Consider the following 101,345-nt stretch of genomic DNA (forward strand, 5'->3'; position numbering starts at 1 on the left):
CAGTCCAAGTATCTCAGGCCACAGAAACAACTGACATCAAGACATCAATACCAGAGTCAGTATTCTAGTCCCTAAAAGCCCAGCAGGTTATATATACACATACTGCAAATGTACACAAGGATAGGCTAACCATGAAAAGAAAGTGGAGGTGAAGACACAGTAAACAAAAGCCTGTTGTTCTGACAGTTAGAAAACTACAAACCCCAGTAAGTCTTCCAGGATTTCTTAACTGTACATGTCAATCACTGAATTCCATTATGTGGAAGAGGAAGGCTGTGTATCCACACAACAGGTACTCTGTAACTGAACTCCTGCAGCAAAGAAGGCACTCACTTTGTAAGCTGTAGTTTATTTCTGCTCTGTTTTATATGATGAGCCTACAAAAGAAAACATTTGAGCACTTATCTATATTATTAACACAGTAGACTTGTAGACTGAAGCTTGACTTGGAAAACAAAATTCAGCCTAACACTGGTGGAACTTAAAAGCCAAGTAGCAAAGCGTTGTGTTATAGGACTTCCCAGACATTCAGTATTTACATATAATGCATTTGCACTTTATACTCAATGATCACCCATCAGCAGTGACATTGTTAGCATGACTGGACAGCACAGTAAGTGAACCCTGAGCTGCACTCCAGCAAACCCCTTCACTGTCAAAGTACAACATAGATTGGTTTAAATATTCACACAGTTGTTTTTCAAAACATTTTATTGCATTATATTTGGTACCTTATGTTTGACAAAGGAAATTACATCTGTAACTGCAGGAATAAGAAGCTGGTCTGTTATTGAAAAAAAATCTTGGGCCCCTTAAAAGTTACAAAGTCTTGGGCTTGCCTGAAACAACTGAGCAAGAAATATATTCTTAGAAATGTAGGGCTTCAAGTATTACAAACCTGTGACACTGTGGAAAAGTTCCAGAGGTATCTAAACTGCAGCACTTTATTTTTTGTTTTTCTGCATAACATTAACAAGGCCTGCTGAGGTTTTAATCTGTTAGTCTCTTGATCAGTCAAAATGGTAGTCAGGAATTTTCCTCTTTGCAACTTCAAGCCATGGTATGTTCTCATTTTGTTTTCACTCTATGTGAAAAATGCATGCGATCTTTCTAATTGGTGCCACATCACAGTGCATAATTTTATTTGGTTCTTGCATTACAGTTTTAAAAAGTTTGGCCAACATACGCCAATAGGTTCATCTCAAGAACAGCAATGTTGATTCTCCCCTCCCCACCCCAAGTTTAATTCCAAGAAAGACCATTTCTAACTGGTTCCTTCAGGTAAAAACTGTGGTGCAAGAACACCAAACTGATCGTGTACAGTGAATTTCAGAGACACAACAAGCTTATTGAACACACTATGTTTCTTAATTCTGGTTGATATCCGTATGTCCAAGCATCCCCAACATAACACGTATGTTGCAGGTTTCTCTGTATATTCTGATTCACATTGCATACTTCCTATGGACACAATCATCCCCCGTATCAAAATCAGTCAGATGCTAAAGCCCCATCAACTCTTTGTGCTCAGTGAAAGAATCCAGTGCTAAAACAGCAGTTTTGCTGTCTGAGATAACAGTAATCTCACAAGACAAATTTAAAGTTAATATTTCTGCCACACACCTGCTCTGAAGGCCACACACCTCCAGGTCTCATATAAATTAGTTTAAAAACATGGGTGGGTAGGTGAGGAGAAGGTTTTTTTATTTTTTTCCTCTTTTTCAATTTTAGCAGCTTTTAATTTTTAAGAAACCAAACAACCTATAACCAGTAATATGTTAGATATTTTATATATATACTTTGTCAGCAGGATAAAAAGAAGTAAAACTATTTGAAGGCAACAGGCTTTTTTCCTTCTGTTCTTTGTCTAAGTTAGAACAATTCAGCAGGTGCGTGACAAAAATATTATACACCAGATATGGTCCAACGTCATTTTTTTCCAATAAAGTTGTTCATATTTCATTGGCCAGTTCTTCAGGTTCTGCAGAACTATCTCCATTAACTGTGATCTTCATATCGTCTTCATATCCAGGGGGCATGAAAGCCAAAGCATAAGGGAAAAGCTTATGACAATTTGCTCTGTAAGTTTCAGATGCTTCTTTACAGTCTCCAAGGCTACCATCACATAAAGCTTCTAATACCTCCATACAAGTCTAATTAAAGAGAAAAATAAAGAAAGTGTTATCGTTTTTTAAATGTTCAGCTGAACACTTGAAAACCAATGCTACAAAGAAAAACTTCTATTGTTTCCAGGTTTCAAACAGCAGTTTTGCTTTCTGAGATAAGAATAATCTCACAAGACAAATTTAAAGTTGTATTTCTGCCACAAATCTGCTCCAAGGGCCACACACCTCCTTTCAATATCAAATGACATTTTAACTAAACATAGCATGAAATACCAGTGTAGTCTGATTTGAAATAATGCAGTTTAAAAAGGGATCTAAAACACAGTTAGAAATCTTGACTGTAAAATGAAATACTAATTTGTTACTTGTTTCTTATTTTCGTAAAAAAAAATGTTATTCCTACTAGTTGGCAACCATTCTTGGGACACACTGACCATTTCAGCAATTCATAATATACCTTTCAATCGAATCAAATTACTCTGATATTACCACATTTTTTCAGATACATGCAGTTTCCTGTCCATTTTTGTTCACGATTTAGAAGAAGAAAAGGAGATTTCCTGTGGGTTTTTTTCAGCTTGCATTCCAAACATGAGAAACCAACCTACTGAGCTCCACTAAAGCCTGGCAGCATTCACCCACCCGTGGCTGTGTGCAGGCATTAGCATAGCAAGGCAGTCTTTTCCTGCTCCTCTGACATTTAGTACAGTTTTTATTTCTTCTGTGTACTGGAATTAACTGCTCTGTCCTCCTGCTGGAGGGTTATGGAGTTCTCCTCAACAATCCCTTTTCCTAACATTTGCTCTTTGCAACACTGGCATCCACAGAAGGTCAAATATATCAGGTTTTATGCCTGCAGTGTGCTCCAAGACAGTTGGTCTTTACTAGAATGAAATGTAGTAAATTTGATCTCTTTCCACACAAAAATGCCTTTCAACAAACACCTAGACTCCTTCAGATTCTCCATTTTTAGGGCACTTTCAATTTCCCATCTAGAAGTTCAGTAGAAGTCCAACTCTTACTTTACGTTGGCACCAAAAATGCTTAAATTCAACATTTTTTCAGTTTTATCACAATGCAGTGTACAGGATGTTTATGCACTGCTGAGTTGGTAAAAGCTTCCTCTAGTCTTACCAAGTTTGCACCTCCAAAACAACCAAGCTTTTTTGGTTACACTTAATCTTTCCCCAGTCCTGTTCCCAGAATCCCACTCACAGGCAAAAACCAGCAAATAGAAGGCAAATAATTTTTGTTTTCTAAATCTCTTGATAATCTATATTAAGTTCTTTGAGACCACTCAAACAGTAAGAAAACCCGAACCCAAAAACCAACACCCAAACAAAGACAACTTTAAGAAAAATGCTAAATGGGTACTTAGAATATAAAAGACATGAGTTTCCATCCCATAACACAACAGCTAGAATAGAGAAAGGATCTGAATTTTTAACATCCTAAACAAGTCTATAAATCAAGACAAATTGTCCTTTACTGTCTCTTTTTCCCTGCTCTGTCTGGCCCAAAAATTCTGCTGTAAACTTAAAATCCATCACAATTAAAGTTCTGTTGAACCCACTATGTTTCATAAGAGATGTTTGGTGGAAAACTCCAATTTTTGTCCACAAAAGAGTAATTTTAAAGCAACATTTACCAATTTTACTTGCAATAGATCTAAAAAATTGAGCACACAGACTACTGTAAATTGCAAGTCAGAAGTGAAAAGTCTTCCCAGATGAAGGTGGGGGAGTGGTGAAAGGGGCATGGAGGCAGTGTCACAGGGAGATTATTTCATGACCACCAATGGAGCAAAGACTCAAAATTTGGTAAGCTTTTCGCTCAACTACATGCTAAGGCAAAACTGTGCTTATGCAGCTTTTATTAAACCTACAGTAGCTCCCACAGCTTGCCGAAAGTTGACTATGGAAAGCCTTCCCAGAGTCTGGGCCACTCCTTTTCTTGTGAACAGTTGCCTGGGTGGCAGCCAAAGCTCAGACAAACTACTACCTTTTCTTTCGCCTTGTGAATTCTCTCAAATTTAGTAAGTTTTCCATTACCTTTGGTAATATGGTTTCTGCTGCTGCTATTTTCATATTATCACAAAACTAAATTAATTTAAATGTGTAAAAACGGTATTAAATATTTCAGTTCAGATGAACCTGACACCCCTTTCTCTCACAACTCGACCTCTTTACCATAAGGTACAGCAATGATTTCAGCTTCCTCTTACCTCCCAATTTTGTTTAAAGCTTCCACAGATACAACAGAAGTTGTTTACAATTTATAAATATGTTACCTGAAGATTTCTGTTAATAAGGGATTCATCCAGGGTCATTGCCAGTTCCACTGCCCTTTTCTGACTGGAAGGATCTAAATAGTACATCATTTTGGCAGCTACAGGAGGAAAAATAAGATTCATCACCCAGTAGATGATGAAAACCATCTTATATACAAACACAAAATAGAGATAATATGAGGAGGAGGGGGGACTGAACTCTCCAGCAGTAATTCAAAATGGAACCAACTTGGAGCATAAAGCTTCACACCTAAGTAGGTAGAAGGGAAGTTCCAAACAAAGAATTAAAAAAAACATTCAAGCCACATTAGAGACAACAGGGCAGAGAGGTCCCAACATTTGCATTTCAGCAGGACAAAGAGAAAATTGAAGAAAACCACTGACAACCTGGCAATCATGTTGTCAGAAAAACACAAATAGAGAAGAAAAGCACTCCTGAGTGAAAGAGTGATTGTTACATCACTGGGGCTGATACTGAGATACAATTGCCAGAGAAGCACAGGAAATGAAGAAGTAGGGCAGAACAAGGAGAAAAGCAAAATACCTGATAACCTATGTGGCAGTGAGTCATAGTTCCTTTTAAGGAAAGCTTCATTGAAGTTCTTTGGATTAGTTGCTCCAAAAAGCCGATTCATTTCTTGGTTTAGCACTGTTCTAACAGCATCAGGCAGATCCTTACTTTCAGATACTGTTGGAAAAAAAGTTGAGGTGAGCACACGTAATCACAATAAAATATGCTTTATGCATTTAATATTTTTCATTTTTACATTATTAATATAATTGGAAAGTATCTCAAAGGAAGATGTATGAAATTTGAAAAGGCAAATAGTGGATGCAGTTAGATGAAGCTCAACTGCGGCAGTTTTCTGATGCTTAGAAAAAGCCAAAGCTTTTTTACATTAATACACTCTTCCCCTTACTAATTAAAACCTATTAGGCTAAAAGGTTAATGTCATACAAGTCTGTTCTTAAATGTCTAGTCTGTAGTCCCCACAAGAAAGGGTGACCTTTGGGGCAGGGGAAGGGAGAGAATTCTTCCAACTTTTACCAATAAGGACAGAATTCTAAGCCCTCTCCTTGCATGCTGACACAGGCTGTCAGCAGAAAAGCCACATTCCTCACTCTGCAGTTTCCATTTCTTCACTGCCTTCTTTTCTTTCAAGCGTCACATACTGGTCAGAGTCTTAAAAATTCTTAGCAATACTGGAATGACTCCTAAATTCAGCTGCAGTCATAATAACCATGCATAATTTTAGCATGAATCAGTTGGTTAAAAAGCTTTCTAATACATGCATTAAATATTTTGAATTAATTGTGCTAAAAATCAGTGACTGTAGGTTTGGCATCACCTGGCAGTGTGCACAGATGGAAGTCCTACCAAACAGATACATACCACTGCTAAAGAGATGAATCATACACTCGTGAAGCCAAGGATGACTAGAATCGATAGCAAAGGCTCTCTTCACAGACTGAAGCATCAGAAGGAACTTCTCTGGAAAAAAAAAAGTGTTGACAAATGTTCAAAAACTTGTGGTAGGAACTCACTGCATTGTGTTACAGGAGTATTTAGTGCTTGGAATTAGAATGATCAGAAGAATTTACAGCTGAGTGTACTGCAAAAGCTATTTTTAATAACATGCATCTATTAAACCAGTGAATTAAGTGGATAATCATCAAATGTTCAAACTTTGGTTTTCACACACTGCTCATGGCTGGAGTGTTGGTCCAGTGAAAAGTTGTGCTGTGACAGGGATGGGCTCCTCATACCTCATCAATAATTGCTGCTTAAGTTCCAATAAACACCTTTATGATTCACAAATTGCTTGCTTTCATTAAGTCTTCTCACCTACCTTTTCGAAAATAAATCTCAAAGGCAAAAAGATGAGTCTCTATTTTGTTCTTCACTAAATTCTTCAGGGGTGTTAAAAATTTAATGGCTTCTTCCAAAGGTGCTTCAACCTACAGATTCAAGGAAGTAACAAACAGCTAAGTCGAAGTTCAAATCTAGTCACTACAACAACAAAAATCAGCTGTTGCTGAGTCACATCAGAGAGTTACTCTCCTAAGGCAGTGCATAAGAACCTCTTCTGTTAACAAATTTTGCAACTTTCACTCAATATATAAACACAGACTAAAAAGTCCAAAATATTTGCTTTTTGATGGCTACAAATCACATTTTGCTGTAGAGACACAAATCTTTTCCTTCTATCATACACCAGTAGTGAACACAACTGGACCTGAACCTGCATGGAAAAGGGCAGTGTGGCTGTCCACACCAACATATGCATGTGGGCCTGAGATGATGGTGTATGATTGATAAATGCCCATGACATTCTGCTCAGACAGGTTCCTGAAAGCTGCGAGGTAATGGTGACAGTCCCAGCCAAAATACCAACACCAAGCTGGAAGTAATTAGATATTGAAAATGGTCTCCTGATCTTAGCTAGTGTAATCCAGTAAATGGACAGCTTTCACACAAATTAATTCTGTGCAGGGGTTCGTTACAGACAGGTATCTTGCACATAGAGGTTTGGGATTACTCAAACAAGAACTGTCCGTTGTCCTTCATATTTTTTTTACGAAATTACTCTCTAAGAAGCAAATACAAATTTTGCTTTTGCCAATAACAATACAGCAATGTTGAAGTGATACACTTCTTTGCAAACTTGAGTTGAAGATCGCAATGGACACCTTCCTGCTAAACGTAACTACAGCACCTGTCATAAAAACACTCGCATCACTTCTATGTGTTGTGGATTTTACATACACACTGTGCACATCAACTATTTGTAACCTATAATAAAACCCCATTCCAAAGGTATGCCTTTAGTGCCAAAGCTACATACCCAAACAAATCCAGGGGCAGCTGTTTCAGGAAAACTATTTGCAAATAGTCAAAAACGGTCTTTCGGCACCAACTGCATTTGGAAGTCTCTATATCATGATTGTGATATTGAATTTGGAATTATATTATATTGACATCTATATATTAAAGACATAACTAGATTTGCCAAAGGAATGCATTATACAGCTGCAACTATTCCTTATAATCTTGGGAACTGGCTAGATTTTTCAGGGCTATCCCCATGACATCCCTCTACTACAGAACTCAATTTCAATACATGCTGTTGCATTTCAATCTTAGTTAGTTCTGCTTCTTGCAACCAGTGAACTAAACAATAGAAATACCAACAATATTCTTAATAACTAGTCAAGTTTAAGTCCCTTGTTTCTTGGCTACAGAATTAAGTTCACTGACTCAACTTTCAAATATCCCCTCAAGAACTCCCTTTTAATATGACTGAAGTATGAATAGTATGAATATAGATCCAGAATACTGGGCCTATAAAGACTTGCAATCTATACTACTATTGCTATAAATGAATTTTTCCAGTCTCTATAATTTTCTTATCTTCCCCTCACTTTTTTTTTTTTTTTTTTGTTTTCCTGCTCCTTACAGGTATAACTTCTGCTAAAAGAAAAGTCTTCTGGGTCACCTGCCCTTCTATATCTCTCTATAGTTCTTAATCCAGATCTCTAAATCCATCTCAGTCTAGTCTACTATTTACTACCACAGCTTCTTTATTCCTTTTCCCCCCCATTCAAAACATATGCAAACAAATCCTATTAAAGCATTCAATGCTTCAGTGTTTCCTCTTTCACAGGCTGACTATGCAAACAAAAGAATACCAGGGGACCTAAGAGTGAATGATAATCACCTTCCACACAGGATAAGAAAGACTTCCACACGACCAACTAGAAATAGGGTATAATCAACAAGTTCATGCAGTAGACATGTGGAGATAATTCCATGCTACACCTGTAACAAATGTTTATGACTTCAATTACTGCCTTTGAGAACTAGGCACAAAAGCTGCGACTTCCACACTACTGACACTGTATCTAACAAACTAGCCCTAGAAAGGAATTGTTTTTAAAATGCTGCCTGTCAAGAGACACCATACCAAAAAAACCCCAGCAAGTTATTTGAATGGCTTTTGAGTTTTATGTGTGCTCACTACAACTTTTCTAGAAATTTCTAAGACTTTATTATTACATTGGTAAGCACCTTTGCCAGTTTTTCAGGGATAAGTTCCTCTTTCGGTCCTCCAATTTCTTCATCATCATCATCTTTCTTCTTTTTCTGGTTCCTCTGTTGCTTCTCCTTCTCAGCATTTTTCTTCTCCTCCTCCAGCTGTGCTTTCTTCTGGGCTCTTCTCTGCTTATTTCGTAGCTTCTTTAGCTCCTTGTCAGACATATTTGCTGTACACACACAAAGGACAAAACCACACAACACTGATGTCTAATATTAACAGCATCAAGCAGCTGTCAGACAACAATACCTTTTTAAAACCGTATCTACTAATGAGCAATGCTGTCATTACCTTTGTAAAAGCTTATTTACTATGGATAGATTATTTTATAGTCTATGCTGCCGCTTTGTAATTCACAAATTCCTTAATGGAATCAGAGGACAGGAATTAGAATAATACTATAATGAGATGAAAAATACTAAAACTTGACAAATTCCTCTTGAAGGATTCTTTCTTGAAGGAACCTCTATTCAGACCATTTGAGGTGCCCCAAGTCATAACCACTTAAGCTGCTCTCAAATCAGAGATGAGGGGGAAAAAATAAATAGATGATTTAAACATTATTTTTACATCAGAAGCAAGAGATGACAAAATTTAAGTTGCTACCTAGTGAAATTTCTGTACACTGATAAAAAGCTTAGAAAGAGCTACCCAAACACATCTGCTTCAGTCTGCTATTCCATGGACCAACCACAATGAGAGTTCATGTTTTCACTGCCATTCCATAACACAAATATTTGTAATGAAGAGTTACAACTCTCACTACAAACCCATCATTGTTTTATAATAACCACAATAAAAGCACACATTAGTTTAGCTTCCAGCAGAACATCTACTTTACCATGTAGTCCAAGCTGCAATTTGCCTACTTTGAGTTGTATAGAACTCTGGCTTTGGCTCCCACAGTTGACAACGATAATGAATGCCAGACCTTCCTAAAATATCCACTAATTAGTGAAACTGCATGATTAATAAATCCTGAGGGTTGAATACCTGTATCAGCCTCATGTTCTTTATTTTCATCTGTTAAGGGATTATCATGAAGTTTCAAATAGATCTCTATGGCAATCCGTGCTGCTTTGAAGTAGAAGGGATGTTGTCGAAGCACATCTTCTAGTTTTAACAAGTCCACGTAAGACCTAAGGGTGATCTTCCTCATACAGTAAGTGTGGAAGTCAAACTGGTCATCTGTGATTTCTACAAAATGCTAACACAATGTAACATAACATTATTTAGCAAGTATTAACAATGAGATACTGACCTGGACTTTCAAAATAATAACTTAGTAAAAGCTTACTGTTTGACAAATACAACCTACCTAATACAAACATTAACAAAACCCTCCAAAACTAAACTCATGGTGAAAAGGACAGAAGGCATCTTAGCCCAGAACCAAAATACACCAATTTCACAGTCTCTTAAAAGTAGCTACCTCTGATAATTTGCAGTTTAGCAGACAAAGGTTTTATATTCATTGTATTTAAACAGCATTTGAGGAGTTTTTCTTCTCTGAACTGCTCTGGGGTTTTTTTTCATTCAAAAGCATCATTTTAACTTCCACTAAATACTATGGCAATAAAGTCCACACTTACACCAGACATGATGTGAGAAAGTACTTTCTTTTGTTCAAGCTCTGCTTTCTGCACCATCTGATGTACCTTTGTTTTTGTTTGAGAAGCAGTGAAAAGTCATTCCCCTCTTGAACTTCTCCAAGTACTTATGATCTCATATAACTTTATCCTAAACTCAGCTTCATTTGTCAAAGATCAGGATAGAAGAGTAAGCACAACAAGCTAATTGCAGTCTCTTCCTCTGGAAGTTACCCCACAACAGTTGTTTTATTAGCACGTTTTTAACAAGGTGTGACACTCAGATGTAAATAGTGTGCCAGATTGACATAATGGTAGAAAAGTACTACTTCTCGAGTTTTAATTCCTCATGTGTCCTTTTGACTGCTGCTCCACACCAGCACAGAAATTTTTGCAGCATTATCTACAATGGTTTCAGGATTCCTGAGCAGCAACAATTATTTTAAGACCTTTTACTACTTATGCACAGGCAGGTAATTTGTCACTGACTACACTGTTGAACATTACGTTTCATGGGCATCTTAATCATTTAGTACTGAGACAGTGCAGTTGTTGTCCTTGCAATATTCAGTCCGTTTCTGTGATCATTTATTGATGAAATAATGAAGATTCTAGAGATGCCTTAGTAATCTCCATGATAAAACTCCTTTTCTTGTAAAAGTTGATTATTTGCTCCTACACTGTTTTCCCAGCCATGAATCACCGATTAAATCCATGAGATCAACCTCCCTAATTTTCTGAGACAGTTTACATCCTTTATGGTGTGAAGTACGAGATAAAATGTGTTCCTGAAAAACAGAACACCTTTTATCAACTAGACTGTCCCCTTGGCATAACTGACCCCTATAAAAGATTTAAGAGGCGCTGCTTTTTCTTACAAAAGCTTTGTTGATGGTTTTTGAATTCAACATATTTGCTTATTTATTTTTGAACTTTACTACACCTTCAATCAATTAATCCAACAAATTAATAAACAGTGACTTAAATCCTTAGAAATATTTTTTTGGGTGGCCTAAGTTATCACTTCATTTGCTGACCTCTTCTGGTACCCAAGACAATTTATAAGACTAACAGTTTCTTACGCAAAAGAATTTACACTAATTTATTTAAAGGATTTGTGCAAACAAAACATGGTCCTAGCAAATCACAAAATTATTTGAGTCGGAAGGGACCTTAAAGGTCATCTATTTCCAACCCTCTGCCACAGGCAGGGGCACCTTTCACTAGACCAGGTTACTTTGATAATTTTCTATCACTTTTTTCTAATCAGAGAATATTCCAGAGCTGAGTCCTCCCTGCAGAAGAGCAGCAGTGCTGAAATCTCCTAATGCCTCTCTGTTTGCAAAGAGGCATAGCTTCCTACTTAGTTCTGCTCTTTCAGCACTTCTTTTACACCCTCAGCGGTCTGGTAGACTTTAATATGCTTTAAAAAACCAAACCCACATCTGCTTGTTTTTAAAGTCGTTCATCTAAATGTTGTTGTTTACCTCACTATGGATATCTGCATTTAATGTGCAAGTACTCCCCCCCTTTTAAATAAAACTTCTACTTTAAGAAGTCTTTATTTTTGCAACAGCTTCTTTTAAGCTGTAGCCTTTATTTTTTTAAGGAGAAGATAGTAAATATTTTTAGTAATTTTTTAAACATTTATTGTCTACCTCTAAAACAGTGCCTTAACAGTAACTGACATCTGTCCTTTACTTTAAGGATGGGCTTGTCAGCTCATCCACTTATTTTTGGACTTAAAGTACACATGCTCTTAGTTTGTACCTAAATATCCATTTCCTATGTACACTGCCAAAACTAAGACTATTTTTGACAGTATTCTGCTCTTGTCTGGATCTTCAAGTAACTTTATAAATTCTCTTCATAATATACAGTTTACAATGGCATTTTTAGGAAGAAATGGAACTATATAAACTTGACAGTAACCAACATGAAATGAAATCTTTCCTGAAGCTACATGAAATGCACCCTTACTGCTCAGAAAAGTAACATATCAGCACAGTAAACTTAAACCAGTGTTTTCCAACCTAAGCAGTTGAGCTGAATACGTACTCTCTCAATTTCATGGCATTTCTTAAGTGCTTCTCCAAATTTGTTCATTGCCTTGTAGGCTTGAGCACATTCTGTCTGAAACCACATGCACTGCATTTCATTCAGGTTCTCTACTGCCGAGGTTCCTTCCTAAAAGCAAAAACAGCATTATACAAAAAAATAAATCTCATTGGATTTGTCAGCTGCTACTTCTTTTATCTTTGCCTAATTAAAAGCATAAATAAAGCAAATGAATGCTAAATCTCAGAACTGGAGTCTAGAAAGCTGGAAATGCCACAGTTAAGATCAACTTGCTTTGTTCATTAATTAAAACAAATACAAAAATCTTTGTTACACCTATTGGAAGAGTCAGAAAGACACAATGAAGAGCCAGGCAGTGGTCATTTCACTGTGACAGTTCATCTTTAGGTTAGGAGAGACCTTCATTCAGCATTTTTAATACGGTGTGCACACAACACATTGCAGCATGGAAAAGATGGCAGAAAAGTTCTAGCCCATGGCAAGACACTGACACCTGCAAGAAATCCTGCAGGATTTTTTTTTCCCCTCAATTAAAACTGCTATTTGTATCTCCCAGAGAACTGCTGATTAAGTATCCTCACAGTAGTAGTAGATGATTATTTCCAACGCAATCGGTCCTAGAGAGGAGTAGCAAGGCAAAAGGAATACTGTTAACTTTGACACCTTCTGGTTCAAAAAGGGGGCTTACAGTTGTCTTTCAAATCTGGTATTTATATATATTTGCACAGATCCATAAGAACATAGCAATGAAAGAGGCAGTATTCAAAACAGCCTGATTTAGGCAACTAAAAACAAAATGTCATTTCCATTTTTATTACGCTTAATCTAGGTCTTCTCTAATTACTGTTTTTTAATTAAGAAGCCTGTATTTGAGCACTAGACAAAAGATCAAATGGAGATAAGATTCTAAAGAGCAACATCATGAAATTATATTTTTCAAGTTCAGTTTTGGGTAACTGGTATGCTTCCTTTTTAGCATCATCTTAGAGCTGCTTAAGGCATTGAGGGAGGTCAAATTAACCTAAATTCATAGTGGGTTTGCATCAAAACCCCCACATAAAGCTACTGAGGATATAAAAAACCAGAACTTCCCCTCCCCTTTCGTCTGCCTGAACATAGCCTTCATTTCACAAGATCCTTCAGATTTCTTTTATAAACACTGTTCCCCCCTCCTCTCTGTTCAACCTACCTTACACTCCAGGTTTCTCCTGCTCTTTAAGAGGGGAGAAAATGGGACAAACAAACAGAAAAGGCTTTGCTTTTGCAGGTAGATCCCAACAGCCTGTTGCCTGTCTCCCACAGACAACACACAAATGACACTGCTAGTATTCCAAAACTATCATTTGACAAATAGTCTGGAGAGACTTCACTGAGCTGTTCTGACTTTCAGTTATGAAAGAATAACATCAAAGAAGTACATTTTAAAAAGTAACTAACCTGTGTGACCATCAAACCTATAAAAATGGGATTACTGCAGCGACAAAAAGTGATGCATGAAATTATGCAATTTCCATAACACAAAATTTTTCTTCCAGATAACTGGTCATGTGCAAGTACATGGAAAAATAAAAGAAAAAAGGTGCATGCAGCTTTCCATCATCACTGATAAACAAGGACATGGGGAGGAAAGTTGGTTCACACAAGTAAGATACCTCACACAGCCTCTCAGCTGTTAGCCACACTAAAATTATGTCCCAAGAGACATCTAAAACTCTCAAACATACTACCATTAGAAAAAAGATACATGGGCAACTTTACCAGATCTTTTAAGTATCCTACAGAATCAAGATTAAACCCAAAGATTATTGTGCAAAAATTTTCTCAGAAGTTCTCTCTAAAACAGGCATGACATATTTTTCCTACCCAGCAAAAATAAACAAATCCAAGCTTTATAGACTTTTAACTTATTACTATGGAATCATGCTTATCCAAGATTAATTCAAACCCTGCTATGGACTACCATAACTGAAGCAAGCAACCATTGTTGGTCTGAAACAGAACGTAAATATGGTAGTAAAAGTGAGTGCAAAGTTAAAAACAAAAAGTCATTCCACAAGGGATTAGGCCCACATTATTCCAAAGACCTCTAGTTAAGCGCAACAAACCCGCGTAAACTTAGAACACATTTCTTCTGCTTCTTTAATGGAGTTTGCTTTCAACATATATTTTGCACATTTGGAGTTGATAAATCTGTCTGCTGTGTCCAAAGCCTGAGCCTCATCCATCCACCTTGCAGCTTCTTTAATATTTCCAGCATGCTAAAGAGATAGAAATTTAAGTCAGATTCAGTAATTATAAAACATGCACATTTTATCTACTCACTGTTTGATATAATTAGGTTTTTTTAGACTTTTTTTAATAAATAGCTTTCTTCAAAAGCAACAGACCTTTAAAGAAAAAAAGCAGTTAAATACCTTTCCTCATTATGGAATTACTGGTCTTTTAGCGCAGAATGTTTTTCCTGAAAATGCTTAAAGAACCACTTTGGATAATCCCATTCTGATACAGTATCATAGTGCACCTGAGAAATTGTTTTAAGCAGCTAAAAAACCAGGGGGTAAGAACAGATGAAAGACTCCACCTAATTTATCAGTGTGATTCTTAAGCTGAGAATTCACATTTTGCTGTACATTTGTCCTTTATTGAGTTAAAAACCATCATAGCAGCTTTTTATATGCAGCGGAAAACCCCACCTCAAGTAGCTAAACAATAATACCCTTATCTAGAAACTCACTGAAGTTCCTAACAAACTAATAACCTTTGGTCACTAAGAATAAACCCAAACTTACCTTATAGATTTTTGCCTTCACAAGGAAGAGTTCTATCAAAGTGGGAGTACTTTCTATAGCAGCATTTATATATTCTAGAGCCAGGGATGGCAGTCCAATTCTATCATAATGTTGAGCCAAATAATACTGGACCCAGAGTAAAGTGGTTGGAGGTTCTTCTTTACCATCATCTGGCAAGAGTAAAATGGAAAGTGGTTTTCTGTTCGGTTTATTACTAAAACAACATGCCAGAAGCAGAATGCAATAAATACAGCCACTGAAGTTAATTCTGCCTCTCTATCAGACCTAGGAGAGCTTCCAAACAACTTTAAGCACATACTGCTCCCTTCTCCTTCTGTGGTTTTAAGGAAAAGGAAGCTGGTAGGTCAAAGGGAGTTTCACTTTGTTCCAAGTATTTGCTACGGGCAGTCTGATATGCAAAACCTCCAAGAACACAAAACCTGGTCCCCACCAAAAGCTCCAAAACTACACCTGTCTGTGAAGACTGTGCTATCAGTAGATACTGTTTTTCGTTTGACATTTCTGAAGTTATAAGATTTGACACAGCTTTCAAACTTCAGTTTCTTGAACAGTGATAAACTCAAGTCCTGAAAATAGCATACTTGAACTCAAAACTGCGAAGAGATGACTAAATTCATGAACCCATGAAAAAAAATTTAGAACAAGTGACTATATTTTGAATACAGACTTTACATTTGACAGTTATGGTTCAGTTCTGTGTTAGGGGAAAAGTAGAAAAAAACCCACATCACCTCTGTTTCTTCACTACCTATTTCCCCACCTCTGAATGGACACACAACACCAGGCACTACTCCATGAAGCACAACAGACTCAACACTCACCATTTGGGTTAAATAACCTGCAGCTTCTTAGAGAGGTTTCATAACCTATCACGAGCTCTTCTATGATTGCCACCTATACATGCAAGACGAGACACAGAAAAAATAATCTGTGGGCCAGATAGTATTTTATTTCAACTTGAGCTACTTGGTGTTAGCCAAACTAGTTATTTTAGTAAGAAGATTCTGCAATATCCTGAATTACATTACATTTGAGAATGTACTCAATCTCACTTCTATTTTTAACAAATTAAGACCAGGCCTCCCTTGGTGAACACTTACACAGCTTAGAATTACTAAATCTTAAGTTTTCTACATTTACCAACTTGGCACATGTATGCCCAATGTATGTACTTCATTTTTTTCCCAGCTATATATATAATATATCAGGCCATCTAAAGCAGTGCTGATGGAGTCAATACTGAAGAAAACCGTTTCCTTCATCTCTTCAATACATCAGTTATGAGGCAGAACATGTAAAAACTGGTTAGAACACTTACCTTCTCCTTATCTTTATATAAGGACCTCAAAGTATTGAAGACTGGTGGGCAACCTTTGCTGAAATTCATCCTTAAAAACTTGTCCAGACATTCCTTAAATTTTTCACCTTGAGAGGAAAAAGACCTGTTGATTTTGTTTTACCAGACATTACTCATCAATTGCAGATTGTTTATACTGTTAAATCAGAATCTAAGAAACACAAGTGTTGATCACTACCTGCTCAGCAAAAATGCACTTACCAGACAAAAAGTTTAATGGTAATCTTCTTGGAACTAGTCCCCTTGGGTATTTAGTCCATGCCTCTTCATAGATCTTTAGTCTCTCCATCATATTAGCTGGAAGAGAATTTCACAGTTTACTTTTCCCTTTCTGGCAAGAAGGAAAAGGGGGCAGGGAAAGTGATTTATACCTGACTAAAAAAAAGAAATCAGAATATATAGCAACTAATGGCTATATCCTTCCTAAAGAACAGAATTTCCTCAATCTTTTTAAAACTAATGTATTGAATGACTCCAAGGTAGTCAGTATCTGATAATGCCTCTTCCAGCAGTAGCATACTAACTGCTTATCTCCCATCTTAAAAAGAGCTCCTGCCTTGTTGCTGTCTAAAACCTTCAAAGCAGACCATTCAGTTGTATTAGCTACAACGTAAGATTAAGATAACAGAGACAGTAAAGGAAAAATTTAAAATTAAAAGTGTCGTCTAAGAAATAATTCCATTCTTTCAATCACCCACAAATACTATTGCGTTTTTTTTATTCTATGATTTTAGTTAAGACAAGGTAACAACAATGCAAGAAATATTTCCAGTCTTTCTTAAGAAACCCCAACATTATGACAGTATGTACACACTATGACTAAAAAGAAATATATAAATGAGGAATTTTTAAATAATAGTTTTAGTATTTAAAGCAATACAAGCTTTACATGCTTTTATATGCAGAAAAAGCTTATTTACTACAAGATATCAAATCATTACCTGGCTTAAGTGCCTTTTCTAAGCCTTTGTAGTAAGCCCAGTTTTCAGGATTTCTTTCTTGAAGTCCTTTGTAGACTTCAACTGCTTCTTCAAGTCTGCCAAGCTGAAGCAGGAGTTCTCCTGTGCGAAAAACAAGAAGTTTTAAATTAAGGTAACAAGATACTAAAGCAGTGTAACATTTATCACTCTACAGTAAAAGACTGGATAATCCTTAACTCCATGCAGATTCTAATTTCTTAGAAAAAATGAGCACAGTAGTATTACAAACTAGTTGACAGATGTGCTTTTACTTTGACAATAGCTGCAATTATAGTAAGATTTTACAACTCAGCCCGTAATTCCTGAAACTTACTTGAAAATTTAATGCAAAATGTATGTAGTTTGTTTTTATTTCTCACTTACTGAAGTGACTGGTTACCTTAAGAGCAGCTCTTATTGCAGAAGGCAGTTAAAAGCAGTACATGGTAGCTAATGCATACAGCATCTTGAAAACCAAACTAAAATTGAAGAACTGTAAGAGAATGGTTCTTCAATCTGGTATTTCATGAAACTAACTTCCGTGTTTTTAATCAAGCCATTGATTTGATAAATAAATTCTCAAGATTCTGTAAACAAGTTTCCTTTTAATGATACTTCAATACAAGTTAAAACTGATAAAGTAAAGATTAGGTCTAACAATTGTATAAACATCTTTGCTAATGCTGGAACTGCAACAGGAGTCAATTTCACAATGGAAAACTGTACTTTACAAAGGTTTGCTACTTACAAATGTTAGGCATGAACCGATAACACAACAGAGGTTAACAGTGCCACTCTAGACTAAGGCAAGATTTTCTTACCCAGTTTCAAGAGGAAAATGCAAATTTACCTTTCTTCTTCCCTATGTCACACAGCTGACATGCAATTTTGTCAACAGATGCTGCTTTCCACAGTTAGAATAACTTGAGGACTACACACAGAATCTAATGCCCAAGAAAACATCAATAGTTCACTCACTGAGAATGACGGAATTGGGAAAATAGACCTTAATTCTTTCTGAGGTGAAAGTTAATTTTTTTTCTATCTAACAGCAGCAAATGCCAATACAATTTTCAGTGTTTGCCAGTTGTACTTCATCCACTGTGGCTTTTGCATGTGTGCTTAAAATTTGTACACACTCATTTATTAGCAGGCTCTCCTGGAGAATACACAGCAACCAGGCCAGACCAAACAACACAATGGGAGCTGTGCCCAAAGAAATTAATCACTTGTGCCCCATTGAAAGCATGCAGACTGCAAAGAGTATTTCTATCCTTTTGTGTGGTAACTTGCTAAGAGGTTTTATGTTTTGGTCTGGCGCTTATTTTTAATGAAGTCCTATTTGAAAAACCTATTTCACTACTAACCTTGGACCTTCAAACACTTAGTATGTCACATAGTACGTCAACATGAAACACAAAATATGTCAAAAGACCTTTCAGATAAAAAAATAAAGTCACAAAAAGCCCACTCCCACCCCAAAAAGTCCGGCTACTATGTTTCAAAAATTATTTGTGATAGCATAGTCTCTATATCCATGACCTTTGATATGCAAACCAAGTCAGATATTCAGCTACCCTGGAGAGTCATCTGCAATCATTTTCCTTGAGGAAGCACCACACCTCCCATAATACAATGACTACTCAATTCCTAGGTTTGTTTTGCATGACAGTGAGATTACTATTAGCAGAAATAGGGAACTAGCTACAACATCTACATGCATAAATTAGAGTAAAAGGATTTATTCTCTTTACTTCAAGCAATCATTTAAAGAGATTCCAGTGTGGGCCAAGAACAAGCAGTACCTTCAATAGATTGGCAGTTTCACAGAAAGACTGTAAAAGCATCGAGCAGAAGAGGAACAAAGCATGCTTTAAGAAAGTGCACCTGTTAATAGAGCTGTGAGAATGAGCTTGTATCACTCTGCAATTGCCTCTATAGAATATAAGCTGCACTACTGTAGTGATCTGTTATAGTATTATACACCAGGTTTATAATAATACAACAGAAGCCTACACTGGGTTGCCTCACTAAACAATTTCTACACACTGCAAGGGTGACTGAATACATTTAAAAGCCTTCTGCTGTGCCAAAGATGATTCTTCCCTTTCAGGACATGGTATCCTTGTCAGGGCCACTATCAAAGCTGTAACACCACAGGTCTGGGTACACTACTCAGAACTTCAGGACATCAATTTAGGATCTCCTGGCTGAAATGCCTATTAGCTTAAAAGTTTCAGAACAGCATGTCTGTACTTCACTGATGTATTACCAATCTGAGAGAAGAACATGGCAGAGACTGAATAAGCTCCAAGACAAGCAGTCCTTTACAACAGCAAAATTAAATAAATTAACCTAAAACCAAATCAAAGTTCCAAAAGATGGGAAAAGCTGACAGTATGGACATCCCATTGTATGCTATGTGTTTAAATGTATCTTCAGAAAGCGATTACCTTTAGTTTCTTCAACAGCCAGTTTATCACAGATCTGTTTTTCGTAAGTACAAAGATGTTCCAAGGCTTCTTTATACAGCCCTGCTTCCCGGAGGACTTGATTTTGATAGAGCAGCAGTTCACTGTACTCGTAGTCCACCTTGTCAGGTGATGTCTACATAGGAAAGCCAAACACAGGACATAGCTCAGTCTTCTAATTCTAAAATTAGAAGGGATCAAATTCATTTGACTGAAGAAACTGCATAAAGTTTTCTCATGATGAGAGGAATGTTTTATTTTTGGCTTAAGCAACATTCCATATAGGAATTTCACGTTCTCCTCTTACCTGCTGCGTCTTCCTAAATTCCTCTAAAATTTTTGCTGCCATTTCATAGTCTTCCAGCAGATGGTAAGCAATGGCATAACCAATCCATGATGCTCGCTGTGCAGGTCGAAGCTGAAGCAACTGGTACCTTGTTTCCTGCAAAAAAGTAGCTGCTAATTTTCCTGACTTTACTCTGATACTCTGTAGAATCCATTAGGCAATATTCTGTCTTCAATATTCTAGTATTTAAGGAAGTCACTGCGAAATAGTTTGCTATATGCATTTTATTAACCAGAGAAAGAATAAACCTTGAACTATAATGGTGTTCACTGAATAAAAAAATAAGCCTCCACAAAATAACACATCAAACCAAATCCTGATGAGTCAGACTAATTTTGTTAATGTATGACACACATGCTTTTCCTGTCTTACCACTTATGAACAGAACGTAATTAAGAATACTTGGTTTGAGTTGCAGGAACGCTTACTGGTCTTTCAAATAAACCTTGAAAGTACATATGTATTTAAATCATTAGAACTGTTCTTAGGCAACACAAGTCACGCAAACACATGCCTATTCTTTGGCAAGAGGATAATTACAGCTGGAAAACGCAACAGATTTGCTTGGTATCATGCAGCTTTAATCTGAGGAAAATGCTATTACTTGTTTTGTTACAGACTCCTGAAAGGCATTTTCAAGTAACTTAAAATAAAGGGAAAAAGATATTTCCTATTGAAACAGTCAGAAGTAGGGATTAACAAAGAACTAAAACTAGTTACAGTTGTTTTAACAGAATGATGAGCACTCAAAATATTTTGAAGTAGGAGAGGTTGGAATTTAAAGCAAAGAAGAAAAACCCAATTAAAACATAACCTTATTCTCAGTTTTGAGAGTAAATTCACATTCTTCAGAAGTCAGCATATGATTAGCCATGAATTACTGACTTCTAAGCATCCTAACATTTAATCCTTAATGCATTCTGTAACCATGTGTTACTTGTATGTGTAGAGATTACAAAATTTGTATTCACATTTATCCAGAGGCAAAGAGAACAGACATTTGCAAACACATTTTAGCACCTACACTGAGTTTTAGCTACCTTGCCTCAGCAAGAGTGGAACCAAATTTCTAGACTACTAATTCGAAAAAAATCAGTGCTTAAGAATTGTCCTGACTCAGGAATAAGTTCTCTGAGGACCTGTGCTAGCTGATGGTTCCACACAGCTTGATACACAGAACTTGCTCTTGGGTATACTAACATTACCCTAATTTGAAAAGGAAATAATACATGAAGAGACCAACTAATGTGTTTTAAACAACATGACTTTAGAGGTGCAAAGGAAACCTAAAAAGATGAAAACTTGACCAAAAAAAATGTAGCTGTCACTCACTAATGCCCAAGTTGGCCAGGAACCAAAATATGATGCTTCATGCAGCACACTGCTGGTTATTACCCCCTGCCAAGAGAAACTGGAGGCCACTGATGTAAAGGTGAAGGGATATAGAGCGCAAAGCTACTAAAAAATTTAAACTCCTTTGCCTGAATAAAAGTCATGTTCTGAACACATTGCTGACACTTTACTGTGCCATAAATCAAGTCTCTCCTGATAGGAGAGAATTTGCTGAAAGTCCTTGCAAGGAGTTTAAAAGATAAAGCGAGACGTCTTCTGTAGTTTCAATGCTTCTAGATAGTTGTTTATTAAGTCTTATCAGAGGAACTGAGCCACTAGCGTGACCCAGGTACAGCATGGAAGGAGGAAAAGTAGGAGTGAGAGCGAGAGAGAGCAATTATCAAGATTTACACAGCCTTTTAAAGATATTTTAACCAATAGTTGCTAAAAATGTACATTATTTTTACTTTCTTACCAATTATTCAGTAACACGACTAGGAACTGCGGAATTTTCTATCCAATCAATCCAAACTACTTTTACTGCAGAATATGGAGACGTAGAAGAAGGAGAAGGAGGTCTAGAGAACAACAACAATCCTCCATTTTGATATTTTTTACCCTTATCTATTTACTATAAAGAGAAGCCTAAAACCTCTAAATTTTCACCCTGTGACAATCTTACATAGTAGTCTATCACCTAATTCACACCACTGTATTTTCTAGTTGTTGTCTGACTGTTGGTAATTTTTTCCAAGGTTTAAAGCTATACCAGTGTTGTCCAGGGGGCTAAAAACCCTTAAAAACAGGCAGAGAAATATTCTCGGCACTCTGGGTTCCTACGCGTTGCCTCTTACCTACGGGAATCCTTTCAAGAAAAGAACAAAACTGGAGAATGCCTACAGATGGATTATACAGCATCAAGAAAAAAAAAATAAGGCAAGCAATTCTGCACTAAGCTGAAAATTTGACATTAAATCTGTATTTTATAGAAATTGCTCAGTAGCATATCTGCTTTCACTTTCATAAAGTATTGAGTGGCATATAGTTTTAACCCTGTGGACCTAACTGTTTTTTTTAAAGTGTCATTAATCAATCTGCCACCTTTGCTGCAGTTCCCTAGAAGATGATTAAATGCAGTATGCATACTTACCCTGTAACCTTCAAGATCCCTCATTTGAATCTGTAGCAGAGAAAGGTCTCTCAAGATTTGAAGATTGTCTTTGTCCCATTTCAGTGCATTTCTATAGCATTTGATAGCTTCATCATACTTCTTGTCTGACCTCTGAAGAAGGCCATAGACATGCCAACCTGGAAAACTCTGTTAAGGCTTCCACTGAATCTGAGCAGGGACAAATGAGCTCCAACACGGCAGTGATAGAATAGCTGCCAACAAGCTCTCAAGCTGTTTTAAAAATGGGCAGGAACACTACAGTTCTTTTCGTCAGAACTTTGCCAGTTATATGTATAGTCTATATAATATGCTTTAAACTTTACTTTTCACATACTGGGGGAGGAAATAAAGCAACAGGGTATCTAAAAACCTTATTAGGCTTACTTGAAAACATTTTTAGGCAACTGAAGTGCTCATAGTCCCTCCATTCTGAGTATACGACAATTTTTCAACAATGTAATGGCAACTACTCATGCTTCCAAAGCAAATGATGTTTAAATGCCCACCATGAGTTTACAGTTGCAGATTAATGATTAAAAAATACTCAATGCATGCCAGAATAATACGTGAGCTAACTGTGACTGCAAGGACTGCAAAACATCTGCCCTTTGGATAGCTTAAGACAAAATATTTATTGGAAATTGAAAACTTTGAACTTCCAGTTTGAAGTTTAAACGGGCTTTTATTGCTACTCTATAAATCAAGCAGTTGCAGAAATCAATCTTTTCTATTCATCAGCAAAAAAGCCCTATTTCAGAAAGGATACAGACATGACTCTTCAAGTCATTCCTTAGGCCTCTGCGCACAAGTTCATAAGCTTCCTCTTTCTTCCCTAGACAGTTCAATGTTAGTCCTTTCATTGCCAAGGTTTCTAAAAAAGAAAAAAAAAAAAAGATTAAATAAGTATCAGTTTTTCATTTTCATGGGTTTTAAGCTCCATATAGCAACCTTAAACATAGAATAAATGCAAATTTAGATTCAATTATCACTCTCAAGATTTCACATTCTTTTCTCACATGGAAAGCTCTACTGTCAGATTATTCACTTAAGTATATCATACACAGCAATAAACCTTTTATATTACTTCCATCAAAATATGAAGTAATGTTTTATCTTAAAGGGCAGTAAAATCTGTCTGCTCTACAAACATTGAGATTTTTCTTTTTAACTACTCAATTATCTATTCACAACTCTGGTATTTCCACACATCCACCCATATCAAATTAGTTGCAAAAAACCCACAAAGCATTTCTGAACAGTGCAAAGAGACTTTCAACTCAGTATTAAGAGCTGACTAAAAATACAGCAAAGGAACAAACACCTTTTTCTTCTTTTAAAATAAGACTGTTCCTTCAGAAAAGTAGCAGGCCACAGAGCTGACAGAGTACTGAACAATATTCAGCCTCTTCCTTTTGTTTTTCACTTTTATGTGAGGGAATCTCAATTTTCCAGGAAAAGTGATTTAACTAATGCATAGGAAATTATTAGGAAATAATAGTGTATTATATTAGGAAATAATATGTATTTACGTATGTATATATGTAAATATATTGTTGTATTAGGAAACTTGCACCATGAATCTTAGACTTGAAGGATAAAGAATGGGAAGCCATGACTACTGGTAAGATCAGTCTTTAAAATGACCAATCTTATCAACAGTAAGTGCCTAATACGGAGGTTTCTGGATGCTCTTACTGCTTTATGGGCAAAAAGTTAGCAGTGAAGTGGTATAAAACATATAATTACTCTACTGTAAAGTACAGGGAAAAAGAGACCACATGCCATTTGAAAACTTACCTCCATGTTCTGCAAATTTGGGATTGGAAAGGATCTGTTTACAGAACTTCAACCCATTTCTATACTGCTTATGTTCATAACACCTCTGTTGAAGAACAAAATAAGTTTATTCAAAAAATTTAGAGTGAAAGTATTTATGCACACTTGAAATTAAGCATCAGTGCAGCTACGGATTTTAGAAAACGTACTAATATTTTAATGAACCCTGTTTATTGAGCTTCCTGTGTTTAAAAATTTTTTACATTGCCAGAAAAAAAAAATATGTTAGCAACACCACAAGTCTAAAAGTGTAACTACAGACATATTATCATACAGCAGATTCTCAGGTAAGACACCACAGGATGCTTAAGTGCCTAAAGAGATTCAACTCTCCCTTAACACAAAAGCAAACCTTATGTCATAACATGGTAAACATTGAACCCATTTGGCCAATTATCCTGTACAGTAAGCCCACAAGACAACCTCCAACAACCATACAAGCTGGAAAGACATTTAAATCATTGCAACATGGCTTACACTACCTCTGAAAGCAACCTCTTATGATCAATTTGATTACCACATATATCTCATATATCCAAACCTTCAAAACTAGTATACAGTAACATTATCTTGCCATACTGGAAATTTAAACATTCCTCTACAGTTTTCTTAGTCCAACTCTTGGAAACACCAACAATAAACTTCAAAGGTATAAAAAAATGGTAAAACAATAAGTGCATGTATTATTTTCTAGTACTGAAGTCATACAGCTGAAATAATATGACTGCAGACCAAGATGCATCACAAACCACCTATCTTGCTCCCCTTACACTGTCACCACCCTTAGGAGAAAGGGAATTGCTCGCATGCAAAAGGACAGAGAAGGAAGATGCTCAGAGAGAACAAGCAAGATGTACTCAAAGAGGAACATATCAACAAAAGAATTAGAATGGTTTCAACTTGAACAGACCTTCAAAGACCATCTAGTTCCACCCACCCCACCCCCATGGGTAGAAACACCTTTCACTACTCCATGTTGTTCAAAGTCACATCCAACCCTGACTTTGAACACTTCCAAAAGACAACCCCCTCTGTCACCAAGGACAGGAAATGTCAGCACTGCAAGCACATAGTAAGAGAATGTTTTTAAGGGTTAGGTAAGAGGAAATCTGTACAGGCAGCTATTTTTTTTCTATTAAACTTGACTGGGTATTACGTAGACCCTCCAGTCATTATCAGCTTTCAAGTAGCTGGCTGAGTCACTACAACCAGCCACTAGTCAGAGCTGACAGGCTTTTTCTTTTTTTTTTTTAAATTGAAACCATCAGACATAATGGTTACCAGCCAGGCCTCCTCCCTGAAAAGTAAAGCTGCCATTTGCCCCCACCCAGGTAGTTGTGCAAGCAGCAGAACCTGTCACAAAAGTGGTGCAGCCACAGGAACTGAAGAACGTGTCTGCAGTGTAGTTAAGGCACTGTCACAAGCAGAAGAGGCACTTAGGGGTTTTGCAGTCTGGCTTTGAGTACAACAGCTAAGATGGTGGCTATGAATGTGAAATCCTATCACTAAATGGTTCCATTTAACGTACTCTAACAACCAGGCTTTCATCTTGAAGTTTAAGCAAGGTCACCCAAGATGGGATACATGCTAGAGACAGGAAATATTTGCACGTAAAATTTTCTAGGGTGATACAGAACTTCTAATGCAAGGTAGTTTGAAACAGAGCAAACTCACCGAATATTGTAACAAATTCCTTCCTTTAGGCTTCACAGAGCAAAGATTTACAAGTTTATATCCGCTTACATCTACAGAAAGGTTCTCATAACCCAGAAATACTCAAATAGAGCCAACAAATTATCAGGAAACAATCTGGATATACTTTTATCTCCAGAATACAGCTGTGTATATAGACACAGCTGTGTATATTCCCCAGTGAAGCATCAAAGGTCTCCTTTTACAGGTTATTTCTAGATCAAGACAAGTTGAAATGATTTCCCATATACAATTTCTCCAAGTTTTCAAGTTAATACTTCCAAGCTTATTTCATTCTGTTAATGCAAACATTTCAAATTGTGTTATTTTATGAGTTTTTCTTATTCGTGTATGTGTTCTACATACACGCTCTATGTTTTGACAGTGGAAGGAAGGGAACAAATGAAATTGAGGTCACATTTAGTTCTTCAGAAAAGAAGAGACTATTTCCTCATAGTGGGCCCAACAGCACCACTGAGATTCCCCTGCCTGAAGCTGTGCACATACTTAACTCATTCTCCAGAGAGATTATGGGCTAACAAGCTTAAATTAACGTGTGAATAAGACAGAAGGAAGCCAGGAATGAAGCCTATGCAACCATGGCTAGTACGAACCTCGGTGAACCTGTAGTTTCAAGGAACAGACAATTCAAACAAAAATCTTTTCATAAAAAGGAGACAGAAAATATATACAGAGCCTGCGAAAGAAGATCCTTAAGCAAGTAAGTAGTTTCTGAGTAAGAGAAGAAAAAAGAACCAGCAATTTAAATTTAAAAAAAAAAAAAAAAAAATTACAGAAGCAGGTATGGTGTCATGTCAAGTATTCTTGGGACATAAAGATACAGGCTTTCTGGAAACAGGAATTTTATTCATCTGGGTAGTTTGTTTCCTCCCAGAAAATTAGCTTGTCACAGTCATGACCAGAGCTCTGACCCTTACTTTCGGACAGCTGTTCTGCAGAAGTAACAGATTTCTCTGTTCCAGAGATGGCTAGAAGAGCAGAGTTGCCTGCACTAAGCTAAACTCCTGCACATATAAACTTCAAAGCCAGCAGTGAGAGCATGCTTGTGATGCTTGACAGACAAGTACTGCAGCTACAACTTGTGACATCATGCGATGAGAAAACAAAAGCTAAACTTTAAAAGAGTAAGGTTAAGGCTAACGCTCCAGAAGAACAGAATCTGACTCTAAAGCAGTACTGAATCTATACACATTTCCTGCCCTTCGAAGTTTTTAATTTAGTAAGTTACCAGATCTTTTAAGACATCTAACAGGCTTTTCTCTGCATGCTGTGGCCAGAATGACAACCTATTCCAAACACACCAAGATTCTTTTCATAGCTTTTAACTAATTTTCTGTATTTATAGGAAGGAAATAACATCTGCTTCAATACAATTCTACAAAGAATCAGTAAGATGAGACAGGCGAAGTATGACTCCTTCAAAATCATGCAAGACCATAGGAGGTGACAATTTGCATTTGCATCATTTCCCCCACCACCAAGTGGATTGGAATGCATGGCAATTACTAGACAGACTTACACTGAAATTTTAAGGAAAAGAGATGCCCCATATTTTACAAAATCACAAGTCTGAGGTGGAAGGAGGGCTTGTATTCTGGTGCTCTCTGAATTGTATTAAGGCATTTGTGCAGACTCAGTCTCTGGCCAGCAGATGCCCTACACATGCACGTGGCTCATTGTGTCAAATGCGAATAAATTCCTCCACATTTCTTCTTTGGTGGCTGCCATGAAGAAAGGTGAAAAGACTCCCACTATTTATAACTTACCTACGTCTAGCCATAAGCTCACAGCTACATGGAGTTTGTTCCCCCCCTGCCCCAGCTTTCCAGTTTTGAATCTTCTCCCATCTACTCTCTAAATCTTGCTGCCAAACCTACAGGTAGTGAGCAGTGACATGGATTCTTGAACAAGGTAACTACAAGGTTGTTATACAAGGGCCATGCTACTGATTACAGTAGCACTAAGAGCTGCTTACAACAGCAGAGATGACTTTTATCCAAACTTAATTCAGCACTATTTTCTTTATATACTGTATGAACAAATGCATTGTCACAAGTGCATTTTAGAGATTTTATATTTTTGAAATGTATACAAGTAGGCTCTCTAATTGTTTGTTACCTATAAGCAGGCAGCATATTTTACCCCTCAAGTAATTCTTCCCTCTCAAGCTAGACATTTTAATGGTCAAATACATGTGTTTCCAACTAACACTAAAGGATAATAGTCAAGTACAGCATTTTGACATGCAAGTATATCCCTCAGCATCAAATACACAGCACACAGCAGCCTGGACTCTGCCATTCATACATGAAATATTTTGCATATATTCACACCCAGGAGTGCAAATCCTCTTTTATCACAAAGCAGTCTTCACATCCTGCAAGCATTTAATAACTACAGTAAATAATTTTAACAGTCATACAGACTTAAATGTGCTATTTTTAAGACATTTTGTAATACCTACACTGCAGACTGAAGTGTCTTGTATATTCAGTAACATCAATAGTTAACATCAGCTCAACAGTTCTAGCTCAGCATAACACCAGGACTTACCATGAGCCTGACTAGAAGCTTCAGTGAATCTACACTGCCACCAAGTGCAACCCAATCTACAAGAAGAATCACCTCGATCACAACACAAAGTAGAAAACTCCCTTTCAAACAGGGACACTTGAGAAAATACATAGGTACAACCTAGCTGATTCAAGAGTGTTTTAAAACTAATTTGCAGAAGTAAAACAAAACAGAAAGTCTCATAGGAGTCTATCCAGCCTGGATTTTGCAGCTGATTAAAACAGGTGAGAAGCAGACCCAAAAGTGTTTAATGAGCAAGATGAAGACAGTCACAGGAGACCAACATAAAGGAGAAACTGCCTTTTATCTTCCCACCTGAAAGCATGCAAGACTAGATGTTTTTCCTCAAGAGCAATTACCAAAGCAAAGAAGATACCATCAACTCCTCAAGCTCACAAGTGGGAGCACTGGGGCATTATTGACTGCTTTCTTTTTATTCTTACTTGAATCAGCACAACTGATTATAAGAAAGAGCAGTTTGAGAATAAAATTGATACAGCAGACCCAGGTGGGTGGGATCACACAATTGTTATGCCCTTTGAACAGGAACCAAAACCAGTGTGCAATTTCTATTAAAGAGAGAATTTTACAAAAAACAGTATGAAGTACTTTTAACTGTTTTCTCTTCTAAGACTCTGTGTTTTACCAGGTCACACTTTTTACTACAACCTAACACCCCACATCTGCAAATTAACTGAAGTAAAATGAATGCAAACTACCTAATGCCCTAATACTTAAAAACAACCAACCCAAACCAACCAAACCAAAAGCCCCACCAAAACCCCCACAGGAAATCACTTCTCACCCACAGTAATGCTGTAAAAGCAAGCATCCTAACTTAGTCAATGCTGTGACAGACTAGCTGAAGAATATGATTTTCTTCACCAAATGAGTGCCAAAATTGGAATTAAACCCCAAAAGACAGCAGAGCTGCAAACGGAACTTCTCATTGGTAGTTCACTGTATTCAGCCCCTCTCCCTCAGCAAGTGACGTAGCCAGTGTCATCATCAGAGGAAATATATTGCAGACTATACCCTATCATATACATGAGTTACTAGGACAGCTGATCTACACATGGGCACAGGTAAATGTATTACTTGCATCTGCAAGTCCCCAAGAGGAAGTACAATGGAGAATGGACTGCTCAGCCAAAACAATTCACAGATTTGACACTCTGCTAATCCTCTTCCCTAAGGTTCTGAAGCTTGAGCAGATTCATGGTGGACAAGGAGTTAGACTAGATGACGTTTAAAGGTTCCTTCCAACCCAAATTATTCTACAATTCTACAACAAACCCTTTCAACTACAGCAGTGTGCTCTTAGGGGACCCCACAGTTTCCCCCAGTGGCAGTCATGGATGTAGACTTGGGGCATCTGACAGCAATGCTGGCAACTATGATGCTGTGAGACCTATGGCAGTGGGAAGCATTGGAATCCTTGGTCTTTGCATTACCTAAGGTGTGCACTTACAGCACAGGATATGCACGTCTGCCACTCTGACGCCATCTATTTCTTCTGGCACGGTTCAGATGCAGCACTTACAAGATAGTAAATTCAGGTGCTGTGCAGCTCAAGGCTGTTTTCCAGCACACTTCCTCTCTCTATAGGTAGACAAGATCAGGTCAAGTCACTAACATGCACTAATTCAAGCTAAATGTAGTAAAGAAGATTCTGAAAGCATTAGGAGCTACTACTTGCCATGAATTAGTGGGTCTTTTGAGCACTAACCATATCAAACAGCTCAGTAGCTCCAGGCAAAAGATATTCCACCACACCGATTCAATTTCATTACAAACACAAGATGTATAAACCCAAGGACTTAAGAAACCACACAAATCTTACAGCTATGTTAATACTGAAAAACTCTGGAGCAAACTTGCATAATTTTCTGCTGTCAAACTGAAACCAGCTATCCTCTTGCACTGCTCTAAAGTGTTAATTAGTTGAACTGTTGTGTGTAACAAACAGCTTCAGCAATTGCCTGGTTCAACAGATTAAGAAATCCTCCTCTGCACATCACACCTTACCTTTTGGAAGCCACTGATACCTTCATAACTAGCAGTGCTTGGTAGAATACAACCAGAGGAACAGAACAAGTTCCAATTCAAATTAGTTAGGAAGAATGTAAGAAATATGTGTACCTTTTCATTTAATACTAAGGCAGAAAAAATTCTATGCTATGTCTACGCTTTTGAACTGGTCTCATTCCCATATTTAACAAAATTCAGCTGGAAACAGGGGCTGACAAAGAGTTAACTACAGCTCTTTTAGAATACTAGAAATCCTCTTACTGAAGACAGACTTGCTGAAAAACACCCATTATTCAACATCAGTTCTGTTGGCCTGTACTTCCTTACTTTAGTCTCTTCTTGGGCAGAATTATCACGAATTTGGCCCTGTCTACTAAAATACGCTGACTTCCATCCATGACCCTGGAACCCCTACATTCAGGCTTCACCCCTGAACTCATTAAGAAACTGACTGTAGCTCACAAAAGATCCCATGTGCACAGGATATGCTTGGCTTTTAAAGATCATCAACTAAGTGTATCAATTCAAATTCCAAGATCTGGCATATTGGCTGTTCTGGACTTAGACCTGAAGCGTCCATGTATCTCGCAAAATAATCAAGATACATGGAGAGGCTATTGACATTTTCTACCCTTGTATTACACCTAGAGTACTCCTCACCCTTAGCACTGAGGTATTCAAGATGAGGTCTGGTAGCACTGAGTGTTGAGAAGCAGTTAAATGGGTCTATTATATTACAAGGTTCACTGATTCTGTGCTATCACATAAGCAAACAGAAATCCCTGTAACAAGTCTCATTGACCTCACTTTTAAGGGTGGCAATGAATAATTGCTAATTTTCTCTAAATTCCCTATCAGCAAAATCAGAAAACACACAATTCCTTATGCCCAATCCTGTTGCATTGACACAGTGCTGCTGCAGACAAGAGATTTAAACCTGAGACATCCAGAAAAAGTGCAATCATGAAAATCTTATTAAGAAAACCTTTCAAAAACAGAAATAAATACAGCTTCATCAGATGCTAACCAAAATAAAGGGTAGTACCATATAAATGGAATTAACTCCCCTGCCCCAATTAAAACCACATTGGGTTCAGTTAAGAGTATCTATAGCCACAATAATGTAAGACTGGCTATAATCTTACAACTGTGAGGATGTTTCTGTTAATTAGTCTTTTATTTTCACCAGTGAAACAGGTAAAATTATGCTGCTCCTCAAAAATTTACAGCAGTCAATCATGTTTCTACAATTTCTGACAGCCCTGGTGACAAAAAATGGCCTAATTTGGTGAACAGGCTTTAGTAACAGCTGTATTGCTCAAGAGAATCCTCAATGGCATCCTAAAGTCTCAAACACTAATTAATTTTTTTAGCAGGTTTGAGAAACAGTTCTGAAAGACAATTATCAGTGATTCTACTTAAAGCAGCAGATCTATCCTGTACTTCCATTCCAGTATTTCTGCCAAGATACAATTTCTCTTTCTACTACTACTGACCAAGCAGGGTATTCCCCGTGGCAAAGAAAAGTGATTGACATCTCAACAGACAAGCTATTGGAAAAGCCTTGCTAGCAATTCCATATTTCAGCTGAGAGACAGTACATGGTAAAATTCCAGTGGTGTGCAGACTTGATTACTGTACAGCCATGCAAATGCAATCACTAGATGGCAAACAAATTGTGCTAATTTATTTGGTTACTGATAAAAGTGAAATCCTGGAAATCAAGTCTTTAATCTTGAATTATGATGACTTAAGAGATTTCCAAGTCTGTCACCGCAGCAATCTTAAAAGTCAGCACCTGAATTTCTATGGAGAGAACATTATTTTTAAAGGATTCATGCTGATGGAAGTATTAGTAAAGGAGAAGCACTGGTCTGTCTAGTTTCAAAGTGGAGGGACAGAGAGCACATTCTGGAATGAAGCAACAGGAAGATGGCCCAGCAGGAGGGACTTGGCATATTTACAGCAGAGGCATTTAAGAGAGGTTGTTCAACAGGCTTTTTATCACCAGGAAGTTCCTATATCACTTACTAGAACACTGGTCAAAACCAGCATGGAAAGGAAGACCACCAGCTCAATGACAATGCCCTCAAGCACTGCAATGTTAAGGTAAAAACGACCACATGAAGGTGAAATTCCAATGGCCCTATCCTGCAGCAGACACCCCGGTTACTGGAATGCCCCAGTGGAGCACATAGGTTCTAGCTACGCCCAGTCAAGCCTGCACAGCACCTAAGGAAACTGATAGAAGATGAAAGACGAATAGCCTCCATATGTGATAACGGCCATGGCTAACCCCCAGTCCTGAACAGGGAAACTCTAACCTTCACACAATGTAATATACACCAGCTCAGACCACAAGGCATCTTCTTCCTCAGTACACTACTTCTACAGCACCTAATACAGTTGTGAGCCAGTGAAACTGTTTAAACAAGGACTAAACACACTTACACACCTGCATTGCTTATTTCCAACATAAAATACAACGATGTTTCACTTCTTAAATACTTGGACTTTTTTTCTGTTTGCTAATTAAAGGCTAAGCTGACTACCCATGGTGAGAAATACTTGCACTACCTTAGTCTGCCAGAACATGATGACTCCAAGAACTGCATCCTCTGATGTTTCAAGGGAGTGAAAAACTCTTCCACAAAATATATGTCACCTCTAACAGCTTTGTATTTAATTTTTCTTCAATACTTTTTCAATATATTTAACTTCTACATCCAAAGAAAAGTTAATTGAAGATTATCTTTGGGATTCATGAAATAAAATGGACATCATTGATGAACTGAACCTGCCTGGATACAGCAGACAACTAATTTTGCAAAATGCCAGGAATATTCAAGGAATGTTCATCAGTTATATTTAATTTTAAACAATTAATTAAATAAAATTTAATTAAATAATATTAAAAATAAATTAAAAATTAGTCAATCTTACTTTCTACAACTACTAGTTCTATACTTGAATAGTAAGGGGGGAGGAAATGGAGTAAACTACTTTTTCCATTACTTCATAGTGCATCCAGCCTTCTGTGTACCAAAATGCCAACTTCCCCATTACTGTGTTGTGTTTACTATTCTGCCCTTTCCCCTGTCACCACCTGAATTATTCTCCAGTAATTTCTGGACTGTATGATACTTTTGAACACATTATGTGTGTTCAAAAGTATCATATGGACTCAATTATTTTAAATGTTCAAATGTTGAGATCCACTTTTGCTCTAAATTCCTCAGAATCTCTGAGCAGTAGAACATCTACTTGTAGACCTAACAGCAAATAGTTAAAACTATAAAAACTATATAAGCTAGATACTTTCTTTAAATGGAAGTGCAAGTTTAAGGAGAACGGTGATTGCTAATCCTGTGGGTGGTTTTTTGATTCAAGCTAACCATGCAGATCTCTTTTCCGCTGTCCTGCAGGAACTCTTGAATTGTAAAATGCCTTTCAAACGGAAAAATGTTTCTATCAGAACCTCCACGTACCTGTAAAGTGACTAAAAGAGGTTAGTCTAGTTACAATGTGTTGGAACATGCAAAGGCAAAGTGTACACAGTTCTGAACTCAGAATTTCTCAGGCTAGTGGAAATGCTGGATTGTGAGCAAACCCATACGTGAGAAATGTACTGATCATGCAGGACGTTTATTACTAAACAAACAAAAAAACCAAACTCTGAAAGCTACTTATTGCCCTTTGCTAAGCAAAGCTGGGCAGGTTGGTAACATGTGTGTTACAGGTATACATCTTAAAAAAAGAAAAAAGAAATTAAGCCTCAGGAATTGAAAACACACACAAAACAGATTGAAAAAACCCCAACTTTATGCTTTACTTGCAAAAATAGTTATCTACTTAGCTCATGTGTTTATTATCTCCATGAAAATAAGCATGGGAATGGGTTTATACATCTGTTAACAGCCTGTGTACCAGTAATTACGTATCTGTAGGGTATTGCATCCTTTCAATAACACTTGGGTCAGTTCCCAAAGCATCTGTTGAAAAAAATATCATCCAGGCATGCTTAACAGGACACATGGCCTGGCTGGGCCAGGAGGCAGCATGGGTCCACCCAGGACCACCTCATTCCTGGCCAGGGGCTCAGAGCTGCACAGACAGACCTCAGCTCCTCCTGCTGCTGTTCAGCCTCCCACGGGACACTACAAGAGGTGGCAGAGGATGAAGTGCTACAGTCTCCAGAAAAGATGGTGTAGAGTGAGGAGAGGCTGCAGGAAGAGAGAGGTGGAATGAAGGCACAGGAGAAGAGAAGTAATTTTTCTTAGGGCCTGCACTTAGGACTTCCTAAAAGATGTCTCACTAATTCAAGTCAAACATGTAACCAAAACTTCACAAAGTAGGGTCATTATCCATAACAAGGCAGACAAGTAGTTCATTAGCAAAATTTTCAGTATGAGGAAAACCAGCTTCGAGCCTTTTCTATTCACCACATGTTATAAAGATACTGCAGCACAGGGCAGTCTTAAATACCAGACTACACATCTGTCATCCCTGTGAGACACAGAAAAAGATCACAATGACACAACTTTTAGTCTATCCAATACATCAAACTCCTCAATTGTTATTAAAGATTTTCAGTTTTAAAAAAAAGTGTACAGAAATCTGCTTGCACTGGGGCACACCTTTTCTAATCTGAATCAAGTTATGAATGCAAGGGTGCTGAGCCAGCACTTTCTCCAAGGACTCTTATTCCTTGTTTGTTCCTGCCCTCCACACAAGTACTCAGACAAATCCAAGCAAAGGGAAAAATTAAAAAAAACAAACAAAAAACCAACCAAACCCGCTCAGATTTAAACACAGACAAGCTCCTTGATTCAATCTGCCCTGTAATCACACAAACCATCGTCAATGCAAAGGAGGATGGATCACTGAGCATCAAGGCTAGATCTTTACCAGACCCTAACAAAGCACAACTCATACCAACTCCAAAGCATGACTGAATCTTTCAAAGTAGAAATTAGATTCATAGTTCATTATATTTACTTTTTAACCCTAAATGAAACTGCATGTCTCATGGTCACATGCCTGTTCATAGGGCTTTCTAGTTCTATGTGTTCCATTTTCATAAAATATTTTGGAAAAAGAGGTTACAGAAGACTGTACACATCCCTCCCACTTAAGTGGCACAAGTTTACAGAACCTTAAGAGCACTGTTGCTCCAACAGGACAACAGTACTCATCCTACTTCTGATCTCTGGAAGGACTCAAAATAGTAGCTTAAGTCTCTTTGAAAGACAACATGAGATTTTTAGACAAAACCGACTTCTTCTGAGAGAAAAAGGTATAGTGCTTGATCTACATACAGAACCTTCTAAACAAATCCACTGAAGTTGCTCACTAACAAACTTGAGACATTTCCAATTCAACCCAAGTCCTTAGAAATACAATGTTCCTGCAACACCGCATAAACCTGAAACAAGTTCCTTAAGATGTAGCTGAACTGGGCACATTTTGCTGGTATTTGGACTGTAGACCATCTTAACCTCATTCAAAAAACCAGGCTTATTGCCTAAATTCCACTGAATGTTCTCTCATCCATATGCCACGTGCCACCCAGAAAAATCGACTGAGAAAGTTCCACAGGAGTTGGCTGCAAGTTAAACTTCGGGAAGACTTCAAAACCTTCATCCTTCTCCACTGCCTCCTCTGAAAGCCATCTTCCCACCGACCAACAAACATGATTACCGTCTATAGCAAAAATCTGAGTTATAAAAGAAAAAAAAAATAAATAAAGCGAATCCAGGGCGGGTAGTTCGGCAGGACAGCGGCTGCAACGGCGAGCAATGAATGAAGGGGCCGCGGGGTACTTCCCGGAGCCCGGGGTGCTCCACCGCAGCCAGCACCGGGACCTGGTGGGCGAGCGGGGAGACGCGGCGGCCCCCAGCACTGCCCCAGCGAGGCGGGAGGGGCGTGGGTGACAGGCGGCGCTGGGACCGGCCTGCCCCAGCCGTAAGGAGCCGCGTTCGGGGCGGCGGCGCCGGGGCTCCGCTCCCCGCCGGCTCGGGGTTCGAGCCGGGGCCTCCTCAACCCGGTCCCCGCGGCCGAGCCCGGGCCTCCCGCCCCGCCACTCACCAGGATGCGCTTGAAGAGCGCGTTCTCCTTGGGCGGCAGGCTCACAGACGGCATCCTCCCCGCCGCCGGCTCCGGCGCCGCCGATGGGCTCCGACGAGGAGAGTGAGTGGGCGGGCGGGCTGCGTCCCGTCCCCGCCACTCGGCCGCCGCCGCCGTGAGCCTTCCCACTGAAGTACAGCCGCCCCCGCTGCCTGCCACCCGCGCCGCCGCGGCTGCGGGCCAGGGCCTTCCCGGGCACTCCCGGCCCCTCCGGCCGCCGCGCGCGCCGGGCTCCCCGCGCCAGCCTCGGGCGCGCTCACGTGGTCCCGAGCGGCCGCGGAACCGCCGCCAAAATGGCACCGCGGAGCTTCCCCAGCCGGGTCACGGTGAACCCGCGCATGCGCCACGGCCCCGCGCCGGCCCCGCCCCGCCAATTGTGTGAGCCCCGCTACGCAGTCGGGGCCGGCCTGGGGCGATTTCGGCGGGGTGGCGGCACTGCTCGGTGCTGGTGGCGGGCGGGGAAGGGTGGGGGGCCATGGCGTTGCGCAGGGCTCGCCGGGCCTCGCGCGGCGGAGCTCGCCCGCGCGGGGCACGGACGGGGCGGGGCGGGGCGGGGCGGTCCCACCCCCACGGGCGGAGCCGGGTCCGGTCGACAAGATGGCGGCGGCCCTGAGGGGGGTGAGGTGTTGGGGACTGGTGGCGGCAGCACCCAGCCTCGGTGAGCAGCGGTGGTGGCGGGGCGAGAGCCCCTTCGGGGTAGGCGAGTGGGGTCTGCCCCGGCCCGGCCCGGCCCGGCCCAGTGACTCAGGGCTGTGGGAGCTCTGCTGCCTGTGCAGGCGGCGGCGGCGGCGTCCCCGCGGGCCGGTCTGCGTCTAGTATTAGAGCAAGCTGCGGTGGCGGCTTCTCTCCTTTTACTGTTTTTAATCAAAGCTCATTAGTTACCTTTAATCTTTTATTTTTCTGTTTTAATTTGGTGTTGCTTCCTGGCGGGGGGAGGGCTCAACATGTCTCGCTGCGGTGATGGTGCCGGCCTTTCCCAGGAAGGCTATGCCCTGAGTGCTCTTGGTTAGGCAGGGGATGGGAGGTGGGGAAGGCCTGGGGCTGGGAGCTTTAGGTAGGGGACAGTGAGAGGCACCTTTATAGAGCAGAAGATGCGGGAAGGGATAGTTACTGTGGTTGGGGAAGGGGCAAAAGGGACTGCTTTTGAGTTGTTGGCAGCCCCCCGGCCCCTCTCTCACAGATCAGGGAGCACATGCTGCGGTGTTAGCTACGAACAGATCAGCTATCACAATGCTATGGAGACCGCATCATCATTGCATTGGTTTGGGGTTTGTGTTGTGGTTTGGTTTTTTTCCCTGATTGCATGAATGTCAATAAGTACTTGGTGGTCTAAACCTGAGAAATGTTAATGCATTTGTAATCTTGTGCCTTTTTAGCTTTTACTCGTTCTGCATTTGTTGTGAAAAAAGCGAATAGTGCCCAACCAAACTGGCTGGGAGTTGGCTTGGCGTTTAGCACCAGTGCTGCCTTGTGGGCTTTTGTAAGTGTTTTCATTTGGTTTTGTTGAATTTAACTATTCTTAAAAATCATAGTAGTGCTATGAATGCAGTGACTACAACCTACTGAGTTTATTGTGGTAATGGGTGGTCGTAACAGGTGTAAAGATTTAGGCATGATTATGTTCATTATTTATGTTTTCCCAGCTTTATGTTGTGCCCTTATTTAAAAAAATGAACAACTTCTTCAGCTTCTCTCTGTTGCAAACGTAAAGCACCCACAACAGAGTTAATTCTTCAAGCCTGTTGGATTAATGCTTTGGCATTATTTTCCCTGTGGATCTTAACAAAAAAAAAAGACATAGGGATGTGCCCAGATAAATGTATTTATCAGACTACCAATGCGTTCTCTTCTTATTTTTCAGCTGATTAAGGTGGTTTTAGCTGATTTCAATAGATTAAGACCCCTTTTTCCTGAGCAAAGTGCACATGTAAGATACTCTCTGTTTCAGAGAACTCACAGACTTCAGTTGTTAAAGCAAACAGGGTGTAGTAGCTCTCAGGAAGAATCAGGCAAGATAAGCAGCACTCCCCAAGGTGACAGTGTTTTCAGAGTTGGATGGATTCCCTTTGGGGTTTTCCTTTTTTTGGGGGGTAGTGAATTAATTGGCAGTGGGAGGCCCCCCCCCCTCCCCCCCGCCCGTCAGGAGAAAATGTTTATCCTAGGCATTGTTTCCACACCTTTTTCAGTTGATAATTTACATATGTGTTCTGGATGGCTTCAGTTACATACTGGTTTGCATTCTGATAACAGGTATTTTATATTCTGTAGAACTCTTTTTGTTGGCTGGATCCAGCTGTGAATTGTATAGCTGTTTATAATGTACTGCTATTTTATAGCTTATCAAGCAGCATAATGAAGATGTAATGGAATATGAAAGAAGAAAACAAGAGAGAGGACATAAGTGTACAGGATGTTCATAGTAAGTGTGCACATCCAAATGCTTTTGACTTAGCTGAACACAAATACTGAAGATCTTTGACATCTCTTAGGAGTCAAAATACTGAACTGACTTAGATTCTTCTCTTACTTTTTTCCTCTATACTTTGTGTCTTGGCTTTTGCTATTCTTGTAACTCATTCCCAGCTTTAAAATGGTAAGGTGGCTGATCTGTATTTTCATATATTCACTTGTGTGCATATTCTCTCTCAGTTTTCTATCTTGGACATGCAAACTCTTAGAAAATAACACATCTCTTACAGTGTCTATAATAAATAAAGGTTGTAAATTGAATACCTTATAAATGGCTCAGTGGCAAGGAAACAAGAGTGACTAAAGATAGATATCTTTCCATCTTTTTTATTTTAACATGTTAACAGTGGGGTATGTTTTTTCTCAGTTTCACTTCTATATTACACATAAGATGATGTAAAGTCAATGCCTGTAGATGGGCACTATAGGGCAAATTGTATGTGGTCATTGTCCTTTTCGGTATAAAAACATATTTTGTGTTTCTGCCACCTAAGAAGTCTTTGGGGATTATGGCCTCAGAGCAATTAATATGCCATTAATTCCTTATACTAAGAGAAAAACTTGTGCTGTGGTTATTTTTCCCCATAAATATTCCTTTATAGATGAAAATGCAGGATGTTATGAGATGTTTCTAACCACTTTCATCACATCTAAATTTTTTATTGCTAAGAATTTTTTCTCTTCTTTCATAGGCTGATGACATACTCACAAAGAGGTAACATGAGGACCAGTTGTCCTACAAATAAATGAGCACAGAAGAAGTAAAAAGTTATCTAATTACTTGTATGTTCATACATTTCATGTGCATAATTAAAAATAAATTATAAAGTCTAGAAGAAACCTGAAACTACTTTCTTTGCCATTAATATTTCATTCTGCTGGTCTTGAAGTTGTTTTATTGGCATTTCCATTTCATAGTTTACCAGTCTTACTTTCAAAACTGCCTTTGCTATTCTGGAAGGTTAGGTTAGACATCAGTTCAGATGAAGTTGAGTAAATATTCCAGAAGTGTATTTTTGCTCTGCCATCATTTTCACTGCTAAATTTATAAAATAAGCAAATATAAGAATGGCGCCTGTACAAATGCTAAAATGTGCATTTTCCTGTGAGCATTTTGGGAACTGGCCATACCTGAAAGTCTCACAGTGGTGAGACTACACAGTCAATGTCAGTCTTGGGTATGAGCCCTGCCTTCTGAACACTTCTGCCCTCTCTTCGTGCATCAAGGTCAGTCAAGGACAAAGACTGGAAAAATGGCATCATGGCAGTCGGCAAAATATGACATTAGATAATCATGGAGGGGACAACGAAGCTCTGTATAGAGAAAGGATGAGGAACAGGGCAACTACCTAACAATGTAGGGAGGACAAGGATAGCTGTACAGGTTTGACTCGGAGACGGCCATGACTGCGACAGTCGACATGATTCCACAGCAGCAATTCACTTCGACTGTTTCACTGCTAACACCGAACGCCTTTGGCACGGTGCTTAACCTGAGTACCCTTCGCCGTGAATTTAGTTGATTTCTCCTTTTTTTTTTTTTTTTTTTTTCCTCTTGGAGAAATTCCTTTTAAAGTAAAACAGTAGTTCCTCCCCATCTTCCCTCTCCTTGGTAAATGCCGTCCCTGTTAGTCCGGGTCTGTTCTTGCAGTCAGTACCGAACGCCAGTGGCCGTTTACTTGCCGCGGGGCAGGTCGGTGTCGGCAGCTCCGGGCACTGCGCCGGGTACTCTGCGCTCCGGAAAGACGCTTCCTCCTCTCGCTGCAGCTGGCGCTCTGCTCGCTGCCCCTCTCCACCGGCGCCATCCCCAGGACGCTCCCGGCCGGCAGCAGCGTCCAGGTGCGCCGGGCGGGGCTGCGGCTCGACCCGCCCCCGCGGCGCCCGGGGCGGGACCGGTGCCTGCCACCGCAGCCCCGCGACGACGAGCAGCAGAAACTCGGTTCCGTTCTGCTCCGCGCCGCCGCCGACTCCGCCGCTCGCTCCGCCGCCACCATGTCCCTCTGCAGGGCTGCCTCGCAGGCGCTGGCCTCCCGCCTGAGCAGGGCTCCCGCGGCCGCCAGCCGCCTCAAGCAGCGTGGTACGCGGGGCCGCCGCGGAGCCTGCCCGGGGCCGGGTGGAGGTCACCGGGACGGTGTGAGGGGGCGCGGGGTGGGCCGGGCCGGGTGGCGGCGGCGGAGGGGACGCGCGAAGGTCGCGGGCGGGGGGAGCGCGGAGCCGCGATAGGTGTAGCCGGGGCGGGCGAGAGCCGGGCACGGCTGCTCGGTCATTCTGGGCTGTGAACACTGGCTGCTTCAGACCTCCGCCGCGACCTGCTGGACAGCCGAGCCGGCCCGGGACCCCCTACCCCCGCCCCATGGCAAAACGGTGGCCGCTGCTGCCTTCCCTTCCGTATAAAATAGCAGGCTACATATCGCCCGGTAGAGCAGCCGGAGCGGCGGTGCCTCTGCAGGGCTACCGGCCCCGGGAGGGAACGGGCGCAGACCCGATGTGCTACAGCCGTGGCTTTTGCCGCATCAGGGTTGTGTAACCAGTGGCAAAAAAATCTGCCAGCTGTGTTGGGCGATGGCAGCTCGCTGACCACTGCTATAGCTAGCAGCCCCGGGGAGAGGGTTAAGGAGACACTGCTGCTGAACGAAAATATAAATATACGCAAATCCGTTAGGATGCCCGGCTATTGGAGCAGAGTCTGAGAAGTGTGTCATGAGACAGATGATGCTAAACATAATCTGGCACACGATGGCAGTATTTTGAGATTGCGATTATTTTTGCAGCTGCCAATTGCAATGCTCAGAGCCATTTTATTTTTCATGAGCTCTTTTTCAATGAGACATTTCTCATCTGGGATCAAGTCACAAACTTCAGTGGAAACCTTTGTTGACCAAGAGAATTACGTGTGTTTTTCATGGGTCTCTTTTTGAGATGTACAGATGAATCCAAGACTGTAGTAAGAAATAGTTTATCACAAATAAATGGGTAGCACTGCTATTAAGAGTTAATATGTACCCAATCAAGTATATAAATTGTATAATCCTACCTCTCTGCCCTGTTGGCCAATTCATGAGGTGAAGGGTATGTATCAAAGTGTCAGCAGTCTGAGAATGAAAGAACATGAATTCAAACGAAAAAGCTTTTTTAAAAATTCCCTGTTATTAAACTGAAGAGAGAATTCATTACTTCTGCTGATCATAAGGAATAAGGACAGATTAATTCTTTCACCTACATTAGTCAGGAACTTTTTTACATTCCGTTTTTTTTTTTTTTGACATTCCTTAGTCTATATAGACTGTATCCAGTACTTGGAAGCTGATGGGAGACAATGTAGTTTACAGAAAAACTCACCTCTTAGGAACAGCTCACTCATGGACCTTGTTCATTTGAGCACCATACCCTGTGTTACTCAGTCATAGGATACATCAGTAGGCTGTACCTCTCTGTTTTATACCCTTTTTGAATCATCCTTTCCCATACAGAGTTCAGATTCTATCGTTCTTTTTTGTGATCGTATTTTAGCAGCACTTTACATCAATTTACCTAATGGTTCTTATAGCACCTTCTCGCCAGATGTCATCTGGGAGTGTTCCTGGTTCTTCTGGAGACAGCATGATGATCTATCTCCTTGCTGGTGTTGCTGCTTTTGGTGGTTTATTTTATGTAAGTGTTTGGGGATGGAGCTGTTTGTGCTTTCTGAGCTGGCATGGTGTACGGTGTGTTCTGGGTTAAAGAGTATGGTCAAGATGCAAACCATCAATGAATGTAGATATTGTAGCATATAGCTAAGTGCAGCCTAACTTAGAAATCAGCTTAAGAGAATTTAGTGAAACTGAAAGGCTATTGCTTGCCTGTTCTACTGTTACTTTGATAAGTAGTGCTGGGTCATTCTTAGTGGAAAGCATATTTTAAACTATGTGAAATTGATGTGTCCAAAGATGGAGTAAGGCACCTCCCTCTAACCCCTTACCTTGTCTTGTCAACCACAAACATTAGGAATATCTAAAAGTGGGCAAGGCAGATGTGAAATAAGCTGTCTGAAGCTGCAAGGGGAAGATATGAACCTTGTTAATTTGGGCACATAAAAAGAAGATAAAAGCATTAGTTACTTCAAAAAAGCATGTTAAAGTTTTGTAAGCATCTGCTTTTGTTAAGCTTTTTGGTAACCATTCTCTTCCCTGCTTCTAAATATATTTGACTCTGTGCTTCACATCCCTAAATCCTCCATTTTATTGCTTACTTCTACCCTTCTCCCCCATAATCTGAGATAGTGACTAGCACACCCCAGAGCGGTACATATTTTCCTGTCCCACAAAGTAATCCTCTTGAATGGTAGGCAGCTATTTGTTCAAAGTATCAAACATGTATGATTGCATTTCTGGAGGAATAACATATTCTCTTGCTGTCACATTTTTACCACGTTACAAAAATAATTATGTAATTATCTTTTAAAACACTGTTTTCAATTCCTGAAACACAGCAGCACTTCAAAAGCTGCATGGTATATTGTATTTGCTTTCTAACAATGGAGAAACATGAAATGCATAAATATATTAGTATTGCAGATTGTTAACTTTTTTTAACCTTGCTTAGGATAAATTTTATATGCATTTTAAGATGGGCAGTAGCACTTGCTTAAAATCCCCTCTCTCCCTCTCCTCTCTTTGTGTTTGATAAATTCATAGGGATGTAGCAGTACGTTTAGGTATAATTCCCTTTCAGGCCTACAGACTAGTCAGTTCATCCCATAGCAAGTTTATTGAGCATACGAATATTCTTCGCGAGAGAGCCGAGGGGCGGAAAAGCAATCCTTGGTCAAGGAAGGGTGAGTTGAGCTCTTCTCTCTTGTTCCCTGGGTACACGAGGATCTGGAACAGATTTCTGGATTGTCTAATCAGGCCTTAGCACTGTCCAAGTCCTTGTCTGAGCTGTGCAAGTGGGACTGAAGACAAAGGTGGTTGTGTGGTGTTGTTCTGTTACAAAGCTGCTGCTTCACAAATTTTGGTGGTGGCCTTAATGTTCAGGCAGTGAATCTGGTCTTTGATCCACTGGTGGAGGCTCTTTGGATGGAAAGAGTTGATGTGTGAATACTATTAATTGTATAATGGGTGTTTGATTTACTGGAAGCTTAATGAAACTTGACTGAATGCATAATGCTGTCAAAATCAGTTTTGTTCTTTTGTTTGTTGGTGGGGGGGAGAAGATAATATCTTTTTCTCAGTCAACAGGTTGGCTTCAGGCCATATGCCATCAGGAAACAGTTCAATGGGGAAAAAACCCTACATTTAAAAAACATACTCTAACTTGCACCAATTTTTTGTCCCATAACTTTGATTTTGTCTTTCTAATTTGGGGTTAAATGAAACATAGGCATTACCTAAATGTATGGCAAACCCTTACTTAGCTCTTCATTCTTGAATAATTAGACCGTGTTAGTTCAAATACTTGTAATGGAATGTTGTCTCTGTCTGCATCAATTAGTGTTATGGCATTAATGTAAAAGATAGAACTTTGGCAAGCATGGCCTTGCTAGGAGAAGCAATTAGGAAAACTTCTTAAGGATCTTTTTATATTTTTATTTGGTTGTTATTAAAAAATATAAAGTACTGAAGCCAGAGCACTTGAAGGTGTTCCTTTTTTTTTTTTTTTTTATGTTGACATCTAGGGAATTGATTTAATACATTTGCATGCACACAAAGAATAGATTTGAATAAAATATCTTGAGTTTAAATTTTGTTTTCAGTGTGAGAACATGCTTAAATTGTCTGCCTCTATAATTATTTCTTTAGAAGTTGTTAGCCTTGAACTTCCACAACACATGCTTTAGTTTCAGAACTTTAAAATTACAGATCTTAAGATTTCAAGTAGTAAAATACCTTAATTTCCTAAAAAGAAAGCAGCTGAACACAGTATAGTTTTAAAACTCAGTTGTTTAAATAAATGTTGAGAATTCAGCCACAATTTGCAATCCTTCATTGTCCCTAAAATAAAAATGTAACCAGGACCAAAGTAGATCTTCTCTCCTAGGGACTTGGTCTTCTGCTGTTCAGAGCAGAAGTCAGGATTACCCTCATTACATTCTGACTGCCGTAGTTGGAAGAACGGGGAAGCATTAAGCAAACCTTCCAGTATGTTCCCAATAACGTCAGTGTGTTCCCTCTTTGCTCTTAATGTGCACTTCTGCAAGGTACTGAGTTTTAGCCCTGGCCTACCCACATGTTGGAGTGAAATGCTAGCAGTAATGAGTGCTCAGCAACTAATTTTGGGTACTGTCCAGACATCCCATCATCTGCTGCTTTGTGCTGCTTAGTAAGTCACAACCAGTGACCGATGATAGCTGCCTCCCTTTTTATTGATAGTAAGAAATTCAAAATGTTTCTAAGGCCATTCAGTGAATACAGCTGAAACTTATTTCATATATTATTTTCAATATTTGACTTCTGAATAAATGTTCAACCCAGTTTTTATTTGGACTTCTGAGTAGCTAATTCCAATTCACAGTACAAAACCACCATTGAATCAGCTGCTTTTTAAAATCCTTCTTCATTCCCAGCTGTGTATACCCAAAAGAGGTTTCTGTTCTTACTTTTCCTGCAGAATCCTCTGTGTGCCTTCTCAAAAGAGTTAACACCCCTCTTTCTCCCCTTTTTCTCCCGTTGCCTGCATAGTCATATTTTTGTGTTTATCTTGTCACAGTGTTAGCATAGTATTGCTTTTCCCAGAAGTGCCATTGCAGTTTCTTTCCTTGTGCATTTTTTATAGTCAGTCCGTACACTTTTGCACAGTAAGCATTGCTGATAAGAGCAATTAAAAATTCTGTTCTCAAAGTGTTCTGATAGTTTTTTTAGGGGCACATTAAATCAAGCTTAAAATAAGCTCTAAAACAGAGCTGGTAACAATATGAAGTGGTGGATAGAAAAGCAGCGTTCCAAGCAGCACGTTCATGGCATATTTGCTGCATATGGTAAAAGAACTTTCTAGGTGGAGAACTTAACACTGGAGAGCAGCTGATCAGAGAGAGACTCTTTTGCTAGGATTTTTGTGGTTTCTCTTGCGGGAAAAATTCTCCCCTTACGCCTGAACCCAAAACGTCTATTACAGAGAACTGTACATAGCAAGAAGTCTGTCAAAACAAGAGAAACAATCATTCTAGGGTTCTTTGTTTATTAGAGGGTTGAAATTATATTTAATGGTATTTTAATTAATGACAACAAACATTTAGAAAGAGATCTGATAGCAAATTTCCTGTGGCTCTTTCTAACTGAAAGGTACTCTCAAATTTAGGGAGGGATTTAAAAAGCCCCTGGAAGAAGGCTGACTCGAAGTAGCAGTAGAAAATCTGAGACATCATTTGAAATGTAAAATGATGTTTGGCTTGCAGGATGTTCTACTTGCTTATTTAGCAAATACTAGTTTTGTCTTCCATTTGTTGTTTGTATCCTTTAAGCTTGTTCCTGATTTCCTTCTTTTTTAGCTATGATTTTTCTAACAAGCTGATTCAATCTTTCTAATCTATACTCTGCTTTTACACTTTCCAGACTAAAACACAAGGGAGATCTCTTTCCAAACCCGAGGAAGTTAAATACAAACAAAGGACAGTCGTTCACCATTGAGTACCTTGCAGCCCACCTTGGGATGACTTTATACCTTCTATTGTAAAACTCCATTCTTGTGAGACCTTAAAAGAACTACCTATGTTTGCAAGGCCAAACCATATTGAGCTTTTTACTGAATCTGTTCTATAGAAGTTCTGAGATGGAGAAGCTGGCTGTTCTGAATGAATGCACTCTATTTGACTGTCCAGTAAAGTGTACTGAATGCTGAGCTTGGCTGTTAGCTTGTTCATTGTGTAATGAATTTAGGGGTTTTTTTTAAATAGTGTTTTCTTAAAGGGACATGATCAGGTTTCATAATGCAAAGTTTTGATTTTTACTGAGAAATGAATGGACTTGTGTTGAAACCTGAACACAAAATTATAGGCTTACACTGGCATAAGAAGACCAAAAAATAAAATTGATCTGTTTAGTTTTTAAACAGATAGAAAAGAATAAAACAAACTCTGACTATGTCTCTTTAAGCTCTTTTGTTTCAATTCTCATGTAGTTTACATTGAATTAAAAACTCTATTTCCAGTTCTATTTTTTCACATGGTGAGTGGGTTCTAGTGGTGAACTTGTGATGAACAGTTGGTGTATAACTTTTCCTTTGTGAACTTGATGTTAGTGCATGTTTGCATGGTGGTTGTGCATCTTTGTTGCTTTGTGCTGTTAGTTTTTCATTACTTGTCTCAGCTGAGTTTGAAGTGACGCATGACTGGGAAACACTGTTTTTCAGGTTCTAAGGAGTCTAACCCACAGTGGTATAAACAAGTCTTTAAAAGAGAGTTGTGACTTGTAAAAAGAAAATAGTCAGTCATAAGTGGTCATATCTCCAAGTAAGTGAGCTCTGACCACTTAAAATTAGCAAGTTATTTTCTTACTTATATAAGACCAAATGTCTTATTCCCCATGTGGTAGTTTCACAGAGTCATGCTCCCTCTGGCACCTGTGTGTGTACCATCACTGGCCCTTTCAGCAGAGTGGTTTGAAGCAGCACTTGGCAAGGTCCTTTGTTATCCTCCCCTGCACCCCCAACACTTGCTTTAAGCCACAGTTTCTTTTCTTATCCCATTGAAACATGTTACGAAACTCAGTAATTAAGAATATGGTTTCCTCGTCTTGTAAACATTTTTTGATGCCACATTAGACAATATGGGGGATTAATTACTGATCCTTTTTTTTGTTAATTCTGATCCTGAATCTTAGCTTCCCACTTTAAGTGAGGATGATGATAAAAAGTAGTTGGTAAAATTTCTGTTGCATGCATGCATTTTACTCTCTTTATTGTGTTGAATAAATCCTTAGAAGGTGATGAAGAAGAGATGGATGAAGTCACTGAAGCAGAGAAGGCCATGGAAGAGGCTGATGCAGCAGCTGCTGTTGAACCTGCAGCACAGGATGAGAGTGCTGGGGTATCCCCAGAAGATAGAGGGGAGAATGACTCACTGAGTCCAGAGGTATCCCATCCTGTGGAGGAAGCACAGCAGGAGGCTGCTGCTAATTTGGAACTTGCTGCTAATTCAGAAGCTGCTGCAGTGCAAGGTTAACTTATGAATGTAGTTTTTGAGTGTGTGTGTTGTGGGTTCTAAAGGTCTGCTTCTTACAGAACATTAAGAATGAGCATCTATGTTCCTAATGGAGTTTGTCCTGCAGTGAAAACTAATTCAGGCATTAACTTGACATATCATGAGCATAAAGTAATTAAGTTTATCATATCAGTGTCTCTGAAAACATCTTGCCTGTGGCACCAGAGTTACTGTCTAAAACAAGTAGAGTGAAATGTTTATTTTACTAGCCCATCCTATTTCTTAAGATATTAAGTTGAGCATATGATGTGATCAGTTACAGAGTTGTTTCAGTGATCTAGTTCTCAAGGGTTTGTTAAGGAATCTAAACACTTTAGTTCACTGGCCATTCCAAAGATATTCACACTGAATAATTATATCTATTCCATCAATGTAACTTCAACAGAATCTTGCATAGCAAAGAAAATGCTGTTGTGGTCTCAATTTTAAGGATATATTGGGCTAAATTTTCACAATCCGATAAAACATCTGATTGTTGTTAAACAGTGAAATTGGTAAGTGGCAAAACGTTCAGTATTTTGAACTGTAAGGGTGTTCGAAATATTTTGGTTTACTGTGCTTTTAAAAATTGCAATAATACAAAGGCAAAACTATCCATAAATCACACAAGATACAGGATTATAATTTAATTTGGCAGATTTTTTTAGGTTTTCTTTTTTGTTTTTTTTTACCACTAATATATGTCTAAAACACAGATCAAACAGAGATTAAAGGTATTTTGACTGCTAATCTATGGGCATTTATCGTAGTACCATCAAAGGTGTTAGCAGATTCGGTTTTCACTTTTTTCCTTGGTGATTCCAATGAGGAATGGATGCATCTTAATTTCCTTTTTAACAAATAAACTTGAGAAATAGTGCAGCACATCTAATCGCTCAGTTTTATAAAAGGTCTAGGTATGAATGCAATTTTAATTCAAATGTGAATAGCTCCTGTGCTTGTCTCTAAAAGAATCTATTACAAATAACATTTAAAACAATACTTAGTCTGATCTGCTATAATACAGTTTATAGAAAGCAGAACTACATACCTTGGTAGTGATTATTACTGCTTACATATAGAAATATTTATAAGGTAGCAGTGAAAATATCTAGAGCCCTAAAAATTTCCATTTCTATGGAATATTTAGACAACTTCATTTAGAAAGGAAGTAGTCCAGTGTATGTTAAATTTGGTGAATTAGAGCCAGTAAGAGATATGTTTAAAAATGTCTTGCATCATTTCTTGCTCTACGGAGCAGTTGCAAAATTTCATTTTAATTTCATAAGCACTTGCTTGTGTCTGGAAGTGGTTGTGTATTCCTTTCACAATGCTTATCTAGGAATAACCATTAATTGTTGGATAAGGTAGGATTTTCTGTATGGTAAATATTTCTGCCATTTTGTTGAAGAGGATCTTCCCTGAGAAAGGGAAGCTAGGATTTTCCCTGAGAAACATAGTGCATTAATTGATTAGATACTAGGAAGAAATTCTTTCCTGTGAGGGTGGTGAGGCACTGGAACAGTTTCCCAGAGCAGCTGTGGATGCCCCATCCCTGGAAGTGTTCAAGGCCAGGTTGGATGGGGTTCTGAGCAACCTGATCTAGTGGAGGGTGTTCCTGCCCATGGCAGGGGATTGGAACAAGATGGTCTTTAAGGTCCCCTCCATCCCAAATCATTCTATGATGATTGTGTGATTAAGTCTGAGGATCTCATTCTGGACATGTTGACATCATTTACTTAGTGATCACTGCTTGATAAGAAGAAATATGGCTTGTAACTGTTAGTTCCTGCTGGCGTTATCTGGAAGTGGAGGAGCTGTTTAGAAATTACTGATTTGTAAGCTCTATTATCTCTGGCAACATACTTACCGAGGAAAACAGCACTAGAACCAGACATCTGTTATGCTGAAAGCTGTAAGGGAGTCTGAGGGTCATCCCAGGTGCCCTCTACCAAACCTTGCTGCAGTGGTTATTCTTGGCTGGGTGGTAAAGCTAGCGGAAACAAACCTTTGGTATGTAAAATTGTCAAGAAACTGAAGCAAGGGAGTGTTCTCCTTGCCTGATCTCTTGGGTGTTCCTGGGATGTTACAACTTGCTCCTGAGCCTAGCTGTCCCATGCCACTGATTGCCAGTGCAGATTGCTGTGAACAACTGCTGATGACAGGTGTGGCCAGGATGGTGAAACCCTGGGGACCTCGCTGTGGTTCACATGAGGTTACACCTGGTGTAACCTGAGTCCTGGCCTGGGAGGCAGGACAGGCTCCTGCTCCAGGTCACCTTAGCACTCCCTGCTCCCTTGTCCAGCTCTCCTCATCCTGATCCTGCCTGCAAACAGCACGGCCTCCAGAGCAGTTCTTCCCAGGAGTTCCTGACTGCAAGGAAGGAAGGCCACCAGCAGCACATGGTCTGACACACAGGCCTAAATCAGCATCCCTTTCCTCTAAGCTGTGTAAAAACTAGTTTCCATTGGCATCATGTTCACAAGAAGATGGGGGTTTGTTTCAAAAGTTGTCTGCTCTCTCTGTAACACTTTGTTCAGTGTCTTACTTGCAGCCAACAGCTATCGTGTTTAAAAAAAAATTCTAATTAAAATCCTTCTGGATGTAACTTTCAGTTTTGGATTTAACCATCTTTATCATTCATGTTATCTCCATTCAGAGGAAGAAAAAATAGCATAGCTCCACTTTTACTGAGTTAGAGAAGGATTTTTCTTTCAGAACTTTGGAAAAAAGTATGTATTTAAGTAGCTTTTGCTAGTTTTGTTGGCAATTTGCTGTTACTTCTGCAGATGAAGGTGCATTTTTGTTGTTACCAGTATTTTCCTGAACCTCTGCTTTTTCAAATGCCATTGTTTCTTTTAATGTATAAGGCTTTCTCTAATGTTTGGAAGTACAAGCTGTGAAGGGATGCTTGTCTCCAGCTCCTTTATACAGATAGTATAAATGTGTGATTACTCGTGGATGTGCAAAAAAACCCCTACCCAAACCAAACGAGATATCAAACAAACAAAAAACCAACCCAGCCTTGGAGGTGGACGCTTAATACTTAATCTGGGTAATTTCCATTTCAGACTGTTAACAATTGTACCTGCCTGGAGTTTTCTCCTTGCCTCAATTTAAGCAATTTACAATCCACTGCTGGTATCTGGAATTCTGTGAAATACTGTTACCAAAATAAGTACTGAACATGTTACTCTGCTCCCAAGGTTTTATCTTCCTCTAAATTCTAATTTTCTCTAGCTTTTTATTGCTTGAGCTATCCCCCTTGGTTACTGCCCAATGCTGGTTAAGTTCCTGTTGTTCTCTTTCTAGTGTACTGTGTCTGGGACCATAAATTAAGCTTTTCTTCAGACAGAACAAATGCTGTAAAATTCACAGATTGGCAAACTGCTGTTTGGATTAGGCAAGGTTCATGACTTTTAGTGTTTGGGTTGCCACCATAAACTCTTCTCCAACTCTGGTATTGAGGCTTGAGGTTTTGGCATTATCAACTGAAATAACAGAATCAATTAGCCCCTGACTGTGCTTTTCTAGAGTTCTTCCAGACTTCTCTAGCATAGGTTATTTTCTAATTTTGAAAGTATTGAAGGGCATGGTCTGTTCTCTGTTATTTCTAAGGCTGTTTGAGTGAGTGACTGGTTTTGGGGAGGATTATTGTGTGAATGTGCCAGTGTTTTCCATGCTAAGCTTCAAATGCACTACAGTGCCAGCTCTCTGCAGCCTAGAGAAACAAATGCAGGCTGCTCTGGACCGGAGTTGCTGCTTTTGGGACAGGACTTTTGCTGACCCCATCATACAGTGATGCCAAGCAGACAAAAACACCCGATATAATCAGTGCATTTTGGCTTGGCTTGGTAAGTTATCAAATTCTGGGTGTGCTGACACTGTGAGTACTTTGAAAATTACTGAAGAGTCCTCAGAGTGATTTGCAATTGCTTATGCTTATTCAGAGGCTTTCAGAATGACGTTGCTCAGTAGAACAGACACATCCGTCTAGGCATCTGTTTGTGTGAGATGCAGGATGAGGATTTTTTTCTCTTTATTGATTATGATAGATTGATCTAGCTAAATTAGGCCGTAAGAAGTTGAATTATGTAAATATTATCCTACAGGGGAAGTATCTGTATCTGGAACTTCTGTTGGGTATTTCTGTTTCACATTTATCTCTTTCTTTTATCTGTCTCTTGGACTGCTGCACTTACCTTATATCTCTCTGGCCATACACTGGCCACTGGTTTCTTCTTCTTCCTCCTGTTTTTCCTTCATAAAACTGAGGTTTAGGTGAGTCATCATAGCATAACTGGAAAATCTCTGTTGGAAGAAAGTGAACAATATTTAGAAAAAAAATTCTGTAAAAGTTGTTAGCATCTGAAGACCCCAGTTGGTAAATGGAGAGACTGTTCAGTTTTGATCAGCTTAGCCAAAAAGTGAACTTTACAGCATGCACTGGGCTGGAGAGGAAGATTTTGGTAAAATGGAAAAAACCCTAGAACTTCCCAGCTAAGAGTGCAAACAAATACGTGGGGGAGACCTGCATAAAAGAACTGTCTTCGTATTTGTCTATACTAGGACAAGGGGACAAGTAGCTTCTCAAGAAAATACTAAAGCTGGTAGAAGGACGTACAGCAAATAATAATGCCTAAATGAATGTCAGTATTAAGGAGAAAATAGACTTACTGCTTTTACTATTTTACTATACTGCTTTACTTAACAGCTCATTGTCAAGATTGAACCCTAAAATAACTGTATGTATTTAAATTGGAAAGCAACAACTCACTTTGGACAACAAAATCTAGCATTTAATTTACTGTAAGTAGTATTACCTCTGTTTGAAAATTTCCTGTAAATACAACAACCACAGGAATACTGTTAGTCTCCTACTTTAGAGAAACGATCGCAACAGGCACCCCCTGCTGTTTTCCTATGGTGGCAGTTCAAACCACAATGGGAATGATGGGGATTTTGATGTTAATTTTTGGGCAATGTTTCTTATAGCAGTGAAAAACAACAACTTTGCTCCTTTGAAAACTGTATAAGTGGATAAAACTTGGTTCATTACTCTGTATGAAGAATGTTAAAGAAAATGTCTTAATTAGAAGTTTTTTTAGAACTCCCGAACGATTTAATACATCGAATTATTATTTTCATACACACCGTTTATATTAACTTGTGCTAGTTTTCCTTGTGATCCATTCCAATCAGTAACTAAAAATTGTTGTGTTTCAAACAAACAAACAAACAATGTGAGTTGCTTCTCATTGTTACAATTCCATGCTACAGAATATAAAACAATATTCTTGACATTTTATGAGGTATTATAAACTATTCTGAATTAATGTGACATGCACTGTTAGGCTTTTATTCTGACCATCACAGGCGTCTCAGAATCTTTTTTTAATCATTGATTGTAGAATAAACTCTCTTCAAGGGAGTCTTCTGGTCATTAGTATGAACTAAGGCTTTTCTTGGGAACTAGTGACCTACATCAGGCACAAACAACCTGTGATGTGCTTGGCTGATTAAACATGTTTCTCTTTCTGTATGAAGTGATGAAAATTTTTATTCTTAATAATGTGCTTCATAATTCCATGGTTTAGGCTCTCAGCTGGACCTCATGGATTTTTATCTGGATTGTTTGTGGATGGCTTGCAAAAAGGAAAAGATGCTGTATTTGTACAGTGGCAGGTTTATTAGAAATCCCAGCTTTCCTTTGTTCATCAGTTTCCCAAAGACCTTGGGCTCCAAGCCTTGGTTTGTGTTCATCCTAGGGAATAGTTGGAATGCCAGAGGGACTAAACTCCTGATGCCCATGGGCTCTAGTGAGGGAGGGCTGAGGCTGAGGCTGCCTTTACGTTGTGTCCGAGTAACAGCACGGTCAGGCCAGGGCAGTTCCAAAAACAATTCATCAGTTGCCAGCCATTAGTTCCTATCCTCTGCATTCAAGGGAATGATCAGACTGAAAAATAATCAGTGCTTTTCTAAGTAATTGTTATATCCTCCACTCTGTTTAGAACTAAGAGGTTTATTTTTTCCTGTGTGGAGCTCAAGTGCTGATTTCACAGTGTTGTGGAGAGGCATTAGTCTGTGGTCAACCACCTGGACCTTTTTTCCTTTTTAAGCCCAATGTTTAGGTGTTAAGTGTTTTTCCTTTCCAAGCAGTAAGTTGGTAACTTGCTCCAGCTGGTTGGAATCCTAAATGTTCACTGAACAAAATGCTAGAGGAGAGAGAAAGCATTTCAAGTGGTCCTGAGTGACATTCCTGGTGATGGGATGTTTCTGGAGGGTATCTGCAAGCCCTCCATGCTGAGCTCCCTGGATCTTCCTGGCCAATGGCACCTGAAGCACTTGGTCATGTTACAGGGACAGCTGCACAGCTTTGCCTGTTTTGTCCCAAACTGTCTCAGTGATTATTATTTCCCCCTGTTCCTATTGATGTGGTTTGAGCCCCATGAACAGAGGGAGGAGATGCTGAACCCAAGCCAGCCGTGCCTGGGGTGGCAGGTGGCTTCTGGTGAAAGCATGGAAGGGGACCTTAGCTGTCATCACCACCTCAGGCTTTGGAACAATTTCCCTTTTCATTTTTCCTAAGGTTGATGGAACCAAAATATGTGAAGTTGCTCTTAAAGTGAATCACAGTTTCTTGCTGCTACTGCTGTCTTCTCCCCTGGATTAGATCTGAATGAGCCAAGTAGCCCTGTTTCTTGTGCTCTATTTTGCAGGTTTTCTCAAATACATTCTTGAATTACTTTTCAAACGTGACAGAATTTGACTTTTTAAAAGTCAATTCTATTTCACTGCCAGTTTTCCATTAGCAGGTCTTTAAACTATGAAAAGGAACTGGGAATATTTTGCTCTGCTTATCTTAACATTTCAGGGAACATCCTGAGACCCTCAATGGACCTGACTGAGGAAGCTTTTGGTAAACAAAAGCATCACATTCTAATGTAAGATGGTCTCTAACAGACTGTAAATAAAATACTGTTTCTAATTGCACAATTAAATTTTACTTCCCCCCTCCTCCCCTCCTTTGGAATTAGTGTGTGACATTGGTTATGTTATAGACAGCTTGAAATATCAAAGCCTTGTTTTGTAATCCAGCTTTGGTTCTCCTGCTCCAGATGGATTCCAGTTGTATGATACTGGCTAACTTGTATTGTTTTAGCTTTATAAAACCAAATTCTTCTGCAAAGAATGTTTTTAAAGTAATTGAACCTGGTGTTTGGCATTACAGATATTAGCCTCACCTTGACTGCCTAGGAAAAAAATCATCATATGAAGGATACTGCTTTAAGTGAAGTGCTTCACTCAGAAAAGCATATTTTTAAATATCTTTGAAAATTGCAGGATACCAGTGCCTGTTTAAATTTTTTGTTGTTTCCAGTTGGGAAGATCACTTTTAAATAAATCAAAGAATTAGGATTAGAACCAAAATATGTTTGTTTTAAATGTATTGGTAAGGAAATTCAAAACTGAGGGAAGAAATACAGGCTGTATTCCTGAGAAGGCTGGGATTATCTTGTATGGTGGTGTTATAAAACTTCTGTCCTGTGGGAAGAAATCCCCACCTCTCCCCAAGCAAAGAAAAGATTGAATAAATCTTTAATTTTAAAATGTGGAACAGCTGTCTTCTTCATCTGTATTGTAAATAAGGAATACATACTTGCAAAGCCACTTAAAAAATACAAGGTAGAGATTTAAAATCCAGTAAGATTAAAAACTATAATATATAAATTAGTTTATATCCCTTCCACCTTCTTGCTTCAAGGTCATCCTATAGCATGTTGTCTACCAGGTGGTAGGACATGGCTGCCAGTGTGAGCTAGCCAAATTTTGCACTAGGGATTTCCATCCCAGACAAAAATCCAGGCTGATTCTGCATAAAAACTGCCCCAGGAAAGTTGGAAAGCATATTTTAAAAGCTTAAAGGCTTTGGGGGAAGAGGCTGTGCAAGCAGTAGGATCTGGGTTCTGGAAGTCAATGCAATTGCTTGGGGTTTCCTTTATTATTAGCAGGAGAAAGTCAATCTGGGCATGTTATTTTTATTATCAGCTGCAGCAAAAATGAGTCAGTCACACAGGGCACACCAGTCCCTGCTTATCTTGCCTCTTTGTTCTGATGGGGGAATGCTGAGCTCACGAATATTCACACAATTCAAACTGACCATCATGAGCATGCAGAATCACCCTGTGTTTGGACTGTTTTCTCTTCTACTGTAAGTGCATAGAAATATATAGTCTGTATTCACTCTCAGGGCTGCAACTTCAGCACTTGTAAAAATTGTCTTTAAAGACTGCAGGAATTACTGCTTAACAGAGGAAGCAGTTTTTGGTAGGTTTTTTTTCACTGAAATGATAGGGATAGTTTCATAAAAATTATATTTCTAGGTGAAATGTTGGATATTGTGCTAACAAGCTACTGAAGCTTCCTAAATCTGCTGCCTTATTTAAAAAAAAAAAAAAAGCAAACAGCTAAATGCAAGCTTTCAAAACAAAACCACAATTTTCCTTTGTAAAATCAATTTAATTTTCTGTATTTATTCAACTCAAGCCATATTACTGTATCCCACAGCCGTAGGGAGGAGAGGAGAGAAGATCCAGCAGGCAGAAATTGTGCAGCAAGATTGATTCATTTAATTATTTTACAAACTCTTTTATAGACTTTTTTTCTTCATCGTCTAATTGGTCAAAGGATCAGCCACCCCCCTGGGGTGATTGGCTAAAATCCTAAACATCCATTGTCAAAATACTTTTCTACTGTACCATAAACAAGGCTTTGCAAGGTCGCAGGTGTTCATAGTTTATAGAACTCTGCTATTATCTTCGTGAGAGAGAAAAGTATCTCACGGGCTTAGAAAGAAGCAGGAAAATTTCTTGCTAACGGCATTTTTGTATCCACAATTTCCCCTTTTTGTTTTATAAGATAACAATTCTACTATTAATCCTAAATAGAAATTTACATCAGTTATTAATTTTAAATATGTCCTTAAGGCTTTAGCTATCTGACTCCATAACAAGAAATTTAAAGTTCAGTCTCTGCTTGTGGAAGGACCATCCGCCTTATGGTTGACATCCTGGTCATCATCAGAAGAGTCATTAGGCTGATGATCTACATTCTGGTCGCCATTTAGATGGTTGGCGTTCCGGTCATCATTTGGAGGTTGCCTGTTCTGCCTCTGGTGCCGTAGGGCAGGGCGAACACATTTTGAAGGTAGCCTCCGTACCCCAGTATCTGTGGAAACGCAAGTATACCCATGACCCCAAACGATAAGCTCATGAGGGCCTTCCCACTGGTTAGTGAGTAAATTCTGTACCCAGACTTTTGCTCGGGGCAGTTGTGTCTCGCCTGAAGACTGCAATGAGAGAAAATGATTCAGAATAACAGGATTATTTGAATTTTGTGGTACTGTAAGGTGATTAATTGTATACAAAGCTTTTTCTAGTCAACTCTGTGGGGTTTCTCCATGCATTCCCCCTTTTTATTTTTCCAAAACATGCTTCAAAGTACCATGAGCACGCTCGACAATGGCTTGGCCAGTAGGAGAATGTGGGATACCAAAGGTATGGTCTACACCCCGTAGGTGCAAGAACTGCCGTGTCTTCTCTGAGGCGTAGGCAGGACCATTATCAGTCTTCACAGCAGCCAGCACGCCCAGGACCGAGAAAGCCAATTTCCAATGGGCAATGACATCACGGCCCTTCTCTCCAGTGTGAGCAGTAGCCCACATAGCTGAGGAGAAAGTGTCAATAGACATGTGCACATATTTCAGCCGACCAAATTCAGGGATGTGCGTTACATCCGTTTGCCAAAGCTGCAAGGCTTTTAGCCCTCGGGGTTTACCCCCGGTGGCAAAGGTGCAGCAAGTCCGTGACAGTCAGCACAAGCACTGACAATGTCATGTGCTTCAGTTGGCGTTAAATGAAACTGCTTCTGCAGGGTATGTGCACTTTGATGGAAGAAACCGTGCGATGCCTTGGCTTGTGCAATTTTGTTCGGCTGAGGCCCTACCCACGCAGGGTTGGCCAGCCTGTCAGCCCTGGCATTGCCTTCTCTAGGGTGGCTGAGTAGGCCTGTGCCACCCTCTGGGGGAGCCACTGCATCAGAGAGCAATTCCTCCTCCTTGCACCCCAGTAGAAGTTTCCCGACTGTTGGCATGAGTCAGAGATCTACAATAGTCTGAGCAATGCTCTGGTCTGCCACACCTCTTGCACTGGGGGTGTAGCCACCACGACCACCGCTTCTGTCACTGGTCTCAGCTTCTCTGGTGGCTGGAGCGCCGGCGCTGTGCCGGCAGATAACGCTGGGACCGGCGCCACCGCCGCTGCGGGTTCCAGGTTTGGAGCTGCTGGTCGCGCCACTTCCATGTTCACCGTATCTCTCACAGGGGCGCAGGCGGCGCGGAAGGCGCAGGCGCGGCGCACCCTGCACAGAGGGGCACCTCTGGCCACTGCAACAGCTGCTTTTGCAAGCTGAGCAGCTCCTCCAGCTGCCGTGAGATGTTCAGCAGCTCTGTCAGCAAAGGCAGATGCTGTATTAGAAGGTCGATTGCTTGGTTCTGCTTTTCCACAGCACTGTCTGTCGCTGCGGAGGGTGATGAGCTGCATCCGGGCATTCTCAGCATGGCAGGTGCATGTGCAGCCGGGCTAGGAGCCACCATGGGCATCTAAGATGCCAGCCCGCTGAACCGCAGCCCTGAAAAACCGGTGGCTGCCACTGAGTCAAATGGCAAGGCGGGCTGCACGCCCTCCCCGCTGCCCCGACACCCCCACCAGTTTCTCTGCCAGTGCAGAGTCCTTGGGAGGCATGGAGTCCTGCGACTGCGCAGGGTGACCCTGTACAGGCTCTGGGACATGCTCTGCCCATGGAGCTGGAGTGGATTTTTTGGATCTCTCTCCTTCACATTCCACTGAGGCAGTCGAGCCAGCTTTACTGCTACAGTCAAGGTCTATCAGCAGAGAAAACAACGACTGCCAAGTGCTTAATAATTCTAGCACTGCCGAATCCCCATATGGGAGCTCATGTATAGCACAGCCTAGTTCCTGCCACAGCCCAAAATCCAGGGCAGTGTCTGGGTTCCAGGAGACACCATGTAGGGCAGCCCAGTCTAATAACTCACAAAGTGAGTCCTCAGCGATGGAGGCGTTCATTGAAGTGGTAACACCTTTCCAGACTGATAGCAGAGCGTTGGGTTTTAAACTGCTGTTTGCCATTCTCTCAGTCCCATCAGACATCCCGGTCTGGGGTGGGGGGAAGGTAACAGCGTACCTCTAGAAAAATTTGGCTTGGCTCGCAGCGTGCAGGACACATTGCAGCGTGCAGATCACGTCGGGGTGCACCAAATATTACTGTATCCCACAATTGTAGGGAGGAGAGAAGATCCAGCAGGCAGAAATTGTGCAGCAAGATTGATTCATTTAATTATTTTACAAACTCTTTTACAGACTTTTTTTCTTCATCGTCTAATTGGTCAAAGGATCAGCCACCCCCCTGGGGTGATTGGCTATAATCCTAAAACATCCATTGTCAAAATATTTTTCTACTGTACCATAAACAAGGCTTTGCAAGGTCGCAGGTGTTCGTGGTTTATAGAACTCTGCTATTATCTTCGTGAGAGAGAAAAGTGTCTCACGGCTTAGAAAGAAGCAGGAAAATTTCTTGCTAACAGCATTTTTGTATCCACAAAGCCAGATGTGTTTCCACAACAGAAATGGTTTGGTATTGCATTAGGTGCATGTGTAATGTTGCCCAGTCATGTTCTGTTCCCGCAAGTGCAACTTGGGAGGATGCATTTCTTCTCCAAATGGTTATCTCCTAAAGCAGAGGAGCTCAGGACTGCCTGGGAGTGCCTGTAGCTATCCTGGGCAGGAGCAGGAGGTATTTTGGGATTCCCTGTTACACATCAGCAATGGATATTGCATAGATGTTATACATGTATATTTATACAGATGTATAAATATACATCATGTATATATATACACATATAACTGATGGTTGTGTAGTGGATGTGTGTTGTGGCTGTAACTAACATTAAGGATGCTTGCCCTCAAAATCCCTGGTATGTCCAAATCCTTCTGAGTGCTTTGGCAACAGCTGTTGATGCAATATGCAAAGCCCCTTGCCTACAGTTAGTAAATGTGATTACTGTGAGTCCTCTGAGGCTTGAAGTTCTTTTATATTGTCTTTTGTTGAAATCACAGGAAAGTTAAGCTCCTAATTCAGATCCGTAAGTGCCATGGTATATATAAATGCCTAGCAAAATTGAAGAAAGCTGTAGCCAGCGATACTGGGATGCAGCTACTTACTCCAGGAGAAAACTGAAAATAATCTAAATCAAATTTTCAGAAAAAAAAGAGGTAATAATATACACAGAGGCTGAGATTTTTGCTACTAATATAATACCTTGTATGAAACTGTGAAGTATACCTTCTGTATACTGTAGAGTAATATTCTGTATATTCTGTAGAGTAATATATCCTACTAGGATGGGGGGTAGCACAACACACCGAATGAAGCAGGAAAATTATTAAGCCCTTTAACTCCAGTGCTTTTGATGAAGGATACATGTGTGCAGGGGCAAGTTTCCCCCAGAGAATTAAGAAAGAGCCCAATGAACCCCACTTTTGTGGATATGAAAGGAAGCTAAATAATTTTTGGCAGGCTTTAAATTGTATGGGTCAGGATGGAATCATTACTTGACTGAGACCCATTTGGCAGGAATGCTGCAAGTGGGTGTTTTGGTAAAGATGTCAAGGAGCTGGAGTGATATTGTTCTATATGGATAATAAAGCAGCTGGGCATTCAGTGGAAAGCATAATATTAAATACCATGTGTCCTCATTGCAGAGAAGCAGTTGCACAATCCAGATTACTTTGTTCAGTTACAGCCTTTAGAAATTGTAAGAAATCTGGCATAAATAGACAAAATGGATGATAATCCTCACTGCATGAGGAAATGCAGGACTTCAGGTTTTCAAACTGATCATCATCAGGAAACAACACAGAACCAGTGAAGATGCTGTAACTCCTCTACAACTATTTTGTAAAAAATAAAGAAGCTTAAAATTTTAGTATTTGAACTAACAAAAGTTAGGAATGATTTCAGTTACATCCATTAATTGCTGCAGAGTTTCATGACAGGCTTATTAACAACTTTGCAATAATTGAACAGACAGAAAATCCTTCATCCAAGGATTATGGAAAAGGAGTCATCATTGTATCAGGCAGAGATTAAAATACCATTGTATCAGGCAGAGATTAAAATGAAATAGGGTGTTACTGCAGGATTTTACATGGAACAAATGCAAGAGATTAAACCGGATTGAAAAAAAATTACATCCATGCAGATTAAAAAAAAAAAAAAAGAAAAAAAAGAGAGGGTGTGAAATAGCACTGGGATTAAATTTAACACAAAGGAGAAATGCCTAAACTTTGTAACACTGTGCTACCAGCTGATCAGTAGGGGAGGATGTGAGGAGCTCGAGCCATATGTCTGATGCTCCTCATGTAGAAAGACCCACATGACAGTCCCTAGTCTGAGATAGGCAGGGCATTCATTCTCAGCTTGGCAGGGCATCATTAGTCTGGTTTTGCTCTGGGATTGCAGCAATTCCCTTGAACAGAGAAAAATGTGTTGGCCTTGTAAATGGAATACAGAGTGTTTGTTCCAAGACATGTCCAAACTACCAAAAAACAGGCCGAGATTTGTTCTGGTGTCAAATGAATGCTCAGGGTAGCCATCAGGAGGTTGTAGACTGTTTTCTAATTTCATGGTGCCCAAAGCACCAGGAGACACTTGGACAGTTTGCAATATGACAAAGAACCAAAGCCAAGGTGATCTTCATCGGCCAGTCTGACTTTGCTGGAGATAAGGCCTTAAGGATAACGACCCAGTGCAAGCTGCCATTGCTGGTGCTGCCATGAGCATGTGCACTGGGACCACCAGCTACTGCCACATTTCTCTTCACCAAAAGAGCTGTGGCACCAAGAAAGGGGCTCTTATGGAACTCCAGCCACATGTGCTCAAAGAACGGATGGGAAAGCCACTTGAATAAAAGTACCAGCTCAGGATTTGTGCTCTAACCAAGGGCAATTTTGTATGTAAACGTACTACACCCATTCAACAGACACAGGTTTTCAAAATGAAATGCCTGCCACAAGTCCCTTTATATTTTAGTGAGTGGCAGCTACTCCACAGAGACATGGATGAACACCTTGGGAGGAATCCATATTTTTTTGCATTAGATTGCCTTTCTGATAGCTATAAGGAATAATTCAGACGAGAGACATTTTTTTCAGCACAAGTAGTTAATGTTTGGTTTCAAGGCAGGTATTCCTGTAGATGACAAACACACACAATTCCCATCCAAAGGAAATGAAGTTTTGATAAAAAGCAGAAAAGACCATGTTGCTCCCTCTACTTGCATACTGATCTACTCTTCTTAGTGCTAAAGAAATTAAAACACGAGAAAAAAACAAAAAAAGATTAAATACTATCAGACAGAGAAAGAATTTTTGGTAATAAAAGCTGAATGTTTGATGTTACAAACTGAAACCCAGCAGCTTGTTACCATAGCAAATCATAGCAAATCATAGCAAATATATGACATTACATCAAGTATTCCTTGCTATAAAATATCTAAAGTTCCAAATTTGAAATGTACTATTTCTATTGCATAGCTCTTCCCTATAAAGGCAAAGGTGCCAGTTCCTGAGCATTTCTTTTTATTTTGCTTCTTCAAAATCCAGAAAGCATTCTTGTGGCTGTTGTCGAGGCAGACATAACAGCACACACTTGTCGTAATCCAAAGTCGAGAGAGATCTTTTATTTTCTCTACTGCTATTCTTATACCTCTTGATAATTGCTGTGGCCTATTGAGATTGGCTGCTTAGCAAGCAATGACAAGGCTGTCTAACAAACAATGACCATTCAAGCAGTAAAACAATTAGCTATACAAGCAAAGGTATAGTTGCTACATATTATCCACAAGTTCTTCCTTGTACACTCTTAATGTCCCATAACAAGAAGATCTCATCCTTATGTCCAGAACATCTTCTCTCATTGATATGTTCTTGGCCTTCTCTGTGGGTTTCACTGAAGCTGCAAAATTTCCACTGTAAAATTCTCACGGGTAAATTCTGACTGATTTCATGTCTGATTCTGTGAGGCCCTCAGACCAGCTGTCAGCCTCATCAAATTCTGAAAAGTAAAGTGAAATAATCAATGTTCCGAATATGCTGTATTTAACTAGCTGCAAGGTGATATTTGGGGAAAGGTATGGGATGCTAGCTCTATAAAACTATTTACTGCATTTATTGAACTCCTAAAGAAGCTGTTTAATTAATTGTGTTTAATAGACATATAGTTTAGTATAGGATGAAACAAGAAAGTTAGAGACAAACCTTCTCCTACTGAGCAGTTAGAGTGGGATGATGCAGACCTTTGACAGGAAGGTTAGACGAACAGGGTAAGAGAGAATTTACTCAAGTAAAATTTAACATGCAACTGGTGGGTGATGTGTTCAGTGTTCCTGCAGAGTGTATCTGTATAGAGACTGCCTATTACTAAATATTGCCTATTACTAATTATTACCTATTACAGACTTTTTATAGAGACGAATTGCTTTATGCGTAAAGGAGTATTGAAAAATATCTGGTTGGCAATCATGGAATTGCAGCCTGAATCTTCAGCCTGATGCTAGGATATTTTTACATTAAAACTACCCATGATGTCTTTCCAAGATTATGTGGAGTGTAGATGTAATGTCCTATGAATTTGACAGAAATCAGAAAACAAAGCCACAATATCTGCAAGAGATAATATACACGTTAGAGAATATTTGCCTATGTCTAAATACATGAAAATAGATCCAGTTTATAGGTTTCTGCCCCAGGGTTGGAAAGAGGCAGACTTTCCCTGGAATTCAGTTTGCAAAGTTTTATTTGCCTGATAAAATTTAATCATCTGATAGATCCTGTTGTCTTCAGCTACTTCAAGCATATATGTTGGGCAGCTACTTCATGCTTTGTGAGCCTTGATTGCTCACCGTCATTTATGATGGTGAATGGAAAGAGACAACAATTATCTTTCTTATTTGATTCATAGAAACTGTGAGTGAAGTCTTGGATGTTGCAGCTTCTTCTGCCCATGAGGAAAACTTAGACAGTGATAAGGAAGCAGTAGCCTCAGCAGCTCAAGAGATTTCTGACACAGACTCAAAGAGCCAGGACACTGATGTTGAGGAGTCATGGCAAACTTCAGAAGGTGCAAGAGTCCAGCTGGGTCTGCAATGTTTGTCAAGTGCTGATGGCTGTGTGCACTGAACCAGCTGCAAGAGCATGCAGAACTCAAGTGATGCAGTGCGGCTGCCCATGATGGCTGTGTTTGGCATCACAGTGTTATCAGAAAATCTGATTTTGAAATTATGTGCTATGCAGTAGAAGTAGGTTGCTAAATTCGATTGTGTAGTGTGGTGACTCAGTGCCCTGCTCAGTGCCCTGCTGTAAGTGGCTGCATGTGAACTTCATTAAGAACAAGAAATTCTCCTTGTGCTGCATATAACACATTTTTTCAACACCTGACTTGATTTGAAAGACAGAATTTTCTTAAATTCTATTGGTGTAAAGAAAAATATAGAACATGTGGTATGAATAAAGCTTGCAGTGCTTTGGTGCAACTATAAACAATCTCATATTCCTTTTGAAGTTGAATGATGTAATTAAATGCAAAGAAAAATGTGTGTTAAAATCATCACTGTGGATATTTTCAAAGGAGTTTAGAAGTTTGGCCTCTAAGCTCTTTTAAAATTGGAATTAAAAAGCTAAAAGGAAAAATGTCTGCATACCTAATACGGATTTGTAAATTCTATCCCTTTAGTCCAAGAATCCTTTGGACTAAGGGAAACAACTTACTTGACTATTTGTCATTGAATAAGTAATTTCCATTGTTTCTCATTGGTGTTTTGTCTCCATTTTCAGTTTCTGAGGAGGAGAAGACAACTGAAGAAGTTGCTTAAGATCCCTAAAGGTACACAGTACAGTTGCAGCATGTGGTTTTCTGCTCTTCACCTAAGTTTTTATCTCAGTTAGTGACAATTGGAGCATGTGGTAAGTGCACATGCACTGTTATGGTGAATTTGTATTTCTGCTCTCAAAAAAAAAAAGAACTTCATTGAAGTATTTCTTATTTTTTGGGAATCATTGCCAGCATCTTTTAGAGGCTAGGGAGCAAATCCTATATCAATTGTCATGCTGTGTATTTATTTATAGCTTTATTTTAGTCCCATGCAAACTGGATAAAGATCTGAGAATTGTAGCTTTCTTCCAAGCAAAAAATGTTCTTTGGATATTTGGTTTAAATTATATATGGCTACTGGACTTCTGGATTATTGTTCTATACAATAAAGCAGTAGCCCTCTCGACTGTCTTATTTTAAATAAATATTTTCATTATTAGTCTCTCCGCACTTTCAGTTTGTGCTAATGAAAAATACTGGATATAGTATTCTTTCTATTTTGCTAGTGTCTTTCTCAGTTGGCTTTATTTTTTGATTGTCAGAAAAGTTGCAAGCCTATGCCTCTCAAAGTTTTTATTTTTGATCAAATTAAAAGCCAAATGTACCTGAGGGTACCACATCAGAAAATCAAGTAACCAAGAACACATAAATGCTGTGGTATAGAGAAGGCAATCAAGTTACGAATCTTTTTTTTCCCTTGTAAACATCTGGCATCTAGATTAAGAAATAGATTAATCTCCTACCAGTGTACAGGTCCACTCCTTTCTGTTTAAACTGCTTGGACTCTTTTTGACAAAAAAATTACTTTTTATGAGTATAACAGCACAAGGTTACAAAAGAGCTTCTTATTGAGTTCCAATTTGATCTCGTGCGCAGGGGGAAAAAGATTTATGAAATATTTTACTACTTGGTGCTGTAAGATTACTGGCTGTCATTTGACCAATTTACAAGTCTAGAACCATACTGCATTCCCAGTCAGGAAAGAATTCTTTCTTCCTTTTTATTTTGGTGTTTTGATTGTAAACACTTCGGAGTATGAAGCTTAACTCTGACTTTGCATTAAAACACATTATACTTTTTAAGGAATTCAAGGCAAAGAAAATGAAATTAAAAGAACGTTGGTGTGAGAATCAAATCACTATCTAGTTAACTTTTTTTAAAAAATAGTGGTTATTTAGTGAAGGGATAGAGGAAGTAGTAATGGATTAAATCCTCAGATAAAGCCCTAAGTTGATGCTCAGAGAATGCCTGAGAAGAGATGTTCAGCTGTTCTACTGATTGTGTCTATTGGGCCCAAATTGACACTGCTATGGAACTACTTATATAAGTAATCTCAGCAAAAACAATTGGTTTACCTTGTGCTTAAAGTTAAGCAAGTAACTATTTGTAGAAGTAAGTCCAGCGTGCAGGGAACACTTATGCCTGAGCAATGTGGATGAACATGACAGATTCCTTGAAACTGGGCTTTGGTGATGGCAACAGAGCAAGTTCCCATAAGCCATCCCAGATAAGCATGATTTACACATCAGTGCTGTGTATACTCTGTAATTCACTTAACTGGTAACCTGCAGTCAAATTTACAGTGCGCTTTGAATGATTGCAAAGAAAAAGACCTGCTGAATTTTGTCTGTTGCTAAACATCGTTTATTGTCGCTTCTTCTAAATCAGATTCTTTTTTCTTTTTCCCAGTAAGCAGTGCGGAAGCCTTTGGAAAGTTTAATGCAAATATTTGTGGCAATCAACCAGCTGATTCCTGTGTGAAACCTCATACTCTTCCTTGGAGACATAAAAGAAACTGTACAGTCTGTCCTATCACACACCGGTCATTAGGGTCAGTATTAGTGCTGCAAGAGATGATTTACATTGCCTAGAGAGACGCTTCTGTGACTAACATCTCTGCTGTAGAAAGTAGCATCCAGTCAAGCCACTCAGGATGTTCTAAATACATGTGCTAAGAGAAGCAGTAGACTTAACTAAACCATGCCAGATGAACTCCTTCTGTGTCTTTGTTGTCTTGATACGTACATTGATTTCTTACTTTTGGTCCAAACTGTTGTTGTGCATAGTTACACCTTTGTAACATTCCATGCTAAAATGTAAGCAAAAGGTTTTAAAATCAAGTCAAAATATTATAAAAGTAGCTGTTAGCATTTTTAAATTGGATCACAGGGAAAATAACAACCTGTTTGCTCCTGAGTTTGGATTTCTGATTGTAAGCATAGGACATCTGGCTGTACATGATCTGATTTCCCCCCTGCATAAACATTTCAGATGCTACCATTCCTTGCACAATAACATCCAGGAGTAAACATTTAAGGCTCCTGCTTTGGGAAGAAAACCTGTTTGCAAGTAGTAGCAATAGGTACTTCATAGCATTACAATCAAAATAGCACTGGTCGGTGTTGTCATCATGGATCAAAGTAGTGGCTCCTGCCTTCGGTGGGCTGGGCTCTGCTCCTCCCAAATCTCATTCAGCTTACTGTGGTCTTTCTGTGTTGCTCTGTCTTCACAGTGGCATGTGGTGGTAGTATAGCAACACAAAGTTTTGGTGTAAACCTTCAAACTGGTACAAATCACAAGTGTTTTAGGCCATGGCAAAGCCTGTCTCCAAGCACTTGCAGACAGAGAGCAAAATGCCTGTGAAGGGCTATGCAACAGGTGTTCAAATGCATTCTTAGGGACTAAGAAAGAACTGAATAGCTAAATAATGTTGTTTTCTCTGTATTAGCTTAATAAAAAATACATATATTATGAATAACAGGTTTGTATGCCACTGTGCTCCCAACGCTCCATTGTGCTACATGCACAAGCGTGCATCTAAGACAAAACATTGAGACCCCATTGCAGCCATCACAGAATGGCAATGATTCTAAACCAGGGCTAAATAAGGTATATTATGTACAATTTATATAGAAAGTGTGTTTCATAAGGTGTGTCTGATTCTTCTCTCTTCAAGCAGAAGTTTGGAAAATGTTGAAAGAGAAATTACAGCATTATGACATTCCTACCCATAGCACAAAGTGACACATGCTCCTTCCCCCATCATAAAGCAAATTATAATAGTGTTCCAACAAAAATATAACCTGTTGCTCCTGGACCTACTTAGGAATAACTGGAACAAGGCAGAGTCAAAAGCAGGCTCCTGAGCTTCAAGAAGAAAAACCACAGCCTTCTGTTTAAAGGATAAAGCCTCTGTGATTAAAAGCAATTTTTGTAGCCAAAGCTACTGGAATAAAAATCTTAGACCAATATTTTGTTGGATAAGAGTCTATTTATCTGGTAGATTAAACATGCTGCGATGGATGTATGCACTTAAATGTTCTATTTCTTCATTTTCACTAATTGCTAGTAAAAGAAGTTATTTTAACTGCTTCTAACAGTATGGTTTCTGAAATTGTAGGCTTTTCTGAATGGCTTTTTATCTCTGGAACTGCTCTGGTACATGGCAAAATATTTTAGCCCTCCAGAACAACTGCCTGAAGGACTGAATCACAAACTATGATGAGCTTTCCAAAGTTTTTCATCCTTCCAATTTCAAAAAAATGTGAGAGTCCCAAAATAGCCTGTACATGTGCTTTATGTCAGAGTTCCTCTTTTTTTGCTTTTGTTTCATATAGGTTTTTTTTAATTAAAAAAAAAAAAGAAACTACTCTTGAAAGACAGAGGAATTAGGAATATATTATGAACTCTAGCTGTGATGATATGTAGCACAGTATGGTCTGCTTCAGCACTTGACTCTCTTAGAATAACAACAGAGATATTTTGCAATTCGCAGAGCTCTGGCCATTGTTGATTCAGTCTTGCTAGTATGGAGTCTGAATACCACATAAATTAATATTTTTCTGTCCTTCACTTTCAAAAAAGTGAATTTTTGAGTTGCTATGCAAAGGCTGTGATGAACCATGGAAAATGTTGAAAGATATTGTTGAAATGGATCATTAAGAAGAACAAGGCCACAGCAGAGAACAGACATAATGCAAGACTAAAGGAGATGGGAGGAAAGGTTTGGTCTTGAGAATATACTTCACTGGCCAGAGCAAAGCTTGAGATTCCAGAATTTGTCCAAATGGCACATTGCTCCTTTGCTGTCAGCAACTATCTGTGAAAACAGCTGGCAAGGATTTTCACCTCCCTCTAGAGCCAGTTGTCCCTCTAAGTTCACCTCTCTGAAGGGCAACAGCCTGTTGCTGCTGGCAGCTATTCACAAAGCTGAAAATTCTGGAGACAACGAAGTCCATCTAACAGTTTCAGGTTTACTCTTTGCCTGTATTGATGTAGATATAGAATTTCAATTTTATGTTCGTTTGTTTCTTCAACACATAAGACAATTACTAAAAAACATAATTCAAACTGCAAGCTGGTTCTCAGCACTTGGAAAATCCAAGAGTGAAATACTTTAATCAAGATTTCTTATGTCTGTAACAAGCTTTGATGATGTGATACTACTTTTTAAATCTGTTTTTCTGAAAAAGGAAAAAAACCACAAAAAAACCAAAACAAAGACAAAAACTCAATGTATTCCAACCCAGCCAAGAATGTGCTGTGATTCTTTTCCTCACCTGTTGGCCTCTTTCCCTCAAAAATTTTGAGCCAACTAGCCACCCCAACTTCTGCTTTACTAGGCAGCTGAGAGGAACACAAAGTTCCTACCAGCTGTGTGATAACTGAGATCAGTTATATATAGGTGTAACTACACCTATACACATAGGTGCAACTATGCACAACAACATATATAACAGATAAGTAAATATATGATGCAGCTCTGTGGCACTTTTGTGGCTGCAATCAGCTACTGTAGGTGCTGTTTCCTCCCTGTGGGTGGTTAGGAAAGACTGAGAGGAGAGCTGAGAGGACAGAGGCACATAGAGGGTGAGGGCAGACAAGCAGGGACAGAAGGTATTTTATGTAAAAGGACACAGGAGCTCACTTTGTGTGCTGCCCATGGGGTGGTCCATTTCCATGGAGTGCCATCCCTGTTGTGATACACACAATTCTGCTCTTAGGAAAGGTATTACTTGGTTGTGTGCTTTTCTTTCTTGCCCTCCTCACCTGCTGCAGAAGATGGAAGCTGTGCAGGATGATGGAAGTCAATTCCATTCCCAAGCAACAGGGTTCAGGCATCACCATGGGTAACTGGATTCTCCTGCATTCTGGGCATTACTCTTTTCTTTGGGATGCTGCAAGAGATTTTATCTCCTCCAGCTCTTTTGGAGGGGGAAAAGGGCTAAAACTGTAGGTTTCTATGCTGGAGTTATTCCTGCTACTTGCTTGAACTACAGGTAATTAAACAGGTTGTTGAAATAGCATGATTTGCTTGTGGTTTATTGAAAGAAACCAATTAATTTTTATTTATGCCTCAACATATGTTATAAATCCATTTTCTGACATGGGGTGAAAAATTACTATAGGGGCATGTGGGGAGCCTTAACACCTGCCACATGCAGGAGGCAGCTAGGGCATGCGAGGGGGAAGGAAACTGCCGACATTACAGGCAACCCCTTTAGAAAATGGCAGTAAGCCCTGTCTGTGAGGGGACTTCGCCTGACAGGGCAGAGAAAGCTTCCACCACTGGGCTGCAAGCGACCATCCCCCTGCTGGTGTGGCAGACCCCCGGATGCCAGGGAAAAAATGCCTGGGAAATTGGGCCGTGGGAGGAGTCTTAGCACATAAAAGCAGTGAACTGCAATGGAATTACCCCCCACCATTTTTTTTTGTCTCTTGGAGGACCGAGGGCTCACCTGGAAGTTCAACTCGCTTCCCCCCCCCACCCCGCCTGCTTTTTCTCCCTGCTCTCCTGCTTCTTCTGATGCGCGGGAAAGACTCCACTACTAGAATAAGTAGTAAAGTAGGTATGTTTATTCCAGCGCTGGGACGCATGGGGGATAGTTCCTCCAAAGTCATGCACGCTAACAGCTGCATTCAGCTTGGTATATGTCAGGTTACAAGCTTGAGGATGTGCAGCTGTGCAGATAAGATGTACTGACCAGGAGAAGGGAGGGTGAACTCTGAATTCTTTAATCATAACATAACTAGTAGAAGCTTGCCAATGTAGTCTAATTATGTAGAAGCAGAAATGCGCTTTGATAGGTTTGAGTCAATTAAGAGTTAACAAGCTGGTATACTATATAAGTGCCTCGGGATTGCTAATAAGGGGAGCTTGCTTTTATCAACCATATTGGCTGGTCTGCAATTTCTCCCCCTGCCGCAGTCGCTGGACTTTTCCAACAATTAAGTTTCCCAATACGCCTATACATATTCATTGCCTAGCCCCGCCTAGCTTCCCTTCATATTACAATGAGCCCAAAAGTCATTTACATTCGCGTTGCGCTTGCGCAGTGTTGTCTGGTGGTCGTGGGTAGGGGTCTCTGAGACGAAACAAGAGTCTTCCTCAGATGAAGTAAAGGGTCTTCCTCATCTTGAACTTTTAACCGTTCCTCCCTGCGCATGCTCTTTATGTCCCTGGCCTAAGGCCAAACTTCAAGACTGGTTTGAGTTAGTTTTAGGTTAAAAACAGGATCTTTGGTCAAGATTCCTTCCCTTTATCAATAGTCTCATATCTTCTTATCCTGCTTTGGTAGGCACAATAAGAGTTGGGCAAGCAGTACGCATTGCTTCTAACAAAAAACTTCTTAGTAAATAATTTAACCTCTGCTTCCCCATCCCCCTGATTCAGTCCCCCCTTTTCTAAAGAGTTAGTAAATTCTTTTACTAATACATAAATTCTTTTCCTAATGATTTTTTACAGTAAGCATCCCTTAATGCTCTTCCATGTGCATTTGACAAAGTAGTTAAAACTGATAACCTTTTATAGTACTCTATAGTTCCAAATAAGCAACATAATAGCACAAGGCAGGCACTAACCAAGATTAATAAGACAATTATGGGGTGACATAACATATTTAGGATGCCAGTTGCGGTAGGTGACCACTGAAAAGCACATCCCACCAGTTATGACTTGCATCTTGTTCTATTCTTTGCAAGATTCTGCTTATTTCTTGTGTGTCATGATAGATGGTGACTAAGGTCTTTTTCCTGTTTTCTTCAGATTTCTTCTAAAATCTCAGTTAGGTCCTGATGTTTCGCTAATTGCTTTATTAATGTGAGGTCCATCCCAATAGGTGTGGGTAGCAATTTATGGTATATGGTGTAGTGAGACCTTATCAATTGATGAGACCCAACCAGTGCTAAATACGAAAGGTCACACCCAACAATCTTGGCAAAATTACAAATACAAAAATTAGGGTGATTCCTGGCAGCTACATTTATATTACTGTCATCTATCATCATAAAAGTGCAGATAGTTCTTAAGCACACACAACCTTGACCAATATATACAAGTACAGCTTTTGCTGAAGTGTCTGGATGGATCTCAAAGTGACAAATGCCTTGTTCTGCATCAAGACATATGTCTTTAGCATCAAGTGTATTACTTTCATAGATAAATCCTTGTTGTTCCCGTGTGATGCAAGATTCTAAATTTACTGTTTGCCACTTTTCTCCTACCATCTGAGCCCATACTCTATGTTCAGAGGGGTAAAAAACTGTCCCTTCATAGTTTAATCCCAATGCAACAATAGGATAAATTATATAAACTGTGGCATTACGTATAGTAAGCACAAAGGCAGTAGCTATGTTAGTCATTGGGTCATAGGTGAAATTTACCAAGGTCCACCAGGATTGGAGCTTTCTTTCTAATTTAGTAGCATTATTCCAAACAGCTCCTCAGATGTCAATAGGGAAAACACCTTCATTTTCTTCTCTTATAATTAAGGAAGCTGTTGATTGCATCCATAATTGGGCTCATATGCAGCTAAGGGCTAATGATACATTGTCTTGAGCTACACCAAGTGTGTTTAATATCAGTCTGTGGTCCAGGTCGCTGATTTTTGTGAGGTCTGGGAGTATTTTTGAGACTTGCCACTGGCTGTTTCCTAACACTAATAAGGCGGATTGTAGGGGCTGTTTTAATTTGGTCAGGTCACTTGTTGCCGTGGCCAATTTATTCACCAGTCTCTCTAAATCAATTCCATTTATAAGTCCCAGTCCTGTTCCCAGCATGCCAGTCAGGTCTCTCCGCATTCTGCCTTTGAGGGGGGGGGGTTGCTTCTGCAGCCAGGCTGTCCGCCCTTCAAAGGATGTTTGTATTAAAGCGGAGCAGGCTGGTTGGACCTCAGAAATATTAATTTGCATTAGTAGTTCTACATGCTTAAGAGACCACTCTGGATTAAACAGCAGTAATTGCTGGCCTGTGTTTCTCACTACATAAAGGCCAATCTCATAAATCTTTGGTTCAGGTTTAAGTGATGTGACCTGGGTTTGGATTCGATTGCCAGTGTAGGTTGTAGGCCTAGCTATGGCATTTATCTGGAATTTGAATGAGAGCCCATTACTGTCCTAGGCCCAAAGACAAACCACTTCAACAGTCTGTACTAATGTAAAATTATACCAATGTCTTGGTTTGAAAGACAGGTGTCTGCTAAGGAAGGCAGGAGCCTCCCTTGGAATGGCAGATGCAACCCCCTTTCCCTCCAAGTTATTATAATTTTGAAATTAAGGGGCTTTCAGGCAAAGATACGGGAAATAGGAATAACAGTTCTTTACCATTATATATCTATATGTGTATAACAAGTCAAACAAACAACAATAACTATGGCAGTAACAGCAAACAATCACAAACCCAGTCCCAGCCTTCTCAGCTGTCGGGCCCTTTCCCCTTGGGTGCAGTTCCGCTCGCAGCCGGCAGGGGCGCTGGCGGCTCCCGGTGAGCAGGGCAGGTGTGATGGTTCCCCCACGGCTGCAGAGGGCGCTCCGGAGCAAGCTCGGGGAGCACGTGGCACTGGTGCCCTGGGATCCCAGGAAGGGATGGGACAAAGGCTTCACAAACCCCTGGGCAGCCGATCCCAGTGTCTGGCTGGACCCTCGGGAACAGCAGGCTGGAACAGCAGGCTGGAACAGCAGGGACGAGCACAAATCCCGGGTGGCAGATGAGATGTATCCAAACTCAGGAGCTGCGGTGGAAACCCCCCAGAGATCTAGGCAGGCAGAGCACAGCGGGGCTACAGAGTGCAATGGTGGGGGCAGGGCGGCCACAGCCCAGCTCCCAGGGGGGCAGGGAAGGCGGGCTTGGGATCCCGGGGTTTCTCCGGTAGAAGGAAAGCAGCCGAAGAGGCAGCCTCTCTCTCTCTCTCCGTCCAAACGCCGGGAACTGACTGCCCGCAAACCTAGGTGAAAGAGACACAGCCTTCCCCCCTGTGGCCAGGTCCTTTGTTTTCCTTAAGCACCCAGCAATTAGTCCCCATGGCAACATGTATGGGGAAAATTCCTTTAAGAGAAAAACAAAAACAGGAGGAGAACTAAAACCCCAACAACCAACAATCTACTTCACTTGAATGACTACAGATTTCATTATGTTTGTCTGTAGGAGTAGCTGAAACACTAATTCGGGTTCTTTTTTATGAGTAGTTCCGTTAATCATTTGGCATCCTATTTTGATTTCTTCTCCTACAGTTCCCTGAAGCTGCCAAGTTTTTTGTTTTTCCCATTCTTGCTTTGTATACACTTGATTTCCATGCATGACCACAGTCAGCAGGTTTATATCCTTTAAATCAGAATATTTCCCCATGAATCCAGTAAACTGCATAAAGGCTTGGGACCATATGTCTTCTCTCCTATGAATAACTTCCCAACTGGAGGTTAGAATTATGACTGTGAAAAAAACAATTTTCTGGGTTATACTTGTGTGCCATCCTAACATTTTCATTTTCTTCGGGTAAACTTCAATTTCAGTTCATCATCACCAGGGGGGTGATCATCAAAGGGGCCTCTGGAGCCCTCTTTACTCAGGTATGGTGAATCCAGGCACTCTGATCTTAATCACGGTATAAGTGGTGAGAAGTACCTGAAATGGTCCTTCCCACTGTGGTTCCAGAGTTTTTTCTGTAAGAGAATTAACATACACATGATCTCCAGGTTGAATGTCATGTACCGGACCATCCAAGCCTCGACTTCAGGTTCCAGCCACATGTTTTCCAATTTCTCTAAGCTGTTTGTCTAAAGCAATCATATAGGTGGTTAGCACCTCTTCCCCTATTTGGGTAGATACGCCTTTCTGTACCCTATATGGTCTCCCATAAAGTATTTCGAAGGGACTTAGCTTTTCTTTAATTCTGGGTTTGGTCCAAATTCGTAACAATGCAAGTGGAAGAGATTGGGGCCAGGGTAAATTAGCTTCTTGCCCTAGTCTCACAATTTGCTGTTAAATCAAATGATTCATTTTCTCTACTTGACCACTCGACTGGGGGTGGTATGGAGTGTGGAGTTCCCAATCTATGCCTAAATGTCGGCTAGTTTGTTGTACCACCCTTGAAATAAAATGTGGTCCCCTATCTGAGGATATTGTGGCTAGAACTCCGAAGCGCAGTATTATTTCTTGTAGTAATGCTTTGGTTACTTCTCGAGCCTTAGCAGTTCTAGTAGGAAAGGCTTCTGGCCATCTTGAAAAAGTATCTGTCAGCACTAGCAAATATCGATACCCTCCTTTTCTTGGAAGTTCCGTAAAATCAATTTGCCACTGCTGTCCAGGCCCATGGCCCCTCCCAGTTTGGCCCATTTTCGGTTTGGGGATATTTTTGGGATTAGTCTGGAGGCAAAGGTTACACTGTCAGGTTACCTGCACAACAGTTTCGTGTAAGTTTCTAGTGATAATTTTCCCAATTAAGTAGTTATATAGGGCATTTGTTCCCCAATGCGTTTTCTGGTGCTCCTCTCTAACTAGTGACCATAGCAAATAGGAGGGAATAACCAAATTTCCTTCTGCAGTGATAGCCCATCCCTCTTGGTTGAATGTTCCCCCTTCATCTTTAATCAATTTCTTGTCCTTTTTGTTATATGTTGGCTTACCCTCTAGGGAAAGTTGTCCATCTGGGATCAAGGCTACAGTCGTCATTACTTCACCTTTTGCTGCTTCTTTTGCCTCTCCGTCCGCCAGTTCATTTCCTTCTTCCAATTCTGAGCTCACCTTTTGATGTGCTCTTATGTGCACATGTCTTGGTTTGAAAGACAGGTGTCTGCTAAGGAAGGCAGAAGCCTCCCTTGGAATGGCAGATGTAACCCCTTTCCCTCCGAGTTATTATAATTTTGAAATCAAGGGCTTTTAGGCAAAGATGTGGGAAATAGGAATAACAGTTCTTTACTATTATATATATAACCAGTCAAACAAATAACAATATCTATGGCTAAGTAACAGCAAACAATCACAAACCCAGTCCCAGCCTTCTCAGCTGTCGGGCCCTTTCCCCTCGGGTGCAGTTCCGCTCGCAGCCGGCAGGGGCGCTGGCGGCTCCCGGTGAGCAGGGCAGGTGCGATGGTTTCCCCGCGGCTGCAGGGGGCGCTCCGGAGCAAGCTCAGGCAGCACGTGGCACTGGTGGCCTGGGATCCCGGGAAGGGATGGAACAAAGGCTTCACAAACCCCTGGGCAGCTGGCCCCCGTGTCTGGCCAGACTCTCGGGAACAGCAGGCTGGAACGACAGGCTGGAACGGCAGGCTGGAATGGCAGGGATGAGCACAAATCCCGGGTGGCAGATGCGATGTATCCAAGTGGGGAATCCCCCGGAGGTCTAGGTAGGCAGGGCAAGCATGGCTACAACGTAGCGAAAGGCTCAAAGCAGCAGCAGGGCAGGGTGGCCACAGCCCGGCCTCCAGCGGGGCACGGAAGGCGGCATTGGGATCCCAGGGCTTTCCAGCACAAGGAAAAGCAGCCGAAGCAAGCTGACTCCTCTCTGTCCCAACTGCCCACACACCCAGGTGAAACAAAAGGAGTAGCCAGGTCTTTTGTTTTTTCTTAAGCACCTAGCTATTTGTTTCCCTAGCAACATGCATAGGGAAAAATTCCTTTAACAGAAAAAAAACTAGGACTAAACTAAAACCCCAACAGCATGATTGCTACCTTCTCAGGTAGCTGGACTGCTTCCAACAGCCACATTATTTCTTGTGCATGTTTGATGTTCTTTCCCTGCGAATTTAACAGTCCTCTTTCTTTCCAAATGGCCCCGTGTGTGTGTACAACTCCAAACGCATACCTTGAGTCTGTATAGATGTTTATTTTCTTTCCTTTTGCTATCTCTAAGGCATGGGTTAGGGCGATTACTTCAGCCTTTTGCGCAGACGTGTTTGTTGGCAGGGGTCCAGATTCTATTCTTCCGGGCAGGTGGTAACTGCATAGCCAGCATGCCGTTTTCCACTGGTGACATAACTGCTCCCATCGGTAAACCCGGTTTCTGCATCGTCTAAAGGAGTATCCTTCAGATCCTGGCAGCTGGAGTAAGTAGCTTTGATAGTTTCCAGGCAATCATGGCTTACCGGTTCCCCTTGATTTCTACTGAGAAAGGAAGCTGGGTTGACAACGTTAGTTACCACTATTTCTACATCATCTTGCTCCACCATGATGGCTTGATATTTCAGGAACCTTTGTGGGGAGAGCCAGTGCCCACCTTTCACTTGAAGCACCGCGGACACCGTGTGGGATACCAGCACAGTCATTTTCTGAGCCAAGGTGAATTTGCGTGCTTCTTGGATGTTTAGCATGACTGCTGCAACAGCTCTGAGGCACCCAGGCCATCCTTTGGCTGCTGCATCTAGCTGCTTAGAGAAATAGGCAACTGCCTGTCGGTATGGGCCCAGGTCCTGTGCTAGTATTCCCAGGGCAATCCCTTGTTTCTCATGGGAAAATAGAAAGAATGGCTTACTCACGTCTGGAAGTCCTAGAGCTGGAGCTGACATGAGGGCATTCTTTACCTGACTGAAGGGCTGCATGGCCTCCTTTGTCCACTGGAGATCTCTGCTTTCCTTTGTAATGAGCTCATATAATGGTTTCACAAGCAGCCCGTAATTGTAAATCCATAATCTGCACCATCCTGTCATCCCCAGAAGAGTCCGTAACTCTTTCACTGTCTGGGGTTTTGGGGTTTGGCATATCGCTTCTTTGCGATCTTGCCCCAAAGTTTGTTGCCCGGCACTGACTTCATAGCCCAGGCAGATCGCTTTTTGTTTTACCACCTGAGCCTTTTTCTCAGGTACCCTGTACCCTTGGAGTCCCAGAAAGTTTAAGAGGCTTACCATCCAGGCTACACAAGCTTCCTCTGTTCGGGTGACTATTAAAAGGTCATCCACGTACTGCAATAGCTTCCCTTCTCCTGGTGGAGTTTCCCAGGACTCTACGTCTTTTTCAAGTTGTTCTCCAAACAGGGAGGGATGGTTCTTAAATCCCTGAGGCAACACCGTCCATGTGAGTTGAGTTTTGCGCCCACTCTTAGGGCTTTCCCATTTGAATGCAAAAATTTTCTGGCTGACTTCATGGAGAGGGAGGCAAAAGAAGGCATCCTTTAAATCTAAAATGGTAAACCAAGTTAGCTCTGGTGTTAAGCATGTTAATAGAGAGTAAGGATTCGCTACCACAGGATAGAGACCCTCAGTTATCTTGTTAACAGCCCGGTAAATCCTGTACCACCTGCTACGACCCATCAGGTTTATGGACAGGCAAGATAGGAGTGTTAAAATCAGACTGGCACTCTTTTAACAGTCCTAACTGTAAGACTTTTTAAATTATTGGGCTAATTCCTTCTCTGTCTTCCCTTTTGAGGGGGTATTGTTTAATTCTAACTGGTTGTTTTCCCTCTTTGAGTTTGATCTGTATTGGCGTTGCATTTTTGGCTCTCCCAGGTACATCTGTGGCCCAGACTCCTGGGAACACTTGACTCATTATCTCTTCTCTAATTTCTTCTGGAGAGCCTTTAGTTGTTAATATTAGGCTCAGTATTTCCACATACTGTTGGTCATTTACCTCCAGAATAATTTCCCTGTTCCTAAAAGTGATGGTTGCTTGCAATTGTTCCAATAGATCTCTTCCTAAAAGCGCTTTTGGAGAATTGGATAAATATAAAAACTTGTGAATACCCCATTGTTTCCCAATTTTATATTTCAACGGCTTGCAAAAATAAACTTTTTCAGATTGACCAGTTGCTCCCTGTCCACAATGTAGTCATCCCCCACAGGCATTAAAGCTTTATTTAAAACTGAATATGCTGCCCCTGTATCAACCAAAAATTCTATTTCTTTTTCCTTTTCCCCTAGTGTAGAGGAGTTCCTTGTGGAGCAGGGGCATAGGATACCCCAGGAAAGCTTGGGCATCCCAGGGCTGTTGCAGAAGTACCCCTGACAGGGCCTCAGGCTGAAGACAGGCTTGCAAGGCACCTGCTAGCCGGCAGCCTTGAACAGCCTTGGAAAAGGTATACACTGGTCAGCTCCCCCGCTGCTTAGAGGCTTTCTCATGGGAAAGGGGCGTGAACTTTGAAAAAGTGTAACTTGGTGAAGGAAAACAATAAAACTGGAGCACAATGCTCAAATCGTATTGGTGTTTGTATCGTGACTCTGGCTGGCTCTCCTGCACCCGGGACCCCCCCCGCTAAACGTGGTGCCTGAATGGCAGGGACCCGAGTGAGTTTTGCTACATGCAGGTTCGCTTAAACGCGGTAAGACTCCGAATTTCATTGTATCAGTGCGGCGGAGCCAGGGGAACCAGAGCAGGTGGCCCCAAAGCCGAGTAAAGCCGGGGGCCCGGTCTCGAGGCAGAATAGAAGGCCGAAGGATAAGCCCCAAAGCCGAGTAAAGCCGGGGGCTAAACCTCAAAGCCAAGTGGCCGGAGTCCGTATTTTCACATGGCTAAGCGAGTACCCGCAGCAAAGAAGCTATGGATTACGAGGCGGGGACTTGACTCCTAGCTAGCATCCTCTCTGAGAGGTGAGATTGTGAAAGACTAAGATCTGAATGCCCTCATTACGTGGGCCCGGGAACATGGGTGTGTGAAATACGCTTCGCTTTTGTTCTCAGTCGAAGTGTGGGGGGAAGTTGGAAACGAATTGTGGCTCTCCACAATTGAGGGAGGAAAGGAAGCTAAAGAAGTTAAAGCTCTTGGCTTAACCTGGAAGGCAGTAACTGGCACTCTCGCAGAGATGAAAGCAGAGAGGACAGTGGCTGCAGCCGCCATAGAGGCTTTAGAGAGTAGCAGCTCCGGGTGTGGTGGCTCCGGGAAGGGAACAGACGGAGTTCTTACGGAGTGGCGGCCAGGGACCAGGGCAGAGTCCAGAGTTGCACAGTTCTTTGGGCTGGCCGTGAGAAAACCGATTAAAGGCACAGCAGCACCCGTCCGCTCACTGCGGGAATTGCTGGACTCAGCAGGGAAGGAAGTTATCCCTCCGACGTCTGAGAGAGAAATGGCTGCGGATGCGGAAGCAGAGCCGCCTGACTCAGGGGGCGGGGCACAGGTGGGCCAAGGAGAAACAGGCGGTCCTAGCTCCCAGCCAAAAGCAGCGGCGCAAACCAGCGGTCCTAAAGCCCGGCCGAAAGCGGCAGAGTGCAACCCCCCTCTGCCGGACAGCGGAGCAACATCCAGCAGCGAAGCAGCTTCTGTGGTTTCATCGCCTGTAGAGCCAGAGCCAGCCAGGGCTGCCGGGGGTCAGCCCCAAGAGGGGGAGAAGCACCAAGAAATGATGCAAGAAGTAATCAAAAAGCTTGCTGACTTATCTACACGGCAAGACGCGCTAGAGTCCAAAGTGATATTACACCATCAGCACCGTGGCGTCCCGTGGCCCCACCAGTCAAGTTAGCACTCAAAGCTCCTACGTTCCCATTGGGAGAATCAGGCACAGTGCCTACAGCCCCTCACTTCCCACAAGGGGAGGTGCAGCTGTCATTTCCATCAGCCCCGACAGAGAGGACTGACCCATTGCAAAGGAGATGGAATGGAGTTATCCGTGATGCAATCATTGAAGGTGATTGGCAAGCAGTGAATGCCCTCGCTTGCCCTGTACAGATACAAGGGGACACTGCAAAGTGGGAACCCCATGACTGGAAGATCTTGCAGCAAGCCAAGCAAACAGTCACCACGCATGGCTTCCAGTCTGAAGCTACACGAAGCATTCTGCAGTTTATCTTTACAGCAGATGTCCTGTGTCCGAATGATTGCATCAGCATCACACAGTTGTTATAAACCCCTTCACAGTTCCTGCTCTGGGAGTGAACGTGGAAGCGGCTAGCACAAGAAGAAGCTAGCAAACACCAAGGTGACACACAAGACCCACTGTATGCACTTCAAGCTGACATGCTAACTGGGAGCAGGGCTTATGGAGCAACGGTGACACAGCTGACCATGCCCGTAGTCATTCCTCAGTTGTCACAGACTCTTGCCCACAAAGCCTTGTTGTCAATACCTGAAAAGAAGAAGTCGTATGCAGCAGTCCGACAGGGGCTGTCAGAGCATATGGTCAGGTCATTGACCGTTTGTCAGCAGCCTTAAAGGATGCAACTGAGCTCTCTGAAGAGCTCCACGAGCAAATGTTCCGAACACTTGCCTTTGAAAATGCTAATAGGAAAACTAAGACAATTCTTGCCACGCTGCCCCAAGGAGCAGGTGTAGACGAGATGCTCGTACGTGCTAGCCGTGCGGAACAGTTGTCTCAAACAGCTGTTTTTACTGCAACACTGCAGAATGTCCTGCAACAACAGGGACAAGTCATCGCCACAGCACTGACCAGAGGGGTGCCCAGCAAGTGGTGCCGTGCTACGCATACAGGACCCTGAAGCGAGAAGGTGCAGTCAGCATCAGCTCCTGAAGAAAGTGACGCCACTACTACAACAGCTGGAACTCTGGGACCCCCGTCCCAAGAAGCCTTGGGAGAGGCTGCAGACGTGGCTGAGTGAGGGAGCTGAGGACTTGCCAGATCCACCACTGTCCATAGCAGGAGAAATAGTGAGACCCTGGGGCGAATGTAACAGCTGCCGTGGGTGGTTGCTAGTGACTTGTGGTGGGTGTCGGGGAACCCTCTCCAAAGGCAAAACTAAGAAGGAGAGTTGCATAAATTTTTGGGTATAGCACCAGACACAAAGGTAGAGTGAGAAATTGTTTTTTGACTGTCTTGAGACAGGAGCATTAGCGGACATTTTCAATCAGCTGTCCACCCATTTAGATTGAGTGAAGGCAGTTAATTTGGCTAGCATCTATGTTTTTACCTGGTGCTTCAGCAGCCGGGGCTCACGCTATTTTGCATAAACTTGCTTGCTGGGCAAGGGATAAGTTAAACATAACTTCGCAGATGCTTGATGAGCTAAGTGCAGATGTTACTAGTGTTAGACATACAGTATTACAAAATTGAGCAGCCATTGATTTTCTACTACTAGCTCATGGCCACGGCTGTGAAGAGTTCCAGGGTATGTGCTGTATGAATCTTTCTGACCACTCTGTCTCAATTCACAAGCACCTCTCTGACCTCCAGAGGGGCCTACACAACCTTCGGGAGACAGACGACCCTATTAGAGATTGGCTTAAGGGTCTGGGTATCACCGGATGGCTGCGTACCTTGGTAGTAGAAGGCTGCCGATTGCTATTTGTAGTTATATTAGGCTTAATAATACATGGGTGTATTTTTTCTTGCCTTAAAGTGGGGCTGCAAAAAATCATCAACCAGGCCCAGGTTGCCCAAAAAGAAAATGGGGGAAATATAGAGGAATTCCTTGTGGAGCAGGGGCATAGGATACCCCAGGAGAGCTTGGGCATCCCAGGGCTGTTGCAGAAGTACCCCTGACAGGGCCTCAGGCTGAAGACAGGCTTGCAAGGCACCTGCTAGCCGGCAGCCTTGAACAGCCTTGGAAAAGGCATACACTGGTCAGCTCCCCTGCTGCTTAGAGGCTTTCTCATGGGAAAGGGGCGTGAACTTTGAAAAAGTGTAACTTGGTGAAGGAAAACAATAAAACTGGAGCACAATGCTCAAATCGTATTGGTGTTCGTATCGTGACTCTGGCTGGATTCCCCTGCACCCGGGACCCCCCCACACTAAACCCTAGCTTCATTATAACCAGTGGATCTGCTAGGGTAGAATCCCCGGGTCTTCTTCAATCTTCTTTCACAAGTGCAACCACCCTCCCTCTTTCTCGGTTTCCTCTGTTCTGGCAGTCTTCTTGTCTTCTTTCTGGGCACTCATTTTTCCAATGACCATATTTTCTGCAAATTGCGCATTGGTCTTTACCCTAGGTGGGCCCTGTCTGGGAGGTCTCTGTCTGGGGGGTCCCTGTCTAGGTTTTTCTCTATTTCCTTCCCTTTTTACTGCTACTAATTTCCTCATCCCTTGCTTGTAACTTTCTTCTCAATTACTGAATACCCTCCAAGCTGCATCTAATAGAGTTTCCAGGTTCCTCCCCTCTGACCCCTGAAGTTTTTGCAATTTACGTCTGATATCTCCCGTGGATTGTCCTAGAAACAAAGATACTAGCTGTTGTACCCCTACCTTGGTCTCAGGATCCAGCGGTGTATTGCGACGCATTGCGTCCCTCATACGATCCAGAAATTTGGATGGTGACTCGGAAGGACCCTGTTTTACTGCATACAAAGCTGACCAGTTTAGGGTTTTGGGAATAGCCCTTTTCACCCCTTTTGCTGTCCATTCTTCATAACTTTTTAATTTCTCTAATTCAGCTGTTCTATTCGGACTCCAGTGTGGTTCCTGGAGTGGGAAGTAATCTTTTATATCTAACTGTTGCATTTTGTAATAGTCCTCTGCCAAGTCTCTTGCTGTTTTCAAAACTAACTGTTTCTCCATGTCTGTTAGTCCACCCAGTAGTAATTGTATATCAACCCAGTCTGGATTATGCTGTTTGATTATGAGTCATAAGTGTTCAGCGGTACCCGCTGGATCACTTCAGTAATTTTTGGCAATGTTATACTATGCATCTAGGTCAGCAGTAGAGAAAGGTACTCTAATCAACATTGTATTCCCATCACGTGCCACTGCCTCTCTCAGGGGCACCATCAATAGCTTCTTCCTGGTCCAGGATGAGACAGGACTGCCCGGGGAAGAAGGGTTGGCGTTGGTGTTCCTTCCGAGTCCGCATCCTCTTCCCGTCTCCTAAGGGGAGGCTTAAGCAAATTGGTTAGTTCGTCATCGTCTTGTCCCTGAGCTGCTGCTTGATAAACTTTGTCTGACCTTGTACATCTCTGGCCTATACTGCATGACGAACAACACTGCTTATTTTCTTCCTCAGCCATTTTTATTCTCTTTTTCCAGAGCTAACACCATAGGATCACTGGGGGTTTGATTCCACAATCTCTCTGCCATTCAGGATGATTTCGGAGAGAGAAAAAAGCGTCAGCATAGGAAACTTCTTCCCATTTACCTTCCCGTCTCAGAAATAGCATTAACTGTAGCAAGGTGTTATAATCTAAAGTTCCATTAGGTGGCCACTTTGCTCCATCTTCTAATTTATACAGTGGTCACCATTGGGTGCAATATTTTATAAGAGTTCATTTATTTTCTGTGCCTCTAGCTCCTACTATCTCTTTCCAATGTGCCAAAATACAGCCAAGCGGGCTTGCTCTGGAGATTTCCTTACTCTGTCTGGTTCCCATCCTATTCAGAGTTCGAGTTCACTCAAATACTGTGCCACCCCCTCTGGGTCACCCGTATAGTGTATAAGCCACTCTTTATAAATTCTCCTATGCCTTCTGCCAAGCCTGCTTCACTGCCACTTAAAATCTTCTTCAAAAGCCTTTACTACCCCCTCCCAATCTGTTTCTAGCACGCTACTATTTTAGGAGCGTGATGCTTTTTGCCACACAAAAGTTTTAAAACAAAATGTTCCTTGCTTTCCCAGCACTCCGGGCACGGATCTCTGCCTGCTAAATAAATAGAATCGTATTATCTCCAACTTCTGAAAAACCCACAGCCGGTGTGGGGCTGGAGTCTTCTTACATACACACACAAAGCAGGGAATCCTTTCTATCACTCGTGCAGGTAGGACAAATGAACGGAAAGAGTCGAGGGCTATACTCCTACCATATAACTGCTGAGGGATGGAGGGGGGGCAACGACCTCCCTCCCTGCTTAGCCACTGTTGTTTCTATCTCTTTCTCCTAGTTTTATCTCACTTCCACCCAAACCTTTCTTTGCACTCTCTCACAGTTCTTTCCCAGTTTTCTTCCCGAACCGCCCAAATCTCAGGTACCAAATGCAACTTTCTGCACACACACTTTAAAATCTCAGGCTCAAAATCAACTTCACTAGAGTGCTTCCGATAGCACTGAGAACATAGGCTCCGCTGCCTGGCAGAAGAGCAGTACCACCTCTTCTTACAAACTTTAAACTGTATTAATACCCATGCAACATGCCACCCTCTCGCTGAATGAAAAGTTCTGATACATCCACAAAAACAAGCTATTCCACGTACTCTTTCAAAACCTAAATCCTCTGCTGCTGGTTGCTCCCAGTCTAAAGCCACCAAACTTCCTGCAGAAGTTTTGTATATTCCCTCTAGAGGAACTCGTTTGCCTCTTCTCTCTATCCAATGTCCTATTGGATTTATAAATTCCTAAGAATCAAGACCAAACCACTGAGGGGAAGGGGTTCTTCTAACCTCTCGCCTAGCCACAATTCCAAAATCAACAATCAAGCACCACCCCAAACAAATGCTTCAATACTACACATTCAAACAACACACAGCACCATACATGTCTCCAATTTACAAATGAATAGGCGAGCTAATTGTTGGGGTTTTAGTTTAGTCCTAGTTTTTTTCCTGTTAAAGGAATTTTTTTCCCATATGCGTGTTGCTAGGGGACAAATGTCTGTACTTAAGAAAGACAAAAAGAGCTGCCCATTGGGGGTGGGGTAGGCCTGGCTACTCCTTTGTTTCACCTGGGTGTGGGGTCAGTTCGCTCTCGGCGTTTGGAGAGAGAAGCTGCAGAGAAAGGAGCTGCTGGTTCTTTTTCTTCGGCCATTTTTCTTTACTGCTGGAAACCACGCCAGGATCCCAAAGCTGTTTTCCCTGCCCTGCTGGAGGCTGGGCTGTGGCCGCCCTGCCCCGCTGCTGCTGCTTCGAGCCTTCGCTACACTGTAGCCGTGCTTGCCCTGCCTGCCCGACCTCTGGGGGGTTCCCCGCTTGGATACATCTCATCTGTCCTCTGGGATCTGCGCTCCTCCCTGCCGCTCCAGCCTGCCGCTTCAGCCTGCCGTTCCAGCCTGCCGTTCCAGCCTGCTGTTCCCGAGAGTCTGGCTGGACACCGGAGCCAGCTGCCCAGGGGTTTGTGAAGCCTTTGTTCCATCCCTCCCTGGGATCCCAGGCCACCAGTGCCACGTGCTGCCTGAGCTTGCTCCGGAGCGCCCCCTGCAGCCGCGGGGAAACCATCGCACCTGCCCTGCTCACCGGGAGCCGCCAGCGCCCCTGCTGGCTGTGAGTGGAACTGCACCCAAGGGGAAAGGGCCCGACAGCTGAGAAGGCTGGGACTGGGTTTGTGATTGTTTGCTGTTACTGCCATAGTTATTGTTGTTTTGTTTGACTGGTTATATATATAATAGTAAAGAACTGTTATTCCTATTTTCCCACATCTTTGCCTAAAAGCCCTTGATTTCAAAATTATAATAACTCGGAGGGAAAGGGGGTTGCATCTGCCATTCCAAGGGAGGCTTCTGCCTTCCTTAGCAGACACCTGTCTTTCAAACCAAGACACTGATATATAGCCACATAAACATAAAAGCAGTCCAGTAACAACCAATATCCACACAGGCATATAAGCAACACAACAACAGTCAAATCAGCTACTAGTAGCAAGAATATTCACAACACTCACTTGTAATAACTTCAGGGTCCCTCTTATATTTTCCCCAATACAGTAACAAGTTCTGGTGGGACCCCACCCCGTAATCACCCGATCTGCTCTCAGGATTGCTGGCAGCCACTCTATCGGTTGACAATTCCCCTTGCTGGCTCCCGTAGCCAGTCACTTGCAAGCCCCACCTTTACCCACACAGGGACTACGCTGTGCGTGGGACATCTCCTCGCGGCTTACCAGCAGCCCTGGCCACGCGTATGACTTACAGGCACCCTAAATGCAAAACATACCGTTTATCCACAGTTTCAGCAGGTCGTTGTCTATCCCTCACAGTGAGTGAGCCAAAGGGGCGGAGTTCCTCCAGGAAAGCCCTGGGGTGCCCCTAGGATGCCCGCTCCTCAGCCAATCCTGCAGTCAGACAGAGTTTCTCCTGGCTGCTTTCCAAAATGATTGCCAGGAAAGACTCCACTACCAGAATAAGTAGTAAAGTAGGTATGTTTATTCCAGCGCTGGGACGCATGGGGGATAGTTCCTCCAAAGTCATGCACGCTAACAGCTGCATTCAGCTTGGTATATGTCAGGTTACAAGCTCCATATTCATTAAGTTTCCCAATACGCCTATACATATTCATTGCCTAGCCCCGCCTAGCTTCCCTTCATATTACAATGAGCCCAAAAGTCATTTACATTCGCGTTGCGCTTGCGCAGTGTTGTCTGGTGGTCATGGGTAGGGGTCTCTGAGATGAAATAAGAGTCTTCCTCAGATGAAGTAAAGGGTCTTCCTCATCTTGAACTTTTAACCGTTCCTCCCTGCGCATGCTCTTTATGTCCCTGGCCTAAGGCCAAACTTCAAGACTGGTTTGAGTTAGTTTTAGGTTAAAAACAGGATCTTTGGTCAAGATTCCTTCCCTTTATCAATAGTCTCATATCTTCTTATCCTGCTTTGGTAGGCACAATAAGAGTTGGGCAAGCCGTATGCATTGCTTCTAACAACTTCTTAGTAAATAATTTAATCTCTGCTTTCCCATCCCCCTGATTCACTTCCCTGCCTGTCTTTCCTGTCCGCACCCCCTGAGGCAGCCCATCCTCATGACTACCTGCTTCGCAGCCATTTGCACCCAGCCTGCAGCCATTGCCGCCGCCGCCTTCCCCATGTTGCTCAGAAGCCAGCCCGCAGCCGTCATTCACTGACAGAAGAGACACGCAGCCTGCTGCCGCTTGGAAGTCACACCCAGTCAATCACAAGAGCCGCGCAGACTCATCGCAGCTTGTAGCACACACGCTCTATCTGACAAGCAGATGCCAACGGGACGCCCCGGGGTACAGCGGTAACATTCTGTTCTTGTCTTCTGTTTCTCTCTCCTTCTCTCTTTTCCCCTCTCTGCTCCCTTTATTATCCCACTTCGGTAGGAACACTTATCTTTCTTTATCAATAAACAGTTCTCAGATACAATATTGCCACATTTGTGATTTATTTCGTCCAAGAAATCTATCAAAAAGAATCCTCCCCGACTCCCCTTACAGCAGGACGGGACATTTCTCTATCTGCAGATGTTCTCCACTTTGTCTTGACATTTTACCCAACTCAAATAATGGCTTTAGCAAGCTCTGAAAGGCTGATTTTGATTAATGCTCAACAGCTCCTGCATAACAAACGGGAAACTTCGGAGCAATAGAAAACTCTTCTTTGTGCGGTTAGTTAATTTTTTGTATAAGTTTCATGTGCAGATCCAGTCACTTAATTACCTAAAAATCTTGGTTTCTTAGTGATAAATAGTTTCCCTTATTTATAAACCTTCATGACTCAGAGATCTTAAAAAAAATATATGCATGAGCTCTGCTTGTGCCCTAGGAAAAGTGTAATACAATGTTGTAGTTGCTGTGTTTCATCTCAGGAAGTTCAGCTGCCTGTGCCTTTTCTTCTCAGTTCAGCATTGACTGTGGTATGCAAACCAATTAAAGAGGGAAAAATAGAAAAGAAGTGAAAGAGGAGAGACAGTAATATGTATCAAGATCATATTTCCTCTTTCTATCTCTATAATGTAATTAAATTACTGAGGCCCACGGAGGTTCACTGATTACCCGCCCCATAATGTGATTTTTTTTTCTGGCTTCCTTCTTCCTCCTATTTTCTTTTTGAGTAATTAGTGGGAAATGTTGTTCTCCTGTGAGGGCTAATTGAGCATAATTAACCATTGGACAACATGCACTCACATCATCAAGCAGAAGAGGGCAGTAAATCAAAAGCAGTAAGATTACTAAAATCTGGGACAGAGAAAGAATTCCCTTATCCCCAAAACCTGGAGCTGAACAACACAGGAAGAAATTAATAATGTATGCTTTTTTCCTGCTGGAGAAAAAGGGCTTGACTTGTTTGGGGTTTTTTTATTATTTGTGGTTTGTAGAAAATCCAAATCATACAAATAGTTTTCATTCCACTGTTTTAGTAAGTGACTGATTTCCAATGCAATGTATTTGGTGTTGAGGCTCTTATAAAGTGAAAGGAGCCCAACCTGGAGTAACTGTTCAAGGCTTGACAGTTCTTGCCTATGGGAACACAATGAGGCTGGATGTGAATGTCCTTGTTTCCATTTAAATTATTAATGAAGTTCTATAAAATCAAAATCACTGCAGTCTCACCCCTCTTCGTTACTACAAGTAGTGGCAGCAGCAGCAGCAAGCTACACAAAGTACTTAGTTCTAGTTATAAACGAAGAGAAAAGAACTTTCAAGTGTCTGAAATTGTTACTTTATGAGTAACCCTTAATGGCTTGATTTCTACCCCACTTCCTTTCTGCATGTCTCTTCACAGAGTCATGTGTTCCATACCAGTTCTGAGATATCCTCACTCACCACTGTCAATGTGAATTGCAGACCTTGGCTGTTCCTAAACGAAAAGTAGTTTTAAATGCTGAAATATTTTGCTGTGAAAAACAAAAATGTCTTCGAGGACAATTTTTTTTTTCTTTAAACCAAAATAACTGAAAGCAAACTGGTTAGTCTCTGTATGGAATTTCTTCTTGTAACCCACCACAATTTCCAAAGGGTTATCATGTATAGGAAGGGGGCATTCTGTTTTGTGCTACCTCTAAATTAAAAAGACCAACATGCCATGTACATCCCATGTATTTTCTAAGTGAAAATGAGGTAAAGTCCTCTTTCACACTGATTCTAACTTTTTCTTTCTAAAATATTGCAACTGCTGTATTTTGAAGTCTAACATATAGCAACAAACCACTTAGTCTTTTATTTCTATGTAACTCTTTCTTTTTTAAAATCAAGATAAATTTATTCAAGAATAAAATCCTGCCTGAAACAGGCTTGTTTTGGCATTGCATTGTTCTCCTGCCTGAATCACATAACTCCCATGTAATTAGTGGTGTTACAACCCCAGCTGAGGATCAGAAGCCTCTTGGTCTTACCTACTTTACAAGCAAAGTAGCATTATAACTTTAAGGAAAGGAAGGTATGTGTTTCGGTTTCTTCATTTGACGTTTTGTTTTATTTTATTCTAGCATGTATGTTATTAATGGACAATTATAAATGAGAGGGAATGAATTCAGAAAATATTTGGCTTAAACATGCAATGTAAAGGCCTTTACAGTAAAATATAAGCTGCTTTAGGAGCCTACAGTATGAATAAAATCAAGGGGGTGTGGAAGGTATCTTTTCAGCTTTATACCAGCTAGCGCTTGTATTTCAATTCCTTAGAAAGCCTCGAGCAGCCTTGAGAGGTAGCAAGGGCGATCTAGCACTTTAGTAGCTCTAAAATCGGTACCTGAATCAGCTGCAGAGCAAATACCATCAGCAGAAGCAAAGAGGGAGAAATATAGCTCCCTGCTCGCTCAATTTCCTGCAGTTAGAAGCTTTCAAATGAGACAGACGACCAGAGATGTTCACAGGAAAGTAGCTGAGCTGAGAGAGGGCGTTTGCCTCCCCTCGACCATCTTTATTAGGAGAAGGGGAAAGGGGAGGACTGGGGGCGGACCCGGGGTGAGCGGCCAATCAGACACTGCTGAAGAGTCTGAGTTACATTTGGCTTTGCCCGCGCTTGGAACAAAGGAGCTCAGAGCACATGTCTTTGGGAGGGGGGAGGGGAAGCTCAAAACAGGCAGCAACAGGGGGGTAGATAGGAAGTTTAAGTAAATGTGAGTGAAGTTGACACTAGTCATGTGTCTTCATAGCACAGAAACCTTGCAGCAAGTCTGAAACTTTGCCTTAATTCTGTTGGATCTGGAATTCTCCACAGATGGAACTTTTATTTATCTGGTATTTATCTTCAGCAATAGAAATATGTGAATCAACAGGTTTATAGACCTCTAATTAGGTCACATATCCCTGCAAAAATAACTCCAAAAGCTGGTTGGAACTAGCTGATCGATCTTTAATGTCCCTTCCAACCCAAACCATTCCACGATCCCATGATTTGGGGAAACATTTGTTCCTTTGTCATGTACAAAGTGGATATTCAGTGGCCCTTTCTGGAGTGAGCATTTGCAGTGTTGCCTGGGACTGCTACTAAAGACTGGTTCCAGTTATCAGTAGTGTGTCAAAATAGCCACCTCCATGTGAGACTTTTCCACCAGCAGTAATCTTTGAGCTCTCAGCTCACAATGTAATACTTCTTTTTTTCCTACAAGGGCTTTTTTTTTATAGAAGCAAGACCACTCAAATGTTTCAGAGTTGTGCTAGCAAAGTGACTACTTTTGTGACAAATACATGCAGCAAAATATCCATCCCAAAGAGCCCACCTGAGATTTCTTTCCTGCTAGCACAGACAGCTTCAGCAACGTGCAAAGCAACAGCAGTATGTCCTGTGGCATCCAGAGTGTGGAGACAACCTAAGAGGGCTGCATAGGCCAGGTGGCAGGAAAATGAACATCAGCTTTACAGAAAGGACCACTTAAGAGTCTGTTTTTAGAGCACCCCTAAGTAATGGCCATGTCACCTCACGAAGGAGCTACTGAGATGTGCAAAGCAGCTTTGGTGTACATGGCTTTTGTTCAGCTGACAGTGGGTCTGTGTTTTAATGAAGTTGTCTACTCTTTTCCATGAAAAGGATCAAGGCAAGAGGTTTTCTAACTTTTCTGAGTTTTTACTTGGACCCATGGAAAGAAGAATAAGGAATAAACCCCAAATCAAACCCCAAAAAGTGAGCACATCAAGTCAGGACTTACTAAGCACTAAAGATGAAACTGACAGCACTTAGATCTGCCAGGCTGCAAAAAAACTGTCATTAAGGGCTAACATTTCCATCCAGCCGGACACGTTTCCAGTCTATAACATAGCAATTTTTGCCAGGAAGTCTTTAATCTTTTCCTCCCAATACCCCACCCTTCTCTTGACTTGCTCTTTTTCCCATTTATTTTATAATTGTCATCTACTATCTTCTATCATCCACTATTAATGAGATTTTAGCTTTACATCTTTGTTACATTTGTGACACTATTTACATGCTACACTATTAAAATAATTACATTTTCTAATGTGCAAACACTGAATATTATAATTTCTAGCAGCAACGTGGATGTCAGCTATATTGTTAATAAATGATAACATTTTTCCCCATATAATTTGAGGCTTGTTTTTAAAGGCAAACAAAAGACCTAAAAGTGATACCTCTTACCTTTTGAAGAGCAGACAGACAACTGAAAATTTGTTAATATAAACTAGGAGCAAAATCTGTAACTGACAACATCCAAGTGTATGCCTTATTACACATCTGGCAGGCTTAGTGCGTGGAAAAAGCTAAATTTTGCTATGGTGTGTGCTTTACTACAAAGCCACAGCTCATTTAAATTTACACCTCAGTAGTGGCCACTTACATAAGAGGCTGCTGGTAGCACCATCTATTATTAGTAATGCCTGACATGTTTTTGGAAAGAAAGAATCACCAATGTTTCCATGCTTCAGGGCACAGGACTGATATTTTTAGACCTACCTTTATAGTCAGGGAGATGTTTGTGCCATACCTGAGTAAAATAACTGGCCATGTTATTTATCCTGGAAAACTCAACTTGTATGTAACCTGCAAAAGTCAATCAGATTCCAGAGCCTAAAGACCCCTGAAAGATTTTATTTCCTTAGGAAAGGAAGCTGATGCCCTGAAAATGCAGAGGGAAGAAATATTCAGCTCAAATGCATAAGGAAGAGGAGCCAGAGCAGTAGAGCAGTGGGTGGTAACATGCAGAAGGCAGAAGCTGAAGACCGGATATCTATTAAAATGCCCTAGGGTATATTACCGTGTCCTGCAGCCGTAGGGAGGAGCAGAGAAGATCCAGCAGGCAGGAATTGTGCAGCAAGATTGATTCATTCAATTATTTTACAAACTCTTTTATAGACTTTTTTCTTCATAGTCTAATTGGACAAGGATCAGCCACCCCTTGGGGGTGATTGGCTAAAATCCTAAAACATCCATTGTCAAAATATTTTTCTACTATACTATAAAAGAAGACTTTTCAAGGCTGCAGGTGTTTCATTGTTTACAGAACTCTGCTACTATCTCTGTGAGAGAGAAAAGTCTCTCATGGACTTAGAAAATAGCAAGAAAATCCTTGCTAGCAGCATTTTTGTATCCACAATTCCCCCTTTTTGTTTTATATGATAACAATTCTACTATTAATCCTAAATAGAAATTTACATCAGTTATTAATTCTAAATATGTCCTTAAGGCTTTAACTATCTGACTCCATAACAAGAAATTTAAAGTTCAGTCTCTGCTTGTAGAAGGACCTGATGGTTGACATCTTGGTCATCATCAGAAGAGTCATTAGGTGTTGCAAAATGGTTAGAGGATCAGGGACATAGATCATTGATAAAGGGAACAAATCAATAACTGTACAAGCAAAAAGCGTGCAAGCAAAAGGCCTGCATGAGAAAAACCCTCCATGAGAAAATCCCTGTGTGAGAACCAAGCCTGAGAACAAAAAGGGAGTTTGAGGATGTGCAGCTGTGCAGATAAGACCCGAAGAAAGGAGGGTGAACTCTGAATTCTTTTAATCATAACATAACCAGAAGAAGCTTGCCAATGTAGTCTAATTATGTAGAAGCAGAAATGCGCTTTGGTAAGTTTTAAGCCACTTAAGAATTAACAAGCTGGTATACTATATAAGTGCCTCTGGATTGCTAATAAATGGAGCTTGCTTTTATCAACCATATTGGCTGGTCTGCAATTTCTCCCCCCGCCACAGTCGAAGGACTTTTCCAACAATTAGGCTGATGATCTACATTCTGGTCGCCATTTGGATGGTTGGCGTTCTGATCATCATTTGGAGGTTGCCTGTTCTGCCTCTGGTGCTGTAGGTCAGGGTGAACACATTTTGAAGGTAGCCACTGTACCCCAGTATCTGTGGAAATGCAAGTATACCCATGACCCCAAATGATAAGCTCATGAGGGCCTTCCCACTGGTTAGTAAGTAAATTCCGTACCCAGACTTTTGCTCGGGGCAGTTGTGTCTCGCCTGAAGACTGCAATGAGAGAAAATGATTCAGAATAACAGGATTATTTGAATTTTGTGGTACTGTAAGGTGATTAATTGTATACAAAGCTTTTTCTAGTCGGCTTCAGTAACCAAATTCAAAGGTTCCTGTGAGAATCATTGAAAAGCCATGGTAACAGCCCTTAATTCAACTAACTGAGCAGAGCCTGACTCGGATTGGTGTGTTAGTCAGCCACCACAAAGGCAGTGTAGGATACTGTGTGCCCTTACGTACAGTGACCCCTGCTAAAAATTTGTCCCAATCTGTACCCCCCAAGCTGCCAACACGTCCCATCCCCAAAGGTTAAGGGAAGTAGCGGTAACATAAGGCCTAATTGTAGCTGTGTGCCCCTCTGAGTCCTTCACCATCACAGGCCGTTCACTTCAATAGCTCTGTGTGGTTCCTCCTAATCCTGCGATGGCCAATCCCACAGGGGCTAAAGGCCATGAGGGAGGCCACACAGAGAAGGAGATGATAGTTACATCAGCACCCGTATCAATCAAACCTCGAAGCTGAGTCCGGGGCGGATGGGTGTTCGGCAGGATCAGGGTACATGTCATCTGTGGCCTTTGATCAGAGATGTCTGCAGTCCAGAAGGCCTGCGGAAGTCCTGTAGATCTACTGCCATTATCTTCATGAGTTTGTTGTTCTATCCTGGGGACACAAGACTTAAAAGGCACTAATTTAGCAAGGCAGGTCTTTTCAGGAAGGGGTTTTTGCATGGAGACCATAGCGCAAATCTGACCTTTAAAGTCAGCGTCAATAACTCCTGAGTGCACCAAGATTCCTTGATGGGTAACATCACGTTTTCCCACCAGCATCGCACTGGATCCCTGGGCTAAGGGTCCATATGCATCCAAGGGAACCTTATAAATACCGCTAGAGTCTAAGACGACTGCTGCTGAGGTGTGGACGTCAAACCCGTCTGATCCGTGGGTGCTGTCTCTAGTGTGGCTGAGTAGGCCTGTGCCTGTACCTGTGCCACTCTCTGGGGGAGCCACTGCATCGGAGAGCAATTCCCCCTCCTTGCACCCCGGCGGAAGTTTCCCGATAAAGGCCGACCGTCGGCATGAGTCAGAGATCTACAATAGTCCAAACAATGCCCTGGCCTGCTACATCTCTTGCACTGGGGGATCGGTGTGTTTTCTTTTTGGCTTGGCTTAGGCTGCTTCCGTTTTTTCACCTGTTTGGGTTGCTTTGGTTCACGACCAGAAGATGCGTGAACAGGCTGCAGAAACGCAGCCAAAGCAGACCTTTTCTGGTTCCCAGATCCTACCTTAGAGCAGGCTTCGACCATGTCTGTTACCTCAGGGTCCCCTGGTAAGGCATCTATGATTTTTCTGCACTCTTCATTTGCATTGTCTCTCACTAACTGCCTTAACAATATCTGCCTTAACCTGTCATCCTCAACCTGCTTCTCAAGAGAAGCAGCAACTTTTTCTACAAAAGAGAGGAATGACTCTGATTTCCCTTGAACTATTTCAGTATATCGCTTTCTAGGCACAGATATCTCTATGGTTTTCAACAGGGCAGCCATGCCGACCTGTTGAGCTTGCTGCAGGATGCTAGAGGATAAGGTACCCTGTAGATTGGGATCAGAGAAGGGACCAGTCCCCATCAAAGCATCCGTTCCCACTGTCCGTCTAGGATCGGCAGAGGGAACTGCATATTCCCTAATGCAGCCTTGTCAGCTAGCTTTCTCCAGGTTTTCTCAAAAACTCCAAACTGTACAGGTTGAAATAGGATTTGACCTAAGTGTCTGATATCAAATGGAGCAAGCAAATCTGTATTTATCACCCTTATTATCTGCATAACCTCAGCAGAACCAAGCCCATGTTGTGCCACCTTGGATTGCAAATCCTGGGCAACCTTCCAAGCAATTACCTCATGCTTGTCATGCTCACTTGAATTTGGGACAGCCTTATCCACTGAGAAAGCTTGGATCTCCCCTTTTGGGGAGTCACCACCATCCTGAACTGCTGGCACAGCCTGTGGATGGGGTGTAACAGCTTCCCAATTACTCCCAGAATCCTCAAATCTATTTGGCATTCCCAGGGTCTCCAATAATTTCCAATCCCCCTCCTCCAACGCTCTCATCTTAACTGACTCCAAGAAGCTATTGTAGTGGGTCGGACGCACTGTTACCGTGCAGTCCTGAAAGGTCCAGGGGCGAGACCAGAGCAGCCTTTTCCTTCGCCGCCCAGCTATGGCAGCTTTACGCCCCGGGGCCAGAACCTCATCTGCCTCACTTCCTGACGAGGAATCATCAGGCAAAGGCAACTTTGAGGCACTGTGAGCGAACAGAGGTGGGCGGGGAGGTGTTGGGGTCTCCTCCCCTGCCGTGTAGCCCTGGGAGAAGGGCCCTGAGGGGACAGACACGGGGTTTCCCTGCCCCTGCTCAGCCTTGTTCCCCATTGGTTGGTTTGTGTTCCCCTGCGCGGGCGAAGGACCCTTGGTCCCGTGACTGTAGCAGTTCCTCGGCAGAGCTCCGGCCATGCGGCTGGAGAAATAAACATCTCTCTGAAACAGCTATCAAGAATCTGTCTGTCCATATATATTTCCTTTCCATGGGACTCCTGGTTTGGTATATGTATGTTACAGGATCCCCACAGCAACATAATGGTGGATAATGCGAGCAGAACGATCCCCAATCCCTAAGCGACTGATTTGTGTGAGTAAACCCTGGAAACTTTGGATTCCTCTTCTTGGTTTTGCTTTGCTATTCCATATCTAAACTATGGAGGAACCGTGGAAGACTCTTGGCTTGGACATTTATCTTAAACTTAAAAAGATTTTTGAACAACGATTTGTAAATTTTAGCTTGATTCAAGCTCAAAAAGAACTGAAACACTTCCTGGCATGGTTGTTTAAGAACTTTTTCTATGTTTCTTGGGATTTAATTCTTACCAAGGGCTTTTGGAAAACCGTTTGGACACAGTTAATATTGGAGTCAAAATATATGCCGATGGAAGAATATTTTCGTGAATATTATTTAATTACCGAGACTGTTGAGCAATGTCAGCTGTGTCTTGGCGAAGGGAAGCCTGGCTCAGGGACCGTGCGGCCCAGGCCACGTGCACCGAGTGCTCTGCGAGCAGCAGCGAGGCAGTTCCCGCGCGCGGGCGGAGCCACGCGAGCCGCAGCGAAGCTGCGACCAGAGGAGGCGATGCACGGAGAACTGAGCAGCGCGGCCCGGCCCGGCCCGTGCAGCCCCGAATGCGACCCCGGGAAGAGCACACAGGCACCAGCAGCTCTGGCAGCCCCAGCAGCTCCGACAATTCCAACACGGGAGCGACCGAAAGAGAGAGCAAAGACGCAGCGAGACAGAAAACAGCAGCCACTCGGAAAAAGGAAAAGATCATAGTAGTTAAGATCTTAGGGGTAGTAAAATGGTATAATGTTAAGCAAAATTATGGTTTTATAACAAGATGTGACAACCAGCAAGACATATTCGTGCATAGAACTGCTATTAAAAAGAATAACCCTGAAAAATGCATCCCAAGCTTGGGAGATGGAGAGGTGGTAGAATTCAAAATTATACAAGGTAGAAAAGGGTTACAAGCATCGCAGGTCACTGGGCCTGATGGTGTTCCTGTAAAAGGCAGTATATATGCAAAAAATCGTAGTCATGTTAGACAATATCTCCATTGTAAGCCCCCCCTACAGTCTCCCTTTTCTAATCCCACCTTTCCCTTTTACCCTATGTCCTATTACCCCCAGTGTATTCCCAATCCGTTTTTTCATCCATGGTTTCCCTCACAAAACCATGCTTTTGCCAATTGTTTCCCCAAAAATCCCTTTCCAATGCCGAGTGGGGGATGAAAAGGGGGAGGGAAGAAGTTAAACCCTCTCCTGCCTCAGTTTCCCCACAAAGCATGCCTGGAGAGTTCTGTCTCCCTTCTGTCAGCCCTAAGATGTTCCACAGAATCTGTTTGGACATTTAAAGACTCAGGAGGGTGGCTTGTTTTGTTTTGAAACTGTTCTTGTTATGTTTATCCAGTTGTTTTCATTCTCCTTTTATTAAAATAAAACGGGTGAGGTGTTGGGGTCCCTCCCCTGCCGTGTAGCCCTGGGAGAGGGGCCCTGAAGGCACAGACACGGGGTTTCCCTGCCCCTGCTCAGCCTCGTTCCCATTGGTTGGTTTGTGTTCCCTGCGCGGGCGAAGGACCCTTGGTCCCGTGACTGTAGCAGTTCCTCGGCAGAGCTCCGGCCATGCGGCTGGAGAAATAAACATCTCTCTGAAACAGCTATCAAGAATCTGTCTGTCCATATATATTTCCTTTCCACAGGACTCCTGGTTTGGTATATGTATGTTGCAGGATCCCCACTGCAACAGGGAGGGACACACTGGCTAGGTTGGCTAGAGGCAGAACAGACAGCACAGACTACAGCTGGCTGCGCTGCAGTTTGAACAGCAGCCTTTTTATGGGATGCCATCTCGGCCAGTTCCGACCGAACTGGTACTGGAGCTGCTGCAGCTGTCTCCAGGGCTGCTGCCACGCCCGGTGCTGCGCTCGTCTCCTGCACTGTGCCAGAGTTCGGCACCGCCGCTGGCCCTTGCTCTGCGGCCGCGTTCGGCGCTGCCACTGGCCAAGGCATGGCCACTGCGTCCGCCACTTCTATCACCGGTCCCAGTTCCGCAGGCAGCTGGAGCACTGGCGCTGTGCCGGTTGCTGACACTGCAGCCCCCGCCGCCACCACTTCCGGGTTTTCCTGCGGCAGTGCTACTTCCGGATTCGGCATTGGCCGCGCCACTTCCTGCCTCGGAGCCGTGTCTCCCACAGGCAGTGCAGGCAGTGCGGGCGGTGGGGTGCCTCTGGCATCTGCAGCAGCTGCTTTTGCAAGCTGAGCAGTTCCTCCAGCTGCCGTGATATGTTCAGCAGCTCTGTCAGCAAAGGCAGATGCTGTGTTAATAGGTCAACGGCTCGGTTCTGCAGCTGTGCAGAACAGTCCAGCGCCATAGAGGGCAATGGACCACACCCAGGCAGTCTCAGTGCAGTCACTCCAGGGGCTATGCCGGCCAAGAAGGTAGATCCAGGAGTTCCTGGCACAGCCGATGCATGCGGAGACAGGCTAGGAGCCACCACAGGGGTCCAATTCGCTAAGCCGCTAATTCACGGTCCCGGATAAGCTGTGGCCACTGCTGAGCCGAGCAGCAAGGCAGGCTGTGTAGCTTCCTGCTGCCTTGACACCCCCGCCTCTGCCGGCGCGGGGTCCCTGGGGGCCGCGGAGTCCTGCGACTGTGCAGGGTGAGCCGGCGCAGGCTCTGCCCGTGAAGCCGAGGGGGCTTTTTCGGATCCAGCACCACATGCCCCTGAAGCCCAGTCAGTGGGATCCCCTTTGGACATTCCCCCGTCACTCACTACCGAAATAGGCGAGCCAGCTCTGCTGCCACAGTCAAGGTCTGTCAGCAGCATTCCAAGTTCGGAATAATTCTAACGCTGCTGGGTTCCCAAACGGGAGTTCGTGCCGGACAGCACAGCCAAATTCCTGCCACAATCCAAAGTCCAGGGCAGTGTTTCTGTCCATGGGAATCCCTTGCAAAGTAGCCCAATCTAATAATTCCCGAAGTGAGTTTTCAGGAATGGAGGTGTGCATTATACTGAAAACACCTTTCCAGACCATTACTACAGCGTCAAGTTTGTGAGCCGCTGTTTGCCATTTTCTCAGTCACGTTGGACCTCCTGGTCCCGGGGGGGGAGCGGGGGGGGGGGGAGCGGGGGGAAGGGGAACAGCGTACCTCTAGAGAAATTCAGCTTGGCTCGCAGCAGCAGGACACTTCCCAGCATTCAGATCACATCGGCAGTACCAAATATTAAAAAAATGCCCTAGGGTATATTACCGTGTCCTGCAGCCGTAGGGAGGAGCAGAGAAGATCCAGCAGGCAGGAATTGTGCAGCAAGATTGATTCATTCAATTATTTTACAAACTCTTTTATAGACTTTTTTCTTCATAGTCTAATTGGACAAGGATCAGCCACCCCTTGGGGGTGATTGGCTAAAATCCTAAAACATCCATTGTCAAAATATTTTTCTACTATACTATAAAAGAAGACTTTTCAAGGCTGCAGGTGTTTCATTGTTTACAGAACTCTGCTAGTATCTCTGTGAGAGAGAAAAGTCTCTCACGGACTTAGAAAATAGCAAGAAAATCCTTGCTAGCAGCATTTTTGTATCCACAGATATCAGAGTTGGTAAAGCAGGAGATGCACAGAGTGTCAAAGGAGCAGTGTATGTGGATGGTCAGATGGAAATTGAGATGCAGCAGAGGTACTTTTGCACGCAGATGGAGGTGAGGAGCAGATGTGTGTGACTGAACTGCCTGTCACAGGGGCTGGGCTCCTGTCAGAAGGGAGATCCTTAAATCAGACCCTTACGATGTACAGGCACAGGAGGCCCAAATCAGTCTGAACAGAAACCTTCATCCTAGAGCTCCTTACAGCAAGTGGCTTTGCATTGCAGAAAACCTCCCTGGCAATGTAGGGGTTTCTTTCTATTTGTAATGAAAACGTAATGCCTCCTCTTCAGCTAAAGCTCTTCTGTTTTTTTCTGTGAAATGCCAAGGGCATAATGTTTGAAGCCCAATGTTTGTAAAGGAGAACACCAATTCTGTTCAAAACTTCGGACCAGGCAAGATCAAGACAGTCTCAATGCATACTTGCTTTGTGAGCAGAGTCTGACAGTGCA

At 41.6% G+C, this 101,345-nt stretch overlaps 3 protein-coding genes across 5 annotated transcripts; 2 read left to right on the forward strand and 1 right to left on the reverse strand.

Moving 5' to 3' along the window:
* Nucleotides 1-693: 693 nt before the first annotated feature.
* NAA15 (N-alpha-acetyltransferase 15, NatA auxiliary subunit) lies at nt 694-37,212 on the reverse strand. Its single transcript, XM_048303259.1, has 20 exons — nt 36,866-37,212; nt 24,422-24,506; nt 23,391-23,495; nt 22,604-22,761; nt 20,083-20,217; nt 19,758-19,911; nt 17,287-17,406; nt 16,547-16,642; nt 16,307-16,413; nt 15,810-15,882; nt 14,968-15,137; nt 14,284-14,436; nt 12,158-12,286; nt 9,504-9,717; nt 8,486-8,679; nt 6,267-6,375; nt 5,810-5,908; nt 4,961-5,104; nt 4,417-4,514; nt 694-2,153 (listed from the first exon to the last, which is right to left on the reverse strand). The coding sequence occupies exons 1-20, from the start codon at nt 36,917-36,919 to the stop codon at nt 1,953-1,955; spliced, it is 2,598 nt and encodes an 865-aa protein (XP_048159216.1). The 5' UTR covers nt 36,920-37,212; the 3' UTR covers nt 694-1,952.
* Nucleotides 37,213-37,454: 242 nt separating this feature from the next.
* On the forward strand, nt 37,455-40,220 carry NDUFC1 (NADH:ubiquinone oxidoreductase subunit C1). 2 transcript variants are annotated; one of them, XM_048303262.1, is made up of 4 exons: nt 37,455-37,562; nt 38,281-38,384; nt 39,241-39,323; nt 40,066-40,220. In XM_048303262.1, coding segments are annotated over exons 1-4 (249 nt in total). In that variant the 5' UTR covers nt 37,455-37,501; the 3' UTR covers nt 40,067-40,220. The 2 variants fall into 2 exon arrangements, with proteins under 2 accessions (XP_048159219.1, XP_048159221.1); XM_048303264.1 differs by lacking the exon at nt 40,066-40,220 and having other exon boundaries at nt 39,241-39,324.
* A 1,006-nt stretch (nt 40,221-41,226) lies between these two features.
* On the forward strand, nt 41,227-70,837 carry LOC125325805 (mitochondria localized glutamic acid rich protein). Of its 2 annotated transcripts, none has more exons than XM_048303261.1 (7): nt 41,227-41,450; nt 42,921-43,024; nt 44,084-44,186; nt 48,265-48,501; nt 64,623-64,781; nt 65,495-65,623; nt 67,221-70,837. In XM_048303261.1, the coding sequence occupies exons 1-6, from the start codon at nt 41,366-41,368 to the stop codon at nt 65,530-65,532; spliced, it is 726 nt and encodes a 241-aa protein (XP_048159218.1). In that variant the 5' UTR covers nt 41,227-41,365; the 3' UTR covers nt 65,533-65,623; nt 67,221-70,837. The 2 variants fall into 2 exon arrangements, with proteins under 2 accessions (XP_048159218.1, XP_048159217.1); XM_048303260.1 differs by having other exon boundaries at nt 41,229-41,450; nt 65,495-65,543.
* The last annotated feature ends 30,508 nt before the right edge of the window (nt 70,838-101,345 follow it).

The sequence above is a fragment of the Corvus hawaiiensis genome, chromosome 5 (assembly GCF_020740725.1).
Source record: "Corvus hawaiiensis isolate bCorHaw1 chromosome 5, bCorHaw1.pri.cur, whole genome shotgun sequence".
Taxonomy (NCBI): domain Eukaryota; kingdom Metazoa; phylum Chordata; class Aves; order Passeriformes; family Corvidae; genus Corvus; species Corvus hawaiiensis.

Coding starts and splice junctions, on each gene's coding strand:
- NAA15 (XM_048303259.1), bottom strand. CDS start 36,919: ATGCCGTCTGTGAGCCTGCCGCCCAAGGAGAACGCGCTCTTCAAGCGC. Junction 16,643..17,286: donor AGAAAAGGCACTTAAGCCAG/GTAATGATTTGA, acceptor ATTCTCTTCCAG/CTAATATGATGGAGAGACTA. Junction 5,105..5,809: donor GATTCATCTCTTTAGCAGTG/GTATGTATCTGT, acceptor TTTTTCCAACAG/TATCTGAAAGTAAGGATCTG.
- NDUFC1 (XM_048303262.1), top strand. CDS start 37,502: ATGGCGGCGGCCCTGAGGGGGGTGAGGTGTTGGGGACTGGTGGCGGCA. Junction 37,563..38,280: donor GGCGGCAGCACCCAGCCTCG/GTGAGCAGCGGT, acceptor GTGCCTTTTTAG/CTTTTACTCGTTCTGCATTT. Junction 38,385..39,240: donor GTGCTGCCTTGTGGGCTTTT/GTAAGTGTTTTC, acceptor GCTATTTTATAG/CTTATCAAGCAGCATAATGA.
- LOC125325805 (XM_048303261.1), top strand. CDS start 41,366: ATGTCCCTCTGCAGGGCTGCCTCGCAGGCGCTGGCCTCCCGCCTGAGC. Junction 44,187..48,264: donor CAATCCTTGGTCAAGGAAGG/GTGAGTTGAGCT, acceptor ATAAATCCTTAG/AAGGTGATGAAGAAGAGATG. Junction 48,502..64,622: donor AGAAGCTGCTGCAGTGCAAG/GTTAACTTATGA, acceptor TTTGATTCATAG/AAACTGTGAGTGAAGTCTTG.